This window comes from Amblyomma americanum, chromosome 1 (assembly GCF_052857255.1).
Source record: "Amblyomma americanum isolate KBUSLIRL-KWMA chromosome 1, ASM5285725v1, whole genome shotgun sequence".
Lineage (NCBI taxonomy): Eukaryota > Metazoa > Arthropoda > Arachnida > Ixodida > Ixodidae > Amblyomma > Amblyomma americanum.
This window is the reverse complement of record NC_135497.1, coordinates 383,249,272-383,393,450: the sequence shown is the minus strand read 5'-3', so window position 1 is coordinate 383,393,450 and position 144,179 is coordinate 383,249,272. Positions and strand designations below refer to the sequence as shown.

Genomic DNA, 144,179 nt, shown 5'->3' with positions numbered 1-144,179 from the left:
GACGCTGGAAGATGAACGCGAGGAGTCGTTCGGCTCTTTCTCTCCTCACGACACTGGTGAACGTCTTCAAAGTTCTCTCTTGAATAGCCCTCATGTCGTTAAGGAAGACTCATGGTTTTCATACCACGTGCGTGCTGAGCCTTCCAGAGCGAAAAAAACGTGCCCGCTTTTCGCCGCATCATCCCAACTGTTGAATGATGCCACGCGCTCAGATTGGTACAACCATTCTTCGGGGTCTTCGCTAGGGATCCATTGAAAGTTGGCGGCACCCACGGCTGCCGCAATATGATGAGGGTTGACATCTTTGGTGAAGTAGCGGCGCTCGTAGCATCGCCTTTTCGCTGTCTGGTGCGGTCCGGCAGGTTTCTGAACTCTGGCGGCTCTCCCTGGAGACGTCGGCTGGCTCGGTGTGCTGCTAGCTCGTCTTGAAGTGCTAAGCGCAGAGGGCTGTCTTCACGACTTGAAGGGGGTGTCTGGTACATGGAAGGCACCCCGCACCTCCACCAGATGTCACGAAGTGGTGACTGCAGTCCAGAGAGCAGAAAGGCTGCGAAAATGTTGTCTAAACAAAACTCTTTGTGTGGGTTGACTTGCGGCCACAATGGACTGAATCACTCGGCGGCGGCGTAGCGACAAGCGTGCTCGGCGGTCGTCAAACAGAATGCCCGCCGCGTCAGCTGTGCTCTGCTATAAGCTGATAACGAACTTTTGAAATAAAGCCTGCAAAGTTACTAGAACATATTGGAACAACGTACAATCAGCTCTGCTGGGATGCGATCAATCGAGATAAATCTGGTCGCGTCTTTCATCGCAAAACAAAGCGATAAAGAGGTGTGCCGGAAGCTTTGAAGAATATACAAACACTGCAAACATTCGCGGCAGTATATTGTACTCGTCCATGGTTTTTGTCGCGTTTTTCTAACACTGTTTTTACGATACGTTATACTGTATGATGCGTTTGCCCATTCTCAGCAATATTCATAAATGACTGGCTGTCGCTCTTCTGTTTTGTGAATTTGTGATGGTTTGAACCTGCTCTAGCTGTTCAGGATTTGAGACCCGTACCCCTTCTTATAAAACGAAACAGAAGTTGACTGAATCACTGGCTGACGGGCTGGCTGTGACGACTGACTGACCGACCGACCGACCGACCATGAATGACCGACTGTGACTGACTGTGACTGACTGTAAATGACACTGGCTGGCCGGCTTTCTGGCTGACTGGCTGAGTGACTGGCTGTCTGACTGCCTGATTTATTTATTTATTTATTTATTAATAAGTCATATATTGGCCTGTTTTTGCAACAGACTTTCCCAGTCTAGAACCCATTCGAGCTTTCATAAATTATTCAATTAGAGGCATTCAAATTACTGATATTATTATTCACGCGCCGCCGGTCGGAAAAAAATCCACTCCTTCCCATAGCACTTTCTTACTGACTTCAGAAACTCTCTCAGCATGTGCACGCACTAAATCAATAGAAGTCTTTAGTGCTAACTTTTCGAGTTGGATTTCTATAGATCTTTACATGCTTCCGCTAAACTCTCTGAAAAAAATACACCATTACCTCACTATTACCCATATGTCGCTGGTACTAACACCTTCAAGTAAACGTTTTTGTTTCTGTGCTGCCATTCACCTCAAGAATTCTGACTGCGTGAACTGGCACTACCCACCTAAAATCTTTTTAACCGCTTTAGAACGATATTGGTACTGTTTATAATTTTTTTAGTGTTCATTTTAGAGCACAGCTCTTAAGCCCGCTTTCCTGGGCTCCGCGTCGTCGTCGTCGGCGTTGTTGGCGTAACAAGCTACCTAACAGCCATGGCATGTAGCAGCATAGCGAAACGCCGAATGCCGCTGCGAGAGCCAAGGAATGAACAACCGGAAGCTGGCTGCCACAGAAAAATCCCAGAGGATGGCTAGCTGCGCAACGCCCCACCCGCCAGCAGTGGCAGGTGGTGTCTGAAGAGGTTTGTGGTTTGTGGGTGTTTAACGTCTCAAAGCTACTCCGACTATTGGGACGCTGTAGTGAAGACTGACATCGCACAGTACGCGCACCATTAGAATTTCGCCTCCATCGAAATTACACCGCCGCGGCCGGGATCGAACCCGCGTCTTTCGGGTCAGCAGCCGAGCGCCGTATCCACTGAGCCACCGCGGCGGCTCTTGGTGTGTGAAGAGCTGCGCTCAAATTTCGCATTACCGACTATCGTAATGTCTCTCAATTTTTTTCTTGGCAAAACAGTTCGCTGTACACCGCTGCACTGACAATTTTGCAATTTCGTTGCGCTGCACACATCCACTACTGATAGTACCACACAACGTATAAATGGACAAACGGTTTTAAAAGCTGAACCAAATCTCACTTGTGCTTAACGCAAAGTGGAAGGGCAGTTTTAAGAACTAGTACGGTGTCTGCCAACAAAAACAGCCAGCGCCTTTAAAAACCATTCGCCCTTAATCTTGACTTTCCTCATTTCTCTTTCCGTCACCCGTCTATTCACTGCAAACGAGCCCCCAGCGACTGTTTACGCCAAGCAGTCTCATCAGACATCATCCAAGTAAAACTAAATGGTCCAAGCCTGCGCCTGCCCTTGTCCCAGACCTGTGTAGATTTGTATGAATTTCCTTACTAATGTTCCATGACGACTCACGCGCAGCACTCTTGCCTAATATAGCCCCGCGGCCTCTGACATTAACGCCGAGTGCCTGTGAAATTCAATTTTATCTACAATGGAAACCAATTTAACCCCCGCGCACTGCATTCAATGCATTGTAATATAACTTCACAATAGACCTCTTGAACAATTTGTGCAAGTACCGCCGCAAAGGCTGAGTGGGTTTGGTGCTCGGCTGCGCTTCCATGCGGGCGCGGCCTTGGCATTTCGATGGAGGTGAAATAATAGAGGCGTGTGTAGTGTGTAATGTCAGTGCACATTAATGACTCCAGATGAAACAAATTATTCTGAGCCCTCCACTATGCAGCGTTCCTCATAGCCTGAGTAGTTTAAACACACAAATTAATTTTGTACATGTTTGCATGAACAAAAATTGCCTGACTTTGTGTGTGTTACGTAATTTTCTATGATATTTCCGCATTTTTCTTTCAATGTTTTTTTTCTATAATTCACCCGCGCAGCGGCTTCGTAGAAAAGTTTCCAGGCATACCAATCGATTACGTGCTTCTTCTGAACAGCAAGCTTTTCCTAAACGATCTCATGGCGAAGCTGAAGCGCTTTCTCCGTAGCACTTCATCTTTGCGCAAGGTGTTTGCTCTGCTGCACCAACTCTTTTTGACACGATGGCAAATTCTTATACCAGTCGGCATTTTGGAGTCACATGTGTCCAACCCATATTGGCTTCAAAAATATCACAAGCTATTCCCATTTCTTTTCATCGACGCTTTATTTCTTCAAAACACAGCTAAAACATATGCCCCAGCAAAACGTTCAGTTGGGCTAGTTGGTACAGATTTATAATACAAAGAGCGCAAAAGACGACGGACTAGAGAAAGGAGAACACGCGAAAAGCGCTGTCCTGTGTTCTCCTTTCTCTGGTCCGTCGTCTATTGCGCTGTTTGTATTAGGAAAGCATATGTAAACTGCAATCGGCTCCTGTGCGGTCGTAGGTTGACTCACGCTCTTTGAAATTATTCCCAGGGTAATCTACCGTGTATCACCAGAAAGAAAAATATGTTTTATAAACCAAAAAGTGACTTTCTAAAAACAAAATTAAGAGTTTTGAAAAATCGTCGTAAGAAATTCATCTCGCAGCGAATGAAAACGACCATTAGAAAAAACTGGCCAATATCTTTAGCTGCAAGTAGCCGTTGGGCCATAGAATCAAGCAATCGTAGTAGCGACAATCTTAGGCTCACTGCAGCGAACAGGCACAGCATCCCGGGCTGCTGGATACATCTTCCTTGCACGTTAAGTCACAACACTCCGCCGATGTTGAGTGGCGGTCAGCGCTGCAAGCTAATGCTGAAGTTATCGGCTCTTAGAATAGAAAGCCGCTTTACTTGGGTCCAAAAAAAAGCATCGGGAATTCAATCACCTGGCAGCGTCGTTGCATACTCCCAGTAGACACTGGTGCATCCTTTGCAACAATGTTGCAGGCAAAATTCTCGCTCTCCTCGTGGCTCCTCGTTAAGACGGTGCTTAAGTAAAGGTACTAATTTACTCACAAGCACTCTAAATGCTCGAAACAATCTAAATGGAGGCTACAGATCAGCAACAGACCGCACCTTTATTCTTCACCTTTATTCTTTGTGACAGGAGCTTTATTGAACAACTGTTTGGCTGCGAAAATATGTCGCAGTGACTCTAGTACAAAGAAGGATCCAATGTATACGGTGGGAAAGCCATAACCCGCGTTTACATGAATGTGACAGAATTCGACTCCTGTCTTCTTTTTCAGGGAAAGTGCAAAAATGTCGGGAAAGAAAGTAGAGGACGAGCCACGCCTTTTCTCCCCAAACCTGCTCTTTCCCCTCAAAAAGTTGTCCGGAGTCGTCTTCTGTCACATTCATGCACACGCGGCTACAGCTGCTATGTCGCACGAGCACTCCTCTGCGCCCGTGGCAACTTCATCGTCTCTGCTACTGAGATATGAAGTAGGGGGGGGGGGGGGGGGGGGGCATTGCTCTCAGCGGCCACGAATAACAGACGGTAGCGCCAATTTCTCCTTTATTTAGGTTTATAATGGTTGGCGGCGCAGTTACGGCGTGTTCATCTCCTTGACAACGGACGACCGAAACACGCAGGCTCAGCAGGTGTTCGCGTCGCATCTGCTCCACGCGCTGTCTCTTCAAAAATAGGGCCCGTTAGCGGAGGTGAGTGGATCTATCGTTGTCCACCTGCTATGCGCACGGCCACGCACCGCGCTTTACATGGCTTTTAGGAGACCCTTTCTTTGCTGTTGTGGCATGTTAAAATTGATGGCGCTGCTGGTCAGCAGTGGTAACCGCACCGCTGGGCCAATTTACGGAGAACAGAGATGATATTTTTACGATTTATATATATATATATATATATATATATATATATATATATATATATATATATATGCAAAGTAGAGAAACGCTTCATTTAGCCTTCATTAAGCTGAATGGCGCAAGGGAACGAACACAGGAAGACACAGAGACAGAAAGAGCGCCTCTGTCTTCCTGTGGTCGTGCCATTCAACTTTATGATGAAACAACTAGCCCAACAGCAAGTAGTTCTTCATTTAGCCATAGATTTATTTTGAGTCGACGTTTCGGGCAGAGCTTGTCCTTTCTATATATATATATATATATATATATATATATATATATATATATATATATATACCAAAAGTGATTTCTGGCAACTGATTTGGTCAATATAACAAAAGATCACCAAAAATTGAAGAAACATAACAGGATTTAATTCACGACGTTTCGGCTGGAGGACCAGCCTTTTTCGAGTGTCGAAAAAGGCTGGTCCTCCAGCCGAAACGTCGTGAATTAAATCCTGTTATGTTTCTTCAATTTTTGGTAATTTTATATATATATATATATATATATATATATATATATATATATATATAGTGAATAAACAAAGACCAACGTTTGAAAACAATGTAATTTGACGTTGCGGCCGTGGAACGGCCTTCATCAAAATAACAGAATAGGAACGGAGGACACAGAATATGACGGAGGGTGCAAAAAAAGGTACAAATATATAATGCACAGAAGATTAAAAACGTATCGCACACGTGACTAGAACGCGAATGTGGGTCACAATGGCTGAACAGGAGGGCTACGTTGCGAAATTTAGTGGGTTAACACTCTTAGCTACAGAATGCGATGACAGATGATTAAACGTGTCATCCTTACAGTGCAAAGATGAGAAACCAGAATTACTGGACAGCAAAATCTTAAGAAGCCAGAAGTTGTACGCTCTAAAAACACTAAAAAACACCGTCACTAAAAAACACAGGTCACGATAAAGCAGCCTAAACGTTAACAGTATTAGATTTTATTACATCCTCACAAAATAACTCATGACGCTATCTGCCTGTTCTGTCCGAGCACAAGAAAAGAATAACTATGAAGCATACCCGTGCGGTGAGGTAAAAAGATAAACGTAGCGAAATTTTAGCTATATGATGGAGCAGCAAGTTAACCATACAGACCGCGATTAAACGCAAACGCGGGGTGCGATATACATGAAGAAAGAGCACGAACAGAATAGCACTTAACATCGGTGGATATCATGATGTTTGAACTGGTAGGGTGCTCAATTTCCCCGTGCTTTCGTTCAAACCAGAAGATACTGTATTAAACTTATAGATCAGGAAAGACTCTCTAATTTATCGGTCGTGATTAGATTTAAATGCAGATTCCAGAATAATAGCTGTAATGTGATCAAATGAATGACCTGGGAGCTGAACATGTCTTGATAGGGGCAGGTTTGGGAGGGATTTAACATGGGCTCTGTGGTTATTGAAGCGTAATCTAAAGGGGGTTTCAGTGTGGCCTACATACTGAAGGTTATATATCTTACACTGGAGTAGGTAAATGACGTTCGCACTATCGCAGGTTAAGTCACCCTGAATTTTTAAATGAAAGTTAGAACCCGTACTGCTAACGCTCTGAGACGTAATCATATGCGGACAAACTTTACAGCGGCTCTTGTTGCAAGGGTGGCAGCCTGTGGGTTGCGGAGGACTAGTTTTTGAAGAAGTTAGTATGTCCCGTAGATTTCTCAATCTTCTATAAACAGCCCTTGGTGGTTCTACGAATATTTCCTTCAGGCGAACACTTTGCATGAGAATATTATAGTGTTTTTTAAGATTGCCGAAACATGACGTCACCGTTTCGATTCACGAAGACAGATTGACTACAACGATGTACCGAAAACCTACTGACCGCCAGCAATATTTGCACTTTGATAGTAGCCATGTCAATCATGTTAAAACCAGCATCCCCTACAGTCAAACACATCGGTTCGAACGTATCTGCTCGAAACAATCTGACTTTAAAAGCAACTGCGCCACACTTCGTAGCGCGCTCATTAAACAAAATTACCCCCCTCAGCTGATCGATGACGCCATAGAGCGCGCAGATACACAATCCCGAAGGATTCGACTCGCTTAAGAAAAACCAGATACTTCCCACTCGAATACCAACTTTGTCCTCACTCATTCTGCATCCGCACCAAAAGTTTCGGCAATCTTAAAAAAAAACACTATCATATTCTCATGCAAAGTGTTCGCCTGAAGGAAATATTCGTAGAACCACCAAGGGCTGTTTATAGAAGATTGAGAAATCTACGGGACATACTAACTTCTTCAAAAACTAGTCCTCCGCAACCCACAGGCTGCCACCCTTGCAACAAGAGCCGCTGTAAAGTTTGTCCGCATATGATTACGTCTCAGAGCGTTAGCAGTACGGGTTCTAACTTTCATTTCAAAATTCAGGGTGACTTCACCTGCGATAGTGCCAACGTCGTTTACCTACTCCAGAGTACGATATGTAACCTTCAGTATGTAGGCCACACTGAAACCCCCTTTAGATTACGCTTCAATAACCACAGAGCCCATGTTAAATCCCTCCCAAACCTGCCCCTATCAAGACATGTTCAGCTCCCAGGCCATTCATTTGATCACATTACAGCTACTATTCTGGAATCTGCATTTAAATCTAATCACGACCGATAAATTAGAGAGTCTTTCCTGATCTATAAGTTTAATACAGTATCTTCTGGTTTGAACGAAAGCACGGGGAAATTGGGCACCCTACCAGTTCAAACATCATGATATCCACCGATGTTAAGTGCTATTCTGTTCGTGCTCTTTCTTCATGTATATCGCACCCCGCGTTTGCGTTTAATCGCGGTCTGTATGGTTAACTTGCTGCTCCATCATATAGCTAAAATTTCGCTACGTTTATCTTTTTACCTCACCGCACGGGTATGCTTCATAGTTATTCTTTTCTTGTGCTCGGACAGAACAGGCAGATAGCGTCATGAGTTATTTTGTGAGGATGTAATAAAATCTAATACTGTTAACGTTTAGGCTGCTTTATCGTGACCTGTGTTTTTTAGTGACGGTGTTTTTTAGTGTTTTTAGAGCGTACAACTTCTGGCTTCTTAAGATTTTGCTGTCCAGTAATTCTGGTTTCTCATCTTTGCACTGTAAGGATGACACGTTTAATCATCTGTCATCGCATTCTGTAGCTAAGAGTGTTAACCCACTAAATTTCGCAACGTAGCCCTCCTGTTCAGCCATTGTGACCCACATTCGCGTTCTAGTCACGTGTGCGATACGTTTTTAATCTTCTGTGCATTATATATTTGTACCTTTTTTTGCACCCTCCGTCATATTCTGTGTCCTCCGTTCCTATTCTGTTATTCTGATGAAGGCCGTTCCACGGCCGAAACGTCAAATTACATTGTTTTCAAACATTGGTCTCTGTTTATTCACTACTACTGACCGTGCCAAGAAGTCTTTTTCTCTGAATTATATATATATATATATATATATATATATATATATATAAGTTTGTCAAACGGGTACTCATTTACCTTGCCTGCTATATATATATATATATATATATATATATATATATATATATATATATATATATATATATATATATATATATATATATATATGTGAAGGAACCAACATTTACCGAAACCAAGGTGCACAGGAGAATATTTTTAATATTTTTCTTTATTTTTTTATGATGGATTAATCCGTCGCTTAAAGAAAATTACTTATAAAGCAGCAGAAAAAACAACCATGCCGCCGGTGGGATCCGAACCCACGACCTCCGAATATCGCGTCCGTTGCTCTACCAAGTGAGTTATGGCAACGGCTGTCCAATCTCCTGCTCTCGTGGGTATTTATGTATATTGCATGTAAGCGAACCTTGAGAGTGTTCACCAGCGCCACCCTCGTCCATAGCGGCGAACGTAGCACGTCCTGTATTACCGCGAATGTGATGTAGAACGTCATCTAACGGCGAGGGCGGAAACTGTGCGAGAGCCCCCTTATTCTACCTATGGCATTAAAACTGCCAGGACCGAGGCCCTCGTTAAGCTATTAGCAGACAAGGTAAATGAAATGAGAGGCTCGTTTGACAAGCATATGAAGGAAGCCAACAGTCTCCGAAACTAAGGTGCACAGGGGAATAATTCGATTGTTTTCTTTAATTTTTTTTAATTACTTCGATTAATCTGTCGCTTGAAGAAAATTACTTATAAAGCAGCAGAAAAAACAACCATGCCGCCGGTGGGATCCGGAACCACGACCTCCGAATATCGCGTCCGGTGTCTACCAACTGAGCTACGGCGACGGCTGTCCAATCTACTGTTCTCATGGGTATTCATGTTCATTGCGTGTAAGCGAAACTTGAGAGTGCTCACAAGCGCCACCATCGTCCATAGCGGCGAACGTAGCACGCTCATACGCTCGAAGGTGGCAGGAGCGTTGCAGAGGCCGAAAGGCATAACTTTGAATTGGTGCAGGCCATCGGTGGTGACAAAGGCTGTCTTCTCACGATCCCGTTCGTCAACAGCAATTTGCAAGGGGTCTGAACGGAGATCAATAGGAGAAAAATAGCTGGCACCGCGCAGGCAGTCGAGGGCGTCATCAATTCTCGGAAGAGGATGGATGCCTTTCTTTGTTCTTTGTTCTTTGTTATTTGCTTAAGATGGCGATAGTCTACACAGAAGCGCCAACTCCCATCTTTCTTTTTTCGACTAACACCACAGGAGACACCCATGGACGGCTAGAAGGCTCGATAATGTTCGCCAGCATCTTGTCCACCTCCGTCTGAATGACATGGCGCTCAGGAAGGAAGACACGATAAGCCATTCTGGGCATGGGGCTAGCATCTCCCGTATATATGCGATGGATCACGACAGTAGTTTGGCAGAGAGGGTGATCCCCAAAATCGAAGACGTCACTGTAGGAAACTAACAAGGTGGAGAGCACGTGGGCGTGGTCAGGTGGCAAATCCGCCGCGATCATTGCAGAAATAAGGTCCCGACGTGAAGCAGCCGAGCGCGAATTAGGGAGACCAGACTGAGACCCAGATGCGAGAGCAAGAACTCTGCATTCGGCCAAAGGAAACAGTTCAGCGAGTGCGATTCCACGGGTAAAACTTGAGAGGCTGAAGTTCAGAATCGGAAGGTAGGTGCGGTTACCGATGACGGTCAGGACGGTGTGTGGAAGGATGACGTTTCGCTGAAGGACAACGTCCTTGACTGGGTAAGTGACGTAGGCACCATCAAGAACGGGGGAAACCAGGAACATTGGAACACAGACTGCAGCATGGCGCGGCAGGCGAGTAAATTCTGCGGCACGTAAGCGAGGTGGCTTGGAATCGGCGTTTTCTGAGCAGAGCGGCCGATCCAAACGAAGAAGGCCAGTGGACCAACCAATTAGCGCCGCGTGGGTCGTTAAAAAGTCGGAGCCGAGGATCACATCGGGGGGGGGGGGGGGGGGGAGTTGTTTAGCACAGTGAATAGGACGGCTGTAGTACGACCGGCAGTGCAAACATGTGCAGTGCACATTGCATCGACGGCAACAGCACTGCCGTCGGCGACACAAACGGCTGAAGAAACGGCGGGTGTCACAACCTTCTTCAGACGACGGTGAAAGGAGGAGCTCAAGACAGAAATTTGAGCGCCAGTGTCAATCAGAGCCGTAACTGGTGCACCGTCCACGCAGATATCGAGAAGGTTGCAGCGTGGAGCGGGGATCAGAAGAGTTTCGGGCCGGGTCGTCAATGCAGCGTCACCTCCGGGAGCTGCATTGGTTAGTTTTTCGAATGAAAGCCAGGTAAGGGCGGAGTGGCCGGGCGTTGAAGTTGTGGCGAACGGGAGCGACGGACTGAGGTGAAGGCGAGCGGCTGTACCTGCGCAGGGTCGGAGTGTCGTTGGCGTGTGAGAACTCAGGACAGGAAGATATCTGGCGTGGGCCGTAGTCGGCACCACGATCGTAATCAGAACGAGGTCCGTTGTCGACACGACGATCATAATTACAGTTAGAGTGAGGTGGGGAAACCAACGGCTGCGGCAGTGGCGGGAAATGTGGCCGACACGCGCGTAGGTGAAGCAGATAGGCCGGTAGTCTGAGGTTCGCCAGTCCGCAGGATTTCGGTAGCGGTAACGCGGCGTGATGGCCGGAGTCGGTGAAGCAGCAGCAACCAACGGAGCGATGGTTGGTGTACAGGGCGATGCAGAGGCAGGCCAGAATTGAGGCCCACGTTCGCGAACTCCTGGCGAACAACGGCCTTGATCAGGGCAATCGTAGCGTCAGGCGGCTGAGGGGCGAAGGTGACGGGAGTCATAGCCTCCAGTTCTCTCCGTACAATTCGGGTTAAATTGGCTGGATGGGACGGCTGTTGCAGCGTTGCCAGGTCTTCGTAGGAAGATGTCGCCGCCTTGTTCGGAAGGCGGTCGAAACAGGGATAAATGCGGCGGTGTTTGGCTTGCTCAAACTGCCGGCATATCTGGAGGACAGAGCCGACCGTTGCGCAGTGTTTGCAGAGGAGCAGGTTAAAAGCGTCCTTAGCGATCCCCTTGAGTATGTGGCCGACCTTGTCGGTCTCCGACATGGCGCTGTCTACCTTATGGCAAATTGCGAGAACGTCCTGGATGCAAGAGATGTAATACTTGGTGGGTGACTGATCTAGAGAAACAAGGTATTTTTTTAGCGCCGAGCTTGCATCCAATTGGCTTGCCAAATAAGTCGCGGAGCTGCTGCTTACAGGCGTCCCAAGAGGCAAGTTCTTCCTCGTGTGTCTCAAACCAGACGCGCGCCGTGCCCGCCAAGTAGAAGATCACGTTATCAAGCATGAGGGTCGCGTCCCAGAGGTTGTGCTTACTCACACGCTTATACATGGCTAGCCAATCTTCAACACTGCCGTTATCGGTGCCACAAAAGGTGCCCGGGGCGCGAGGATGTACCACGACAGCGGTCGGCGCTGGGGTTGACGCTGTGGCCGGAGGTGGGTTGGACGGCCTAGCGATGGATTCAATGTGACGACCGCTGCGGAGGTCCAGTTCGTGGTGTAGCACCCAGCACAACCTCCACCAAATGCCACAAGGTTAGTTCAGCAACAGGAACGATGGACCGTACACAGAAGGAACACCAGAATCCAGCACCAGCACCAGCTGCAGCGTCCTTGTCGTCGTCTAGTGTCCAGCGACAGACCAACTTCCTATTCGCTTCGCGCCCGTGTACCGTAACAATATACTGCTATACATGGCTCCGGTGCTTTACATTTCCGCCAGTACATAACTCAGTATTTAATATTTCGGCAAGGATAGAAGAAAGAAAACAGAAAATAGATCGGCAGAATGAAGAACTGAACGCAAAGTATACGACCTTCAAAGCTTTCCTTCCATCTGTATCCTAGCTGTCAGAGAGTTTGTGCAACATTTTGCGCAGATTGGTACAAACTATATGTCCCAATTTTTCTTATATCCATGGCAGCACGACAACGTACGACCACGGTTTCATTAACCTCATTGTTTAAAGTTTTCATCTCTATTTTAGCCTGCAATACAACCTTTTGCGTCCTCACCCATTTGCATCAAGTCAGGATTCCTGCGGCACACAAGAATATGTTGGAAAATCAGGTATACAACACGCTTAAAATTAGCGCTGCCGCGGCCAGTATTTCGCAGAATTTTCTGCGAACAGAAAGACCGAGCACCAGATATAGCAATACAAGATTAGAACCGCCCGTCACGCCCTGTGAAAGGTTTGCACGCATCCCGGCTTGAAATTACCACGGACACTGCGTTTTAGTGACGTAGACACTTTGCAAGGAGCTGCCCAAACTGGTTTCCGAATTTACACCCAGAGGCTTCCTATATAAAATGGTACATAATCCTAAATGTCTCTCAGGACTCGTGCGTTGGGATCAGTAACTTTGAGACGATTGCTTTTCATGAAAGCACATAAATATACCATAGGGGCAATTTTAACGCGATGACATGTAACTAACTGTAAAGAGACTAATATCCTGGAAAAAAAAAACGTTTCAAACGACACCAAAGGTTACGCTTTAAATAGCAGGAAAGTAAAGATTTGGTTTGTGAAACACATGCGCTTTTCATGTAAACACTGTGGATGCTATTGCTGAATATACCAAAAAATAAATCGCCTCACAGGTAAATGTCCCTTTAAAAAGAATGGGAACACCAGAAGGCTCACCTGTCTCTATTGTCCGCGGGGAGATCGAAGGATACCATGCTCCCGTGCGTGGCATACCTGCTTGTTCATATCGCCAAATTTACCACAGAACGTACATGTGACGAAAGCCAACAGCTTTTGGCTCAACAACAATGCAATCACCAGATGGTCCCAGTAATACAGCAGTCTGTTTATTTTTGAGTCGTGACCTCAACTGTTAATATTTTGCATTTCTTCTTTTAGACCGAACGGTATTGTAATTTTCTGTCGTACCAGGAGCCTCTTTCTTTCGGTGTGAATAACGCGCTACACACTAACAAAACGAAAACTGGAATGGTGGACACAGAATAGGACAAAAAAGTGAGGAGGTGCATCTAGTCAAGAAACGAAGGAGCGAGCGACACAGCCGTTGGCAATGATTTGATTGTTTCAGCATGTTAATGAATGTATTTAAATACCCTCGATCCAGAAGAAATCTCAGTTGTTAGAGCGCGCTTGTCCTGTGTGCCCCGTTCCAGTTGTGATTTTGTTAGTGTGTAGCGCGTAATTCACACCAAATGTACAATGAACTAGCCCACATTGCTGCCTTGTTAACCTTTTTCTTATTGTACTACCCTGCTATTTTGCGCTGCGGCCTCCGCGCATGCAAACAAATACATAAAACTTTCTAGCGCCCACCCTGACTAATATGCTTGATGGCTTTGTAAAATTATCAGATTTTTATTTCAAAATCTTCAGCAGGAACTTCTTTATGGTCCACACAGATGGATAGTGCAGCTAGTCGAACATTATATACATGAAAGAGCTCATTTTATAGGGAAAGAATTCACGAAAATTACCTATCCGCTTTTTTGATTTCTGCTTTTAGGGGGCAAGAATTTGTTCCGCTACTGGGGGCCCTCAGCACCGAAGGAACTCAGTTTTAAACATATTTAAATTGCCAATGTGCTTCGAAATATCCAACGTCAAAAAAACTAATTTCAAAGCTCGTTTAGTAGGCTTCCTCGCAAAGCACAGGATAGCGTCATCGGTATTTTTTATCCATCAGATACACACGCTGTCTCTTTATTTGATAACGTATCAGAAGAAAATTGGTTTCAGCGGTTATACTACGCACAGGGCCGCCAATTTATAAATCAGCAATGCGGAAAAGCCGATTCAACCACTTTTGCAATGCATATTTATAACGTTCAGTATTTCAAACCATATTGCCGATTATGAAACATACCCTAATATCCAAAATAAAAAAGTCAATTAGGGGCTGCTACTGTTCTTCATACCTGAGAAAGCTGAGGATATATTTTATGGCAATCAACAGGACCTTCCCGTATTGAAATAAACTGCCCAATACTATAGTATGTGCAGAGAGCCGTGAAGAAATCTCTCCCCTGACTGAATTGCTGAAAATAGCACTTGTACATAAGTTGTTCATGAGTTCCCTTTGTTTGTTCATGACTGGATGTCATGTGCATTTTTGCTTTCCTTTTGGAGTTAAGTATCATGAGTGTACTGTTTATGTAACTGCCCCACTCCGATAATAATAATCTCTGATAATATAGGAACTGATAATATTGTAAATAAATAAATAAATTACTAATTGTCTACTCATTGAGCTCTACCATTTACAGTGTCGTTTACTCTTAGCTTGAACCATCCGGAGGCGCGGCTGGGCTCTTGGGATGCCGACTTTGTCTGGCACAGCCACATATCGTAGCAAAGCGGCGCAGGCGTAGAGGAACCTAGAGCTGGTGCGTCTCGTCATCTGCCATTGCGCTTTGGTGCACACATGCAACGGACGCATTAGCGCTCTGAAAAGCGCAGCTATGCCGCTCGCGTGTTCAGATCAGGAGTGGAAGACCCTGTGCGTAATGTCCTCCTTGCAGTAAGTACCCTCCACCATCACAGAATGCACCGCCCAATATCCCAAAATTTTTAAAATAAAAATCTGTCCACGTGAAAAAAAAAACCTGCATAGATCCAAACTGGGTCCGTATTCCGAGTTTGTGTGATAATAAAAAGCACCATAGTCTGGCACAGCGGCCACACCGGATTGGTCGAAATGCCGGAAGCGGATGTGGTGGTTCGGTTGCAGCGAGAAGAGTCGAAGAAACCTGACCGCTGACGTCAAACACATAGCTGACCATGCGCTGCGACAACCGCAACGGAGTGACATCCTGCCGCCGCTCACTGTGGCAACCGAACCGATATCTGCTTCTGGCGTTTCGACCAATCAGGTGTTGCCGCTGCGACAGATTATGACGCTTTTTATTGTGACACGAACTCGGAATACGGCCTCAGCTCTGTGGGCCTGAACACCCTACAATCATTCCTCCCCTTCGCAACAATAGCATTGTCTTAACGCCTGTACTTTCGTTCCTCTCATTCATCTCCATCCTCCTCACCAAAGTTAGCCTTTCTGACACCATACTCTCATGGGTATGAAGCTGCATCGGTCTGGGGTAGTTCATGGTAATTATTATAAATGCAGCCTCTGTAGCAGTGGAAAATTTAACTCGTACCTCTAGGGGATTGACTGTAGAGGCACACCAAGTTAAATATGCCACTACTACTTACCGCACCAAACGGTTGAGCAGTCAGTTACTGGAGAGGTTTTCAGAGCGTGAGCTGTCATTGCTAAAGTGACCAGCAAAGTTGTAATAGTAGTCGTCGTCAGAATGTGTCCACGCATAAGACGAAAGACGGAGGCATGCGCTTTCTCGGCCGCCCCACCCATGTATTCAAAAAGGACGGCTATAAAGGAACGCCAGAGAAAGAAGACAATTTGCTACGGTATCGCGTTGGTATGACAGCTGTCGGCAAAAATTAAGTACTAGAGAAAAACAGTGTTTGCCAAAGCGGTTTGGCCTCTTCACCGGCCGGGCGAATTTTCTGTAGACAACAAACCAGCCAAAGCACGCACTTTGCGGTGACTGACCACTTTCGTCCCGTGCTATTCCCTTTCATCGCATCGTTCCATTTAGCTATGCAGCATCATGGAGAAAACGGGCGCGCAAGAGGCCGTCGACGTCTGCAACTGGCGGTTGCGACCGTCTTGAGAAAGCTCTGCCCCTCTGGTTCCGGTCTCATTATTTTGCGTAAATTAGCATGTACTCCTGACGAGGGCGGTTTCCCAAAAGGCCCCTTTCGTCTCTGGCACGGCTCCTCGATCTCCCGTGTGCGTAGCGTCTGTTCTGTCTTGTGCACTTTGACCGGACCCGGCCTGTTGCCTCGTGGGCCTAGGCGCGGCAGCCAGCAACGACTGTGCTTGGGCCAGAAATTGGGTCTGCAAGTTGCTCGTGTGATCATGCCGCTATCATTTTCACCCGAGAAAGTATCTATAACGACGGTCGACGACAGGCAATTTTTCTAGGGTATAACAGAATAGAGGTATCATCGCCGTGAGCTCAAATATACAACATTTCAAGAGACGGCTGCGAAATTGGGATTAGATTTCAGAGGCAAGCACGAGTTATTTGGGCTCCTATCTTGAACGTTGGAATTAACAAAAGAGTAGAGGAGGAGAGCAAATAAAGGTGGAGAGGTTAACCAGAAGAAGAAACCGCTTTCTCTACCCTGCACTTGGGAAAGCGGTGAGGGGATATAAAGGTGAAGAAGAAAAGGGAAATGGATAAAAAAAAATCATAAGCAAAACGACTGCGGGAAAGTCTTAGCCTATAATGCAGGCCCGACGCACTCAAGAAAGGAAACAGTGCTTGGCATGCCTTCGCCGCTGACGTTCGGCGCGGCTGCTGAACGAGAATCATCTCCGTCAGTGGCACTCCAGCGCTCGGCGTAGGACTGCTTTTCGGCACTGTGGGCTGGGTATGCAAAAATAACGTGTGCTATCGTCTCATCGCACATGCTCATAGGAAATGCATGGCTAGCAGCCATATCGATAACAAAGGAGTAGTGGCTCCTGAATGCGACATCACGCCAGAAACGACAGTACAAATTTGCTTTACGTCGTGGTAGACCGGGTGGACACCCATGCTTCTGGTCAGGGTACAGGGTTTACAAACGTAGGTTCGAAAAGTGGCATCTTCTCAAATCAGTGTTAAACGACTACTTGCTGCATCCACTGTCGAAATCAGGATCACCACATAATCGCCGGCGCGGTAGGCTGTTCGCGCTGCTTCGTCCGCAAGGCGATTTTTTGCGATGTTGTGTCCTGGTAGCCATTCGTAGACACTATCGTGTCTGTTGTTGATCGAAAAGTGATTGAGCTCTCAAACTTTCATGACTAGTTTTAAATGGGGTCCACAGCGAGGAGCGCTTTGGAAGCGACGGAGGGTTGCTTTTGAGCCAGCGAAAATTGACCACTGCTGGGGCATTTATTGATTGACGAATTCAATGGCGACACAGAGGGCACTAAGTTCTGCACCGGTCAATGAAGTGTGGTGAGATTCTGATTATGGTGGCTCGTTCTGGGATGACCACGACAGCCAACAGCCGGCATCCGTGGTTTTTATGCAAATATTTTAGAGTGAACTGTTTCAATTCGGCCGGCGATAAATCGACCTTCTTCGTTATGCCAGGTATGTAAAGAAGCACACGAGGTTCCAGGCTCTATCCAGGTCTATAGACGGGAGTAAACAGAAATGGGAGAATGGCGCAATGGGCATCAATGGGATTTTCTAACGATGTACTCGGTCTGGTAAAAGGAAGACTGGCAAGATGGCGAAAGGGAATCCGATAGAGGAGTGCTCTCACGGCGTCAACTGCGGTAAAGCAGGGAGTCATTCGACTAGTGCGTTTGCGGCCGTAGAGGCACATTTCGGCAATCCTAGGCACGTCCGAAGAACATGAGCTGAGATGCTTTCTAGAGCTCGTATGTTCGTTTTTTTTTTGCCAAGTACTGGAGGCTGTATACCGGAAGAATACCATTAATAATGTGTTGCAGAACTGCATCATCGACCGCATTGACGCTCACCGTGACGCACCTCCGTGAAAGGAGAGCACATGAGCAATCGCTCTCAGCCTCCTCTTCATTTACGAGATACAGGAGGTCCACGATAGATATCGATCGATAATTACTGCAACAAAGAGCTGGCTCCTTTCAAAGGATAGAAAACTGCCATTTACACATACGGTGTAATGAGACGTGCACTTCAGTGTAAAGGTGACAAGGGAACACTTTTTGGGAGAGATCTCCAGTCCTTGCAGGCGGAAGTAGGCAGTTTGATTATTGGTTGCCTTTCGAAGCCTCGCTAGAAACTGTACACGCGTGAGACCTGATGCCAGATACAGATGTCGTCCGCGTAGATGGAGAGTTCCGCCTACTGTGATACTAAGTCGACATGTCCAACAAGCTCAAGATCGAAGAGCGTTGGGCTCATCACTCCACCCTGTGGGGTTCCACGAAAGTGAAATGAGAAGACGGTCCTCAGTACGTAAAAAGAATAGTCTACTGGATAAATAACTGCCCATCCAGTAGAACAAGAAACCACCAACTTCGGCAGCTTCCAGAGCGTCCCGAATGGCCTGATGATCTAAGTTGTTGAGTGCGCCTTTAACATCTAGGAACAATGCTGCGGTCAAACGCTTGAAGCATTTTTGGTGCTAGACAGATTACACCAGGTCAGTAACATTGTTAATAGCCAATCGTTCTCGTCGAAACAAGGATATTACAGCGGCATATACTTGAGAGCTCTCCAGGCACCGCTCAGTATGCGTAACCACCGTAGTTTCTATCACTTTGCCGACGCAGACAGCCAATGCATTCGGACAGTACGATGTGAAGTCAAGTGATGATTTGCCAGTTTTAGCAGCGGAGCCAGGCGAGTGGAATTCCACTCGTTCGGAACTGTACCGTCATACCACGAATTCCTGAAATGGTCGAAAAGGGCACGTCGAGCTTCTTGGCAAAGGTTTCCAAGCAAAGATTGTGTTACGCTACCGGACACCAGAAATGACAGCTGCCTGCAAGAAACCAGCTCGACATCTAGGGCTTCCATAGAGAAGAGCAGATCCATTCGCCATTGTGTAGAAACGAGAAACTTCGCAGGAAGTCAGCATTATGGATGGAGTCGAGGTGCCGGCGAATTTGGCGTAGACGTCTTCACCAACCTCAACCTCGCTAAGTTTTTGTTGAAGTGAGAGGGACTTGGATTGTCCATGGAGTCGTCCGAAAGCCACGCACAACATCCCAAAATGTGTGACAGACGCTTTCGAGGGTCACGCGATCCACAACGTTCAACCTGCAGGCTTTAAATTCTGCGATGGATATTCTTCTGTTTGCGCCTTGTATCCCTGCGGATGAGAAGTGACTTTGTGCGCCTTCCTCGGCGTTCTGCTCATCGTCGAAGTGATGGAATTCGCTGTAGCTCCACATGAAAATCTGTCAACTTTGGCGTTCGTGTGAAGAAGCATGGAGTGTTTTCTATAGCCTCCTTCATTTTCTCTTCTGTATACCCATGGAAACTACTTCCCTGCATATTTCTTTCATACGTGTTTTGAACAGTGGCCAGTCAATGCATTGGAAATGTTTGCCAGATGTGGATGCGGCAAGACTAGTACTTATAGACAGTAAATAGTAGTACAGCGAAATTATTTGACGAAGTATGTTTCATGTAGTAATATCATCTTTTACCGCGTAAGAATGCGTGAGGAGAGGCGCGTCTTATGCCAAGTTGTGCGCCGAGAGTAGGCCACCTTCTGGCAGCAGATACAAACTAACATATTTCTATATCAACACAAATACACTTTAATGTATCTGAGAAAATATCAACGCTTAAGCCCTTGGTGTTGGCTGACACCAAGATTATACCAAGTAACGTTGGAATGCTCGAGTTAAACGCCAACAGGCCAATCATCACACGCCACGCAGGAGCAGCGGGAGGCAGCCCTGTCCAGCTCTGACCTGGAAGACTAGCGAAAGCTGATTAACCATGCCCGAGAAGTAGCGCAAGCAGCTAGAACCCTGAACTGAGGATGCCGATCACTATCTCCAAAAATAACCAGTAGGACTCAATGAAGCATCTATCTAGGTATACGAGGTATAATCGATGTCGCAAAACATCAGGGAACCTACTGCTGCAGCAGCTGCACACAGCAGTCATCCATCCTACATCTTTGCTGCCTATCGCTTAAGAAAATCGACAGCGGAAGGTGTCTCTGGTTTCCGCGGCGGTGCAAACGCCGCAGTCGCGCACGGAAGAGAGCACACGGGCTGCAAAGCCAGATAAGCAGCAGAAAAGCGCCCCCGAATTTTTGTTTCGCACGTGTGAACTTGGGGAGAAGTTTCTGAAACATTTTTGGGAGGGAAAGCTACATGTTTCCAGAGTTCGGTCCACGCTTTGTGAGAAGGTCACCAACCCTAAGCAAACGTCGCCGTAGCGGACGCAGTTTACCGACTGTTTATGCAGTGTGACATGACCTTTAATGACCAGCGACTCAGCATGATAGGCCGCTGGTTTGTTACCAAGCGCAGTGCTCTTCGAGGCGACCGCCACTAAGTAACTGAGAGGCGTAGCCCCTGCCGGTCACGTAGCACCCTGCAAAAGCGTAACACCCGTGGACAAGCGCCGTACGAGCTGGGGAGAGCGAGGGGAAGAGGGGAATCGAAAGAAGACAGTCGTAACCTCACTTCCTGAACATCAACGCCCCATATGCTCGTATGGAGGAGCCACTGCTCCAGAACAAGTGGCGTCACCTCACGCGCGACGCACGCGAAAAGCATTCGTGCGCGTTTTGTGCGAGGCAGCGGAAGGAACCATGAATCGCCTGCTTCCCGACAACGTCAGTGAGTAATAACAGAGCTTCGTTCAGTCGTTTTTGTGCTCTGCACTGCTCACACGCATACACCATCTGTGTGTGTAGCAAAATAATCTAAAAGCAAATCGAAGAAAGCCCCTACATGTTCACCTTAAGCGTGGCGCCGTGAGCCAATCACAGCCTTCACGCGCTAGAACTTCTGCTGGCGGCGCTTCGATTCAGAAGTTTGACTCAACACCCAAGCGATATGCCACTTACTTCAAGGCAGTAAACAAACAAGCGTGCACTGCTGCATTGTGCTCTCCGCTCAGTAGCGATGTGCCGACGAGCGGGCGAGAAGGTAGCTGGAAATAGTCATTGGGTAGGCGTTTGTAAAATCTTCAGCGGAGCTGGCAGGCCACCCACTCCCGCAGTAACACGGGTCGTATATGAATATCTGCCCGGAGGCGCCGGGCCAGTCATGTGTGCATGCGACAGGACTGCTCTGAGGACTCCGTCGCGATCCACCAGCCCCCCCAATATGGCCGTTATTTTTCCTTCCCACTTGCTTGGTCCAAACGAGGGGTCGTGCTTGAGTGCAGTAACCCAAAAGAACAGCAGGCATGGCTGGAGAAGCTCTTCTGCACGTGCTCGTATTGTGGCTTTTGGGCCACTGTAAGTGCTGACGCGTTTCTACAAACAGCGGTTTGGTGCGCTGTCGCAAATTGTACGAGGCCAAGCACGTGAGCGATGTGCTCGAAGTTTTCAGTGGAACAATGCCATCGTATAGCTTCGGGAACCATACAACCAAAATTAAAGGCGCAGTGTACGGCGTCAGATTAGAGATCAGCTTTATTCTTTCGCGGCTGTTTGGTTTACGCGGTCAAAAATGCGGTTGCGCGCACTGCATATGCGCGCTCCACATATTGGTTGCCATAGGCTGCGGTCCGGACTGAATCTGATCACGAGATGGGAGCGTATATTTTGGCACAGGCTGCAGAAAGAGTTACCAAACCTTACATACAAAACAGTGACGTGTTTACCTTTCACTCCGTATTTCTTTGGGCCAGCGCTGTCTCGTTTCACTCTCGTAAGAGTTACGTGGGAATCGAAAAACCTTGATCTTCGGCAGTTTGCGGCGCTATTCGTGTACAGCTGGTACGACAACCACAAATGCAACAGTCAATAAAGTTTCGAGTTTTGCTGCGCATTTTTTGTTCGCTCCTGCGCAAAGCCATGAGGTTATTGAGCACAGCGTCTACGTTATCTGCGGCGTTGGATCGAAACAACCGCTTTTTAATCGCCGCGTCTCCCACATTGTGTTCAGATGCAAGGCTGAAACAGCAGCCCATGAGGCCTATAGGCGTTGCCGTGCTATCTTCTTTCAGCCATTCTTGTCGGCTTTCGAGGAGTAGTACGCGCCAAAGATAGGAAATATGGAAGAAGCCCGGAGCAGGCACACACTCTTTGACAGAGGTCAATAATGCACTTGTGCATTGAAAGCGCAAGCGTTACCTTGGGCAGCCAGTCTCACCGCTCTCTCTGAAAGAAAACTCCACATACGCAACAGTTCTGGACAAAACCATTTTTGGGCGGGAAACAGTTTATGAACGCAATATTTTCATATAATGTAAGATTTAAACAAAAAACTCAATGTACCCGCCACCCACCCGACGAAAATCTTTATTTTTTTTTTGCTCTTAGCGTTTTTGCTATCCTCAAAAGCGTTCCGCTTAGTTTTCTGACAGTATCAACCACTTGATGCAATCGATGGAAACACTTTAAAGAATGATTTTGTTACACATCAGAAGAATGGACCATTCATTACCTTCAATATTTCTATAAGAGAATGTTACAATTTTAAATATTCAAAATTTTGTCCGATAATGTTGTACATGGTGTCGCATGGACAAACAATGCTGGGCCCAGTCTCGTATCCGGCAAACACCTCTCAAGCGAGCTGCCCCGCCTGCAAGAGTCAACAGTCCGCGGCAGCATCGCCGTCGCCCAAGCGTTCAAAGACAGAGCGCTCTGGTAGTCTCAAGCGCGCAGACCCCTGTGTGCGTCAGCGTGAAGGAGGAACTGGCGGGCAGAAAAAAAGGATCCCTGAAAAGGGTGTTTGAGGTGGCCTATAAAATACTCGCAATATGTAGAGGAAAGGCCAACGAGCGTTCATGCCGCATACAAGACCTCAAAAGCGAGCCGATAATTCACAATACAATTTCTAAAACTCCCGCTTCCGCGCTTAGTTGCGACCTGCGGTGCTGCGCTTACACCCGAAACCGCGCTCGTTACGTCAGCAGCGGACGGCGAGCATTGGTTCGCGTGCGTCGGCAGCCGGCGGATGGGGCGAGTGAGAGCGGCCGGCGGAGGAGTGCCGACATTTCAGCGTGCAAAAAGGGACGAGAGGAGAGGGAAAGGCGCGAAGAGGCGGAAATTCAAATTTTGAGTACAGGTAACTCAGCTTCTACGAAGCGCTTCTAAAAAAATTCTTGCTGGAGGATATTTTTGAAGTGCCGCGGTACGCGTCCTTTAGCATCCTAGGCACATCGCAAATTTGTTGAGATGCCCTTTCACAGCCCCTTTAAGTTGGATACAAGCTTACAGCAGCCGCTCTTCAAAAAAAACTATAGGACCCACAAGTGCGTCGGAGAGAGGCAGAAGCCGCCCTGTGGCGAAGCCGGCACCCAGAGGTGCACAAGCAAGAGGCCGATGCTAGCGGATTCTGCTCGGCCGCGCCGTCTACCGGACTGCTCGAATGCGACTGGATTCTTGCAACGCGAAACTTTTCCCCCGAGTGTCGCTTGCTTTGCCTCGAAGAACCTGAACGCTCAGAAAACGTTACGCCGGTCAACCGCCTTAACGTTTTCTGCTGGCTTTCATGCAGCAAGTTTTTGCGTCTTATTTACCCGGAGCGGGAATGGTTTGTTCCCAAGTAATCATTACCATGCATATTACGTTACCATGCCCATTACGTTAAGGCGGTTGACCGGCGACCCGCCGCGGTAGCTCAGCAGTTAGGGCGCTCGGCTACAGATCCGGAGTTCCCGGGCTCGAACCCGACCGCGGTGGCTGCGTTTTTATGGAGGCAAAACGCTAAGGCACCCGTGCGCTGTGCGATGTCAGTGCACGGTAAAGATCCCCAGGTGGTCGAAATTATTCCGGAGCCCTCCACTACAGCACCTCTTTCTTCCTTTCTTCTTTCACTCCCTCCTTTATCCCTTCCCTTGCGGCGCGGTTCAGGTGTCCAACGATATATGCGACAGATACTTCGCCATTTCCTTTCCCCAGAAACAAGTTATTATTATGTTATTATTACTATTTTCATTTTTATTATGACCGGCGGCGAAAAGAAGCGGACAATTGTTAGAAATGCACATGTTAAGAAAGATCACAGTGATATGTTGTGTATAACTGCAAGAAAGTGAACTCGTACTATGGTCAACGAAGTAAGGGCCACAGACATCTAACAGTGAACTGTACCGTTTCTTATGCGACGAATAATATGCTGGGAAATCGCCCTAGATAAAAGCATCTACGCACGTGCTACGCTCGACGCCTACCGCAGGGCTGCCTGCGCACCAGAAGTGAGCGGCTTCCTCTAGCCATCCTTCCTACGATTGAATAACGTCAGCAATGAACGTTTCTCCTCGTTTAGGGCCGGGCAGCAGAGGACGTGGTGGAGAGACGCGCTTGCGTAACCAAAGCGGCAGCAGCGCTCGGAGAAGCAGAATCGCTGGGAGCGGCAGCAGCGCGGCCACGACGCAGCGAAACACGATGGGACAAGCTATCTGCACGTGGTAACGGCAAGTGCTCAGTGGTGAGACGTCGCCGTGGAGTAAAGAGGATAAGCGGTCTTGTTGCGCAGTTCGGTAACCCTCCATGCGCCGGGCGGCAGCGCGACTCCAGTTTCATGCGTGAAGGCCGCTGCCTTGGTGGTTGTGCTACACCAAGGCTGAGCCATGCAGCGAAATAGGTGAAGGCAACAACACTGGCGTCCATCCGCTGTTGCGAATAGCAAAGGTTCGCGGCCAACCTTGGCGGTGGCGACAACAAAGCCGGCGGCGCTGATGACAGCAGTGATGGCCAGACGTGCTCTTCAAGGAATTGTAGAATGCGCAGCTCAGGAACAGCAGTGCGATGGTGTCACGCTAGTGGCAAGTGTGTGTATCGGATATTGATTAGCGGTCATCTCCATTAGAAAGGAGGAACATTTCAGAGGGCGAGCGGTGCCATCCGGTGCTGAACCTAAAGCCCCGTTGGTGGGGATTGTGGGTGAAAGGTATTTAACCCCGTCAGATGTAAGGGTAAGGATGGGACTTTTGGATTCGTACGTTGATGTGAACGAATAAATTTCAACTTGGAATACGATACTTGTCAGGAAAGTTTCTTCTACGTGAGAACTGATAAGAAGCAGCCGTTGGAGAAATATAACTGCACCAAGGTGCGAAAAAAAAACTCAGAGCTGCGCTCCTCCTAAAAACAGAGGCTGGGCCCGTAGTGACACGTCTGCGATGCAGCCACAAAGGAACAGTAACGTTACCGTATCCGTAATCCCACCCGCACGGCGCGAAAGTTCATTTTAAAGAGAGAAAAAGAAACTGCCATTCTGTTCATTCCGTGGATGCTGTGATGAGCTTGAATTTAAAATGTCTATCTAAAACATCTTCGTTAACTCTCACTTAAGCACAAAGAAAAAATCGGGCCGCCGCACCTTATACGGGTCGAACACTAATAAAATTGAAGGGAGTACCTTAGATATCGGTCCGCTCGAACCAAACAATTTTACTGCAGATTTTCCATGCGCGGACTAACACTAACTGCTGCTAGTGGACTACGGATGAGAGAAGATGAACAAACAGGCATCTTAGTCTTTCCAATAAAAATTTCCTTTCAGACAGGCCCGAGTTTGGATGCTGCGGGCGCAAAGTAAAGAAGAAAACTAAGAAGAGAGAAAACAAACTCACGAACACCGACCACGACCGTCTTGCGTTGCAGAATACCATGATTATTTTTATTTGGGCCGACCGGGGTTCTCTCTGTCGAATCTTTGTCAGTTCTGTAGTGAAACTGAATTCCTTGATCACGTTCTCCTCTTCTACCGGCGGTTTGCTAATGTGTGAAGAGCTTATTTGGAGTTCCCCCTCGCTCGTTTAGGACTTGCTCTTTCTATAGCGGTTCGCCTTTCGTTTGAGCCAAGCGCCAGGGTATATGTCCTAAAACCAATGTGCGATTCTCTTCATGGTTACATCATTGCGTCAGAAAGATTGTTTTGTCAGTTAAAATTTTCTAAATTATTTACATCTAACGCAAAACTACAACAATGACTAGCTAACTTAGCAACGTCCATGTGAATCTTGTGTCTGAATTCGCAACGCAACCAGGGTAATCCACACTCTGGGTATGTGCCACTCCACCGGAGGCCAACGCAAACAACAACATAAAAACATCAATAAAGGGGGCGTTGTGAAATTGTGATGCTGGGGCGCTATGAAAGAAAAGTATGAAGCAAAGACATTTTCTGCCGCTTAGCTAGAAATATCGCTAAATTTTGTTTCATGAATTTTTCAAGAACTCAATTAATAGATACGCAACAGCAATAACAGCTGCCATTAATAAATTCGTAATAAAAACACAAACAAAATATGCGCCAGCTAGCCATCGTTCAAGATCAGAAGAAAGTAGACATGGTTAACTTGAATACATCCCAAAGAGCGGCCCTCAACAAGACTTATATACTGAGAAAAGACGGCATTTTTATTGCTTCAGCGCCTTCGCCTATTTTGTACGGTTTCCTTTAGGATCTGTGTGAGTGTTCACCTCATTGCTAGCAAAGGTACGCAGCTTTGGGGCATCTATAGTTAGCACCAGCAATCAAGGGACCGAATTACGAGCGCCTACAATGAAAACTGAAAACAGCTTGTGAATGGCTTTCACATTTTTCACCGTGTGCAGCCTATCACATTTGCCTATGTAACAAGTGCCAGAAATCACGCGAGCCAGTCTTGTATACGTGAAGTTAAACCCATCGTACGCACTTCAGGACGAAGCCATTTCCAACAGAATAAAGCTCTGATTAACTGCGTGAAATTTCGGAATATCGCCAATATTAATTCAACAAGGAATTAACCAACAAAACCAGAGGATGAATCGTTTTTCGCCATCGGTATTGTGACTTCCTGAACAATGCTTTATATTTAGCATTTGTCGATACTCGTACATAAAAATCTTAACATTAACGCCAAGTACCTACCTATCTTTTAGCAATATCCCTTGAAATTGAGTCAAAGGATGCACGGTATGCATAAAAGAAAGCGCAGCCCTATGATCAATGCTTTTCTAAATGTTTTCTCGCTCTCTAATGACCAGAACACCAACCAGTGGCTCAAAGGACAGAGAAGTGTCTCCGAGATATTCACTGTTTTGTATATTAGCAGCCGACACAACTCGGCACCAGTTCACATCTAATTAGTAAAACATGTTGAGTTGTATCTATAGAGCTAACATAACGTATTGAATGCTTCTTTATTTAAAGAGATCAGAACCAACTCACAAGCTCTATCTAATTAGTAAAACATGTTGAGTTGTATCTATAGAGCTAACATAACGTATTGAATGCTTCTTTATTTAAAGAGATCAGAACCAACTCACAAGCTCTATTATGCTCGTTAAAGTAGGACTACCAGAAAGCGAACAGCGCTAATAATAAATGCATACACCATTTACGACAAACTTCATTTAAGGCACTATAGAAGAATCTGATGTAAACATTACACATGGTAGAATTTTTGCAATCAAATGAAAAGGCGCTATCCCATAATTGTCATAGGCACACAGTTCTTTGCTTTTACTTTTCCTGCTTTCCTTTCCTCATAACTTTCTGTGCACGGCGGAGGTGAGGGAAGCTGTCCTCTTGGACGGCTAACGGCGCAACAATTTCTCCTTTGTAGACTTATTTGGTAACCCGAGCAGCTTCGCGAAACATGTCCCGTAGGACATTCTTGCAGTGCGTCACAGAAGATTTATTGTAGTGCTACAAAGAACGGAATCATTTCCCGCCCTCCTGGGATCTAAAAACTATAGTGTAGCTTTTGGCCTGGGAATCACTGAAATTCCTTTCTCTAACTGAGGACCTTACTTGCCGGGTTTTGCAGTATCCCTGCAAAACCTAAAATGACAAAGTTGTTTACAGCTGGTGGGTTAGTTTCCGGACAGTTTTTGAGGCTATCGACGCGTTCATGCGTCCTTTCTTTAAACGACTGCCAGTAAACATCACGATAACGTCCTTCATACACCTGGACATTCACCGCTCATTAATCATTTCTTCTTTTTCTTCTTTTTTTTCAGTAACCACTCCCCTGTCCTCAGAGTAGCAAAACAGGTGGTTGTAACACTTCGCGCTCTTTGCTGACAACCGGTCTCCTTCTCTTGTCGGCAGGCTTTGCACGCTGCAGGACGCGGAGTTGTATTCTGTTGTGTAATACTCGCCGCCTAATGTACGACGGGCAGCAATCAACCAAAGCTTGCCCCAGCGCCCCTGTTCGAAAAAAACATGCGCACCTGGTACCTATTCCCGGCCAACTCTATCGCTTCACCCGAGACTCAGCAACAACCTGGGAAAACAGCGATACAGAGAAAAGGGCCCTTCTAGAGTTTTCGGCGTCTTATGATCATCTAAAAAAATTGATGTCTTTTTCGCAGCACAGCACCGAAAGCGCTGATAAAGAAGAAAACTGTTGTCATTAAATAAAAAGCTTGATTGGCCGCATTGCGCCCTCATTTTCTCTTGTTCTGGGAACGCCGGAACCTGGCAGTTCCTGCAGGTCAAGGTGCATTTTTATGGCCCTGCTACGTTCCCTCAATAAAAGAAAATATGGAAGGTGGTGGTGGAAGGAGGGGGCCGGGGAAGGGGGGTCTCAGTTTGCCGTTCTCTGACGATCTCTTTCGCAGGTCATTAACTCAGGCGTAAAGAAACCAGTTTTTGCCGCTAGCCACCAGGGTGTAAATACTTTTTTTGGCTTGACAAAAGACTTACACTGTTTAGGCGTAAAAACAAAACTTCTTCAATGGAAGTGGAAACCTAATATATTTAACATTTAAACAAGCACCCTTGAAGCCAAAACTGCAATGCTTGTGTCAAGCCCTAAAAGATGAAATGCTCGGTATACGGTGACGAGAGCCTAGAAAATTATAGCTTTCCGAAACGCTCCCAACTGATGCTTCACAGGAGTTTTATGAAGAAGAAAGGAATTATTGACACCCCGTCCAGCAATTATTAATCAAATGTTTCTGTCTTAAAACGTTACACGGTGAATAATAAAATTTGGTTTCGAAAAAAATATTTAAGGTGGTTAGCAGAAAAAATCAGTGAGGTCATTCTAGACACCACTTTTCGATTCGCCTGAAGATAGGTGCTCCTGCTTCTTATTACTCCACTCATTTCAGTGAGCACTGACAAAATTTAATGCCTGAACCCCACCCGCCTTGCAGTGCCCACATTACGGCATACAGTTTACTAGCCAACTACGTACAGCAAGCTACTGGGCAAGTTGGCATCACTTTTATAACACAATCGCAACCCATGGAAACCACGCATGTTCAAAAGAAAGGAGAAACAGGGATGGATTGTCGGTACGTGTATGCTTGTGTCGTTTCTTGTGAAAGTAACAATTTTGTGCTGCAGTTTGTCTTCTTCATCATGAAAGGTTCCGTTAAGTACATTACATAGGGGAGGGAGGGAGGGTGGGGAGGAGTCCGGGGTGTTCAGTTCTAGTACATACAATGAAAGGGCGAATAGGTAGCAGCACCAAAAGCCAGACAAACAAGACTTTCAAAGGTGTATCAAGTAAAACCAAAATAGGGCAAAAAGATATAGTATCACAGGCATAGAGGAAGTATTGCAGTAGGTTACGCAGTTAGGCTTGCTAAACCGCGTAACTGAAGAAAAATAAAGTGTAAAAGTTGTTATTGTTACCTGAAATGTCCGATTAGTAACTGCCTGAATCTGGAAGAATTAGCCAGAATGACATGTTCGTCAAGATTATTCCATTCTTCTATGGCACTAGGAACATATGATTTCTTAAAGTCATTGATTGAACCGTTCAATCGCACTATAGCAACAATAAGAATGAATTTATTCAACAGCATAATTTCAGTTACGGATGCGGACGTGCCAAAGCTGCAAAAGCGCTTGAGAGGCAGTCCGGCAGCTGGGAGCCCAATCAAAACAAAATTTAAAGAACTCAACCGTAGGTTCAAAGCACACTGAGCAGAAATTAAAATTGGCTTGTATCGATAGAATACCAGCCTCTAACCACAAAACAACCGCTCTTATTGAAAACACAGTTATTTTAAGGTAGAAAAACAACAAGAGCTAAAATACGGGTATCGCCGCCAGAGTCCAATCTCGCAAGTACAAGTGCGATCACGAAACAGCCAAAACCATGAATCTCTGAGGCTGACAAACGTGCATGAAGGTTACGAGTTTAGATATTGATGAATGTAAGTTTTGTTTTGAAACCACTACTGCACTTTTAAAATACGAAAAAGACGAAAGAAAGCAAACTGAGCGGTGGAACCCACAAAAAAGCTATACTTGGCAGCGCAACAGGCGCCCATCTGAGTTTCTATATGTTTGGGTGCTTCGCGGCTACGCGCTTTGCGTGTCCGCGTAGTTTCGTTTTTGACGCGCCTTGATTACAAGTCTGGAGCAGCCGAGGACCTCCAGGTGCTTCTTTAAGTGCTCCTCGGACGAAATTTGTGCGGCGGCATGCCCCTGCAACGTGGAAAACGCCTTTGGCTATAGCTAGGTTTGGACTTTTCGGTTTTGATTATTTGAAAATTCGGCGAATTTTTGGGGGTTTTCATTTAACGACGCTAATTTAGATTTTTCTTATCGGCGAATGTTTATTTTCATCGAATGCAATACTCTTTTTTTCAGTGACTTAATGTAGCAATTCTGTGCGGACAAAAGTTGTTTAAAGTCTATCTAGTTATTTTTGTGGTCCTGAACAATTTATTTACCGGTAATTAATGGTAGTATACTTGAAGCTGTCCTTGTAGAAAAATTGCTCTCTGCATTAAAAAAGTCACTCTAGGTAACTCAAGACAAAACGGGCGTGGAAGCTGACTTCTAAGAATTAGGTTCACATCTGATCGCTTGGTTGTAACCCTGCGTTGAGCGACAGGGTGGGGCATGAAGGGATATGTGTGCTGCTGACAGCGGTGGAACTTCCGCTGAATCGTCGTGGTAGCCAAAACGTACTTTTTCGTGATGCCCCTTCGCGGCTTCGTGCCAATGTCCTGCATGCATTCGATTAGCCTAATTAAACAAGTAACCGCTCTAAGCCGTTGATAACTAATAAAAAGTCCTTAGCTAGAATACATCGAGGGTACAATGCTTTCCGGTCTGCAAAGGCGAGTAACCAAGAAGAGCAACACCTCAAATCGCACAACTGCGCTCTTTAGTCTACAATGGCATCGTTGCCTCATATCCCCTTGCTTCTCTACTTCGTTAATTTTCGACTTGAAGTCCATTGAACGGGCAGCTAGCTGTGCCTTGCAAGCCAAAAATGTTTTACCTTTTTCGGTTAGAACCGAATTTCTAAAAAAATGAATTCGGCGTACTTTTATTGGTTATTCTTTTTTTTAAACTGAAAAGTCTAACGAGCCTCCACGTTACCAAACGCACCGCTGTGAGAGTTCGTCAACGTACCAAGACGCTAGGCTGCACAACCAGCACTGCGAGGTTTGTTATTGCATAATTTAAATACGTCCGATCTGGTATACCAATCTCTACTCATCAGTCGTGACGGTGGCTCGGCAGAGACAACTGCCGCACCGGTAGCTTGGCTTGCTGACTTGCTAGTTGCAGATTTAGCGTGTGTCCTGTCTACCTACCTTCTGTGCGCGTCTTCTTTCTGCGCTAGCCACTATGTCGGATTCTAGCAACCAACTATCCCGATTAAGAGCCTTGGCAGTTGCTGCTGACGTTGTCGACTCCTCGGCGCTCTGACTATCCTTCCAGACCTGCCGCCTCAACCCTCAAAAGCGTCGCCCGCCATGTGTGGTTGAGGTCGCTGAAGTGCCGGTCCCCGCAGTTCTCTGCGAGAACTTCGTTGTCGGGACCGGGAACGGCATCCATCGTAACTCTGGTGCAAACGTAAACGAAGTGACAGTGGCGACGCTAGTGACGGCTGATGCAGGCCATATCAACGTCCGGCCGGCGGTAGATTTAATTTGCGCTGCTGCTAGGCTACATCGCTCGCCTCCAGCAATCAGGGAGTCAGCGTTTCAGTCACTTCACGTCACTTTCTGGCTATTTTTTATCAGAGAGTCTCGAGTTTGAATCAGAGCGGCGGGAAAAAGTTTTTCATTTTCGCATCCAAATTTATTTGCACCTTTCTCCGCCAAACAAGCCACAAAAAAGCCATGAAATGCTGAAATATCGGATTTTGCTAAAAAAAACTGGATAGAGTGGTCCACTGTATCCCTTAAAACCATGTTGAACTTAAGGTAAGGATTGATGATAGAGAAACCATAAAAGGTTTTGTTAGACTGATACTATATAATTTATATGGAGCTTTTTAGAGTCTGTAAAACGTAGCACCAGCTGGAACGTTCGCCATATCTCGTTCGTACATCGGGAATTCAAAGTTAAGCAATCACCCGCGAGCAGCTCTTTGGATGACGTGAGCTCAGTGTGTATGGAGCAGAAAATTCATGGATCAAACATACGTGAGCACTACAGTGTCTGCAAACAACATTCAGAAATCTTGCACCTCTAGCCATTAAAAACAATATCGTTATCATCAATAGACTTAGCACAAAGCACTGTTTTAATAATACATTTTAACAGGCTGTTCACCTTATTTTGCCAACACCATGCGCAGGAATAAGAGCAAGAAATGCCGTAGCGCCACACACTGTAGGCCAAACAGTATACAGTGTTTTCTGATAGCATGTGGGCATGTTGATTCAAACGAATACAGTACACAGATAATTTTGCAAAGTTGCTTGCAAGTGTATGTTAAATTACATTTTCAGGGCATACTAGATGCAAAAACAAACCCAAATATCTAACTGTTGAAACAAAGGAAATAGGAAAGTCACTGCATCATGAACAAGTTGCTGCTGCGAAAACAATTCGGATACTAGTAGGAGTAGGTTTTAATGGGCAGTTAAAGCAAACAGGCTGAATTTTAAATGACTAATCAAAATTGCATCATTTGTGAAGCACATCTTCACTTGTTCACACTCCCGTTTTAAATTCTCTACATCCTTAGCATATTCGCTATGTCTGGACATTAGAAGCGCGTCGGCGGCGTACTGAAAAACATTAAATTTTAGAGTACAATTGCGAAGGTCATTAAAATGAAAACTTAAACCTTCAACAGCCAACGCCGAGCTGTACTCGTTCCAGGAAGTTGTACGAATATCGCTAATGGCGAGTCGCACTCGTCTGGTGCGATATTGCGCTTTTCCGACCGACAAAAGCGAGTTATGGCCGGCAATCGTGTGGTTTGCAATTTACAACTCTACAGGGCGAAGCAATGCCGCAGCACTTTACAGACCGTTACAGAGTATCAGGTAAAAAAAAAGAGACAGCTCATTTCTGTACGTTGTAACCTCTTGTTATGGCATGCAATAAGAAAAAGTCGTTCACAGGCAAAGCATTCTCTTTTTAAATTTTGTTTAATTTTAATTTTAAAGCAATGAATTAACGTAATTTCACAATCGGAATTGAGAGGAAGAAATTATGCAGATAAAATTATATTTAAGACAATAAATACTGCCGCTGAAGTCGCCAAATTCCTTCTTCATAACCTGATTTTCCATCATGCATCATGGTGCCCCCCCCCCCCCCCAAATGCTCGCAGACCGTGGTCGCACCTTTGAAAAGTTGTGGTCGGCGTTCTTGGAACGGGCTCAGCAGAACATAAGTTAACACCGCTTACCATCCGCAAACTAACGGCTTCACTGGGCTCCTCAAACCGGTGGGCTCACCGACATGCTCACTATATACGTCTCACCACATACCGCGACTGGTACATACATAGCCCTCCCATACGTGTACAATTCCTCCCGCCACGATACTGTCGGCTACTCCCCGTTTGACCACTTGTACGGACGCAAGCTTTATTTGCCTTTCGGCACAGTGCTTCGTGCATCTCGTCATCCGCCTTCTAAAAAAATTCGTTGACCTAAAGTGCGGTGAGGCGAAAATCTTTAGCGCGGTGTTGCTGCTTGTGCAAGTGAAGTTCTTCACATGACATGCAGATTGTGAAAGGGACCAAGAAGAAAAGCCGCTTCTTTACGGCTTGACAGAAGTCTTGGTCCCCTTTGGCATCGATGGCGACGAAGCAACACATTTAGAGAAGCAAAAGCATGACAATTAACAAAGAGAGCATGGGAAAAATTCAAAATACAATTCAACAAGAAGTTCCACCCAAATGTACTTATAATACAGGAGCAGCAAAACGTCGTGACAAATTTCTGGTTGTGAAGATCGAGCGTGCTGGCTAATTGGAAAAGTACAAGTAAATTAAAAAACAACTCCTTGAGGTTCCGAAACTTTAGCTCTGAAATAATAATAATAATTGGGTTTTTTGGGGAAAGGAAATGGCGCAGTATCTGTCTCATATATCGTTGGACACCTGAACCGCGCCGTAAGGGAAGGGATAAGAGAGGGAGTGAAAGAAAAAAGGAAGAATTAGGTACCGTAGTGGAGGGCTCCGGTATAATTTCGACCACCTGGGGATCTTTAACGTGCACTGACATCGCACAGCACACGGGCGCCTTAGCGTTTTTCCTCCATAAAAACGCAGCCGCCGCGGTCGGGTTCGAACCCGGGAACTCCGGATCAGTAGTCGAGCGCCCTAATTACTGAGCCACCGCGGCGGGTAGCTCTGAAACGTCTATTTCTGTTTTCGTGTATTCATTTAGTAACTCAGGCAGCTTTTTCTTGAGCATTGGAAAGCCGTAATTGGTACAGTATTTTGGCACTTTCCTATGTTCAGTTCTTCTGGTATTATAGGCCACGTCGCCTAGTAATTCTAAGTGCTAAATTTCAAGTAATAGTAGGTTTTCTTTCTTAATCCTCAGCAAGTAATCGCGCAGGAGTTTATATTTGTACATATTGGTTACAGCAGTGATCTTGAGGTTTCTGAAGATATATGAAGTGGCATGAAAAGTTGGCACATCTTTAACGACTCGTAAAATTTTCTTTTGCATTCGTAAGAGGCTAGTAAGGTGTTTTTCTGACGTTGTGCCCCACACCAAATGTGAATAACTTATGTAAGAAGAAAATAAGGCGTAGTAAATAGCTAGCTTTTCGGACATTGGGAAGACGTAACGATTTTGTTTAAGAATACCGGTTATGGAATATATTTTTTCAAAATATGATTTACGTGGTCTTCCTACTACATTGTCTAAGAGAAATGCACACTTAATAATTTGAGGTTGTCAACCACTTCAATCTTTGTGGATCTGAAAAAAAGGTAATGTCCGGTAGTTAGCTGCCTACCCTTTGGCGAAAAAAAAACGGCTTTTGTTTTGTGTTTTTAGTATTAATATTAAGATGGTTATTTTTAGTCCAAGATTCTAAGTTTTTTAAGGCTCTATTTTCTTTACTGAATGCTTCATTACAGGAGGAATGGGACACAAATAAGCTTCTGTCGTCTCATATATAATGAACTTTAAGTCGGATGAAATAGAAACTATGTCATTTCTGTATAATTAAAAAGTAAGGAACCAAGAATGCTTCCTTGTGGCACGCCTGAGACTATTGCTTTCTGATGAGGTACTAGGCCATTTACTTGGACAAATTGCTTTCTATGAAAGAGATAACTGATTAGCATACTAAGGGCGCGTCCTCGGATGCCACAATGATTTCGTTGAAAGAATGGAGTGATTAATGTTGTCGAAGGCTTGGGTAAAGTCAACAAAAACGCCAAGAACAATGTTCTTATGCTTAAAATTTTGCGATATATATTCCTTTTGGTCAGGAAGTGCCAGTTCTGTGAAGCGGTTTTTTGGACGTTGTACTGGGAGTTTGTGACTGCGGTATATTTGTTGCAAAAACGAGAGAGCTGCTGGAACAGAATTTTTTCAAAACCTTTCGAAAATACGGGAAGTATTGGGATTGGACGATTTTTGGAGACACCTCGGCTTTCATCTTTCTTAAGTACACAATTACGAACACAATTGTTTGTGAATCTTAAATGCTGGAGACATTAGAGGGTGTTTGGGAGGCATCCGTCTGATTCGACTCCTTTCCGTAAACACTCTCCAGCGTCGAAGGCAAGAACTACATATGCGTTGGCAGGAAGTAGCGTAGTCGTTAGCACGCTCGGCTGCGGAACGGAAGGATGGTGGTTCGAATCCCACCGTGCAAAAACTCTTCTTTCTTATCGAGTTGGAGAGCGTAACGGACGGACGGACGGACGCGAGCATGAGCCATTAAAGGTGTCCCAATTAATGTGCCCGCGAAGCCATTGCCCGTCAACCCGCACGCTCCCGCCTGCAAGCTTCTCAAGCCTCTCAGCAGGGGCACTACAATAGCCGCAACCTCGTCGCCTTCTTCTCACCTGGTTATCTTGTGCTACTCAAGACATCTTGTTGCCGTGTTGGGCTGTCTGAAAATCTGCTATCCAGCTACTTTGGACCGTATATTGTGCTGCGGTATGTCACTTTCCAATACCTCTTCTTCTGCTCGTTTCCGATGTAGTTTACAATAACCGTCCTCTGATACTGCAACCAATTCAGAGCTTAGAACTGCTTTCCAAAGTGATGGCTAAGTGTAAAGCCATATCCTCATTCGTAATGGACTGCTTAGGTGCACCTCTCATTTACCTGCCTCCTAGGAGAACGCAATCATTATGGCTGCTACTCCACCAGGAAAGACACCGCAGCCGATTGCACGCGCAGTGAATACGCGTTACGTGCTCACTGGCAATCACTATTTCTGCCGATGTTCTTTCAGTAAGAAAGTGCGAATAATGAAGGGTGCATGGTGGGGCTCGGTGCAAGAAAGAGCGCAAGTGGACTGTTACGTCCCTGTTCTGGGTTAGTGCATGCTGCCAACCGTGCTGATGTCCACAAGCACGCAGTCGTTGCTGAGCTTCGCCTGTCATAAAATGACGCAGTCCACTAACTGTTGGAGATCCGTCCTATGTTCCTTTGCTGTGTGCCACTCAGCTGCGGCCACGGGCGATGAATATCCGGACATATTAACGGAGAAGTACTTCCAGGCTGAAAGATTTTAGGCTCATAAAAATAATTGGAGAGAATATCAATTAACTTCTCAAATATAGCATTTTTTCCTAATCACTTTCACTCTTTTACAGAGTTCTACAAAAGAATGCAACCAAGAAGAATGCAGCATTAGCAACTACGGCAATTCAACTCGAGCACTTCCGAAAGCCTGGAAATTATGATCGCCCACAGCGGCCCACGGTCATAGCCTGTACTAAATCGTCATTGTATTTTGCGCGGCCTGCCTATTTGGTCTAACAGGACAAGCCTAGGCGACTCCAGCCACTTAGGCTACGACATTGGCTGCCACAGCCTTAGGTATCCCTTCCTCTCCCGCTCGTGCCACATTCTGAACAGGGCTGGCACCATTCCGCTGCGACAGCCAATGAAGACCTTTAGCATAGCGTAAACCGCTAGCACTACCACGCGCCGCCTGTGCCCACGCACTGGCTGGCGCGGACGCCATGGCGTACGTGCATCTGCCCGGCTCCTGTCGCCATCCGAAATACTCAAGGCGATCTTTGCATTCATACTTACGGCAAGCGCTGCGCAGTAAGCGATAGTGGTACGCGCTATGTTAAATGTCTCTTAATTATTTCTCCTCAAACCGACCGCTGTCTCCCAGTACTATATATATCGTTCGGCTACTGAGCCTAAGGCCGCCGGAGAGAATCTCCGCCACGGCGGCCGTATTCTGGTGGCCGTGAAATGCAAACGAGCTGGCATTCTCAGCATTCCTACTGTCAGTTTAAGCACCCTGGGTGCTTGAACTTTATCTGAAGCTCTCAACTACGGCGCATTTCGTGCCGCGCTGAGATATTCAACGCCTTCATGCGACCTTCAACGGGCACTTCACAATCGTGTTATTTCTGCCCGCTTCTTCTTTAATTACAACCCATGGTGTTCGAGTGCCGTAGCCTTCCTGAACACCCTATCACTTCTCTATCTCTCTCACTCTAATGCCTCACACACAGCTGCACCTGCTACTCCGCACCTTTGGGAGGATATACGCCACACGCAACTGCTGCGTACCCTCGAAGAGGGTGAGGAAGTTGCGCCGATATTCATCGCCTTGTATCGTAAGTTAAAAATCTGAAGCCCCATATTTCGTAACACGAGCATGCGTTACGAGAATTTTATTAAATGGTGTGGTCGAAAAGCAGAGCTGCCTGTGATATTCCAGTATATACATACTCACTAACTGCTGTCGCAGAAAAGAAACCTTTATTTTTTTGTGAATTAGAAGAATTACCATTACAAGTATAACCTAGCTTTCTGTCCAACTGGTCGCATAAAGTCCGCGAAGAGATGCTCTGCCTTTGCTGCTCATTGTTTTTGAAAATCCGAAAAGCCAAACTTTCAGCACCCTGTTTAACAACCTCGAAAACCAGAATCAATGATTTAGAATATGTGGCCTATAACAGCACATGCTAGAAAAAAATTCGAAAAAAACAGAAGGCAACGCTATTCCTATACACCTATTCCTCTTGCACCCAACGTCAAAAAACAACAGAAAACACTCGTAATATGCGAAAAAAAGACTTGGCGCTGAGAAAAAGATTTCGATATTTTTTGCCTTTGCTTACAGAATTATTGATTCGGTTGTTGTTTAGTTGTTTATTAGCGTTAGTTCATGTACAATTGCGAAAGCCGGCACGGCGGGTACTAAGAACCGGAAAAATCGGCGTTTCCCCGCCGGCTGACAAAGAAGGCAGTATTTTGAAATCATTACTTCTGCACCTGAAAAACGTGTTTTCTTTACTTTCATAACGTGTACCGAACGCATTTCCTTCATTTTTTCACGAAAGGGATATTTTTCAAGCACGTCGAAGATCAAAAGCGGACAAAGGCCCTTTCAGTTTGAAGCCGAATCGAATACTGCTAGCCATGAGTTCAATATTTCAAGTCTGCTATTCTCGCAGCCATAGAAAACTACTCGTTCCCTTTTTGGAGGCTATCCTACACGGCTTCGACCTTGGGTATATGTTTTCAAGCTAGGCTGGGTTAAAGTAAATTATTTTTTTAAGAACGGTAGCACGGCTTCCTTCAGAGAAGAAAAGTCGTTTTGTAGTTTTTGTGTTCCAGGAGGTAAGCTTTTTCTCCTCTCTTGTATCCTATCTGGTGAATGGTGGCGTTAGAAATTCCGTCGTCAGAATCCTCGTTTTGAAAACACAGACGTGGACATCGTTCAAAAGTTTGAGAAAGAAATAACTGCGCCTACGTTGTTCTATGGTCTCCTTTCTTAGAACACGTTTCCACTTCCTCTTGGCTACCTGCAATATCACTTTCTGGCGCCATTCTTATAGTAATCGGTTCCCACTAAGCTTCTTTTATTTGTTTCAACGTCTACTGCGAAGATTCTATTAAAACCAGACCTTCTTCTAAAAGAACAATGCATTCACAGTCAAGCTGGCAGTGAAATACCCCAACTTCGAAAAAGCCAGCAGTAAACTTTGTCTTCAAAAAAACACAACCTGAGTGGTCAGGTGGCTTCATGAACACCCATAGCGCGTCTCATGAACGTCTCATGAACGTCTTATGCACGTGTCATCATCACCTGTCTACAAATTTCTGAAGGCTTCAAATTCTTGAACATGTCGTGAGCAGAAATAGCGCTAGCGTTTTCTTAAACCAGGCTCAACAGGTGTTCAAGATTACCGACCGCAGAAGCGAAGCCTAAAATATTTCTTGAACTAAATTCTCACAATGCTGCTTTCGTTTTTCTTCTTTTCTCAGTTGTTGCATGAATAGCCACGTAAGCAGTTCGACACTTTAAACCTTCATCATGCCCTCAATGGCTGCCTACAATGTAGTTTCTACCGAGGAGCTACATTTCGGTTCCACAGAGGCATTATGTAGCAGCCATCTCAGATGTGCTAGTGCTGATGCGCATGTAACGCATAATGAGTGTGCAATGCATCTGCAGTCAAACCACTTGGATCACCTTCCGGAAATTATTCTTCTATTTAGTATTACGGCTCACAACCAGTTAAATGTTCAGGAAAAACACAATGAAGTTTAACTGCACAGCTTTGCATATGCGCGCATGTAAATGCGCATGATTTAAAAAGGAAGAAATCTTTAGAGGTTGCGAGAACCTCTTGTGACATGCGTTCATCGATAGTCTGGCTTCCAAAGGAGGAGCGTTCTTTTCATGATGTTCTGTAAAGCCATTCAAAATCGAAAAGCTTCAGGTTAGCATTACAACCTTACAAAAGCTTCGTTCTTTTATTATAATAACGATTGTTAGCGTCCATTTTGTGGCTTGATTATCTTTCGCTGCACCTGCGATGTTTTACATAAATAAAATTTGGACAGGACACTTAAGCTCCGCCTTAGGGGTATGACGCGATAGCGCAGTGGATTAGGCTTTCAATTCTGAGCAGTTTGACACCTTTCAACGTAGTTTTAAATTTTTCAACAGGTTCTTTTAAATAATTGATCAATTACACACTCTAATTTTTTTAATTACAAGCATGAAGCATTGGCTTTCCATTCTGAGCATCTTGACACATTTTAACCTCAACCTCCTTTTTCCAAATATTCATTTCTTCATTTTTCAAATTAATCAATTGGTTACAATGATACCATTAATTCGACATCGCCTAACACACACCAATCAGTAATAAACAACTAGAAACCACAAATTTCCGTGATACGATTTTTTTGCGCAGCGTCCAATTATTTCCGATAGGCAGTGTCCACTACTAGTACGCTGACGGCTTTTCGCCCGATCGAGCTGTATACGCTGTCGTGTAACAGACATTGCAAAACATTTTCACTGCGACCCATCTGCTCAAGAGTTGATGTGATGTTACATCACAGATTAGCCGTGCACTCTCATACATCGGCGCCTATTCTTCAGCGTCTACACATTATGCAGTAACATTTCCAACATTCTCGCACAAATATTTTGAAAATTGAAAAATGGTAAAGTAGTGTTATGAAAATATTCAAGGTAATGGTCTGTTCTTCAGATACGTAGAAAAACATTTTTTAAGTGTTTCCCTCCATCGCATCGAGCAGTTAGGACTGCCAAAGAAAACCAATGGGGAGCGCTTTTGATGATCGCAAAAACGTTAATATACAAAAATGCAACACTTCCGTCAGGTGATCTGAGGATATATTGATTGTTATAGTGGAACCTTGCATTGCATTAAAAAACTGCATTCATAAACGGCTTCCCGCTCAAAAATGCTTTTGTCCTGACTTTTTTGGTATCATCTAGGTGTAAATTTTGCGATGATGGCAACATCTACCAGCGCTAACAGTACAGCGTCATGTTTCTCATATCAAACAAGGGGTATTCCTCATGCGACAGCGCTGATCTTGTCTTCCTCCTGGACTGTTTTCCTTGTGAGCCTCATTACGAGGGCAAACAGCTACCCCGTGCAGAAGTTTGAAAGACCGACAATGTTGTGAATCATAATTTATCCATAAATATAATGCTGGATCAGGTGGCATCAAAGAATCAGTAGGGAAGCCGTCATGCCTACATACCTGACCGTTCACAAGAGAATACAACACCGCTATTATGAGAAGCAAATCATTATTCCATACCCAAAAATTCTGAAAAAAGCCGTTTTGAACGGGAAAGAGTTTATGGACGCACCTTTGTTTATATATAGTAAAATTTCACTATAACAATCAATATTTTCACAGATCTCTCGTCGACTGTCGACAGACTGCATTTTCTTGCTATTAACACTTTTGATATTGTTAAAAGCGTTACCCATCGGTTTTTTATGTCAGTCTTTAATGTTCAATGCCAGCGATGGAAATAAATTTAAAAGAAAGGCTGCTGCACATCGTTAATTCATTATCTTCAATAGTTCAATGACACTACCTTACAATTTTACAATATTCTAAATTTTTGTCCAAGAATGTTCGGCATGGATTCGGAAGTGGAGAGAAGCATAACCGACAGACGGAAAAACGAGAGTGTGTATTAAGTAGTTGCTTCCCATTTGGAAGTGTTTGTTGTCATGCAATGCTCTTGTGTCACTCTTTTTGTATTCGTATCACGCAACTGGCGTGCTGTTCTGTGCATGCTCGAGCACAGAGGGACTTTGCGTTTGAATTACCCTGAAAAGTTCTCCTCTTCCATTTGCCTTGCTGTACATCCTACTTGCGACTCACTGCATTTGTTTTGGGGCGTTTGTTCTGTGTTTATCTTGTTTTTTTTTGTCTTTGCGTGCCCCGTTTTGAATTTACACATGAAAGCAGCCAACAGTAACTAAAAACAACGAGCATAGGGTAAGTTTATTTTTTTTAATTGGTGGTGTTGCTCAATGGAAATCCATAGTGGAATCAATTCAGGCTTAAAAATAAACGATTAGCAAGCAGAATAGAAAACAAGTACATGCCGCCGATGGGACGTGAGCTCAAGACCTCCAAAATTGTTTTGATTAGTGTTACCTTTTTTGCATTAGGTATGTCCTTTTCTGTATTCTATTTTATTGGTTATGGCTATTACTACAGCTCACGTCTTGCTGCCACCTTTTGATTGGAGTGTCCTTTGATTACAGAGCAGGGATGTTTTTTTTTTTTTTTCCTGTACTATACTTGCATGTTTTCCTTGTTTTAATTGCTGTTATTGCCCCAGCCTTGTCGCCACATGGCCGCGTAGCCATCTCTGGATCATTTTTCAGCATTCTTTGCCCCTATTTTCTCAGCGACGCAGCCTATATTTAGAGGTCTGTATGAACATTATTGCTAAACCCTTTTTTTAGGAACGAAGACACAGGTGTCGTTCAACCGTTTACTTCGACGACAGTAATCCGAGAACTCTCACAGCAGCAACAGCGCTTCATCCAGTCATATACCAAGCAGTCGGATGAGCAACACATGGTGCTCATCACATGACCATCTCTGTAACCGACACAGCAGCGTGCTAGAGTTGTGCGCCGCAGTAACATAAATACCCGTCGCATCCGGTGGTGTCTGCGCGAATACACCGGCTTTGGAGGAAAGAATTAGTTTTCCTTTCTTGCAGCGCTGCCCATGTTTTAACCGCAAAGTTTCCGAGTATAATATAAAAGTGGGAATACAAAGCTCCTCCGCAAACAAGATCGGAGTCGGTCATGCGTCAACCGCTCTGGAGGCCGCCGAACGCAGATGCTACGTAGTGGCTCGGGCGATGCAGCTGTTTCCGGTGACGAAGTACTCTGATCACTTAACATATCACTCGTATGCGAACTGAATTGCATCATCATGCACATCACCAGGTTCATCACTCGCATGCTGCAGGTCAGTTACTGATCATGCAGCTCGGGAGAATCGTCATGCTTCATAAAAAAACAAAGAACGTGATCGGAATGAACAAACGAGTTTTTTTGCCTTCATGCGCACAGTATGCTACAGGAGACTTCACTTGGACAACCCTCCCGGTGCACAACTTTACACGTTCATTACGTACAGTGCGCACCAGTACACGGCCACCCACTGAAAACGCTCGCGGTTTGCTCCTGCGGATGTTCTCACTTCTCACCTGACAACACCCTCTTTTGCCTTAATCCGTTACCCCAAGTTTTGGTTTCAGCAACGACAGCTTTTTACGGAATTTCTGCTGCAAGGAAATTTCCGCGACTGGTTACTCTGTGGATGTATATGACGTATTCCTGTTTACGAAAAGAAAGTTGTCCGCTCTTTGCTGAAGGGACCTCGAGCTGTTGTTTCTCTCGTCATCTTACGTGGGCTCGGTGGCTGTGCCACAACACGTTTGCATAACCCAGTTGTCTTCGCCATGCAGGTGCACTCGCCCTCAATCATCTGGCTCATGCTCAATGCTGTCTTTTGCGCTACCTGGGCGACCGCGATTGAGCGTGCGCCGTTGCGCGGCGCGGCTGACGAAAGGACATTGTGCGCAGCAACTACCAACCCGCCGATTCAAGTCAACTTGACACTAAGCGCAGACTGGGAGGCCCCATCGTCAGCAACAACACTCACCGTGCCTTCTATAATGGAGCAGCGACCATCCACCGCACCCTGTGGGCTCGGTGGCTGTGCCACAACACGTTTGCATAACCCACTTGTCTTCGCCATGCAGGTTGGTAACCAGCGAGCTCTATTCACAAAAAAAAACAGCAACTACTTTTTGGTACAGCTTCCGAGCCCCCAGTGTTGCGTTGCTACCTGTACCGAGTGCTTTCATGTTGTTCGGTCCCTATTACTGATGTCCGGTGACATTGAGAGCAACCCCGGCCCCGACAAGCTAGACGTAATCATTGGCGAACTAAAAAAGATGTCTACTGGCCAGACAGAATTGGTTAAGGAAGTGCAAAAGCTTAAGGGCCAACTGCTCTCAATAGACCTGAAAATGACTAATCCAACTACGCGTCTCAGCGCCTTAGAAACTCACTACGAAAGTCTGTCTACACTCCGCAATGATCTGGAGGGGATTCAGGCCACTTCGGCTGCAACGTCTCGTTTAGTTGGTGTGCTGGAAGCTCGTCTAGATGACGCAGAGAATCGCTCTCGGCGCAATAACCTACTTTTCTATGGTTTACCCGATACCAACCCCACCGAAACGTATTCGCTTACAGAAGACTTGATCATTCGCCACTGCTCTGACCACCTGGACACCCAGTTGAGCCCTAACGACATTGAACGCGCCCATCGCCTCGGACGACACTCTAAGACAGGAAACGCCCAATTATCGTTAAGTTTACATCCTTTAAAACTAAAGAATCAATTCTTTCTAAAGGTTCTAAATTCAAAGGTACAGACTACAGCGTAGGTGAAGACTTTTCGCGCCGCGTTCAAAACTGCCGGAAACATCTTGTCGCTTTCGCCAGGGCGAAGTCCGTGCCTTTTTCCCTGAGATTTAAAACTTTGCATATTGGCCTCAAACGTTACGTTTTCGATGAACTTTCAGAATCTGTAAGAGAAATACCCTAGCAATCAGCTCATCCTTGCCGATCATCGCCCTCAGCTCATCCCCCACCTACGCCATGCGCCAACGTTTCACTATCAGTAATGTTTACTAACGTTCGCAGCTTCCTGCCGAAACGCGATATCGTATCGAACCTTGTAACTTCGTCAGGCAGCAATCTACTTATATTGACCGAAACGTGGCTGAACAGCGAAAGCACTGACTCAGAAATTCTGTTTGACCTGCCCAACTTTAATCTTTTTCGCGCTGATCGCAAGTATTCTCGTGGGGGAGGAGTCCTAATTGCAGTCAGCGAACAATTGTCTTGTTCTGCCATTGATATCGCGTCAGACTTAGAAATGCTGTGGATTATGTGCCGCGCCTCACCTCTGACGTTATTAAGTGGTGCGTGTTATAGGCCGCCTCGCAAAAGTCCCGACTTTCCGCGCAAGCTTCACAATGTTCTGAACAAACTAGTATCAAAGCACCCTAAAGCACACATCCTACTATTTGGTGACTTCAATTACCCCAATATCGACTGGAGTAACCAACCTCAGCCCATATTTAGTCAAGAAGAGCCGAATGACTTCATTGACGTTTGCCTTAATTATAACTTGACCCAAGTTGTATCGGAACCGACACGCGTCGCAGGGGAAGCAGCGAACACTCTGGATCTCATACTGACCACTCATCCAGACAGTCTTAATTTCATTACAGGCCTCCGAGAAATCAGCGACCATAAAGTAATCCATGCCACCTTTAACTTCTCACATGAATTAAGACAAACTTCCCAGAAAACTATTAGGCTCTACGATAAGGGAAATTATGAAGCAATCAACTCTGAAATAACGAACTTTCTGTCGGTCTTTGAAACGTCCTATCTTTCCAGAAGTGTAAAGGAGAACTGGACCCTTTTCAAACATAAAGTTATCGAACTAACAAATAAATATATTCCGTCATGCAGTTTACGAAAGAGTAATCAGAAACCCTGGTTCACAAAGACACTGAAAAGGCTCGAAAACAAGAAAAAAACGCGCATTTCGTACAGCGAAACGCCACGCAAACCCCCACGCATGGGAAAAATATTATGAAGCTGAGAACGCATACTTGGCCGAGAATGGAAGTGCTAAGCGTTCATTTTTCGAAGTAGTACTACCAAAAATGATAGTTGATAACCCCAAGAAATTCTGGAAGGTGATAAACCCGAAGGAATCGCGCGCTATCACCGTCACTAACAATGCTGGCGAAATCATGGCTGATTCCGACTGTGCAGACATCTTTAACTCTGCATTTTCATCTGTTTTCACCGACGAATCCCAAGCACCATGTTTTACATTACCACTTATTATTACTACAGCCATGGACGCCATAACTTTCAGCAGTAGTGGAATTTCGTGCATAATAGATAAAATAAAACATTCATCTGCCGCCGGCATAGATGACATCAATCCAAAAATTTTGAAAAACGCTAACCCAGCCTGTTCCAGTATTTTCTATTTATTGTTTTCGCAATCACTCTCCGAAGGAACCATTCCAGACGACTGGAAAGTGGGGAAGATCGTTCCCGTGCACAAAACAGGTAATACTGATTCACCTCTTAATTATCGGCCCATTTCATTAACAAGTATTCCCTGCAAAATCATGGAACACGTCATTTACTCCCAAATCATGCAATTCTTAGATTCCAATAACTTCTTTCAACCGTCACAGCATGGTTTTCGTAAGGGTTTTTCGTGCGAGACTCAACTATCCATTTTTCTTCATGACATTCACGCCAACCTTGATATTAATCTGCAAACTGACTCCATCTTCTTAGACTTCGCTAAGGCATTCGATAAAGTACCTCATCAACGCTTGCTTCTTAAACTTTCCCAGTTAAACCTACATCCAAACATCATCGCGTGGATTAACGAATTCCTCACGCATCGCTCTCAGTCTGTCTACATTAATAACCAATCCTCCAAACCGCTCCCAGTCACCTCTGGCGTCCCGCAGGGTTCCGTCCTTGGTCCCTTGTTATTCCTTATTTACATTAACGACTTACCCCAGCGCGTATCTTGCCATATCCGCTTGTTCGCTGACGATTGCGTTATTTATCGTTCGGTAACTAACCCTTCTGACCAAGAATCCCTTCAAGCAAACCTAAACCTCGTACTAAACTGGTGTTCGCAGTGGATGATGACACTCAACCCTAACATATGTAAGTACATGTCTTTTCACCGCCGTCGCAACCCTTTTGTTTTCGAATATTCTGTTTCTAACTGCCCTGTTGACCTCGTCCAGTCTTACAAATACTTAGGTATCACCATTTCTGATGATTTCTATTGGCGACTGCACGTAACTAATCTGATATCATCAGCTAATAAAACATTAGGTTTCTTAAAACGTCACCTGAGGAAAGCCCCTCAACACGTCAGACTACAAGCATACATCTCACTTATCAGAACTAAACTGGAATACGCATCGCCCATCTGGAACCCTCATCAAGCATATTTAACAAATGCCATCGAAGCTGTACAAAACAGAGCTACCAGATTTATTCACTCTTCATACTCATACGACGTTAGCATATCATCTCTAAAATTACAATCAGGTTTGTGTGATCTTTCTGCTCGCCGTCGCATTGCCAGTCTTGTTTTGTATCACAAGTTTTTTTTATTCGCCCCTAAGACAAGAACCATACATCTGCGCACCCCCACCACGCAGATCCCATCGCATCGGTCACCCTTTTCAAGTTTTGCGTCCACGAGCCCGTTCTACTACCTTCATGAACTCATTTTTTTTACGAACAGCAACTGACTGGAACGGCCTTCCCCACCATGTCGCTGCCATAAACTGTCCATCCACATTTTCGACTTCTGTGATCGCCTGCATCTTGTAAACCCCACCCCTTATGTAACACCCCGAAAGGGGTCTTTAAGGAAAATAAAGTGATGTGAAGTGATACAAATGCTTTCATTATGACTGCTTTACAATCTGAAGCACGCGCTCTGCTGCACCGTTAGATTGCTTGCGGATGATACACCGGAGTTCGGGTGTGCTTGCCTTTGTTTGCAAGCAAAAATCCGGAGAACTCTTGTGCGCAGAGTTGTGGACCTTTTTCTGTAACCACCTTAAAGGGAAGACCGTGATAATTTGAGGCAATCCGAGGCAATAATTTGAGGCCAGGAATAATAATGTACCCTTTATTTATTGGCTCACAAAATACATATATGGGCCAGCCCAAGCCAACAAATGGCTTGCAGACCAGCGCCCAGCAACATAGTATATTCCTATCAGACCAAGCTACTGGAATCGTAAATAAAAACTCTAAGTAAATTAAAGGTAAGAAAGAGAAAAGAATCAAATAAAAAATGGAACCAAGCAATAAATCAAGGATGAGAGACCTCACATGTTTCCTGCTTCTTGAATATTAGACAGTATTAGGCTAGTCGTTAAGAACCCATGGCACACCGATATAATGAACGCGTTCATTGTACCTTCTCCGCACTCGAGGTAAAACGAAGCGTTAACGAGGACATTTTTCTAACAGGGGTGTATGGAAGGCAAAATTCAGTTTCCCTCGGGCACTTAAAACTAACTTTATTTTAATCGCAAGATGGTAGGAGGCGTAAGCAAGCCCAAAAACACTAGGAATATCTTTTTTTTTTCATGTCATATATCAAAACATCGATTATAGACAATAAGCTATCAACCTTGTTGAGCGAAAATATCAGGCGGAAATAAAAAACTACAAAATTCCATAGTGCAACATACTGTACGCTAACACATGTGCAATCAATTTCCTTTCGTAAACTGGACATAATATATTAATATAGTAGAGCAGACACACTATTTTTAGCCACTTTGAATCACGTTTGAATCACTAAGACAAGTTTGAATAAAAAATGTACACCCAAATAATTGGCACTTGGAAAGTATGGATAGGGGCGCGCGCACTATTTTTACATCGAGGAATACTGGAAAGGCCACAGGAATAAGTTTGAGACCTTGTGGAGTGCAGTAAGGTAACTTTATTTAGATTAAATAATAAATAATTATTATAGTACCTTATCAAAAGATTTGCAGCGTTTGTAGTTTACCTACGGCTTGATCACAATTAACATGGCGCGGTGCTAAAAGTATGGAATTCGCGAACTGAAAAAGCCGGCAGTGATGAATAGCTAGACTGAAATCACAAACAGAGGTTAAAAAAAAAGGATGCTGGAGTGGATCCCTGAGAAATTCCACTGGCTAGATGGGTGACCACGCCTTTAATATTTTCACATACTTCAACTTCGGCTGGACAACGGCAATAATTCGCAAGGAAAGATATTGAAAGACTTGTGAAACCGTAGCTATGAAGTTTATGAAATAAGACATCCTGGTTTACAAAATCAACAGCTATTGATGCGTCTAGATATTAATTCAAACAGCAAATTCACTATTTCAAAAAGTGTCGTTAAGGATGTAGTTCACATCCTCTAACGCTAACCTTCTGCCACGCCCGAATCTTGGTCAGGCTCTAACATGTTATGTGCACCAAGGAAGCTTTGCATTACATGAAAAATATGCCTCCCAGCTGTTAAACTACTGCACAACAGTATCGCCATACGTCAGTAATATCTTAGAAAATGAACCTTCCCGCTTTTGTAACGGGAACTGCAAGCGCTTCGTTGAGGTCACATCGTATGTCTTCTGGGGCGATGTTATTCACGACTGCTAAATACACAATTATCAGGACCTCAAATTTTCTCAAAAGGAAGTTGGGGGCACACATCTAATCCCGCTGACTAGCGTTTTTTATGCGTTGCATATTGCAATCACTCAGTTCAGCCCTTGGGCGCGGCCGGGCAGCCACCATTGACCTTTAGCGCAACCACGTGACGAGACGTCACGACAGCCGGAGGAAAAGCTGGGCCCCAACTCGCGCGGTCGCGCGCGGCCGCTGCCACCACCTGACTCCCGCTCCTCCCGCTAGGGGCGCTGCGCCGGCGCGTGACGTCACGGAGGAAAAGCTGGGCCCCAACTCGCGCGGTCGCGCGCGGCCGCAGCCACCACCTGACTCCCGCCCCTCCCGCTAGGGGCGCTGCGCCAGCGCGTGACGTCACGGAGGAAAAGCTGGGCCCCAACTGGCGCGGTCGCGCGCGGCCGCAGCCACCACCTGATTCCCGCTAGGGGGAGCTTCATGGTGAACGCGCTTTGGATGTGCGCTGCGTTGTTCGCCGCTCACCGAGTGATTCCTGCGTGCCCGCAGGGAACGCCGACTGCGCTCGGAGCGAGCGGACGCATCTTATATGCGGTCTGCGATTTTCCGGCGATTTCACCAGTTTCCGACTATTTACAGCCACCAATTTTTCACAGGACGGCCCGCCACCCATCCGGCGTCACCTGTGGGACTTTTAACTACTTTCAGGCGAGTGTCTTCAACTTTACGGCCGATTTGCGGCAACGCCCGACCGCGGGAGCTAGGCCTAACGGCTCAGCACGCCTAGTGCGTGCTCTGCTCCCACCTGCGGCGGCGACGCCCGCTTCGCCTCGACGGCGCTTCCCTGCATTTAAAGATGCAGTACACAGTCACCGGCACGGATGTTACTGCCGCGGAGCTGGCCGATGGCACTTGGACGGCGCTCGAAATGCAACGCCGCTACAGACGCCCGCCACCACCGGCAACGCCGCCGGCCAACACCCAAACGCCTGCAGCCACCACTGTCCTGTCAGACCAACGACCCCGCGGCCGTCCACCACCGCCGACTAAAAAACGACCACTTCCTCGCCTGCCTACAGAGGACTACAAAATCGTCTTCCGACCGCAAGGTACCGTCGACCTCAACGCAGTCGGCCCGGCCAAATTGGCGATGGCCATCTACAACGCCGCCAAGATCGACGGCCGCCTTGCAATCACCGCCGACCAAGTCCGCATCCACCCCACAAACAACACTGTTACCATCAGCACACCGGAAAAAGAACGGGCGTTCCTGTATGCTAAAATACAAACGTTAACCATTGACTCCAATGCCATCCGGGTAGCCACGTACGCCCCAGCCCCCGATGACTCCGTTCGAGGAATCATATACAGAGCCTACAGTCACGAGACCGACTCTGAGATCCTCGCTGAGCTCCAAGCTCGAAACCCTGATCTCCCCGTAGTCGCCGCACGCCGCATGGGCCGCACACGACATTTCGTGGTGACTATCGCCAATGCCAAGTTACCCCGCTACGTGAGGTATCTCGGCTTCACTTTTGAGGTGTACCCCTACAAACGCCGTCCGGAGGCATGCTTCAACTGCCGGAAGCTAGGCCACAGGGCGGATGTGTGCCCCCACCCGCGACAACCGACCTGCCGACGCTGTGGCGCAGCCCATGACCCTCCTCCAGCTGGCCAACCGCCCACGTGCCAAGCCTCATGCATCGTCTGCAAAGGTGCCCACCCTACAGGCAGCAGAAGCTGCAAATACCGGTTCACGTCCTCCACTCGGCCCAAGTCTTCCCCGTCGGTCACTGACACCGATACCGGCTCCAACTTGGCAAACCCCGGACGCCAGTCCCGGTCCCGAGACCGCAAACGCGGCGACGACAACCTACTGCGGGACGGCTCCTTCCCCCCGCTTGGCAGCGACGGCAGCGACAGCCCTTCCAGCCGCACTCGCAGCCGTTCCACATCCGCCTCACCCAGCTCTCGGGCCAGCTCTCAAGCCCGGCCGGGGACCAAAGCAGCCAAACAAGTTGGATGGAAGACTCCTGCACAAGTCACCGCTTCTCCACCAGATTCACAGGTAAGGGAGCTGGCAGATATGGTCAAGGAACTACAGCTACAATTGGCCAAAGCAAACGCTAAAATTCATAGCCTAGAATCAGCACAGGCAAACCCCAAATTGCAACCACAGCAGGTGGCTCACGCTCCCACATCCGACCCTGTAGGTGATCCACGCATGGACACTGAGCAGCCTAAGCGCACGAAGCGTAAAGCACCTCTCCCCTCCTCACAAGCAGACGTAGATGCCAAATTCGAGGCAGCTGATGCGCGAATGGCCCAATTCGAGGGCGCCCTCCTTCGACTCGCCCCCACCATTGACCGTCTAGTAGAAAGCTGCGCCACAATGGCAGCCAACATCCAAACCCTTCATGCCAGGCTCGATACCCTCACGAATCCCCCGACATCAGCAACTCCCTTGCAGTCGCCAACCCCTCCTAACTACCCAGCACCCATTATTGTCGCCACATCGGAGAGTGCAACCGCGCGCTCACGTGCAGGCGGCATTCTTAAATCACCCGTCGCGCTATCACAGCGCCCTGAACCCTACGGGAAACGCGATGGCTAGCTCCCCCTTCACAGTTTGGCAATGGAACTGCAGGGGCTTCAAGGCGAAGCGGCGAGCCTGGGAGCACACCCTGCAGGCCCAGCCGCACACCCCCCACATCATCGCACTTCAGGAAACATACATGGACACGAAACTTACCAGCTACGCCGCATATAACCAACAAACGACACCAGACCAACGGCCCAACACCGCCATCCTGGTCCACCGAAATTTAGCAGCTAATCATATAGACCTTAGTTACCCCGAGGTTCCGCACACTTTCGTACAGGTCCTACCGAACAGTCGCTCACAAGCCCCGCTCCACATCCTTAACGTCTACAGCCCCCCTAGCGACAAAAGCACACGAGTGGCAACCCTCGTTCGTAAGGCCTGCGCGACTGCACAAACAGGGATGCTACTCATCTTAGGTGACTTCAACGCGCCGCATACCGAGTGGGGCTACCCCCGCAAAGCATGCGGTCGTAAGGGAGCCAAAGTGTGGGAGACAGCCCAAACACTGGGCCTGACACTACTCCTAGACCCCGACAGGCCTACTCGCATTGGAAACAGTGTCATACAGGACAGCTGCCCCGATCTCACTTTCGTTCGCAACATCCCAGACGCACGCTGGGAAAACCTCGGCATGAACATAGGTAGCGACCATTATGTTCTCAGCACAACCTTCACGGCTACACACAGCAAAGCCCCCAACCGAACAATCAGGCACACTAACTGGGACGCCTTCCGATACGTGCGCGCCAAACGCACTTCGGCCCCCATAGACGACCTGGACGCATGGGCAAACGCACTTCTCGAAGACACCGCCAATGCCACCTCCACGACTACCCAGAACGAGGATGGCCCCTCTCCCAACGCCAAACTAATACACATGTGGGAGGCCCAGCGCAGTCTTAGGGCTCGCTGGCTCCGCCAAAAGCACAATCGACCCCTCAAGCTCCGTCTCGTTCGCCTCGAGCGAGAGATCGAAGCTTACTCCGTCAAACTGAGTCAGGAGCAATGGCATCAAACCTGCGACCGTCTTAACGGCCAGTTAGGATGCAAAAACTCGTGGTTCTTGCTCAGACATTTACTGGACCCAACTCACACCAAATCCACATCTCACAAGAACCTCACCCGTGTCATACACGCTTTTCAGGGAACAAATGAGGAACTCCTCGCTACCCTGAAAGACAAATACATCAATACTTCCACTGAAATTCCCATCCCTTCAGGATACACGGGTGCTCAGAACACCAACATGGACGCCGACATCACGGCAGGAGAAGTCCGCGCCGCCCTCAACCAGATTAAAACCACCGCGGCCGCTGGCGACGACCACATAACCAACAAGATGCTTCGTAACCTCGAAGATCAGTCCGTCGAAGCACTCACGGACCTCTTCAACCAACATTGGCATGAGGGTCGCCTTCCAGACACTTGGAAGCATGCCAAAGTGATTTTCATACCTAAGCCAGGCAAACGACTCGAGCTGGGCAACCTTCGGCCCATCTCGCTCACGTCCTGCCTGGGAAAGGTCATGGAACACGTCATACTCAATAGACTCCACACTCACGTAGACCAAGAGGACCTTTTCCCCCCCACTATGATCGGCTTCAGAACCGGCCTCTCCACTCAAGACATTATGTGGCAAATCCAACACGACATCCTCGATCCGAGACCCATCCGAGCTACACGAACCATCCTAAGCCTAGATGTCAGCAAGGCTTTCGACAACGTGTCACATGCTTCCATCCTGGCAAACCTCTCCCAAATGAATGTAGGCACTCGCACTTACAACTACATCGCCGACTTTCTTCATAACCGTACAGCAGAACTTCATATTGCAGACCTCCACAGTGAGAAGATCACACTAGGCACCCGAGGAACACCACAAGGAGCAGTCCTATCTCCTTTCCTTTTCAACACTACAATGAGAGGCCTCCCTCTGCTCCTGGAAAAGATACCTCACATTAAACACTCAATATATGCCGACGACATTACCCTGTGGACCAACTCTGGCTCTGACGGGGAAATCCAAAACTCCCTCCAAACAGCAATCGATAAAGTACACTCCTTTGTACAGGCGAACGGGCTCACATGCTCCTCCACGAAGTCCGAATTACTAGTCATCAGGGACAGACGAGCTCGCCTGCCTGTCCCCGACCCGCAAGAACCTATTGTGCTTCAAGTCGACACACATCCCATACCTCCGGTCCGCACTATTCGCGTTCTGGGTATGTTAATACAGAACAACACGCAAAACTCGGAGGCCATTCAGCGCCTCCGCACCACAGCCAACCAGATCAACGGCCTTATCCGCCGCATCAGCACCCGCCGCAGAGGTATGAAGGAGGATGACCTCTGTCGGCTCACGCAAGCTTTCCTCATTAGCAGGATAGTCTACTCCTACCCCTACTATCACCTCCGCCGGAAGGACGAGGAAGCTGTGAACAGCATTATACGTTCAGCTTACAAAGCGGCACTGGGGCTACCTCAGTACGCCAGCACACAGCACCTCCTCCAACTCGGCATCTACAACACGCTCACAGAACTCATAGAGGCACACAAGACCGCCCAAATCCACCGCCTCTCCCGCACTAAACACGGGCGGCTCATACTTGACCGTCTCAACATCAACCCCATAGGCGACGTCCACCCCACGACGCCCATTCCGATAGGGGTCTATAGCCGCCTAGTTATAAAACCAATCTCCAAAAACATGCTACCTGGCCGCCATGATACGCGCCGTCAGCTGAAAGCCCAAGCACTAGATGCCACATACCTTGCCGACGAACACGCAATATACGTAGATGCTGCACGGCAAGGTGCAAACACATACGTGGCTTGTGCAGCCACGCCACAGTCTACTCTCGTCACCGCCGCCACAGTAGTAGCTCACTCTCCGACAGCGGCAGAAGAAACCGCCATCGCGCTGGCCATCGCTGACCCACGTACGCGCACGGTCCTCAGCGACTCCAAAAGAGCAATACAAAATTACTCGGCAGGTTTTATCTGCCACCCCGCTGCACGCATCCTTCGCGGCTGCACTCCCGACCATAAGATCAACCTGGTCTGGGTACCCGCCCACGCGGGAAACTCTGGAAACGAAGGGGTCGACCGACTAGCCCGAGGACTAACCAACCGGGCGGCCGGCCCCACGGACCCAGACGCTCTTGCCGAGGCTCCCCAGACCTTTGCCGAAATTACCAACCTCTACAGAGAGATGAGACGCCAGTTCCCGCCTCCACACCCCGACTTGAACCGAGCGCAAGCCACCTTGCTCCGCAGGTTGCAGACACACTCTATCCTTAGCCATTCTAGACTTTCACTCATCACAGACGGGGAATACGACCCCGTCTGCCAAAATTGTTACCAGGGAGAAATCGCCACCCAGGCTCACATCCTCTGGGGTTGCGCGGGAAATCCGCCCCCTCGAACCTTACTGCCAGCTCCCTCCGAAGATGGATGGCACGAACTCCTCAAAAAGCCAGACAAGAGCATCCAACTGGCACTCATTTCGTGGGCCCAGGAAGTCGCCCCCACCTGGGGGCCACACCAAGCCCACCTGCCCTGAATCCCGCCAATCTATGGCAATAAAGTTGTTTCTCTCTCTCTCCCGCTAGGGGCGCTGCACTATGATTGACGTCACGGCATATGTATAAAAGAGCTAAGCACCTTCGCCGGGACCGTCTTACAGCCAGATGCCGCCCACGGGTAAAGCAGTTCGACAGCGCGCAAAGCGACCACGCAATATGCAACGCATTCTTGGCTTAACCAAGCTAAGCCTGGCCATTTTTTTAGGTTAGAATACGAATACAATTTGCAGTGTACTCTAGCAGGAAGGCAGACTTAACCACCGATTGCGACCGATTGCGGCTGGCCGTGTTACAAGACAACATTTCCATTTAGAAGAACTTTTTGTTGGGCTAGATGGTGCATACTGTAACAAAAGAACTGTAGCGCGACCAAGACGAACACAAGACAGAGGCACACAGGACTAGCGCTAAACTTCATCTAACTTTATTCACCGGTAGCGCAGCAAATATAAGGAACAAAAAAAACCCCGATCACGTGCAGACACCAGTTGCCGGTTGCCTTCTCGGCCCCACGCAAGATGGCACTGCTCTGCGCGCGAATTGCGAGCAAAGACAAGAGTGGTTGCCGCGTCAGGCATGCAAAGAAGTTTACGGATTGCTGCATCGGGGTGGTATATCAGATACCGCTGTCATGCGGGAAGGTCTATGTGGGCCAAACAGGGCGGTGCATAAATGAAAGGGCAGGTGAGCACGCGCGCTCACTGAAAGACCTAAGTGGTGCGCATCTTCCTCAGCACTGCACTGAGTGTTCTGACTGCCAACCACGGTTTCATGAGATAAAGATTTTGGGCAAAAGCAAAGATACTAGGGCAAGGGAACTACTGGAGGCATTTCGTATAAGGAGGAGAGGCGTATATTGTGTTAGCGATACGTCTGTGAATTTTATACAAATCGGAGATGGCATATCTTGAACGGTTCTGTTGATAGTGGTGTATGTGACCTGGTGTCTGCACGTGATCGGGGTTTTTTTGTTCCTTATATTTGCTGCGCTACCGGTGAATAAAGTTAGATGAAGTTTAGCGCTAGTCCTGTGTGCCTCTGTCTTGTGTTCGTCTTGGTCGCGCTGCAGTTCTTTTGTTACAAGATTTCCAGCAGATGAGAAAAATCCGTTGAATTGTTCAGGTAAGCTGGTGGAAAATTTTTAACAATGGTCTCATACACCCATTCTCGTGCACGACACTATAATTCGTTTACAGACCAAGCCTTTGATTATTTCTGGATTCATAAATTTGATTTGAAATTGTGTTCGTCTTTCGTAAGCATGGCAGCAGACTTATTACGAGCCATCTTATCATCTTCGCGAAGGTACTCACTTTTATGGGAACAACGGCATCGTGCAAAAAAAATGTTATTTTTCAGCTATCAAAAATAAAAAAGGCCGCCACCGTCTAGAAGACGTTGAAGTAACGAGCGTTAGATGTTTGGTTTTCTAGATGCCGAAAACGAAGAAGAACGCGTCGCTCGTCTCGAGAAACGGAATGTAATACCCTTTAAAACGAGGTGGATTGCCACCATGCTCGGCTACGCGTGCACGCACGCCGCCTAGCGGGACGATCAGCGCCTAGCGCCATCTATCAGAGAAATTACAATGCATGTCTACCCATCGTCGAGTTGCACCCCCTCAATTTACGTCCCAAACGGTATTTGCTTTGTTTGGGGGGTCAAGGTGCGCCTAGATTTCGGCTTGCGGTGCGATATGGTAACGCTTCAATTCGTAATTGCGTGTATACAATGTTTACCCATTATTTATTTTTGGTTTTCTTTCTATACCACAACCCGTAGGGGTTTATTTGCTACCAAATTCGGTATACAACTGTACCCGGACGGGTGCCCGTTGATGTCGGAGTATATATAGCGGAACGAGTGCATACATCTATAGCGGTCCCGTAAAGGGGCAGTTTTCTGATCCGTTTTAGGATATCTTTTGGTGATGGGGGGAAGAGGTAAGAGGGCACAACCAATATTAATAGCCGCCCTCTTGGTTTCGAGAAAACGAAAATATGCTTTCATTTCGTACCCTGACGTCATATTCACATATTTTCACATCTATCCACCATATTAGACCGGGACGTCATCACTGACACGCGGCAGATGGTTGTTTCTAAAATGCTATTGCAGATGGTGCTACAAGTCTCAGTGAGAGATGCGCTGTTTTCTACTTGAAACCACAGATGGCGCTTTGATGTCATGGTGGTAGGAGACCTCGCGAAATCTCGAAACGTGATGAGTAGTTCTTGCCACAGATGGCGCTGTGATCAAGGGTCGTAGCAGACCCCACGAAATCTCGAAACGTGATGAGTAAGAGCCAACACTCCTAAAAACGCATTCATTCATGGGCGTCCCGGCTTTCGCGTGTTTATGAGGACTACTAAAATGCATGCGTGCACTATCTTTATGTAAACGGCCGCAAAAGTTTTATATACAATTTACTTGCGGGAATACCTGCAAGAAATGATCGTCTGTTGTAATGTTGAAACGACAAGTCAAGTTTTCATCAACAACCTTGATTTATGATATTCCTCTGCGGACGGCAGCACGCTGTGAAAACAAAACGCTACACGCAACAAATCAGTAATCGGACAGCTTTTTCTCAAAAATAAAAGGCATATCTGATCGTTCTTAGTAGGAACGCTGACGTCATCTAGGGATGAAGGCACAAGTGAGGCACTCCAGAACATTAGACACGTGTCAGAAGGTCGATTATAGCCTCTATCTAAGCGCCAGCAAGGATGTTCTAGCGTTCAATTATAATTTGCCACTCTTTCTGCTGCACATCAATCTTAATGTCGGCTATAACACTTAAGTGACCGAGTGAAAAAGAAAGTACACAGCAGTCATGTAAAAATTTTCTAGCGATTTTCTTCGGAGGCCTATACATAGCGAGAAAGCTGAGGGAAAAAAATTGCGCGTATGCGAATTCACAATGGGTAGTGAAAACGGAGTGCAACAATGCAGTTAAGTATCTGCCATAGTAAGAAAAGAAACTATGGTTTGAACACCCTTAACTTAGAACAACACGCCTACTTCCGCATGACATAGGTTCTTCATACAGACCACTGAAGTGCTTTCGTCGGCAGCAGACCTTGAAATCTTTATCTAGTGCAAAAAAGCTACTTTTTTCCGGTTCAGTGCTTACTCCCACATTTTTTTTGTAATCGGAAAGCCAAAAAAGTACTCGATGACTGGAACTTCACAGTCCTACTTGTTTTGCTCCTCCCTCCCTCCGCTATCGGTTTTTCTTTTCATTACAGGAACCAGTTTGCCACAAGCTGACAGAGCCCTTACACAGCTTGCTTTTCTCAGCCTCATGACTTCATCATCGAAGCTGTAGTTTATATCACAAATGAATAATTTAGGCAGCGCGTATCACTGCCATAAAGGGTAATGTACACCTTACCATTCTGATATTTGCCTATTATGCGTGAACCGAAATGAAATGTTTTCCACTCATTCAAATCAGATTACATTTTCATGTGCTGCTGTGGATGCACTAGGCAGAATATTTCTGCCAGGCTGCAGAGAGAAGTTCCTACTAGTGCGGCGTTCCTGGGGGTAGGAGGCCTTGTGATATCACACGATAAATGTAATATCGCTTTTACCTAAAGTGATTCACACATTACACACAAAAGATGGCGTACACCGTCGTTGTGCGAGGTTTGTGACACCCACGTTGAGTTGTGCTTTTTGACAACTGGAACGTGTTTTCTGCCTGACTTCCGGAATTTATACCGTCACCTCAGCTCTTTTTCTCCTTAATATAGGAGGTCCCAATGCAGTCTATGAACAGAAGACCTCCTTCTCCTTCTCTATACTTTTTCACATGTTGTGCTGTATTTTGTATAGCAATAAGCATGATTCTGATCCTTCCTCACACATCTCCTGCGTACTTTTAGGCACCGCGCTGGCGGCTTCTCCATTAAATATTTGAGACAACTGTATTCCATGCCAAGTAAGTTTTATGTTATGTCTATCTAGCGTCTCAAACATTAGAATAAAGCCATTCGAAGAATGCTAGATGAAAGCATTGAGAATATGTCTATAGGCCTCCCGAGGATCATTTCCACAGCGGGTAGCCTGTAGAAAAGCTAATACCTGCCCTCAGCAGTAATGCACATGAATTAGCCGCCTCGCGCTGCGGTGCAGTGTGCGATACGAGAGCTTAGTTATCCGGGGGCTCAAAATTGTGGCTCTCAAGCCTGCAACCAGCTCTCATCGCACTTGCAGTGCACCGTCGCCTTTTCACTACCACTGTGAAAGTTTTTCTCCAGCCAATCTCGAAGAATCTATATGGTATTAAAAGCAAAACCACCACTACTGATACCTTTGTTGTACGTCAGCCTCGGCAACATCTTCAAGCAGTGCAGTGTTTACTCCAAGATCTGTGCTGATGGCTGGGATACGTCTGTACTTTTTATAGTTGCAGCCAGGGTATTATCCATGCGCATTACCATATCAGTGAAGCTCATTGAGATGGAATCTCCTGATCCCATAGCACCGATATCTCTGCAAACTGCTTCCACGTATATTCTGGGCCACCCGAGTAGTACCTGGAGGCTCATGTTCAGCTCACGCGGGCTCTGACAGCCCTTGAGTCGCCACGCCCTCAGCAGTAGCTAATAAATTAAGCTAGCTGCCTTCAAACTAAGGCTTGCAGAACGCAACACAGCGCTATGCTGTTGTGCTTACCTGCCCGCTGTGGTATATTGGGCGAGGTTCGCGCTGGTGCTACAGCCTGCGTGGCAGAGTGGCGCATGCTAGCTAGCATGCCCACATGCCATGTTCTTATTGAGCAGAAAGGAATTTAGGCGCATTCATGTGCAGCTCTCTTCGCATACCCTGTACGTTGACTCCGGTCGACAATAGTTTATATTTCGTTTCTTTCATCCCAACCATTCCTATCGCGTGCTGCGTAGTATAGGTAGGCGTGAAAACAACTGAATCAATTTAAATGCTGCTAACCAATATTTTAATTTAACATTTCACAGTCAGGCACTTCTATGTGCATATCCTTCGAAGCGCTCACAGAAGGACCATCTGCATATGCAGCCCTTCTGTTTCATCACAGGAAGCTCATGACTGCGGTGGGAATTTATAAAAACTCTTCTTATCAATTTCAGCAACATTCCGCGACGTTCATGAAGCGCGGCCTTACCGTTGCGTGCAATGTTTTTTCTGCATTCATTTCTTTGTCCTAAGGCAGGCCTAATAACTATCTTGCGAACTCCCTTCATTGTCCGTGGGTTTATGTGTTGAGATGTGGGTGCTTTGCGTTCGTATGCACTGCCTCATTATGTTAGGTTTATTGCCTTGTATACCTCTCTAGTATGCAGCAAAAAGAGCCTAAGTGAAAAAATAGGTGTTAAAAGAACAAAAGCTTAAGAAAATGCTGCGGCATCTTTTTGAACATTCTGAAAGAAGGCTCACTTCTTTTCAATTACTAATGTGGTAGCTGTCGGCAATCCGTCACGATGCACAGAGTTCTTATATGGCAAAAAGATGTATGTAAATTCACATAGTACGTATTCGCTTCATACTAAGTGCACTGCTCCATGCCAAGAACTGATATCAACTAAGAGCTTTGACTTCAGTGCTGCAGAGAGGCGAACTTAAAACCCGATAGAGCAGAAGGACAACGCAGTCACCTGGTGCTGCCTATTCCTGTATATTGCTCGTTTCCATGCCCGTTTCATAATCTCACATACATATAACACAATCGACACACATCAGAACGTCAAGCACCAACTTTCTCTGCACCCAGGAAAAGGTGAACATTATCTGCGGTCCCACTTTCAAAATTACAGAATGCAGATCATTGCAGTGAGAAGAAAATGTGCGCCAGGATGCTACAACAAAATGTTGAGCTTCATATGCCTGCCAGATATCTCGATAATTTTAGGAGGCCATGTCGATACAGATGTATTCTGTACCGACCGACACGCTCGTCATAAACAAATCATCTTATTTCTGTCAGAACTATAAGCGCTCAAGAATATATTTATTGTCCTGTTATCTTGGACGCATTCATTTCTTAAAGCATGCGCAGTTGAGCACAGAAGTTGCAATCGGTGTAGCATTGCTAGATCCACGTACGTGAGTTATGCGACAGCGTAATGCCCTTCTCAATGTCCACGCCCTTCCAGTCACCACGATGCTGCGTCCCCAACTCCCAATCCGGCTTGGCAGTTGCATATAAAAGTTGAGTGCCGGCATTTTGTATCATAGCAGGTAATCCGCGCGTAGATAACACCCGCTGGCGCTGCCGAGGCGGGTCTTGGTATAAAGTACAACGTAAACAGTGCATCTTGTCATTACAAAACAAAACTCCTGGCAGTTTTCATTGCGCCCCTTTCATTCACTTCCAGACGCGCAAATATACAAAAAACCGCCGAGCTAACAGGCAAACATAATAACGACCGCACCTTAACAAGAATATCAAATGTTGTACCATTTCATAAAAACAAATAAAAAACGCGGAACGATGATTTTTCAAACGAATACCAGGAAACAAAAGCTTCGCCGTTGCCAAATATTATGGTTTTCAATATTTCAAGTTTTCCCGCCTTATTATTTTGACACAAGGGTGTTTTCATGACCGCCACTAATATGCGGTTATTTTCCAGAGGCAGGATTTTTCCGTCAAACCCGTTCTTAGAAGTTACGAGTACTTCCCACTCTTTATTCAATTTACCTGAATGTAAATGAAAGGCCCTATGAAAGTTAAGTTACTTGCCCGTGCGAGATAATTATTATGCGCAACACATACTGATTGTCTACCTTTCAGTCTGTGCATGAATATTATTTGGGTACTGATATGCTTGCCTCTTGGTGTGAATATAGAATGTTATCAAGCCTTTTATTTGAAACGTCGCGTTTGGTGATGAAGCACCCGACGAATAACTGCTGGGCCTTGTAAACAGGCCCCTTTTTAACGCCATCGTGTTCATTTAGAGGATTACTTATTCTTGCCTGGCCTCTGCGGTGGCTCAGTGGTTATGGTAGTGTGCTACTAACACGAAAGACGCGGGTTCGATCCTGGCCGCGGCGGTCAAATTTCGATGGCCCGTGTACTGTGCCTTGTCAGTGCACGTTAAAGAACCACAGGTGGTCGAAATTTCTGGATTGCTTTACTACGGCGTTCCTCACGGTCTGAGTGGCCTTTTGGACGTTAAACTTCAAAAACCAAACTTCTTCTTGCCAGGATATAAAATCGTGGAAGCTTTGAAATGAAGACCTCAATTTCTTCAGAATTTTTAGTTGTGTTGTACTACTGCCTATCATAGATAACACATGGTATCGACTGTCTCGATAAAGCTTCCCGTCTATATGTGTGAGGTGACTTGATGCGGTAGCGAGCACAAACACTAAGCCAACCTTTTGCACCGGGCCAAATCACTAATAACTACGACCTACTGCGCACTGATGTAAAAACAAAGAACTTTTGCGAACCGATTTCGCTATGTTTTTGGAAAAAAATATCTACGCCGTCACCCACGATAATATGGCGCAGCTTGCTCATCGCGAAACGTGCACATACTGTCGTTTGAAACAAAGCGAAAATAAGCAAAACCAATGACAAAACACAAATGTGTAGTCGTTTTCACATATGCACAGTAATCGTGTGGCTATAGAGAAACTAAAGTGATGCCTAACGTCTCTCACTCGCACGCAGGGGAGCACAGTACGGGTGCTCAGTATAGCAAGCCTGGGCCGGGCAGCTTCACGACAAGCGACTCCTGGTCGCGCTTCGGAGAGCGGCGCCAGCCGGGGCCTAGTCACTGCGGGAAGACCATTCGGAGCAGGAACAGCGACCGCTGCAGTTGCTGGTTGCTCACGAAGTGCAGCACAGGACTGAGTGTGTACTGCAAAGAAGTGAGGAGGCACCAATGTAGATCGAAGATGGCAGGCCCCATGTGTAGGGGCACCATTGATCCCAAAAGTCCCACTTATGAGGAGATCTCGTTTCGGATGTGCTTTTGTAAGCGAGTGCAAATTAAACACCAGCTCTTGTCCACCTTGGCTGTTCTCACTGGGACAAAATATGTATTTTTAATTCTTCAATGTTAATTGTTCTTTCGTTCTTACGGCTGGATGCTATGACCTTTATTATTAAGGAAACCAGTATTATTTTTCGCACTTTGTTTTAATACAGCCAATGGCTGCTCCCAATACCGACTCATGCAAGTTATAGCCGGTTCGTAATCATTTTTCTCTGGTATTTCGCTGCAAGAAGATGCGGTTCTCGCTTGTGAACTTAGAAGTGCTATATATTACAAGTTTCTTTTTCGACTGCAATTTTCAAAGTCATCTGTGGTCGTTCCCAGCTAACAAATTTTTTTTTTACAGATTAATCTCCTCAGCCATTAAAATGATCATTTTTTTGTCAAAGACGAAAATTTTTTTGCGGAAACGAGTCTTGAATTATGAATATTTGTGAGGCCATCTGCTATTTGCTTGAGCTACTTGCAAACTGCGTTGTGTAAGGGCTTGGGTTGCACTAAGTTTATCCGAAGCTCGACAGCATATTCACCAGAAATGATGCCAAGCGCCTTGTCTTGACTAACCAAGGGCTCAGTAGTACGATTAAGCAGAGAGATCCTAACGAAAATATTTTGCTCAGCACTATCTTACATGAACGAAAAAAATGAACGAATTACTGACCCTCATTGCCGCTGCGATCATGTGGCTGCTTGAAACGTATCCTCTGGTTTTGGATTACGCACTATCCAGCCGACCAGCAAAGTAACGCTGCTGTTATCACCAGTGGGCATCGTTGCCGAGGCGTGGCAAACGCAGCAATAGGCGCCTCTGTCCACAATCGGCGGCATTGTCGACACGTAGCTGTCACTGCAAACCAGCTTTGTCCTGTACTTGCTAAGTAGGAGCTGACCTGGTATTTTGGAGTTTTAGGAATTAGCATAACCGGAATAGTCAGGTGGATAGGAAATGTAGAGAGATGTTATGTAGAGTCATGTCGACAAGCAGTGCCACGTCACCCAAGTTCCTAGCGTTTTGAAAATGTTTGTAGTTTTCGCACTTTCTATCACTTTTTTCTACTGTGAAATAATAGACGCAGAAATGCGATGACTATAAGCAGGTTTAGTAAACAAACAACCTTTAAGTTGTGTAGTGACATCTTGTCGTGTAACATTTAATTGCCTACGTATTCATAAAATATGCATACCAAGCCGCCATCTACTAAATGAATATCAGTCCTTCAAGCAAACTGTTTAAATATATTTAAGTAATGTGCGGTTTGTGAGAATGGACAAGAGCACTTTAAAACAGGGGCTTTTTAGTGGGCGCCCGTACTGAGAATTAAGATAGAAAAGAAAATATTGAAGGTGTTTCGACAACGCACCACGCGGTGATTTCAAAAGTTCACGAATGTAAGCAATTATTTTAGCCAGGTATCAGTATTTTTGTTTTATTGCGCCCGAATTTACTAATGTTTAACAGTTTAAAATCAGTGGAACTTTTTATTCCAAACAGCGCAAATTTATCTGCGGAAAAATTGCCGAGAATCTTGACAAACGCCCATTTGGACAGTTTTCTTCACTATCACTTTAGCATAGTTCTTTTTTAAATATCACAAAACATTTGAAAACTGGCTCTACTGTGGCACGGATACAGATGAATAAATTGGGGGACGCTTAAGCTTCGCCTTTAAGAGTGCAAGGCGGTAGCGTTATCAGGTCTCGTTCACATCGCTTACGAAATTACCTATTTTCTTATTAACATGATCATAATTACTGATGCACGCATCAGTCCACGACACCGTCGTGTCCGCGACACAGGGCCTTTGATGCTATGCCGTTAACACAGGCTACCGGTCACAAGGATTATTTCTGAATGAGCGACACCACATTGTTTCTTTAGAGTGAGGACGCTGCAGCAGAAACATACAGAAGCTAGTCTGCATCGATATACTATCGCGTTCTAACCACAAAGCGACCACTCTCACTGAAAACGAAGTTTTTATGAGCTAAAAAGACGAGAGAAAGAAAATACAAGCGTCGCCACCAGTGGTCGGTTCCGCAAGTAAACTGCGTGCGTCGACACCAATTTTTTTCACACCGATCCCGAAGGCCACGCTTCTGCACCGTTCACATAAAAACGATGGCAACTGGTTCTTTTCAGTAAAAACGTCATGAGTTTGAATCACCTCGAGGGAACAGTTCTACAAACTAATTTTGTCGCCGATAAATATGTCTTTTTCTGCCGGACAAACATTACCACAACCAGACAGGGCAAGAGAATCAATCGTTACAGAGAGCAATAACTGGATGGAATTTTTCGTAGTGTCCCTTGAAGGAGCACTGCTGTTTTCCTCTGCTTATGGGAGCGACTTTGCATTGTGCTTGACACATATTTCGCTTCTTCGACTTCAAATGCTTGGAACGAAGAGAGAGTTTTCGGACTTCCTCGCACCATAATTCAATATCGCGTGGCGGTAGATGTCCGGCAACGACACTGGCTTGAGATCGCGCATGCATATGTGCACGCTTAACTGGTTCCCTTATAATGTGACCGGAATACCGCCAAACAATTGGAAGTGGCTCAATTTAGTTAGAACTCATACTTATAAGAACCAACCCACTACGCTGCAAATTCGAATTCAGGTGTTTCAAATCAAAATAAACTTTATCAAGCAAACCTGAAGCTCAGATACTGACCGCGCTCCTAAATCGAGCCCGATTAGGGTCCGTGAAATCGAACTATCAGCTATAGTGTGTCCATCACCTTTCTAACTCATGGGACATGTGACAGTACTAAAGCCTGAAAAATCTAAGAAGGACCGAATTTACTACTCCTTGAGGATTTTTTTTGCAAGTGCATCCACTGTGTTCGTGCCGGACAGGGTTGGCAGCCTCCCCGAAGCAGGTGTGCAAAACGCGCACGCTTTGTATACAAACAGTAGGCGGCAAGGGTCTTAGAAAGCGAAACGGGACGGAGTTGGATTCCGTCCATCATCTTTCTGGTCACAGATCGGGATAATGAACCGGAGTCACGCCTGTGCATACTAGGTGGTGTCCTAAGCCTCTTCACAGCCTCTGCGACTCTTGATCGCTGGAATTGTATTTTGGCTTTTGCTTTGGTGCAATTTCATCAAAATCCAACAGTTTGTACAGGCATTCGGCAGGATATTGCAGTGATGCAGCATTCCCACCGCTGGGTTCAGTGCTTTCTTAAGTTCAATACAGTACCTTGACATATAGGCTGACATGAATAAAGAAATTTTAGATAAATTCTACCACAAATATGCACTATAACGAAGCTTGCAATATGACAGCCAGTTTTGAAGAAAACAATGCTGAGGGCAAAAGCGTTCACTGCTCCCACTTTGGGCACTTGACAAACGTCATGCATGCTGTTTACGAGTAAAAGTAAATGAAGCAGCCCTCACCTAAGAATCATTTATATCACTGACAAATGAAATACTAAGGCTCATTTGTGTTTACAACAAAACCGACATCGTAACAACGCAATGTCACAGAACTGGATGGAAGAAAATAAATTGTATTCAGGATACCGCAGGAAAAATTACTATTCATGGCAATCAGTATTAAATAGCATTAAAACTTAGTGATAGGATTATATAATCTCTTGTTGAAGCAATGCATGTGATAATTCATTACGGAAAAAAACTTGGGCATTTATAATAGTAGTGCGCGGAGTACCGTAGTTTATGAAGTCCGCAGTGTTCACTCTTGCCTGAGTACAAAAAATTGTTGCAATATTTTCCGCACCTGGTATATAATCCGCAGGGCCCACCAGCTGGAATATGTTGATTGCGTTAGTACCTAGAAGTTAAAGGTGCGGAGAGCGCCCTTCTTCTGAGGTTTCGTGAGTGTTTGACTGCACGCATATGCTTCACTATTTTCTAACTTCCTGAAGTTCGAGCCTATCAGCAGCACATTAGCTATAAAACTGAGGTGCCTAGGTTGGCCGTGTGCATCATTTTAGTTTTAAAGACAAGTGCGATGAAGAGCACCATTCGAAATCAAAATGTGTATAAGTAGCAGTAAGCACGCGTAAAGTACGTAAGCTGCGCGATCGCGACGGTAGCACAGTGAGTGTTCCACAGTATTGAAATGAAAACAACGGCATAGCGAGTATCACGTTTCATGGCACATGCTGTGATGGACTTTTTTTTGTAAAGATACTGTGTAGCCTTCATCGGTAGATAGTCCGCAAAGCACAAACTATTCACTGTTGAACATGCGTGGTACGCTGAAAGTACACCGCAAGCTACGGTAATAACCGCATCACGGGGAGTTACAATCTAATTACACCGCAGTTGCAGCCTATTTGTTCATACAAGTATTCCACTTTACGGACAGTAAAATTCTCGTATTGAGCACGAACTGAATGGCAAGAAATGCTGAACTTGCGCTCGACACTAGGAGTACTCGCGCACTTTTATTCATCAGTATTTATATTGCCGTATTAAACTCTCGCTCTGGCAATTAATATCTGTAGTTATTTGTAAGCCCAGTAAAAAATTATACTGTTTGAATAAAGAAAATGATGATTCACGTCTTGCCTTTTCCTTGCTTGCTAAGTTACTCGATTGAATGCGAATAAACTTTTATGCTTTCTACACACTGTCGAATGGGAGCAAATGTGATCAAAATCGCCAAGCGAAGGGTATATGAGGTGGGATAGGAACTTCATGGCGCAAAAAACGTTGCACCTCCGCACTTTCCAACATTTCTTCCACTCCCACGGACAGGAGAGAAACTTTCCACGCATGATGTATCCCACGGCTTAAATTTTCGTCGTATGATAATTTATCAAATCAGGCTAATCCGCTATTTTTGAATATTTCTTTATGCGTTCAGTTTCTTTTTTATTCTTAGTATGGCGACAAGCATGCCGTTCGAGACGTTGACGAGAGAAGCGAGAAAAACGATACGGAGTTTCCACGTGATTCAATTCAATGCATCTGCTTTCAACAGAAAACAGCGAGCTAATCAGCGTAGAACATGGTCTATGCGGTAAAATTAAAATGCCAAAAGGGAAAGTACTTATATCTCTGCTATCACAAAAATATGCTGGCAAACTTACTCATGCAGGAACAAATAGTTAGCAATCTCTTTAGTTTTTCCATTGACCAATCTTCGAAGAGCAGTGGCAAATTACAAAGCCGTTGGGGGAAACTGTGCAAGTGGTCTGCAGACGCAACAGAAAAGATGTTCTGGCATACAGCTGTATCAAGTGAACTGCTTGAGGGCAGTGTCATAATAGCACGAAGAAATCGTATGACCTTCGTCCTTTAGCATTAGCAGGTGGGGAAGGGAATAACTGCTTCTTGAGAGGGGGGGGGGGAGAAAGGTTCGAGGCAAATCATAAAGGAAGCGTTCTCCGGTCAGAACTTATACGACGACGTTTCGTTGCTTGTGACGGCTAGCTTCCAGTGTCACTGTGGTTGCCGTTAATACAGCTGTGCAACAGCGCCGAACAACTACACGCTCTTTGCTAGCGGTGTGATATCGCTGTCCTGCGTTCACAACGAAGTCCGCATAGCAGGAGCTCTCCCACCTGAAATAGGTAGCTGCGCCGTCGGAACGAGACCAGAACGTGCATGCGGCACTGTGAATCTCCGGGCTCGAAGCGCAGCTCGAGGCGGGGCCGCAGCCATGACTCGCTTTCCACGGCCACCCGCCGCTGGGGCGCGTACTCTACGACTCGGTACGACATCCCAAGCTCACCTGCGACATGAGGGGGATGCCGGAAAACAAAAAAGGGCACGAAGCAGTCACTTCTGACTTCGCCTTCCTTGTACCTGACACGGCACCGCACGAGGCGCTACTGACATCTGCGGCATTGAAGCATGCAACAGGAAGCGAACACACAAAATGAGGCTCAGTGCTCTAGCTTGTACGCTTATTACTTTTGCTCCTTCAAGACAAAAAGGCTGGTTTTACCGAGGCAGTACCTGCTATGTACTGAAAGACTTTCTGAATATCTTGTATCCGGTGCTGGAGAGTTATCAAGTTCTGTAGCCTTAGTTCGGTTTCGGTTGGCCAGATACACAAACGTTTGCATTTGAACGACATGTGGCATGCACAAGACATCCCTGCGTAGATTGGCTCCTGAGAGCAGGATCTGGTGTAAAGCATTCGACAGCCAGTCCAAAGGCGGAAGGCCCCGCATCGAAATACTGTTACAGCTTTCATTAACGGCAGAAGTTAAGAAACCCAAACTTCCATATGAGCTAGGTTTCCGATGCCACGCAAAGATTTTGAAACCACCGCTATCCGCAACAGATTCTTGCCAGAAGAAGGAATAGCCGCAGCATGCCTAAGCTTCAGCGGCTTCAGGATCAGCTAAGGGCGCGCAAACTCAAGCATTTAATTTTTTATAACGCATTTTAGAATTCTAAACACGCCTAGTTGGCTCGTAATGCACGAAAAAGAGCAAAGCAAAAAAAACTCAGGACAAATTGTGTTCGTCCAGCGCACTTTTTATTTCTTTTTTTTTACAAGTTGGTTTATTGTTTGTTCATCCCCTTTTTTTTCTTCGTGTGTTTCCCTCCTTACACACTGTTCAAGATTAGGATGAGAGCGGAGATAGCGTGCTTACGCTTCATGTCTCAGGATCTACATAACTTGCGATCTAGTGAGTTGTGAATATTCAGTTATTCATGCGATACTGAACGTGTGCTCATGCGGGCGGTATGGGATGTTCACTTAGCGTGATCGCTGGTTCCTCAGTCGGACACCTCTCTGTGATCTCAAGGACTGAGGAAGGAAGTAGATGCGTACTTCATTTTACGAGACACTGAAGTCTCGACTCAAACTGAAGCTTTTCGAGTGGGAAGAAAGACTCCGGACTAACCTTATACACAGAGGAAGTAGGAAGGCTGAAGGCAACGCCTAAAATGGAAAAGGCAGTGTGGTTTACTAATTTTTTTACATACTCGATGGCAAAGCAAGGAAGCTTATGCGTTTTGTTTTCTTTTAGGAGCAGCTGAGCAACCTACTCAAACATAACTTCTACTCAGAAAATAAAAAAATCTAAGGTAAATATATAGCACAAGGAAGTTAAAAGACCGAAAAAAATACATAGAAAGGAAAAAGTAATGTGTTATACTCTCTTTCTATTTACTAAAGAAGAAAGGAAGGCAGGAGCTTGTATTTTCTTCAAATAGAACCAAGTAAGTTCAAAGTGACATTCCTTCTGTCGGAAAGAAGGACAGCATTAACACTAAGTTCAAAGTGGGTTTCCTGTTGTTAGAAGAAAGGAAATCTAAACAGTCAGTTCGAACTGAGCTTCCTTTTGTCAGAAGTTAACTCTAAACAAAGACAGCTCAAAGCGAACTTCCTTTTGTCGCTATAAAGAAAAAGTTTATGCAGGAACAGAAAGAAAAAACAAAGCAAGTCTAAAGGCAAAGCTCCTTTCAATACGGGTTAAATAGCTTGTTTTCCGCAAAGTTTCGTAAAGCCACATGGCAGAGAAAAGCGAGGATTCTGTCCCGCATCCAGCTCAGGGAAAGCTGTGAATGTTTTCAACCGCGCTTGGCAGCCTTGCTTGTTATTGAAGATTTCTTACCAAGAATAGGCAGTTCGCAGGTAGCCCGGTACTCTTTCCCAACTGACATCTGCTTGCCGTCGGCTTCACGGACTGAGCTTACAAAAGGCAGCCACTGCACATAGAGGATAATGAAATCAGTGGGAGTCTAAAGCACGCTAATACATACCACTGAATGGCTGCAAGGTACAGCCGGGAAAAAGATGTGACGCATGCCACGAGACCTTTTGTTAGAGACTGTGCTGCTGGCCTACGCTTAGGAAGCGGCTCCTGTCTGGACTCTAGACAGGCGAGGGAACGACAGCTTATTTTTTTTTCCTGAAGGGATGTCAGTTGAGCTCGTTTTTAGCCGTGGCGGTCCTGATTGGCACAAACACTCGATTGTTTATCAAGAGCAGCGATTCTAGCAACACTGCGGGTTGTTTTCCTCGCGATGGTACATTCGTCTCCATAAAGCGCCAAGGGGAACATCAGCCTCTCCATTCTCTGTTAAAGAAAGACACCATGTATTCTCCGTATGTTTAAATACAGTAACGAAGCTTTCAAGCAAAGCGCTTTTGTTTTGCAGTGCCCATAAAATATATCTCCTCTTGCACATTTTTCAAGAGCAGCCTGTTGTTTGAAGCTGAATGTTATTTTTTTTCGTCTTGCATTCAGTCCGGCTTGCTAGGTTAACAGACTTTTCGGGTGCCGATAGCTTGCGGCGCAGTAAATGTATGTACTGGCTGATCCTTCAACGAAAGTTACAACATCTACTGAGACCCAACCCTCGAGCTTGTTTTGCCCGTCAGGGCGCACTGAACGCAGCGATAATAAAGATCAGTGATGGCTCGCCTTGCTCATGTACTCGGAGCTGGTGACGAAGCGGAAGGCGTCCCCTGCGCTGGCCTTCAGTGTGATGGCTTGCGAAGCCACCCAGCGGTCCTGATCCACCTCCACTTGGTAGAGAACGGCCGCACCTGCCAGGCACACGGCCACGAACGAGAGCCAGCCGTTCGCCTGCGTCCGCGCAAGGTTAGCAACAGGAAGAGAACGAAACAACTGGCTGTTGTACCTTGTGCGCTAGCAACGCTTTGTAGTGGAGGCTTTACGGTTAGGAAGTATACCGGGCGGTGACAGAACGTAAAGCGAAAAAGAAGAAAAAACACGCAAGTCAAAGCTCAGTGCCTGTCGTGACGCAATATTCTATGAATCACTCATAGTGCACTTCATAGTGCGGTCTAATCATTCCGCCGTTATCATTTAATCGACCTTGAATTCAACAGCTCCAACGTGTCTTCATTCAGACCCGTACGCGCTTTGTACATAGCTGTGCACATTGGAATTTCACAGCTTTCTGTAAGAGTGTACTATCCCTAACATTGGTTTCTTCGTTGCATACGAATGTAGAACATTCGCAATCTAACTGCGATGTATTTTGTATTATGTAGCGAGCTCATCAATTACGTCATCATCATCATCATCATCATCAGCCCTACTACACCCACTGCAGGGCAAAGGCCTCTCCCATGTCTCTCCAATTAACCCTATCCTTTGCCAGCTGCATCCACCCTTTGCCTGCAAACTTCTTAATCTCATCCGCCCATCTAACCTTCTGCCGCCCCCTGCTACGCTTACTTTCTCTTGGAACCCACTCCGTTACCCTTAAAGACCAGCGGTTATCTTGCCTTCGCATTACATGCCCTGCCCAAGCCCATTTCTTTCTCTTGATTTCGACTAGGATGTCATTAACCCGTGTTTGTTCCCTCACCACTCTGCCCGCTTCCGATCTCTTAACGTTACACCTATCATTTTTCTTTCCATGGCTCGCTGCGTTGTCCTTAACTTAAGCTGAACTCTTTTCGTTAGCCTCCACGTTTCTGCCCCGTAGGTGAGTACCGGTAAGATTATGCTGTTGTACACTTTCCTCTTGAGGGAAATTGGTAAACTGCCACTCATGATCTGCCAGAATTTGCCATATGCGCTCCACCCCATTCTTATCCTTCTAGTTATCTCCCTCTCATGATCCGGATCAGCTGTCACTACCTGCCCTAAGTAGACGTATTCCGGAACAATTTCTAGGCTCTCGCTGCCAATTGTGAACTGTTGTTCCCTTGCTAGGCTGTTGAACATTACCTTGGTTTTCTGCATGTTAATTTTTAGACCCATCGATCTGCTCTGCCTGTCTAACTCGTTGATCATGATTTGCAGTTCACCTCCTGAGTGACTCAGCAATGCAATGTCATCAGCAAATCTCAGATTATTTAGGTATTCTCCATTTATTCTTATTCCCAACTGTTCCCAATTCAGGCCTCGAAATACCTCCTGCAAACATGCGGTGAACAGCATTGGCGAGATCGTGTCTCCTTGCCTGACGCCCTTCCTTATTGGAATTTTATTGCTGACTTTATGGAGGACTATAGTAGCTGTGCAGTTGCTATATATATCTTCCAGTATTTTGACATAAGGCTCTTCTACCCCCTGATTACGCAATGCCTGTATGACTGCTGAGGTTTCCACTGAGTCGAATGCTTTCTCGTAATCAATGAAAGCTATATATAGAGGTTGGTTATATTCTGCGCATTTCTCTATCACCTGATTGATGGTGTGAATATGATCTATTGTAGAATATCCTTTACGAAAGCCTGCCTGATCATTTGGTTGATTAAAGTCTAACGTTGCCCTGACTCTATTAGCGATTACCTTAGTAAATACTTTGTAGGCAACGGATAGTAAGCTGATCGGCCTGTAATTTTTCAAGTCCTTGGCGTCTCCCTTCTTATGAATTAAGATAATGTTTGCATTCTTCCAAGCTTCTGGTACAGTCGAGGTCATAAGGCATTGCGTATACAGGGTGGCTAGTTTTTCTAGCACGATGTCCCCTCCATCCTTCAACAGATCTGCTGTTACCTGATCCTCCCCAGCTGCTTTTCCCCTTTTCATTGCTTCTAAGGCTTTCTTTACTTCATCTTTCGTTACTGGCGGGATGACGCATTGCTGTGAACTGCTGTCTTTCTCATTAGCGCTCTGATTACATTGGCTACTGTACAGGTCTGTGTAGAACTCTTCGGCTACGTTAACTATCTTATCCATATTGCTAATGACATTGCCCTGCTTGTCTCTTAATGCATACATCTGGTTTTTACCTATGCCTAGTTTCCTCTTCACTGTTTTTAGGCTACCTCCGTTCTTTATAGCATGCTCGATTCTCTCCATATTAAACTTCCTTATGTCGGCTACCTTGCGCTTATTTATTAACTTTGATAGCTCCGTTAGTTCTATTCTATCGGTAGTGTTAGATGCCTTCATGTTTTGGCGCTTCTTAATCAGATCTTTCGTCACCTGAGATAGCTTCCCGGTATCTTTTCGAACTGTCCTACCGCCTACTTCTACTGCGCACTCCGTAATTATTGATGTCAGGTTATCGTGCATTGAATGAACATCAAGATCATCTTCCTCAGTTAAAGCCGAGTATCTGTTTTGCAGCGCTATCCTAAACTCCTGTGCTTTCCCTCTTACGGCTAACTCGTTAATGGTCTTCTTCTTCGCTAGCTTCTTCCGTTCCCTCTTCAAGTCTAGGCTAATTCTAGACCTTACCATTCTATGGTCGCTGCAACGCACCCTTCCGAGGACGGCCACATCCTGAATGATGCCAGGTTTAGCGCATAGTATGAAGTCTATTTCATTTTTAATCTCACCATTGGGGCTCTTCCAGGTCCACTTCCTGTTTTCTCGTTTGCGGAAGAAAGTATTCATGATCCGTAAATTATTTCTATCCGCGAATTCGACTAATAGCTCTCCCCTGCTATTTCTAGAGCCTATCCCATAGTCACCTACCGCGTGGTCGTCAGCCTGCTTCTTGCCCACCTTCGCATTGAAGTCGCCCATCAGTACAGTGTACTGCGATTTTACTCTATTCATTGCTGATTCTACGTCCTCATAGAAGCTTTCGACGGTCTGGTCATCATGGCTGGATGTGGGTGCGTAGGCCTGCACCACTTTCAGCTTGTACCTCCTATTCAGCCTAATTACTATAGCTGCTACCCTCTCGTTAATACTGTAGAGCTCCTCTACGTTGCCAGCTATATCCTTATTAATGAGGAAACCCACACCTAGTTCTCGTCTACCCTCTAACCCGCGATAGCACAGTATGTGTCCGTCCTTTAGCACTGTATACGCCTCACCTGTCCTCCTAACTTCGCTAAGCCCTATCACATCCCATTTAATTCCCGCTAGTTCCTCGAACAGCACTGCTAGGCTAGCCTCGCTAGCTAAAGTTCTAGCGTTAAACGTTGCCAGGTTCAGATTCCAATGGCGGCCTGTCCGCCAATTACGTAATACTACAATTACGTAATACTACACAAAACTCTCGAAATAGCTGCACATATTTCAAGATATCTATGAGGGTAGATTCTGCCATTCTATTTTAGGTCAATGGCGCCAGGTGCAACTGCGGCAAAAATTTTACTTGATGGCGAAATGCTAGCATTGCCCATCCAACAAATGCATGGGTTTAACTCCGAGCGGTAACCTCTCACCACCACAATTTGTGCACGCCCACAAATATGTGTAAAGCATCTTGTTGGGACAGAATTGTGTATGCTTCCTGCCAGGGATCATCTAGCTGTACTCTGCAATGCGTTCATGTGCTTTTGTCTAAGTTTTTTCCCTCCGGATTTTTATTTTACAGGTAAAAACTACATGATGCGACAAATAAGTATTCCCAAACACAAATATTTTGCCAGATCTCCAGCCGTCCCGCTTGTTGACTGTGGAGAAAGACAGTGAATTATCTGAACATGACTTTTCTCTTAAGGTGCCTTTATCATGCGAGTGAAGAAGTAAAGTAATCGATGTCATCAGGAAATGACTTGCCCCTAGGAACTTAATATTTTCAATGCAAAAAGCGATCTCTCCTATTCGAGAGCACACACCACATTTAAAAAAAATGGCGGTGGTTTAGCTCTGGTTAAACCTGGAGTGACGTGATAGCTACAGCTGACCGAGTGGAACTTGGTAACGTGACCAACCACGTGACAAACCACGTGATAAGCCAGGGCGCCGCGCCGGCGGCAGCTGCTCCAAATCACGTGGCAAACCACGTGACAGCTTGGCGGCGTAGCCACAGGGTTACGGCGCCGCCACAGGGTGGCAGCGCCGCCACGCCGAAGGCTCGGAAAGCTACCGTAATGTAGCTATCGCTACAAAAGAAAAAATAAACCCTTGGTTGCCGGCCTGTTTGAGCCATACGGCACTTCCTGGCCTGATTGTTGGTGAAACAGCGCAACGCCACAAGGGCGAAGAAATGCGTAACACCACGCGGTGGTGGTGATACAGCGCTGTGTTACGTTTTCTGTTATCGTTGTCCATGTGCCGTTGCGCTCTTTCATCATTATATGAAACCAACTCATCCGTCAGTTTCCATTGTTAAGGTTCCTGGCTGCCTGCTTTGCTTTCAAAGTATTTCACTGCCTACGTTGTGTCCGAAGCGCGGATATCCAAACCCCTGGAACTATATAGGAAGCAGCGCGCAGGAGCACATTCCCAATTGTAACAGAGAGAAGCGCGCATTACCTGCGCGCTGTGTCTTCCTTACCGGTGTGTCGACAGGGCCCTTTCGGGACAGTCCTGCCGCACCAAAAAGCTATAAAATCCTGAGTGAATAGAAATCTACGCTGGCATCCATGTCATCGACACCGAATGCGGCGCATGCCGCAGCTTGGCGCTAAAAACACTTGTTAGAAAGTGTACGCTAGTTATCGTGAGCTTGCCTCGCCAAAGCAGCTCGTTTATGTTCAGTAGCATTCGTTGTTTGTCAAGACGGCTCATATTGAAATGCAGTGAGATCGGTTGCGCATGAGGGACGTTCAGAAAAGAGGCAAGGCGGGAATTGCACGCATCCTACCTTGTCCTCCTTGTGAACGCCCCACATGTGCTTTATAGATCTCACAGTATTGCATCGTTTTCGGAGCGAAGGAGGTGTTAGCGTGTCTGATGAAACAAGATAATGTTTCGGTACCTCCTTGCTAAGTGCATACCAGAAAAATTAGCCACTTATAATGACTGTATTCGCTCTTAGTCATAAGCTCAAAGACTGCCATGCCCTCTTTATAGCCTGTGTTCGCCAAATGGAGCAGAGGGTTGACCGAATAAAATTCAGTCGAAGAAATAAAGCTGCTATATTATACTGGCCTGTTCTCTAAATCTCTCACCACCCTACCGCTTTGCGCTTTGTGCACAACTGTAGAGGCCTCTAGAAAATATGTAGTGCAGCTTCTTCAGTGCAAAACAAGTTCAATAGCTTTCAGTAGAGCTCCACAGACCACCAGAAATTCTGTATTGCGCAGAAATTTCAACCGGCGCCGGATAAGCCTAGTATTTAGGTAAAATAAATTGTTGTGTTTATGTCGAAGCATTGCCGTCGTTGTATTAAAAATGGTGCATATATGGTTGAAAATGCATGTATCGCATATTTTAGTCAATGAAATATGCTAAGGTAAGTGGCCTCTACAAAGCAGAGTAAAGCGTGGCTAGACCACCTATGCCGTCCCTTCAGGTATCAATCTACCCCTGATTATCCCTTCCTTAACAGCCCCAATACCCCAACATACGGCCTTGAGCCTCCCTTTCTAAATAAACAGCTCATTCATTCATTCATTCATTCATTCATTCATTCATTCATTCATTCATTCATTCATTCATTCATTCATTCATTGAAATCACGTGCCCCAGGCAGTCTTAATAACGATTTTACGGAACTGCTGATTTGAAGGTGCCTTGACTTGACCTCGTTGTCGATCGCTAGAAACGCATTGGAGAATATAGGGCGCATCGAGAGGGACGTGCTCCTGCCGAACTTCTTCCAGCTCGCTCAGCAAGAGAGGCAAAAATAAATGCGCTCTTTTCAGCTTTTTTCTCTTTTCTCATTTCCAGTTGGTTTCTCAGCCGTCCGTGTGCTTCGCGTCCTTAAGTATCATCCAGCGCAACAAGCTACACTGGTGCAACGGTTAATCTGGTGTAGAAAGCAACCTGACATTAGGACAAGTGCCTGTGGTGTGGGTAGGTGTACGGTATAAGGAAATGCTGAAGGGTGGAATATTTTCTACTACACGATGTCTTTTACATTCATCCGCAGATGCACTCCAAAAGAGAGGATAGAGCACCGGCCAGTACGTGCGTGTCACTACTGCTACGTGATGGTGGGTTTGAAAAAGAGCTAGCACACTTATTTGGTGCAATACCTGACTAAGGAGCTGAAAATTTCAGTTCAGGGGCCCCGAGTTTTTCGGCGCAAAAGGGAGCTTGGTGTCTAAGGAGCCCATCGCGTGAAAATGATCTCCAACCGATTGCGACCTTCGCACGTACGAAGGTGTAAGGCCTGAACCCACAGTACTATATTTTCAGCGATTCCTAATCTGCGTAGTTTAAAAAGAAGCTTATGATGCGGAACTTTATCGAAAGCCTTCGAGAAGTCAACACAGACCACATCTACCTGCTGACGTTCATCTATAGCCTTGCAAAAGTCGTTCACTGTTTCAATTAACTGCGTTACTGTCGAAAGGCCGGTCCGAAAACCATGCTGAAATGGACACAATAGGTCATTTATTTCCAAAAAATGAAGGATGTGTTTAGCTATTATGTGTTCAAAAACCTTGCAACATACAGAAGTGAGTGAAACTGGCCTGTAGTTTTTTACAAGAAGTCGATTACCGCCTTTAAATACCGGAACTACTATTGCGCTGCGCCAGTCACGAGGTAAAGAATGATCCCGCAATGACTTTTCAAATAAAATTTGCAAATAATATGATAACCACTCAGCATACCGTTTAAGGAATTCCGTCGGTATTTCATCGGGACCGCTCGATTTCTTCGGGTCCAGAGACAGCAGCTGCTCACAGATGCCCTCCCTATTGATGCGAATCTCGTGCATTGAGTATGGCAACGGGTAAATTATTGTATGATCACTCTCAATATCATTGTCATCCCTACTAAAGACCGTCTGGAAGAAATCATTAAACAGATTTGCAATATCGTTTTTATCAGTCACCTCATCGTCCCCATCCATTACCTGTGTGATTGCGTTCTTTTTCGCTGAAAAATATCGCCAGAACTTTTGTGGTGAGCTTGTGAGAAAATTAGTCAGTGTTGTATTGAAGTAAGTTTTTTTCGAATCTAATAACACTGTTTTCAGCTTCTTTTTGATGTTTGAAAGTTCTGTCGCTCTATTTTTTTGCTTTCGCATTTGCTTTCGCTTGACCATTCTCCATAACCTCGATGCTGTGTTAAATTTAAGCTTTAACTTGCCGTCTTAAGTTTCTACTTATATAAATGGCCCACGGAAAAGCCTCACAGCAGGTATTTGGCGATTAGAAAGGTAGTAAAAAAGAGAAAAAGATCTGACGACTTCTCGGTGCAATACGGACGCGGAAGAAAGAACTACGACAGGCAGATGTAAAAGTGTAAATGATGTAATTGAAAGAGATCTTCAAAAAAGTGTGGTGGCATTACCTATCCATCAGCCGGTCCCGACAGTTATTCTAGCTCTATGTGTGTGACACCAGCCTGGTGTGACACCAAGCTCTATGTAGCACCACGGATTATGAGAACTTATATGCGATGTGATGACCTAAACGCTAGGAGCCCAACTCAAAACCCGCATGTCAGTGTAAAGAATTTGGCTGCCAGGTTAAAATAGGCAAAGGAACATCCGCTGAGAACAAGTGATCGATAGAAAAGAGTGGGTTTCAAGGAAATCGTAGTTTTTTTTGTGAAAGTAATGGCCGTTATGCAGGATGTTTCACCTAAGACTTTACACAACTTTTAACTATTAAGGATTAAGGACCGGAATGACCAAAAGTAAGGAATGAGGAGGTTAATTTGTTTTCTATGCTGATGACATTGTTAGATACGAATATCCTTGTAAAAGTATTTTTGTCTCTTCTTTCTTCTTTAGTCGGGCTACTGTTGAATGGAATGCATCTTTGCAGCCCAGAACTTAAGAGGGCAACCACTCCTTAAAGTGAAGCATCCTATCGTGTTAACTCTTAAACCCCATCCCAGTACCGTCCATAGTTGCACCTTTTCACCAGCTCAACAGAGGAAAAACAGCACTCACAGGCACAAAAAAAAGCGGCTCAAATGCCCTGCCTTCATGTGAGAGAGCAATTTTTTATTCTCGAAAGGGATTTTATCTAAGCAAACGGTCGATGCACTTACGGCACTGCTCAAGCTGTAATTAGGTGCTAGTTAGGTAGATCCGTTATCCTTGGCTTCCGAAACTTTTTGTTCTTTACAGGCAGCACAATACGACTGAGAGGAAGGCCTTATTTCTTTTTTACATTTGCGTTAAGACGGTGCTTTGAAGGGGGACCTACCGTTGTTGGAAGCAGGCAGTCGCCTATAAGTCTGCGTATTGTAGTGTAGAGCAGGAGAACGAAACGATTGCACGTAACTGAGGACTCCACACAAACGCATTATTTCTGGGACGTGCAAGCAGTTATCAACATTTCCGCAGTACATTAGCGGTTAAGTTAGACATAAAATTGAACTGTTCTTCACTTTTAAACTCAACATACAGTAGTGAACAAAAGGTGAGATATGTCAATTTTTTTCGCAGAAATTCAAGATGTTCGAGAAATATAACAGCCATCTGTTTTATGTTACTATATTTTAATAAATTATTGCCCTCTATTTCCATCAGGAGTTGATGGGGGCGCCACTTTTTGCATTGAGTTCGTTTTCAATTTTCGTTTACGCATGGATTGTTTGCTTTACGTTAATTTTCAGCCTGTTCCAAATCATGAGCTTGCTCTCATTTTGAAGTGACTTATTCTGTTGTTACATGTATTACTGTTTCTTTTTCTAACCAGTGGGCGGAGTATGAGGAGCATGTAACGTGACCAAAACTGTTCAAATGGCATTTATTCGTGGCCACAACTCTGTGTTGAAACACCAGCTGCTTTCTATGGCGTTCACAGTGACGCAGTCCGCGGCTTCGCAGATTTTGAAGAGAGATAGATTCTAAAGAGGTTTGTTTTTCGATATTAACCGGGACACCCTAAAACGATGGGTTCAGAGTAGGTTTCGTTTTGCGATCTTCCCCCGGACACCCCAGCTCAAAAGATTCAGAGGAGGTTTGGTTTTTTTGCCTTGGCCGGTACACCGCAGTACGTCCGACCAAACTGCCGCCAAAGACATTGTTTGCGTGAACCGAAAAAAATATTCGACTGTCTGGTACATTTCCAGCGGTTTCCCCCGGATATCTGGCTATATGGACACCAGGCTCTATGTGGCACCAGGGATTATGAGGCCTTATGTGCGATGTGATGACCTAAACTCTAGTAGCTCAACTCAAAACCCGCATGTCAGTGTAAAGAATTTCGCTGCCAGGGTAAAATAGACAAAGGAACATCCGTTGAGAACACGTGATCGATAGAAAAGAGTGGTTTTAGGGAAATCGAAGTTGTTTTTTTGCGAAAGTAATGGCATTCGTTATGCAGGGTGTTTCACCTAAGACTTTACACATTTTTTAAAAATAGGCTCTCTGGATTAGAGGAGTGCTTTTTTCGGCATAGCATTGCCAGCAGTGCAGTACATCAGTAAACAGCTAAGATGTGCTAACTATCAGGCTGATTAATTAATATTGATTGATTAACTTTTTAACTATTACAGTTAGGCTCCTTAATTATTGGAAGGCGTGTAGCCCACTGTAAGTAATATCCGTAACAGTTTTTTGGAATTTTGAAAATGTGGATACCGTCGGCACTGTGGCCTGCCAGAAATTGGCTACATCGAGCCAAAATACATACGCTTTCGAGAAACTTGCAGACAAAGCACCTTCTACAGTGCACGCAACACGTGGAAATAGCCAAAATTTGTTGAGCCAAAGAGCTGAGGGTAAACGCGTTGTTGAAGTCCTACAAACTGATATGGACAGCACGTACGGTTTGCTACATGCCTCTCAATAATTACCGAACTTAGCAGTAATAATTAAAAGTTAACTATCCAATATTAGTAAACAATCGTGCTAGTTCGCACGCCTTTGTTGTATTCAGATATACTACACCGCTGAAAATAGCATGCCAAAAAAAGCGCTCTTCTAACTCAAAAACCCTATTCTTTAAACTTGTGTAAAGTCTTAGTGAAAGGCCCTATATGAACGACCCACTTGAATGACCCTGGTTATCAACGTCGCACGTTATATAATAGAGGTCGGAACGCAATGCTACCAGACTGAATTGCGTTCGTGGCACTGGTGTCCACCTAAATCAAAGTACCTTGACCAAAGCGGTTTCTATGGGAATTATTTAATAGGTTATAACGACTTATGCACGTACGAATTTTGGCATTGGACGTGCGTTTAAACAAAACGATTACCTTCGCTGATAAAAGCTCTATGACGCAATAACCTCATACGGTTTGTCATATAAATGTCCTACAATATAATACAATTGTCATACTATTGTCCCACTTTTTTGCGAAATCACACCTTTGTCACACAGAAGTCATACAGTGTCATACAAATTTTATGACATTTGTATGACGAAGAGACTGTATGAGGTTATTGCTTCATGCAACTTTTTTTATCAATGCACGCCTTCTTTGGCGCTTGTTAAAAATTCGTTGACGAAGGAGGCCACACCTTATAGATTGGTAAAGCCGCTCTCATGACATCATTTGAATAAAACGTTTCTGGCTATACTTTGTACGTTCACCGAGGGACAAAAAAGCCAGCTGCTCCACGCAGAAGTTCGACCAGCTGCTGCAAAAGTGACCAAATATACACGAGACGTTAATTCACAGTCTCCTGCACTCGATTACTGAACAGTGCCAATTGAAAGTGGACGCAAAATTCTTGCATACGCAGTAGTGAAAAATTAATTAATTGTGAAAAGAAATTCTTGAAATTGCTGGCCTCATTATGCAATAAAAATCAATATTATTGCCGATGCTTTCATACACTGTAGAAAGCAGTTCTTCAGTAAATTTGCTGTGCGAGCAGACGTAGGTTTAGCCATTTGTAGGACAGCATATGTTTTTGAAAAATTGATTAAAAATGTTTGATTGCACGAGCAGATAAGGCGCACAGAAAGAGCGCTCAACAAATTTCATGATTTTAGTAGAAATAGTTAAGTGGAAAAAAGTCGGACATATTTGTCCCGTTCTCTCTAAATGAGGATTAAAAACTTAGGACGTATTTGTCCGATTGACCTACATGGGTTTTCCTCACTGAGTTAGTTTCTTCTTACCACATCACGAGCTTCTTAGCACCTGTTCGCTTGTTCGTGAACTTATTCGCCCTACTTCACGGAGCAAGACTATATAGGAGGTGAAACGCCCATCAGCGCGAGCGAGCACAGGCGACCAGATAAAGTCACAATTGCGAGGCCGTATGCAGTGGCGGTGCCATGCGGCGCCTCATAGAAGCTGCAGAGAAAAAAAAATGTAGCGCCCGGGCAGGCGGCTTTGGCGGCGCGCGCTCAAAGCAGACGACAAGCAGGCGACACGGGTGTTTGCTTCAACCGGCACGCCGTGACGTTGTATTTGTGCGCCCTTAAGTCAAACAGCAACCGTCCTTCTTTGTGTATGTGCTCAAATGGTTGAAGCGTAGCCCCAGTTGCTCTTTGGCCTACCAGCTTTAAAGAAGCGCGCGAGAGTGTCCTCAATAGAAGCCAGGCGCGCGCGGCCGAACAGGAGCAACACGCTCGACCGGTTGCCTTGGCAACCGAAAAGGCAGTAGTTTCCTTACAGGCAGCCAGGCGCCGCCAGCATGATAGTTGCTCCGCGGGCTTGTGACCTTTTCTGGTCGCCGCCGACATCGGAGTTCCCACCCCTATGTAGTCTTTTTCCGTGCCCTACTTCTTTCTTTCTGTAACAACAATGGCGTCTACGCCTTTGTTCGATTTTCATAGGGCTGTGTTCTTTGCCGTCGAGCCGAACTTCATCCAAGCCGCCAGTTAATTTTCGCCACTTTTTTTACCCTGCGTGTTCATTCAGAACAGCTCCCTTCTGGCGGTTCTGAATGTTCGCCTCTTGATGATTTGACGCCCAAGAATAAACTCTACATACGATGTTTGAGAATTACCACTCAATACTGAGCCATTAAATTTCCAACTATTGCAGCATGGGAAAAATAATGTGCTGTACTCTAATTACTTGCCATCTGAAATCTTCGAAGCAAGTGCACATTGTGACCTAGAATCGTTTCTGTCCATGCAGAAAAATGGAATCACAGGGAATTTCGCTTTTTTTTTTGCCTCATCGAATATCGCCAAAGACTTGCAGCCTGCCCTAAAAAAAGGACGAAGTTTCAAGGTCTCCACTCGCTACCTCATCTAGTGTACACTGCTGAAACCGTCATTGAACAAATCATTAAAACCTTACGATAGGTGGAACACAGAATAAGTGGAACTGCTGCGTGCCACTGTGTATTACGGCCTCTTTAGCATGGAGAAAAAAGTGGGATGTTTGTGTCCCTTTGTCCCACCAAGGGTACAATGATCAATATTGGTTGCGGTTGTGTAAAATGTCTGATATTTTATTCCCGCATAGTAGTAGATCATGCGCAAGGTTTAGTGCCGAGAAAAAATTCAATTCGGAGGACTGAAATAACCTTTTTTCTCCCTGCTGTAGCTGATCAATAAACGCACCACCAGTTGAAAAAATTAGAAGCATTCCCATATATATATATATATATATATATACATATATATATATATATATATATATATATATATATATATATATATATATATATATATATATATATATATATATATATATATATATATATATATATAGCAGAAAAGGTAAAGGAAATGAGGGACTCGGTTTGACAAATTTATGAAGGGAGCCAACAGTCACCGAAACCAAGGTGCACAGGGGAATTTTTTAAATTTTTTTTATTATTGTGCAGTGCTAATCAGTGGGATAATAACACTTAGATCAATCTATCGCTTAAAGAAAACTACTTATAAAGCAGCAGAAAACACAACCATGCCGCCGGTGGGATCCGAACCCACGACCCCTGAATATCGCGTCCGGTACTCTTACCAACTGAGCTACGGCGACGGCTGTCCAATCTGCTGCTCACGAGAGCAGCAGATCACCAGAGCAGCAGATTGGACAGCCGTCGCTGTAGCTCAGTTGGTAAGAGCACCGGACGCGATATTCGGAGGTCGTGGGTTCGGATCCCACCGGCGGCATGGTTGTTTTTTCTGCTGCTTTGTAAGTAGCTTTCTTTCGGCGATAGATTGATCTAAGTATTATTATCCTACTGATTATCACTGCACATTAATTTTAAAAAAATTAAAAAAACATTCCCCTGTGTACCTTGGTTTCGGTGACTGTTGGCTCCCTTCATATATATATATATATATATATATATATATATATATATATATATATATATATATATATATATATATATATATATATATATATATATATATAATTACTTCCAAAATAGCCTAATCAGGGTCGTTGCTGACTAGCTTTCTTTTCCATGTGATTGCTGCGACTTGCAGCAGATATTACGAAGCTCCATGCCCTGACTCAGATTTTTATGCAGCTCAAGAGGTTTCCGTCATCTACGCATACCTGTAAAGAAGACTGCTAAAAAATAGAAGTTTGAATATACGTGCTTACAGGAGCACATAAATGCAAGACCAGTAATTAACTCATACCTCCAAATCGCGGCATAAGCATCTGAGAACAAAGATGTGAAGTCGCTACCCGGCAGAAAAGAAGTCCACCCGCCACCAATTACCCACCTCCACACTCCTGAATACCGCCATCTCATATTTATGAGAGGAGGACTCCACCCAACCGAAGGCCGCCACGCATCTTCAGCCTACGCCCACTAGAAGCCCACGCAGCAGTGGAATAAAAGCCACCTTCTCTCTCCACAAGCCCCCGCGCAGCAAAATTCCAAGCACCAGCGGAACGACAAATTTACGGCGAAATCAAAGACGAAACAGGAAGGCGACCAAAGTGAAACGAAAGCCAAAACCAACAGCAGCTCTTCCGTATCAGTTCGAATGATCATCCGCTGCTTTTTTTTGTTCTCATTCAAAGCGACAGTGTGGAAAACCAGTTTCTTTCGAAACCAGTAATATCAGCCTCGTACGAGCTGTGTGTAATAATACCTTCATAATGTAAAACTCTCGAAGCATTCACTCTAGTCTAGCGAGTAGTGGACATTCACCACTGCGCCTTCGTTTAACTCAACACACTGGCGCACCCCTAAAGCACTCAAAGGCAGCGCGCAAAGGTGTATTTTTGTTCAAAAGCATCGCAGTTTCTTGTGACAGCAGTACGTCGAGAAAGAGTACTGCCAATCTGAAAGGAGAATACCTGAACAACACAGAGAATGTTTACGGCGTTCGAATCAGTAGAAAGCTCGAGTTTTTCCTTCATAGAAGTCGACGATGGGTGGGCAGTGCTGCGGGACGGAGTGCTCGCGCTAGGCGAACGGACAACGCAACAAAAGGCAATGTTGCTGGGTATTTGTCCCCATAAAATTATTGCTTTCGCAGTAATACATTGTGAGGTGTGCATAGTGGTTTAGTCCTTCGAAGACTGTCATCATCAATCAAGAAGCACTAGCGGAGGCAGTGCACAGATGGCCATTAGCCGGCCTTCGTAAGTGTGTATGATCGCGATTACAAAAAAAAAAAAACGCGAACAATCTGGCGCCTATGCGCACCGCTGTTCGAATTTATTTTGATCGCGCTTTTACCTCGGTGGTAAGAAAAAGACATTAGAGTCATCCTAGAATTCATAACGGACGGCTCTAGCGTCTTTTTCTACCACCGTCGTAAAAGCGGGATGAAAAGAAATGCGAAGAGTGGAGCGCCCAGGCTCCGCTCTGCTCGCGTTTCTTTTCATCACCCCTGTACATCTGCGCAATATGCTCTAAAACAAGTTCAGTGCCTATTAGGATTGCCAAGAGTTGGTACTAATGCAGCGGCAAAAAAAAAACACCGCGTCATCCTGGTTCCAGCATTATAAACAGGTCTCACCTGGAAGATTAGTGCTCGCTATGAATGAGAAAAGGACCCCGTATAACGCTCAAGGGGTTGTTCGACGAGGACTTGCGACTCATATATGAAGTTTCAATTTTTGTTCAGAAATTACCAAAATAAAAATTAAAACACGGTTAAACACAGAGCGCCTCTTTTCTTCCGCTGTTTCCCTTTGGCAACTCACGCCTTTTCAGCAAACGCCTTTTTGAGGGTAGTTTGCTGAAGAGGACGTGGCACCAGGTAGGACGTGGTTCTAACCAGGTAGGCGCCGCTTCTGGACTACTAAAACTCTGGAAAATAGCCACGTCAAAGGCAACATACGGGTCAAGTACGCACCTTTGCGTATAGAACAGAACAGCTGGAGCAGGTTTAGGGATATCCATGGGATGAACTTGAGCCAGCAAGACTATTCGAAACTCAACGTACACCCGGCACGTGGTATACCGAAACCAAGCACTTACCATTGCACAAAGCCAACCGCCGTCGCAAGTGTTCAAGGAAGCAATGTTTTAGGGCGGTTGCCATGCAGACCAAGGGGACACACTTTTTCGCGCAGAGCACGGACAACTCGTCACGCTCACGGAAGCGTGGCGTGTTCCGTCACAAAGGTCTGCTCCTCATCGACCGCCTGGAGTCGCGCGTGAGCGTTTGTTTTCTATTGATTTCTGCGAATAAGCTTACGGGGGCAGGCTTTTCTTCTGAGCAGCTGACTCAATGTGAAGTCGGTGCAGTGAACCGTGGGATTAAGGAAATGCTTCAGTAAGGCAGTTGTTGAACAAGAAAATTCGATAACTTTGCAGTTGTTATGGCCTTCCAAACTTGGCGGCGTCGTGGCCACCCAACGTCTTGAAACAGTTTCGTACTGCGGCAGTGTACATTTGGCGCGTTTTAACGCGACAGCGTTAATGACCCCGTGTGGCAGAAAAGCCGGTGTCGTTGGCGTCGGCGGCGTTGGCCGTGAGCGAAAAATCCCTCCTTTCTCTCCTCCTCTTCCTCGAATGTACGCCACTGCCCCAACAGATGGCGCGCGACAGTAGCGCCGCCTGCTCGTCTCGTTTAGTGTTCCTGTATGCATGAACACCAGTCTCGTCCGGGCGGAGTGTGGCCGTGCGGGCACGCAGACGCAGCGCCCATCCAAAGCGCGTTCACCACGAAGCTTGCGGCTTGCTGCCCGTTCGTTCAGCGCGGAAGCTATTCTGGCGTTCGTGGTATCGGGTTTGTCGATAACGATGCGCCGACGGAGTACGACTGCAACGAGTCCCGCGCGTTTCGGCAAGGTGCCTGGCAGCGCTTCTACGTGGTTTGCCGCTTCGCGTATGTTTCACGGTACGTAGCAGAGAGATTTGTATAACGGACAAGGCGTCGCGCCGAACGGGCGATGGCGTTCCGTGGACTCCCTGGCAGTGCTGCAACACGCTGTCGCATTCCACTCTTAAAGGCGAAGCTTAAGCGTCCGCCAATTTTTTTCGTCCTGGGTGGTAAGAATGAAAAAACCCAGATTCTAAACTAAAAACCCAGAATGAAAAACCCAGGCCCCGGGGGAAAAGCTTGCTGGTTTATGATGCTATTCAAATGCTTGAAACGAGAACACGAAGACTCTCAAAAGTGTTAGTAAGATTCTCACCATTCATATTGGCGTGCAGAATGAAATGCAGTCCTTAACTAAACGTGTTCAAAAGCTTGATCTTAAAATCAAGGCAAATTCAGTCTTACGAAATGAAATGCAGTCTCTAGCTAAGCGTGTGTAAGAACCTGAGCTTTAAAAAGAGTTAATTCCTGCCTCAGTGGCTCCCACGAGTTGTACTCACGATGTATCCAACATTCAAGTAAGAAGTGATGATCTGGAAAGCCGTTCTCACCGGTCTAACGTTCTGTTTTATGGCGATGCAGACGCTGAAAAGTCTGAAACTTGGGATGAGTCCGAGCGTCTTTTGAACGAAGTTTGTTCTAACAAGCTTAGTCTCACTCCGTCTTCCTTAGCCCAGGCTCACCGCATAGGCCGATTTTCTGAGGACAAAAACCTGCCTATTCTTGCGAAGGTGTTCAACGAAATTGGAGTCGAATCTGTAATGATTTGGGGCCATAAGCTCAAAATACGGATTTCAGCATTTAGCGCCATTACTATCAAACTGTTCGCGAGAAACGCCGCCAGCTGTTCCGGTATGGGAAAGCTGTGAAAGAAGAATGTAACCATGTGCGCTTTTGACAAACTTCTTATCAATAGTGACACATATTATCTGGTATAATTAAACCTTTCGCGTGGTGCGGGTGTCCCACGATTGACGCTTTTTTTCCATCGCTAGCAAATTGATAGTAAAACCACGTTTACGGTAACGCAAACCGCATTGCACTGATTTAGACGTTAGTTTCCTGTACACTAACATAACAAGTGTTGTTTCTAAAAACGTGACTGTTTCTTAACTGACCGATTCGTTCTGCTCGTGTATCGCCTCAATTACCGAACATTGGTTAAATAACATGATTCCTGATAGTGTCGTTTTCGTCTGTAACTCCGAATTTAGCGTATTTGTTGTGACCGCGTGGGCCATAGTGCTGGTGGTGTACTTCTGGGCATTAAGAAGGAGATCACTGCAGTCATGTCGTGCCTGGAGTCTGTATAGATTCGCTTGAAATGCCGTCCTACTGATGTCATAATTGGTGTAATCTGCCGTCCCTCAGACATGAACACTTTTTTCTCCGGCGAATTCTCTCGAATGCCTAGCGAACTTACTGCTCGGTTTCCAAATTCAAGCTTTCTGCTACCTGGTGATTTTAATTTTCCGGCAATTAATGGGTCCTCACTAACAGCTCCTGCCAGTAGTCCTGAAGGTCAGGCTTAACTCCAGTCTTGCCATGATTTCTCATTGCTGCAACGAATTTCTGAACCAACGCGTCGTTCCATCACTTCTGCCAATGTTCTAGATATCATCCTAAGCAATAATCCTTACCTTTGTTCCAATATTACGCAATTAGAAGGGCTTTCGGACCATTCCTTAATCATGGGATAGTTTAATTTTGTTCCCCATAAGAAAGCAACTCGTAATAAACAAATAAGGGGCTGCAACCGAGCAGACCTCGAGGCAACAACCACTGAGTTTGTGATCTTTGATTACGTTCCGTGGAGATTAACTGGAACCTGTTCAGTGTCAAACTTGCAGCTCTTGTGGGCAAATTCATACTCGTCATCAGTACACCATGCACTAACACCACGCCTTGGTTAAATCGTCGCACACGTCGCCTTAACAATACGAAAAAACGCATTTACAGAAAGTCGGACAAAACCAGGCATTCCGATTCCTGGAAGCGTTACAAAGCATGCGATAAGCAATATCAGTCAGCGCTATTATCTGCTCCTCCCCACAATTTCTCACTCACGATTTGTCATCAATGTTAAAAATAACTCTCAGAAGCACTGGCCGGCAATAAACCCCTCGAATTCTCCTGATCTGTCTCTTATCATCACTGAAGGGGGCAGTGCTCTGTGGCTGAATGCGCCCAAGCTCTCAACAACGCATTTACATCATTTTTTGTCCACGAAGAGATTTGTTTTGCCCATATTACTACCCATAATTGTACTGCCTAAAAATCCGAAATATATATTAGTGATACCGGTAGCTCATCATTACTAAGGAAGCTTAAAACATCAGCGTCTTATCACCTTTGTTTTAACAAAATAATTAGTGAATTCATAATTAATTAATTCTTCACCTACTTTTTCCACTGTCTCTATCATCTCGTTTGATTCCACGTGAATGTTGGTTAGCTAAGGTTCAAAACCCTGGTTTTTGGGCTTGTTGGTGCATGATCATAGCGAGAGAACATAGCGAAGAGTAGGACCGGACGCAAGAAGAAACGAACAGCACGCTCATGTTCGTTTTTTCTTGCGTCCTGTCCTGCTGTGCGCTATATTCTCTCGCTAGCTATGGTTGTACCGATTTTCAACTTCGGCGATCGTTCATCCCCAGTCAATTATAACAGGCATAGTATGTAAACTCCTTGAGCACGTCATTCATTCTCCGGTAATTAACTTTTTAAAAGAACACAACGCCCTCTTTGAGTACCAACATGGCTACCGTAAAAGGTACTGATACGAAACGCAACTTGCCGCATTCATTCATAACCTACATTCATCGGTTGGTGCTGGCATTCATGTCGAATCCATATTTCTAGATTTCTCTAAAGCTTTTGACAGGGTACCTCACAACAAGTTATAACCAAACACCGCTACAGAATCACGGTCTTGTTTTTGCATGGGTAAAAGATTTTCTCTCTTCAAGGTTTCAATTTGCAACCGTCAATAACCATAATTCGCCTTTAGCCAAGTAAATTCTGGTATTCATCAGAGAATACTTGCTAGGATCCTTACTTTTCTAAATTTTTATTAACGACTTACCCCACTCCACATCCCCCGAAATCAGATTTTTCGCTGATGACTATGTAAATTGTAGTAAACTTTATTTTCATGTTGATCAAAAAGCTCTTCAATCTAAAATCGACTCAATAACAGCATGGTGCTCTACTTGGCTCCTGAAGCTTAATGTTTCGAAACCAAAATGTCTTTTACAAAACGAATATCTCGAATTCAGGCTCCTCCTTAATTAACACTCCAGTCGAGTTAGTAACCACATATAAATACCTTAGACTACACCTGCATTCAGACCTAACATGTAGCCGTCATATCAACCTGAATCTTGTATACTATAATCGAACACTTTCAGATCATAGCTTAAACGTGCTCGCTCAAACGAAATACTGGGAAGCGAAGGAAAAAAAAAAGAGAGGGGGTTCAAGAAGGAGAGAAATAGAGAGAGGGGAGGAAGCGGGAAAGTGAACGAAGCATGAGAAATGGTAGCAGGTAGTGGAAAAAGTAGGCAAGGTGAGAGAAGTAGGCACGAATAAGCGATAATAGAAGAAAAAGAAAAAGGAAAGAGAAGAGGACGGGCAGGGATAGGGATAGGGGAAAAGAAACGAGAAAGAGGTTATACGTAGCACTGAAAAAACCGGTCAAATTGCTTTTTCTTGTTGCTCTTTTGCCCTGACCATGTGCAAGATCGTTTTAAATGACCACATCAGTGCAAGAATGTACAGGAGAAATTCTAAATTTCCGTGAGCGGCTTGATCCCTACTGGTTGTAGGGTTTTAAATTTGTGGTTTAGGAATGCATCTCTGAAGGCCGCTCTGCTTATTGTGAAGTTTAAGAAAGGAACGTAAGCTTCACTTTATAAAAAAACAATGTAAGCGTATTCAAGATAAGCTTCCGCTGGAAAAGGGGACATCTAGGCAGCTAAACAACCGCGTTTCAATTTCTATGACGACAGGAGATACGCCGTTGACTCTGCGGGAAAATGGCAGCAATGAAGTTGATAATTAAGAATCCCAACTAACAATAATTTCATTGAGCATCAACTTCATCGAGATCTCATAGCATTTTCGCGAAGAATGCGTATAAGGAGTGTTTCATCGAAAAAATGAAATGCTCTATATCTCATTTACCTATAGTGTTAACACGTGGTCAACATGTGTTCACGAAACCGAAGCAGCCAGCCTTAATTCTATCGCTCTTAGAGCCCCCAGCACGTAGACATCGAAAACGGAACAGAGTCCCGAACTAGACTTGTTCAATAAATCTGTCGTAAAAAAAATTATAGAACAAAGCAAGTTTGAAAGCGAATAAACTTTCTTCGCCAGAGCATGCTGCTTTAAACCACTTAGCGTCTAGAACTGGTTTAGTCATTAATACAGCATACAAAAGTGGTACTGTATTCTTCCTCCCGGCCGGAAAATGCATGAATCCAGGAGAGAACTAAACAACCCTTGCCATTATAACAAATTATATTCTGATACCTGTTTAAGGTTCTGCTAAGTAATACTCAGCAATCGCCAGACCTATTATTTGGGGAACTAATAATGCAATAAAATACAACTTCTTAAATTCATCAAACACACAGGCAGGAGGCTTTTGTTTAGTTCAGAAAATCCATAAGGTTTCCGCAAAAGACTTGTTTACACCAGATATCCTGGACAGGCCTGTCGTTTCGAACAGTATTACCCCTGCAGAGAACTTATCATTCTTCTTGAACCACTACCTTGCAGACATTCCGACCCTCGGTCCTTCCGTTGTCCTGGACACACCGCACTTTCTTCAAATGATGGAATCACTTAATGATGCAGCTGTTACCCTAAATGATAGCATACTGGTTACAATTGATGTCGCCGCTTTGTACACAAATGGTCTCATAAACGAACGGATTGACGCGCTCTCAAACGCTCTAAATCAAAATCAACATCTGCATGAAAATGCATTTTATCTCTCACTGCTTATATTGGTACTCATGCTCAACTATCTTGAATTCGATTCTTGTTATTACCTTCAAGTATTTGGAATAAGTATGAGCACTGCCTTTGCACCGACCTATTCAAACGGTTCTATGGGTTTACTGGAGTGTAAACTTCTAAATTCACTTTTAGAAAAACCGCTCATATAGCTGCGTTACATAGACAATATTTCCATGATATGGGAACAATGGTCTGAGACCCTAAAAGATTTCGTCTCGCACCTTAATTCCTTCCACTCCAGCATTAAATTTACCTTCCGCTACTATAAGACGCAACTCAATTTTCTTGGCACTCCTGTTTGTTTAGAAAATCAACAGCTTAAAACCATGCTCTAAAAGAAGCCTACAGACCGACCGAAATACTTAACTTCACTAGGTACCATCCAAGGTACTCAAAGCACGGCACATTTGTAAGACAGGCAACGCGATCTCAAATAATATATACTGAAGATGACAACTATTTAAAATACCTCCTCTCTCCATAAAACACACTAACTCATAGAAACCGTCCCCAGAGCTCACTTAATAATGTCTTCTAACTAGCAACCAGTCAAAAACAAGGCAGTATACTTAAAAGACGACCAAAAGTTAACAGTGAGCGGTTCTCTAAACTTATAACAAAATACTCGAAGCCCTTCTTTACATAAACAATGTTCTACTGAAATGCCCTTCTATTTTGACTAAAAACGACCGCTTCAAAAAAAAAAAAACATTTCCCAGTGCATCAGCAATGACATATACGCGCAATACAAACCTGAGAAATATCCAAGTACACGCTAGGCTCGATAAGAAATCTCCACAGACAGTAAGATCATGCTCTCGACCTAGATGCAAGACATATGCAAGCATTAACAAAGGAGCACTACTGTTAGTAGCACGGCAAGCAACTCCATCTTCGACAGAAAGACTATCTTGAACTGCATGTCGTCTAATCTTATCTACATGCTTCGATGCTCCTTAAATATATTGGAGAAACTGGACAATCCGCGAGCGTTACACTATATGGTCCCGTGCAAGCACAGGAAAAAACGTCCAAACCGCAACGTCGGAACATTTTAATCAATGTGGCCACAACTTCAATCAATTTAAAATTCACATTCGCAAATCAGACTTCAAATCTGCGAGGGATAGAAAATACAGAGGGGCACCGCTAATTCATAAATTTAGATTATTACAACCAGTAGGAATCAACATCTTCAAGGAAAACCTAGAATTTCTCCGATACATTCCTGCACTGGCGTAATCGTTTAAAAGACCTTGCACAAGGTCAGAACAAAAAAAAACGAAAGAAATCATCACACCGGTTTTTTTTTTCAGTGCTACATATCGCCTCGTTATCGCTTCATACCTATCCTCTTCTCCTCCTTTCTCCCGCCTTTATTTTATTATCGTTTGCCTACTTTCACTTTAAGCAGGGCGCCATATTCCACCATTTTTCAGAAAAACTTTGTTTTCGCAATCCCTCGCCCTCCTCTCTCTCGTTCTGTATAACTCGTCTATTTCTTTTTTTCGTTTCCCGGTACTTCGTTCTGCCATGCTGCTTAATTCCTTTATCCTTGCTTTCAGATCAAGCCAGTCAGTCATAGCATGCCACCTGTCGGAGCTTCACACACAGCCTTTCAAGCCCACTTTCACTACTTCTCCACGCTCCACACCCCGGTGTTTCTTTCTGCTGAGCTGGCCTACTTCCTCTGACAGTTTTGCCTATTTCCTTTCACAGATATCACGGTCAGGTTTATGGCGCAACCAAGATAAGAGACATTCAAGACAAAGTAAATTTTTTTTAGAGTTGGCCTGTAAGTTTCATTTATAAGACATATGTGGGTTTCATACAGTTTTCATCGTCCTACTTAACTCTATATCTGCAGTTATTTCGTATATGTAAATTGCCGCCGCGGTGGCTGAGTGGTTATGGCGCTCGGCTGCCGGCCCTAAAGACGCGGGTTAGATCCCGGCCGCGGCGGTTGAATTTCGATGGAGGCGAAATTCTAGAGGCCCATGTACTGTGCGATGTCAGTGCACGTTAAAGAACCCCAGTTGGTCGAAATCTCCGGAGCCCTTCACTACGGCGTCCCTAATAGCCTGAGTCGATTTGGGACGTTAAACCACCTTAAACTTAAACCAAACCATATATGTAAATGTTGCTGTGGTCGGAAAAATGATAAAATGGAATCCAGCGGCACCAAATAGTACATCCTTTCGAAACGGCGCGGAGCATTCCTGCGGAAGAATTCTGAATTATGGTATGCATCCAACACATTACCATAAGGAACTTAACAATGAAAACGTTCCGCAGTGGTAATTGAAAGACGTTTGAAGATACAAGCTAAGAATCCAATAAAGCTAAAGGCCGTTTGAGCTATTTGGAAGAAAAATACATTCATTGACAATTATTCGCTCTTTATCTATTTTATTATTTATCAAAGTGCCCTTCGGCCCACAAGTCGTTCTACAGAACATTCATGCGCCGCTATTTTGAAGACAGGCAGCCTCTGTCACTGCAGCAAAGAGGTGTAGCAAACAGTTGCTGTCGCGTCCAATACATGTATAAACGAATCGGTTGCACTCGTGCTCAAGAGGTGGCGGCACAGGTAGCGCAGGCAGGCACTAGTACCGACTGCGTAGGCTAGATGGCCCGAGAGGGTGTGACCTCCCAAAGTACCTTGATAATTTGAAAGTACCGCCACTTTAGAACTTCGCCGCCCCCGCCGCCCGACATCCTCACTTCGTTCTCACCTCTCCCCTGCCAGGCTGCAGGCATTGGCTGAACGCCGGGTTTTGCTTCACGCCGATTGGTATCCCTGCCGTTGCCCATAGAAACGCTCGCCGCTGGTGTTTGTGATTGGGATTTTCTTTTCGGTCCGCGCCATTTTCGCCTTGCCTGGCCGCAGCGGACGTAGCACGCATTGCTTTCTGTGCTGTGCGCTCGAGTTAAGCCGGGCTGCTGTGCATTTAACTGCAGTAAGTGCCGTGATGATGGCTTCGCCGTTTTTACCAAACCGCAAGGAAAGCGCCATCGCTTGCGAATGAAGCAGTGGCTTCACGACACTCATAGAAAGGACTTCGTTCCGACAACAAGCAGCGTAGCAGCACCATAGACACTAATTTGTACCGTTAACAGCATGCATCTGAATACATGAGCTTGAGCCCACCTTTCCTGAACATGTTAGAAGCCTCCTTTTTTTCTTTTACTGAAACCCAAACAGTGCCTTACAGAGGAGTTGTTATTTCAAGCTTGTTCTCTGATATCTGCATCCCTGAGGTGAAGTAAAGGTATTATCAGCGCTAGCTAATCCACGTTGCACTTCTCCTATTGTTGCATTTGCTTTGAATACTTCGGCCATTCATTAATGGGTGGTGATTGCAGTTTTCTTTTGGCAGAGTTACAGGCTTTGTTGACAGAGTTGCTAAGTGATCGCGGATGCTTTAAGTGGATATCTACTGCTATGCAGTGGTCGGGTGCCTTCCACTCAGGATGTGAAAGCATTTCTGTCCGTTTTTTGGTACGAAAACACCAATCCGGAGGCTGCTACCCCAAACAAAATCTTGTCTTGCTTACTTGTAAAGTAGCTGCAAATCAACAGTTGCATAGGAACACTATAGCATTTAGCCAAGCATAGTGATGACACTTTTCCTATACATGATAGACACAGCTTGCCTCTGTCATGACCCGACCATGACTTGGACTTTGGTGGCCCGGGACGCCCCCTAAATCCGGCATGGTTCACCCAAAAATTGACCTTGGCGAAATTGGACCAAAATTCATATACACGTATAATAACACACGCCCGATTGGATGGTCGCCCCTAAATTTGGACCGGGCCATCCCCAGAATATGGCACTGGTCACCCGAAAATAGGAATAGGCAAAATTGGGCCAAAACTGATATGGAAGTATAATGGACCACGCGCCCAGTTCGATGGTCGCACCCAAATTTGGGCTGGGCCACTTCCAAAATACAGTCGTCAGTGCACTGTAACCAGTAGTTCAAGTCCGCTCACTGATTATTTACTCTTAACTAATAAGGGGTCGGAAAATGGGTGTCACTATTTAGTCCTTTACTACCTGCAGTTCATGTACTGCTGATTTGAATACATTCGGATAATTTTGGTTATTCAAGTCACTACTTACCATTCACTATTAAGTGGTCACTAATTAGGTTCTACTATTTGTCCATTTATTATTTCGAGCTCAAGTACCGTTAATTTGACTACAATTAGGGCCTTTTAGCTTTTTATTGTCTAATTACTCCTCACTAATTAGTGGTCTGTAATTAGGGGTGTCATTATTTAGTCATTTACTACCTGCAGTTCACGCATTGCTCATCAGATTACAATATTTGGTGCATTTTCAGCCTTTTTATTCACTATTACTCCTCACTAATTAAAGCTTGGTAATTAGGCACCACTATTTAGTCCTTTACTACCTCCAGTTGAGGCACTGTCCATTTGATTACATTCTGAGCATTTTGAAAATTTAATTCACTAATTACTTCTCACTAATTAGGGAACGGTAGCTTGGTACTACTATTTGGTCCTTTATTACGGAGCATTTTAAGCCTTTTTATTCACTAATTAAGTGCCGCAACTTTTATTTCTCCAACTCAATTACTGACAATTTCATTTACATTCAGTGCATTTCTGGCATTCTGGCCATATTTATTCACCAATTACACTTAAAAGTAACAGCCACCAATTAGCTGTCACTACTCATTCACTCATTATTTATGCTCTGTTAATCAGTACTGCTCTTATGCTTCTCTTCTACGCATGACATCACACTCGCCGTAGTACCACCACACTCAATCAACGCCATCGGACGCACTGCCCCGGTTTTTCCACTCAATGGTCCATAAAACGATTTCGCATTAAAATTTAGCAGGTCACGAGTGCAAGCTCCTATTATTGCGGTCGATGAGTGGTTGCCGGTGCCGCTGGCAGTTTTCCATACGACACCTTGTCACATGGTTCAGACGCAATTCACTAAAGCCACGTTTTTATTAAAAAACCGAATAATTGGTCTTTCTCTGCACTCGCGACTGCCAAGCATAATGCAAGAGCTTTATATGCGCGCACGGACTGAACAAACCCTACCACAGATAGCGATTCCCAACGGCAATACTAACTTCTATACACGCAATTCAACATCTTATTTCGTCGCACAGAAAGTTTATGAGGCTTCAAATCCACATAAAAATTTGTTTCGCATAAGAACGCCTTACTAATAAAGCATAAAAGAAACGAAGACTACTCACAACATAACTTTCAGCGTTACTAAAGCGTTTACCACCATCTGTGAACATTCGCAAACTCAGTGAGGCGCCCAGCCAGCCCCAAAACAGGCGCCAGCATTCAATGCTGCGGATGGCCTACAAGCGCCTGGACGAAAAACCGTGCTGTGTGCAGCGTTGGGAGACGGAACACGAGGAGAAAGGAGGAGGACAGCGCCGCGCGGAGAAGAGTGTCGATACTTTATATTGTCAAGGGGCTTTATGACCTCCCTAATGAACCCCTCCCTCCTTCCCAGAATATCCTTATTACGGGAACCGATAGCCTCCGTATTAGGGGGATCCCTTAAAAAGAGAGCGCGCGCCCCAACCAGGCAGATCCCGGGAGGAAATTCGGCGTACGACCCGCCAGACGATCCGAACGAGCGCCGGCGAAGCGAGCAAGTCGTAGAAGTACGCCTGTATCCCGTTCCTATCTTGTAGACGGTCTGCGTGGGGTTTAGCCGTCGAACTGATCGGAGATGACTGCCGAGGCACGACCCGCCAGGCACTGCTTCCTCGGTCAAGTAGGCAACCCGACTTCTGGTAGCAATCAATAGTCAAAGCAGTATGAAAGGATGGAATAAAGCTGTTGCGATAAAATGTTCATCGATGCAGAGGATGATGATCATGAATTTTTATGGAGCAAGGATAACTTTAGCCAAAGAGCGCCACGGCACAAGGTATTCTTTTTATTGCACAAGCTGGGGTCAAAGACACATTCCCCAAGCATTTCACCCTAAAGAAGCCGAGCACCAGTCAGGAGAATGCTTTTACCCATTGTATCACCGGTGGGTACCCGGCGGCACTGGGGATCGAACCCCGCACCTCCCGCATGCGAGGCGGATGCTCAAACTACTAGGCCACCGCTGCGGTTTGATATAGAGGATGAGAAACAATATATGCCCGCACGTCTAAGCCAGCAGCATCAGGGCGTATAAAGCTTTATGAACTGATCGAAGAGTGTCAAAATGACTTTGTTCGCCAAATCAATACCAAAAATGATGATGAAGATTTCACAGAAACAAAATGTTTCATTAAAGTGGAAAGCTGCAAAAGGGATGTAAATGGTAAAGAGCACAAGACGACGATGGTCGTGCTGGGTGCATCAGCACGCCCTCGCAGTGTTGGACAAAATATGCAATAATGTCCTTGTCTTGCCTGCGAGCTGCCTGCCGATGATGGTCCGTTCCAGACTCCGGCAATTTTAGTGCAATAGGTCCTGTGGCGCTCCCTTTCGAGAATATTTGTCAACTTCTCTTGAGTTATAGGTTTCTCCTCACTAGTCGGCGCCTTTGGTCAATAATTCAAGCAGGTCACTTGCAAAGCCAAACAAAAAAAAATGTGTGCGACGTTTGTGGCGCACTCTGATGGGAATAAATCCATCCTAACTTCCCCATCACTATTGATTCCTTCCCGCTAGGAGACGCCACTCTTCAACCGAGGACATCGAAAGCGCGTTGTTTGTTTTGGCACGGGGTTAAGTAGTGAAGTACATTGGCTTTATATGCACATTGCCTCCTTAGTTTGAGCAGTCACCAGCAATTCTTCATCACAGGTAATATGGGCACACGGTGCTTGTAATTCTATTCAGAGCTGAACTCCCTGCATAAAGGAAGCCCTTGACGAGGGAACTGCGAGGTTTGATGCCCACTGCATGCCGTCGGCTAACTACAGGCTATCCCCCTGGCCGGGCACTCTGCTTCTCTCGGGTCACAACACTCACAAAATGGATCTTTCACCCCACTTTGTGCAGAGAAAAATTCCTTATGCCCGTTACAAGGATTTCAGTAGAATAGTCTAGTTTGCATGTTTTTCCACCACGTGGAGCGTAACCACAGAATAACAGCAGTATTTTTGTTTCTATAAAAATACCCAGAAATGGCTTATAGATTTGACCGGACAACCTCTTTATCTGTGCGATTCAGCATCAGACCACATGGCTGGGGGGCGAATTTTCTTTTACCATGTTTATTTGACAGCTGTCGGTGTAGCTCAGTTGGTAGAGCACCGGACACGTAATTTCGGAGGTCGTGGGTTCGTATCCCGCCAATTGGCACAATGGGTTACCCAGTCATTACAGTAGTGGGGAGGGAGAATTTTCGCCCAAGCCTGTGCCTGAGTGGTGTGGTGTCAAGGTTTATTTTCATGCCGAAGCAGCGCGATACTTTGCAGATATCATTTATTTCCTCAAATTCGACTTCCCTCGCCATACTAAACGAAAAAATATTGAAAGTGCCCTCCGAAAGCTCGCAAACCACACCATACCACTGCACATCAAACATGACCTTATTTCTTATGCGACAGCACACGCTCTTCCTGACTTATCCTAGATTGATGCCCATTACTCCAAGGCATCGCAGGGAACTAAAGGGTCCGAGCTGTCGCTGGTAAACAGAGGTCATTGAGCTTTTCTGAACACTGGCCTTAAGACGATAACCACCTAGAGAGACCGATCAGCTAAATCTCCTAAAACTGCGCCTAAATGACCTTCGTCTCCACCGCTGCATCCTGCCGCCTCCAACCGCTTACCGCGTTTGCTAGGTTACCGGTTGCGGAACGGTGGTTTTCCTAACGATACTGTGACGGATGTGGCGGAATGCCTCGTGAAAGAAATCAGGGTAGGTGGCCGCAATAGCGTGGTAGCCGAAAAAAGCTGCAAAAGGCTGAGGCGTACAGCTATACCGTACGTGCATCAGTTATCGCACCGGCTGAAAAAAGTTGGAGAGAACTGCGGCGTGGACGTGTTGTTCACTGCCCCCGAAAAGCTGGTGCGCATGTGCAAAGCCGTAAATGAAAAGAAAAAGCCGGTCTGCACCATAAAGCACGAATGCAAGTTTGTACCTTGCACTGTTGGTATCGTCTACCGCATACCTCTCTCCTGCGGTAGATGCTAAGTGGGGCAGTCTGGCCGCTGCCTAAACGAACGACTACGAGAGCACTGCACGCTGGTAGATTCATTGGCGGGGGGGAGGCCATTTGGCCAAGCATTGTAAGCAGTGCGGGTGCGTGCCGGCGTTTGATGCCACGTGTGTGCTTGGTAGGGGAGGCACAAGGTTGGGGCGTGAGATTTGTGAGGCTTATCACATTAACAGTGAAGGAGATAACTGTGTAAGCACAACATCACTTGCCTTGTCCAAAAAGAAAAAAATGTACCTAAGGAATACTTTGCCCCACTTTGATTAGAATGTGCTTGTACTGTTTCAGCCCAGTGTGCACATGCTCCACTCAAAATGTATCTAAACAAGAGTTTTTCCCCGATTTGATTAGATTGTGCCTGTTCTGTCTCAGCCCAGTGTGCGCATGCACCACTCAAAATGCATTTATGTACCTTTTTTTCTCGCAGTAAAACTTCAGTTGATGTTTAGCGCTCGTCCTGTCTTCTTCTCTCTCTGCGTCCCAGTTTTATGCGCTAGTCTTTTAATTAATGATGACATACCAACTAGCCCAGCATTCCGCATTGATTGCTAGGAAGGATAACAACATTGGACAAGTACGAGAGCTGTAACATCGTACGACCTGGTATCATCAACGGTAAGATTGGCTGCGTCGAGAGAAATGAAGAGCTAGCTCTGCTTTGAAGTTTGGTCCTTTGCGAACAACACGGCTGCGATAGTTCGAAGACATGACCAGAGCCGCTTGATTTTCATGGTCTAGTTATTCATCAGGGCCATCATCGACTAGCGCTGCTGTATGGGCAAGAATAATTATTAGTACAAAGGGTTTACTACTTCATTATTCTTTTGGCAGACAGATGCAATATCAGTTAGGATACGTGGGGTCAGTTTTCATGTGACAGAACTGACCATTTGGCTTGTATTAGGGTGCAGAGCAAAATAAAAAATAAACAGCCAATCAACACAGCTGTAACTTCTACAAGATAGCAACCTGCAATCTGCCCTTTTGGAAATCGACGCATTAAGCAGGGGACATATGTGCGAAAATTTGGCCATCGCGCCGCACCGGTCGCCGCTTGCGAACTGCCGCTCGCTTCAAGCAGCGACACATGAAGCGGCAAGCATCGATTTGCCACTCGACTCAAGCTCCGCCCACAGCCGCTATCACATTTCGCCACCTCGAAACACGTGCCTGAGTGCTGTTTGGCTTGGTATACTTGAAATTCGCACAAAAGAAGACACAAATTGCCATATTATCAGAAAGACGGCCAGCTATACTAGAACAGCGGCAATGAACGCCTGCGCATGTTTCGAGTTGTTAAGATCGGGGAACTCTGACCTGAGAGAAATTCGTAGTAGACCAGCGTGAAGGTGGATGAGTCATCGGGTTGTCATGCAGGGACGAGGTCTGGAGTGCGCGGATGCTGCGACTGCAGCAACGGTGACAATGACGGCGCCAGGTGGCCATGTCTGCCTCGGATCGCTGGGCGGAGTAATGCTATTCATCGGCCACGCTGGGCATAATTGAAAGACGGCTACGACTTCGACAGTACCCGCGTCTCGGACCACAGGAGGGGAGGCGCAAGGATGTACATCTACCTGCTATGAGTCGGCTGGACATTCGATTCCCATGGGGTAGCCCACCTGTCAGCTGTGATAACATCGTCGCACCAGTGTTCGATGCGTCTTTGTCCCTGTCCACCTGTCGGGAATCGGCGTGCCTCACGCAGGCATCGACCTGGTCACCGTGGCGTCATCGACGCATCAGTGTTCGAGTACTGTTCCCCCTTTCCATCGACCGAGCTGCGAGAGAGCATCAGTACCGCCACCTGCCGCAGGCGGTACAACCAGTGTCTTCATCGGTTCACTTATTTGGACATTATTCTCCGAACCTTATTCCCCAGTCAGAGATCTGGGCAATGCGAAGAGTATTTAACGGGTGCTGGTTTGTTACCGACACGCTCCTATCTGGACAGTAAATATGTAAAATAAACCTACTGTACAGCTTCCTTCTTAACGGAGTCCGACATCGTCCTTCGGAGCCGGGACCTGCGGTGCCGAACAAGTCAGTAAACTCAAAGGCCCCTCCATCCCCAACACTGGAGGCAGCGGTGGGATTGAAGCCCCATCCCCAACAGAAATTTAGGCAACGACGCCGAACGTGGGAGCGCCGGGCGATGAACTGTGCTGCTGCCTGTTTCGCATCGAAGCCCCAGCGGCTGACACTTTAAAAGTGGCCTGCGCTTTAATAAGAGCCCTACTCTTCACATCGCCTTACTTTGATCAGCATTATGTCACAATAACATAAAAATATAGTCAATTTTCGCTACTCCTTTGGCGGCGGAGCTAACAGGCGCCAGGCAAGCCGGGCCGCAACAACAAGCCAGAGGCAGCTGCGAGGAGGTTGTGGCACTAAATTTGCTCACATAACGTTTTCCTATCCCAGGGTTTATTATTTATGTCAAGAACAATCATGAGCTCATTTTCATGACGCCGGCACATGGGATCCAGGCTGGCCGCCTGGCAGGCTTGGCTTACTTCACTTTCACACAAGAAATGACAAAAAAGCCGTGCTAGCATAAGGCCGCCTCCTATTATCGATAAACGACAGCATGCCTGCGCCAGAGCTGAGATTTCGGCAGCTTAACAAGGAGATGGTTCGGGCTTGTGGGTATGCGTTATGATCCATAACACAGCAACAAAACAGGGGACAAACAAACGCGCTAAACTTCCACTGAGGCTTTATTTTGTGCACACAGAATTTATATATGAAGAAAAGAACGATACCTGTCAGAGTAGACAAGGTAATTTGTGAATAAAAGCTTTAAAAAGCACATACAACACATTTCACCGGTTGGCATACTGCTCCCGGTCCAAAAATGCAACATTTTTTTTTTGTCAGCGACAAAGACAGACTGGCACCTTTCAGGTCCAGCCCTTTCGATTGGAGCAGCCTCGATAATTTCGTTAATCTATCCGCATTTCTGCCAATCACCTCGAATTCTTTAAAACAATGCTTGCATTTATGAGCACGACAGTGCCGTGCCAAGTTGCTGTAACCGCCATCCCTAACTTCCCTATGGTGCTCACTTAACCGCTCATTAAGGCATCTGTCTGACTGCCCAATGTACGCCTTGCCGCATGAAAGCAGAATACTGTAGACTATTTCTTCAGTACACTGCACGAAAGGGTTTCTATGCCGAATCGTGCAACTATTCTGAAGCCTGCTGTCAGAACAGGTGGCCTTGCAAATGCGGCACAATTTCTCTAGTGCAAACATATGCACCTTTACTCCCACTTTTTGTGCTACCTTCTTGAGGTAGTGTGACAGCTTGTGGATATATGACACCACCACTAACTTGCTGCCCCCTTCGCCATCAGTTCCAGTCTTCTTGGCCTTTTCCTGCTGATACAAGCTCTCAGAGACCGAAACTAATAAGTGTCTCGGGAATCCTGCTGCTCTGAGGCAGTCCACCTGCTTATAAAAACTACTTTTCATCAAGCATGCGCAGGACTTGCTGACTGCATTTGAAAAGCACGTCTTCACGACCCCTCGCTTGACCAGCCTCGTATGCGCAGACGAAAAGGGTAATGGGGACTTCTCAGCTCTGGGCTCATACATCCAAAAAACCTGCTGTCCAGTAACCAGCTTTAGTTCAAGAAACCGAATAGTGCCCTCAACCGGAAGCTCATGGGTGATCTTCAGAGGGTGCAGACACTCAGAGAAGGTAGAAATAGCGGTTGAAGCTGTTACAGAAGCATCTCTATGGCTCTTACGAAGGACCACTAGGTAGTCATCAACAAATCTAAACGTCCGATTGGCAGTCGCCTGTCTAGACTAGCAAGGTAAACGTCACTGAGCGCAGGAGCAATGCACGAGCCGATGCATACTCCATTCTTTTGCAGAAATACCTCCTGATTCCAGGTAACAAAGGTCGACTTCAGATATAGAGACAATAAACGTCGCCCACTCCCTAGCCTCTCTTTCTGGTCTAGATTGCGCAGACAGCCATAAACAGACGGAACGTAGGCTGGAATACATCCGCTGTGCGCATGCCTGTTTGCTGTACCTCTATGGCAAATATTTTGGGCCAGACGACACGTTAAACTGCTTCCAGACCACAACAGGCCCTAAACTAAGAACTCCACCAATGCGCGAGCAAAGTTTCCGAGCACAATAAATCTTTTTCTTTCTCTCTGAGCATGCATTTTTCTTAGATGCACACTTGTTTGGCTGTAATCAGATTTCGTTCTTACAAGAGATCCACAATGCCCTTCCATCATGTGAGTTTCCCATATGCTCTGCAGTGCAATAAGTACACTTATCGCTTCATACACATATCGCAGAGCTATAAGGTAACGTACTGTATGTGCACTCAAATTAATTATATTTTAATGTCCGCGTAGCACATCCTAGAAGCCGAACATGTTCGGCGATTGTCCGTCTGGGTAGGTTTGAAATATATAAGTTGAGAAATACTGACCCCAACCAACATTTATTAGCAGTTCGTAAGCATCGTGAATGGCCTTCGCCAAATGACAACAAAGCGGAAGCGAAGGCCGCTCCGTGCTGCTGCTCGTTCATCTCTCAGTCGCCTCCGAAGAAGAACCAAGGGGTCTGAAAACGTCGGGCTGCTAACAAATATTGATGCGATAGCATTAAAAGCCTCATCAGAGACAAAATCCCGGCGGTGACCATCTGTCACAAAATTCGCTGACTGTTCGACGAGGTGTATGAGGTCACGAACCCACATGACATGACCAAGTTAGTAAGTTTGCTGGTCATGTGACCTGTCTCAACCCGATGGCGGGTTCTGCGTCAGTTGGGAGCTGCGCTGGGTTATTTGCAGAGGTGTCTACACAGCTCTGTGCATCAGCTTGACATGGAGCCAACGCCGCGTGTATATACCGCGTTGGAAAAATCCCTGCATGGGGAGAGCCAGCCACGAAGTATGTAGCTGCAGATGGACTCTCGACGGCTGCTGAGGTTCAGCGTACGCGGCAAGTAACCATGGCAGAGGAGGAGGAGAAGCAGGTCGAACGTACTTCAGAATACTGCTATCGAATTCTTTGCACGTAATGTAATTAAGGGCCATCAACATTTTAATGTGATAGCGTTATTTTGATTTTTATTTGTGACGCTAAATTTCCCGCATGGAATGAAAGTTGTTGTCAGTAAGTAACGGTATGAAGCGTTACAAAAATGCATGAAGACCGGTGATGCGTAAACACTCACATAAACTTCGAGCATAAATGTTTTTCGTCAAAACATGTTAATAAAACAGCGAAATGAAACGATATTCTTCTAATACAGCAACATCAGTAATTGGCACAGATGCAGATTTGCGCGGTCCATAAGGTCCATTAAAAAAGCGCATTTTGCATTCAAAATGGATTCTCGGAAGTCGAACAATACTGCTTCTGCGTCAAAAAAGAGGGAAGAGGAAAATGGTCAGCTGTATATTTTTTTTCTAGCAACACTGACACTGCACCCTAAAAGATGGGCCAAACTAACTATCTTTATAGTGGGCAAGAAATCAGTATTTTCAAATGTGCACCAGGCTCATAAAGGCAATTAACAAAATTACAATGAAATAAAAACATCAAAAATCAGGCCTGTAGGTCTCCACCGCTAGGTACAAACCAATGCATCGAGGTGTTAAATGCAAGGCACTGCGGATTCTCGTTTCGAACACCCCCTTATTAAGTGCTAAAAATGTTTCGCACTCGCAGGCTCTTTAATGCCGCGACAAATAAACAAGCTGAAAGTAGCAATCAAGTAATACCTGGTGCAATTGCCATTAACGGCAATTGTACAAGCAGCTCGGCGCGGCACCGAACCATCCAGTGATGACATAACGTCGGGGCGGGCACGAAGAGTCGGCCAGTTTTGTTTTACGGCTGTCCACAGTTGATCATCTGTAGCTGTGCGGAGATCCCGGACCACAATTTGCTTATTTATCAGCCCTCACGCTTTCAATGTTCAGCTCTTCCAGCATTGTGCCCATGAGGCGAGCTATGCGAATTGGGCTACGATCCTGAGAAGCAAGGAAGCCTTCGATGCGCCAAAAGGAGGCCTAGGCAATCCTGGCTTATGTCACTCCAGATATTGTCAGCGCACCTCCCACTTGACAGGATGCCCGTCGTGTACTCGGGCGGATGTCTAAAACAGGAGGCTTGAAAGAGACGTAAAGAGAAAAACCAAACCAGGTAACACACGATCTCTCTAGACCAATGAAAGCCTTAGATAGATTACAATTGTCTTGGAAAAAGAAATTTCTGATATTGTATTTAGTGTTCTCTTTTTCAAAGATCCGCCTTGACCTAGTGCACATCGGCTTCTAAAAAATTGATAGAGTGCTTGAGGTTGAATCTGTGATATATCAGAAATTTCTTTCTCCAAGACAACTGTGATCAATCTTAATGGTTTCATTGGCCTAGAGAGATCGTGTGTTACCTTGTTTGCTTTTTCTCTTTACGTCCCACTCCACCCTCTTGTTTTATTGATAACTGGCCGAGTACATTACGGGCGTCCTGTCAAGTGTCAGGTGCGCTGTCAATGTCTGGGGTGACATAAGCAAGGATGCCCTGGGCCTCCTTTGGCGCATCGAAGGCTTCCTTCCTTCTCAGGATCGTAGCCCTATTCACATAGCTCGCCTCATGGGCACACTGCTGTAAGAGCTGGGCATCCGCACGTTTGAGTGGCCACCAGTAGGTGCAGATCTGAACCGCATCGAAAACATGGGGGGGGGGGGGGGGGGGGGGGGGGGCTGACCAAGAAGCAAATTGTGTCCCGGGATCTCCGCACGGCTACAGATGATCAACTGTGGATTGAGGTAAATGAAGACTGGCAGACTCTTCGTGCTGCTCGCCCCGACGTTGTGTCATCACTGTGGGGTTCGATTCCGCGCCGAGCTGCTGGTATAATTGTCGTTAATCGCAACTGCACCAGTTATTACTTCATTGCTACTTCTAGATTGTTTATTTCTCGTGGCAATAAAGAGCCTGTGAGTGCCAAACATTTTTAGTACTTAATTGAAGGGTGTGTTCCAAACGAGAATCCACAGTGCGTTGCATTTAACGCATCGGTGTATTGGTCTGTACCTAGTGATTCGGGAGTCAAGTGGAAGCCGCGCGTGCCTTCCAACAGCATGCTGATACAGGCACGGCATGGTCGCGTAACCACCAAGGCTAGCCGAAAATGGAGGCGGAGGGGAGCAGTCCGCCGTACTTTCCCTTCCGGAGACTGCGATGCGCGCTCCCCTTCATCGCGACCGTCAGCTGTAGAGTAGAAAAGGTGGACGAGAAATTTATCAAGCGTGATAAGCACCCGCACGAGAGTGAGGGTAAAGTTTGTCGTCACTTGAGGCACTCTCGCAGCGAGCGTACGGCGCGAGACAGCAGCGTTGCGGTGTGGCCCCGCAGCTGCTCCGGCGCCCGAAGCAGTGGTCTCTCCACTTTTGCTCACGACTGTACGTTGGCAAAGCCTTAAATATAAAAAAGTGGAAATTTCCATGTCGTAACAGCCACAAAGAAGTCGCAAATCACTGCAAATGCCGCACAGCTCGCAGACATAACACTGCAAAGCTCTCTGGCGTTGACTACTTCCATTACCTCGTACCGTGTGAATGGCAGACTCCGCGTAGCCCATTGTGCAACGCCAAACAGACCGAGCTGCGCAAACGGCCGACGGCTACCCGCATGGCAAGACCGTGTCGTCGCACGCCGAGGGTGGGCAGGGGCGGAAGCGGGGAGCCGACGGCAAGCAGTGCTGGTGAACGAGTCAGCAGTACGGGGACCATGGCGGGGACGATGTTTGGAATAAAGGGGAACAGGAAAAGAAGCGGCGTCAGTAGCGGCGGCGCAACGCCGCCATTACGGAAAAGATTCGTGCACATGCACCTTAAGCCCTGCAGCGACGAACGAGTAAAGAAAGCAAATTCTGCGCACATTTCTTCCTGGCACTGTCAAATAGAGGTCAAAATGCATTTCTACCTCACAACTCACTTTAAACGTGTCGCTCTCAAAGTGCATTTCAGCACATAGCAGAGTGCAAGCAAAGCTGGCGGCTCTCAAGCTCCGTAGTTTGGGCTCGTTCACATTTAACTTCCCTGGGGCCCAATGTTGCGAACAGGCACGTCGTCGATGTCATTTGCCGGCATTGTTTGTTGAGACAGGGCAGTATCCGCGCTGGCAGCAAGAGGGAACACAATCTGTCGCACCGGCTACACGTGCAGCATTCAGTGCGCGCGAATTTCGCGCAACCGGATATGGATACGGATGTGTCTATTTTGCGGAAAACTAGACATGCCATGCTAATCATGCCTAGCCGCCGCAGTGGTTATAAAAACTTTTTTTGCATTATTTCTTGCCTATAACAAAATTATATTTTGAATCCCGGTTTTTAAACATTTTTTATCTATAATTTCACTATGACTCTCGCAGTGTGGCAGCGGGAACCAGGAAGGCCGGCAAAAAAAAAGAGTCGAAACTGCGGCGCTTCTAGCTCATCTCTTGTGAAAATGTGCAGACACGGTTTGGCCAAACCATGGTACAGTGACTATGTATGGTCTCCGAGATTACCGCCCGTACCCTCGAGTTGGTATCTTGGAGGCTTTAACCAAACCCTCTTTTGAGGGTGAGGGCGTTGATTTAGTGCGCGACATGAAGGAAGGAAAAATTGCGCGCAACGAGGCAGAAACACCGCGGAGAGAGAGAAAGCTGTGGAGTTGTTTGCCTCTACCATTGTAGGAAACGCGACGGGAAGCAGTGGTCCTTTGTCCACTAATTTTCTGACCATGCGTATCCTTTAGTCAGGGTTAGAGGGCAGCGCTGACAAGGCACTGTGCGACAGGAGCGTTTATGGGGCGGTCATGCTCACCTGTTCTAAAGCGCCGTCCACGATCAATGAACTAGCAAAGGCCCTGAATGAGTTATCTGCTCTTTTTTATGCCAAGCGTGTAGAACTGAAAGATACAGTGAAAGCGGTGATTGAAACAGAGTTACAATCACTGAAAGAATCTATGAGCTTGATCAATGAAAAGTTCGAGGGTTTCAAATCAGAAATGGTGGAGATGAGGAAAGAACTTGCTACCACTAGAGCAGACAATGAGGAAATGAGGAGTACTAACACTCATTTGACAACAGAATTAAAGAAAGTCAAGAAAGAGTTGACTTATATGCAACAATATGGTCGCAGAAATAGCTTGGAGATAAAGGGTGTTCCTGTAGTTGCTGACGAGAACCTCATCTCCACAATAAAAACAATTTCTGAATGCCTGAACACTGAAGTCGTCGAGTCTGAAATTGACGTCATTCATCGTGTGCCCAGAAAGAAAAGAGATGAATAGAACATAATGGTCGAATTTTTTTTCCGTGCAGTGCGGGATAAATTTCTGAAAGTTGCAGAGAGGCAAAGACAATGTTTCTCAGATGGGTTTTGAGGGCGACACGCCGATTTATATGAATGAGCACTTGTGTCCTGCTATCAAAGTATTGCTAGGAATGGCACTGAAAGCAAAGAGACAAAAAATGGAAGTTCACGTGGGTGTCAGACGGAAAAATCTTGATGCGCAATGTAGAAACTTCACTTGTTCTTCATGTGACAAGTGTAGAAGACCTGCAACAAGTTCCCTAACACAATGGCTGTCAGTATAAAGCAAATCGAGCAAACCTTGATAGAGAGGGAAAACATATCTGTTTTGCATTGCAATATACGCAGCATACGTAAAAAGTTAGACCATCTTCTTTCCTATGTACCACAATTCTCCTTCCATTACGACGTTATTGCAATTACAGAAACATGGTTAAAGGAAAATGAAACCGCTGGAATACCTGGATATGACATGATATCTTTACCAAGGTGCCGCACATCACGCGGTGGGGGTGTATCGATTTTCATAAAGAATAGTGTTGATTACCAGGTTGTCACGGATAGCTCATGTAGTAAGCAGTCTGTCGAATCTCTTTTTGTACACCACGGCTGTGGTCTTATTATTGGTGTGGTATACCGGCCTCCAAACGCGAGCGTAAAGGACTTTCTCTCGGATATGGAAACTATCATCAACCCGCTAATGACTTCTAATACTCCACTTGTTATATGCGGAGATTTAATATCGACCTTTTAAAAGATGGATGTTCCGAGTGCAACTACCTGCTTCTCATGCAATGATTTAACCTTAAAAACGTTATTTTTTCACCTACTCGAATAACACAGAAATCTTCATCCCTCATTGATCACATGTTCTGCAACAATGAAATGACTACGCGCTTGCGTTTGTGACATAACGTCATAATAGAAGGAGAATTGTGATACATAGGAAAGAAGATGGTCTAAATTTTTACGTATGCTGCGTATATTGCAATGCAAAACAGATATGTTTTCCCTTTCTATCAAGGTTTGCTCGATTTGCTTTCTACTGACAGCCATTGTGTTAGGGAACTTGTTGCAGGTCTTCTACACTTGTCACATGAAGAACAAGTGAAGTTTCTACATTGCGCATCAGGATTTTTCCGTCTGACACCCACGTGAACTTCCATTTTTTGTCTCTTTGCTTTCAGTGCCATTCCTAGCAATACTTTGTTAGCAGGACACAAGTGCTCATTCATGTAAATCGGCGTGTCGCCCTCAAAACCCAACTGAGAAACATTGTCTTTGCCTCTTTGCAACTTTGAGAAATTTATCCCGCACTGCAAGGAAAAAAAATTTGACAATTATGTTCTGTTCATCTCTTTTCTTTCTGGGCACACGATGATTGACCTCAATGTCAGACTCGACGACTTCAGTGTTCAGGCATTCAGAAATTGTTTTTATTGTGGAGATGAGGTTCTCGTCCGTAACTACAGGAACACCCTTTATCTCCAAGCTATTTCTGCGACCATATTTCTGCGAACCCGCTAATGACTTCTAACACTCCACTTGTTATATGCAGAGATTTCAATATCGACCTTTTAAAAGATGGATGTTCCGAGTGCAACTACCTGCTTCTCATGCAGTCATTTAACCTTAAAAAAAGTTATTTTCTCACCTACTCGAATAACACAGAAATCTTCATCCCTTATTGATCACATGTTCTGCAACAATGAAATGACTACGCGCTTGCGTTGGTGACATAACTATTGCTGATCACTGTCCGACTTTCATGTGTTTACCACGCACTTCCTTATATCCGTATTGCAATACGTATTCTAGAGGCATAAGAACTCGAGTCAATTACGCCTGCGTTCGAAACTTCTTGCAGAGCATTGATTTTGTGAAATTGTACGACAGTGATGTGAGTATAGACTGCGAAAATTTTATCCATTCCGTATCAAATGCCGTAATAAAATCCACGTGCAAATGCACACGTCGGCACTAGGAAGAAGCTGTGTGCCCATGGATGACTGATAATATACTTGCGGTTCTAAAGAAAAGACTCGTTCTATCACAAATGGAAGCAAACAAAACAAACAAATACAGTCGTGGTCAATTCAAGCTTTATAGGAATAAGTCTGTTGCGATGATGAGGAGAGGGAAAAAAATTTATTACAGTAATCTAGTTACAAAACCTGGCCTTGACTCGAAACAAGTTTGGAAAATTGTTAAGGATGTCACAGGACTTAAACCGAAGAAACGCGTTACCCCTAACGACCTTTCCGTACAGGTTGTCAATGACTTTAATAACTACTTCACCAATATTGGTGAATCCCTTGCAAATAAGTTCTCTTTTCTGTCCGCCTCTACTGACCTACCTAGAGTTGTCCACACCGATTTTATTCTAAATGCAATCACTCTCGAGGAAATTACATCTGTAGTAAGCACATTGCCAGTTAATAAAGCGGTTGGGCACGACAGTATTCAGACTGCAGTTTTAAAGCATAATATCGATATTCTGTCGAGCCCATTATGCAATATATTTAACCATGCGATAGAAACTAGTTACTATCCAAAAATTCTAATGATCGCTAAAGTTGTTCCTATTTACAAATCTGGAGAAGAAAATGGCCAAGCAGTTATCGTCCAATATCTGTACTAAGCATTTTAAATACTGTTTTTGAGAGACTAATTGCCATAAAACTAAAAATATTCCTTAGTCAGTATAATGTAATCTGTCATCAGCACCTTGGTTTCGTCCCAAACAGGTAGACCTCTACAGCCGTTCTAACTCTTTTCCAGTTGATAAATTCAGCTCTTAATAAAAACGAAATCGTAGTTGGTATATTTTTAGACCTGAAAAAGGTGTTCGACACTGTATCACGTCTAATATTACTGAACAAACTAACCGCCTATGGGATTGTTAATGGCACATTGCAATTTCTCACAAGTTACTTATCAGGTCGACAACAGAAAGTGGTAATTAACAACCTTGACTCTACATATAGCTATATAAAATGCGGAGTACCCCAAGGATCTGTCCTGGGGCCTCTCCTGTTTTCCATTTATATAAATGATCTTCCATGTTCAGTCTCACTTTCGCAGATTCTGATGTATGCAGACGACACGGCCCTCCTACTCGCAGGTAATTCGGTTTCTGCGATGCAAGCCGACATGAAGCAAGATTTAATGGCCGTTTCCAACTGGTTCAGTAAGAATAGAATAACGTTAAACATTGCAAAAACTAAAAATGTCGTCTTCCATACAAATGAAGAAACATTGACTTTAATCAAATTAGGATTTCTTTGAACGGTTGTTTAATTGAATCAGTTCCTTCATTTAAATATCTTGGTGTTATATTTGACAATAACCTTAACTGGTGGAATCAAGTGAACAGCGTTTGTAATAAAGCTGCGTTTGGCTGCTACGTCCTTATTAAGGCTAGACAATACTTTCCACGCAACATATTACGCAGCTTGTACTTTTTATTTGTTCATTGTCACCTGAGTTATTGCAGCGAATCATGGGGGCACACATATTCAACTTATCTCACACCTCTGCTACGCTTACAGAAACGAGCACTAAGGATTATAACCGTTTCTTCATTGCATCATGCAAGCAACAAGCTGTTTGATGAAATTCGAGTACTAAAATTTTCCGCTCTACGCGACTACAGAATCTCCCTTCTAGTAAATTGCATGTTAACAACTAACTCTCCACTCCTGATGAGCTTATTCACTTTGCCTGTTCGCAACACAAGACACGCTGCCAACGGTAATTTTAATCTTCCGATCCATCACAACACATACGGTGGGAGATTGAGTTCATTGGGACGAAAGTCTGGAATACATTGCCACTGGAAATAAAGCTTGCCAGAAATTTTAAACTGTCTTCGAAATGATATTTCTTGCATAATCAAGTAATGATGTGATTTCTCTTTTGTGTTTCTGTGTTTGCATTTGGTCTGAATTCCCCACGTATAGTTTGCTGAAATGCTGGTGTGCAGCTTCCTTATACATTCGCCCAAGTGCCTTGTTTTTCATCCGATCGGACACTGCATGCTTTTGCTGTCATATCTCTAATTTAATTTTTTTCTTTTTTTTTCTTTTGCATATTTATGCGGCTGCCTAAATGTCTTGTTTTGTACTGGACCGGACACTAGCCATGTAGGCTATCGGTCCAAATATTTTGTACAAATTTTCCTTGGATTATGAAATAAAACTTCTTTTGATTTGATTTGATTAGACAGAGCCTACAGTGTTCATTAATAAAGAAATATCCCAAGGGGCAATTGTAATGAGTTTATAATGGCCACTCACCTTGGCATTTCTTTTCCGCAGGAAAAATCTGTAGTAACGGCTGGCGGCTACCAGAGGGGGCGCTGCTTGTGAATGGGAATGGGAATGGGAAGCGAAACAAAATCGCAAAAGCAAGAAAGGAAGAGTATGCAATCATTTCCGTACGCAACAGTCGTGCAGAATGCCTATGTCTGTGAGCCGTGACGCGACGCACTCATTTTCGGTTTCATTTCTCATTTTCTTTCCAGAGGACCCGCTTTACCCCTCGCTTTGCATTAGGAGGCGTACCGCCAGTGCGATGTATAGCAGGAACTTTGGAAAATAAATAATATCATAGGTAAGGGCTGTTACAGCAGTGCGAATATCTGTATCGGATAACATTGCGTTGTTTGGCTAGTTCGGGGACGGGGACATGGTGCAAAGATTGACAGGCGATCACCACAATGTGATGAAACAAACGTGCGATGGGCCCAGTTGTATTTGAACAAACATATGAGGAGCACTTTCCTCTTAAATCCATTAAACCTTCGAGGAAAGCCAGGAAACCATGGATAACACGTGCCCAGCTGGCTATGATGAATGAGAAAAACTATCTTTACCATGTTTTTCTTCGCACACGGCTGTCTACTGCACTACAAGAATATAATATGGAAAGAAACAGGTTAAATGCCGAGTTACGGCGAGCAAAGAAAACTTACTATCTAGATGTGTTCTCTGATATTGCTCGCCGTAACCCAGATACCACTTGGAAAATTATCAATACCATCCTCAGCCGCGGAAATACCTGCCGTTCGCCCCAAAAAATAAGCCACCAAGATAAGGAAATAACCGGCAAAGCCTTAGCAGAACACTTCAACGAATACTTTGTTAACATAGTATCACAGGACAGCACCACTCCGATTCTGCGCTCACAAATAAATAGCACTAGGGAAAGCCTATTTTTGGAGCCAACAAGCGAAACAGAAACTTATATGACCATTATGAACTTAAGTAATAGCACTACATTAGACGTTAACAGTATGCAAGTGGGGCCAGTAAAGTATGTTTTAGAATTTGTCTCGGTACTTGTTCACATCTATAATCATGTGCCTGAAACCGGTGTGTATCGAGAAGGCATGAAGCCGTCTAGAGTGACAGTAATATATAAAAGTGGTGACAGGAACTTAACATCAAACTATTGGCCGATATCGATTATACGTATATTCTCCAAGGGGCTACAAAAGCTTATCTCCTGTCGCATCACGCGGTTTTTAGACAAACACAACATTTTGACTGAAGCCCAGTTTGTATTCAGGAAAAACAAATCATCCGAAACAGCATTATTTGCAATAAAAGAGACAATTGTGGAAAACATAGAAAATAATATTTACAGGTTAGCACTCTTTACTGAATTCACGAAAGCTTTTGATTCCTTGGATCACAAGATATTATTATCCAAACTATCATCGTATTGTATACGCGGAAAGTCGTTAGAGTTGATAACATCATATTTAACTAGAAGAAGCCAATGTGTATGCATATGCACTACGCAGTCATTCTTTCTGCCTATTACATGCGGTGTTCCACAAGGCAGTGTTTTGGGACCTCTTCTTTTTAGTGCTTACATAAAAAATATTGCTGCAATTAATCCAACAGCGAAATTTGTCATTTATGCGGATGACTGCAGCATTATAATCTCTAGTCACATTGAAGATGAATTGATTAACAATACCAATGAAATACATGAACAACTCCATGCTTGGTCACAGTCGAATAAACTAAAAGTTAACGCAAAAAAAACTAAAGCAGTTATTTTGAGGGCAGGAAACAAGCAACTCAAATTTAATCATATTGTTAAATATGCTGGACAACAAATTGATATTTTACATGAGCATAAGATCCTAGGAGTTTTTTCATCTCATCTTATGGGATTCACAAGTCCATAGCCTCTGTAGAAAACTCTCTGCAACAACTGGAGCACTCTCTCGTTGCCGAACACTTCTCCCTACCAAAATGTAGCTGCAAATATATGACGCTCTATACTCATCTTATTCAAATTACTGTAGCCTTATTTGGCTGACCATAACAAAAACAAACATTCAAAAAATACTTCCACTACAAAAAAGGCCATTCGCTATATTGCCAATGTTTCGTTCCTACACTCGACCCAAATGCTATTTCCCTCATACAAAAACGTCAGAGCTAATAACATATATTATTTTCGTATATTGTGTTCTTTCTTCTTCTCAACTACTGAGCAGAAGAATTTTTTGGTACAAACTGCAAGTCTAACACCCAAAAAAACAGTTATGCCTACTCGTAGTACTGAATTAGGGCATACTCCGCATTTCCGCACAATCTACAAATTTCAGTCATTGCAGCACAACCTCCCACAAATACTCAATCAACATCAATATGCCAAGATAATTTCATTTGCACAGCTTCAAGAATCATTTTCCAAACTATAAATAGTAGCATTTCTGATATACGTTTGCTTCACAGACCTATAATTTTTCGTACCTGTATGCTATCTTTATTTCAGTTATGATTGTACAAATCTACAGTTTTATTCAAATATTTATGATGTATTCTTGTGTTATTTCTGATAATATTTGGAAACTAAGCTGCTTTGTGTTTTGAATACCACTCAAAGTTATTATTGTATAGTATCTGCTATTCTAGATCTCTTCATTGTTTCTGTTAACTTTAGTTAATAACTCTGTCGGCACTGTCTTGTAGAGGTTTTCTGGGCCATGTCAAGCTGAGATTCACAGCTTTTAGCCCAGATATCTCTCCAAACTTCTGGTAAAATAAAATGAATTGAATTGAACCGCCTCGCTTCCGCTTGCGCTTCGCATTTTCTACGCCTTGCTTTCAGTTGTGCTGCTCGCACAGCTGTGTCTTCGAATCTTGTCTGCGTCGCTTACTCTTCGGCCGCTCGCACCACTGAGTCCTGACAGGATAGAGGTAGCCAAAGCAGGCCACTATATGTAGAATCGTGTCCAAGCCGCCATACAGCGCCAGGTTTGTTATTGCGCGCAAGCGTTTGTTGACGCAGTGGAGCATGTAGGCAGACATCATGCTGACGTTGTCAATGACTCATTTCCCGTGACGAAACGCATATCTAAATGTGTGTTGGTCACTGGTGCTTAGGCCACGGTCCTGCGCCATGGTCAGCTTGAACACAAAGTCTACCGTCATTCCACCCAATGCGGTGATGGCTTTATTGGGGTGGCACATGGTTTGTTGCGTTGACATGCGACCCACCACTGGTCGTCCGCAGTTTGTAGTACCTGTTGTAGGCACTCAGTGACCAACCGAAGGACAAACGTCGTCCACACAGGGCGGCACCATTGAGGAACGCATAGTTGGAGGCAACTAAAATGTAATCTACAAAGCGTCGAATCGGGAGCATGACCTCTATGCCCTGGTCAGCGCTCTCGGGCGAAAGTCAACTTGGGCAACCGAGTTAAAACCGAAGGCCGTAAACCAGACCAAGCACGGCGCAGAGTATGCACTTCTATATTTCTGTTTGTTCAGAGGGAGTTAAGAGAAGCGGGGGAGGTCACTGACAGTGACAGTGGTGCTTGTCCTCATCACTGTATCAAGCGCTACTGGAAGTGATCGCTGGTCGTACAGTGCGGTTAATTGAATAATATAATTCTCGTTTTACACCCTTGCACCCCAACAATCTCCAGGGTAGGAACTAAGAAAAACTACTCATTTAACACCCTGGATGTTAAAGAGGGGTGCAAAAACGGTGTTACCTTACGACACACACCCTTTTCACAAAAATCGTGGGTGCAGTAAGGGTGTATAGATGGCATTCTGCCCTTAAGGGCGCAAAGTGGTTTACAGATAGGTCGACTCTAAACTCAGTTAGTTTTTCTGCTTTCTGTTTATTTCGCATGGTGGACTTCCGTAAGCTTCAATAATCTAACATAGCTTAAGCTATATGCAACCGTTCCGTGTTTCGTGACGAATACAGCGAATAGATTTATTTGGTGTAGTGGCGACCGTTTCAATAAATGGAAGTTCGGCTCGATATCCGAATTCCCTGGCATGCCGCTCGATGTAATGGCGTTCAAGGTATATCTCCGGAATTTACCGGCAGCTTCTATGAATTTCGCATGGCAAAAGCACAGTCGGAACTGGTTCTTAACGTTCCAGCACTAGAAATCTACAAATCCGCGCTATTAAGAGCTTCAGCTGTTGCGATGTTCACAGCGAGCGCAGGTCATTAGAGAATAGTGCGTAAGGGACATGCCTAAATATTGCCTTTTTCGGACATCAATATAGTATATAGCGAAGAAATAAAAATGGGTGTAGAAAATTACTCATTTTTCAAGTACTCTAATTTATGGGTGCGTAACGTTTCGGCGCATCGTTGCTCAAAAAGTTGCGTATGCAGCTCATTCGGTCGAAAAGCTATCGACGTAGTATAGTAGTAGGAACCCCGTGTCGGAGATAATCGGAGGCTGCGTAAAAACAATCCTATCATGTTAATTTGTGGTTAGAGTGATTGATGATTGAATGGTGTGGGATAGCCGATGACGAGTTAACGAATTCATTGTAATTGATGAATTAAAGAAACGAAAAAATGGAAAAAGAAGGGGTCAAAGGTGTCAAAGTGCTCAGAATGAAAAAGCCAGTTTGATGATTGGTAATTAAGAAAAATTATAGAGTGTAATTGGTCAATTAATTGAAACAAATGAAAATAATGAAAAATGCGTTCAAAGGTGTTTCCAATGGGAAAGGCGTCGCGCCGAACGGGCAATGGCGTAGCGTGGCCTCCTTGGCAGCGCTGCAACACGCTGTCGCTTTCCGCTCTTAAAGGCGAAGCTTAAGCGTCCTCCCATTTATTTTTTTTTTGTGAATCTTCTTATCGCCCAGAAAATGGCGCCTGGAAGCTGGTTGCAACTACCGAAGTTCGGAGAGATGCTTTTCCGTAAAAATTGATGCCATCAATTAGAAGACAGTTATGATTCAGCAGGAAGAATGCATGTGAGGATTCGCAAACTGGAGTTGAAACCGATGCCAAAAGATCAGCTCGAAATTTTACTCAGAATAAAAAAAGGACTGGTGGACTTGCATGTGCGTTTTGTAGCAACTTGACGAGATGTCATACCTTTGCCATTATTGGAAACGGTGACTGCTTGTTTAACCATAATAATTGTGCCTATGGAGCCCTTGTCGATATTGGCTGTATTACTTCAGAAGAGTGCACCGACATCACGAACCAGAAGGAATTCTCAAAGTGAAGGGTTCACGCAGCTGAGCTAAAAAATGAAAAACAAATGTGCGGCTCTTTTAGCTAGCGGCATGCAATCGTGCAGAACCTGAACGTATGCGTGGAGGATGCTGTAGGTACATCTGACAAAGGTGTCAAGATCACTGCGAGTTAAGAACATTCAACTGGGCATTTTTCCTTCCATTATTTAATTTGAAGAATTTTCGTTAAAGTACACGTTTCTGATTCATGTGTGGCAAGATGCACCTTATATGTTTATGTGGTAAAGATCTGCTGTCATGTGTTCCTTGATCATTTATACCACATCGCTGCCTATCGTGAACCGTTCTACTCTTCCCGCGCAGTTAAAATTAATTTCCTTCTCGTTGAATTTAATCCCAACCATTTGTTCTCAATATTTGTAGGCGTTCAACCATGTGCTGCAATTCTTGCCCCGACCCTGAGTTATTCCCCCAGCAAATCGGAAGGTACTGAAATGTCCCTACTGAACTTTGTCCGATGCTCTTACCCCAGTCCAACCCTCTGAACGCCCCTCGCAAACACAATGAACAACAACGAAAAAATAGTGTCCCGTCGGTCTCATTTTATTTCGGATTTCACCGCTTGTATTAAGATAAAGCATTTTTTTTTCGTTCCGTATGGCGCATATAAGCGAGAGCCACCACAGCTGAAGTAAGTCTGAAAATTTTTCATGAGCTTCAGCACCGTCTCAATGTGTTGGCGATGCTTTCGCGATGCTGTTTCTTGCAAAGTGTTCTACGTTGACGTCAGCTGAGTTGAGACAATCAAAATCAAGAAAATATGATTTGATAAAAAAAGAAATAATCATAACAAGGATACAGGTGTTAAGAAAACGGATTGCGGTTAATCAGAAGTGCGAAAAGACCTTCATTTCGTTTTTTTAATAAGAAAACACGATGTCACGGGCGCCATCTTCGGTCGCACTGGTTAGCTGCTGCAGCGTACGCGGAAATCGGATGGCGGTAAACTCATTAGGAAAACGCATTGGCTTTCACCGCCATTTCTGGACCCAAAGATGGCGGCCGTTACGAAGTGGGGGAAAACAATGTATGTATTGTGAAGAAAACTACGGAACTGGGAGGAGGACGGAAAATTCACTGTGCAAGCTGGTGATAGATGCAGCGAAACACGGGTCAAAGCCACAAAGCATGCCCCAACTCCTCTGCCTGCCCAGCAGACGGGAGTGCTCAGTGGGAAAGGAGAAAAAAAGCCGAGCATGGTGGCAACTGCCACCACTCCGTTTGAAAGGGGACGCTCGTATCTACCATCCATCCCAACTGGTTCGAGAAAGGAGCTTCGATAAAAGCAGCCCAGCCTATAGTTCACTGTAGCCTAGCCCAAAAGGGCTGCACAAAGGGGTGGGAGGGAGGGGGGGGGGAGGCAGTGTACCACGCAAGTTGATGGATTAAAGTTAAAATCAAAATTAAATCCCTTTCCCAGACAGACGGACCTCAGTCGAATGTTTTCTTTTGAGCCCAGGTCGGCATCCGAAGTCAGCATGTTAGCAGCAGGACACGTGTCCTGCAGAAGCAATGAAGGCTGCACTCCTCATTCATCATTTTCATTCTTCCTCCAATCTCTCCTCCAGCTCAAACCAAACTACCCTCTCGCAGCCACAGTGTTACACAGCCCAAACCATTTTCTAGCTCCACCTTGGGATGCAGGAAATGGCTGAAGAGAGCGAGGAGGACTTCATTGTCGTGGCAGCACGTGGACTGTTATGGACCTCAGGAACATAAACACTCGTGTGCAGTGGGGTCGTGCGGAGAGCCAGGGGGCATACCCCAAATTTCTTCACCATGGATGAAGTTTTTCTCTCCAACAAAACTTTCTAACTAAATCGGTATGACCTGCCAGTTCTAGGTACCTAACAGGGCCGCTCGATCTCGTACGACCGATCGAGCGACCATGGTACCCCCCCCCCCCCCCCCCGAAGATGTCGCGCGGAGGGGGAATTGTATAGACGGACTTAGCATTTGAGAACGAAGCGAAGACACTCCCAGAAAGGAGATCTTCCAGGCAATGAAGTCGACACATTTCACGACGCCGACCAGATTCACGGGATAAGTTTTCAGAGTGACCGCGGCCCTCCTCTCCCCACAACTGGATTTCGAGGCTTCATGGCTGGCCCTCACTCTCGTTCCCTGTGTATCCGCCAGTCAGTTATTTCTGATTTTTGCATTTCATCCCAGTTAGGGGGCGGCGCGCACGCACATTGTCCCACTACCAAAAATTACGTGCTCCACCTGCTCCGATTGAAGCCCAGTGACAGGGGTCAGCGCGGACGCAGTGCAATGTGCGCCTCGCCCTGGGGAGTACCCCATCCTGACCAGGGACGCCTCAGCATCTAATAAGTATGCCGGAAATCTGGAAGCCCTGGAGAAGCCCTTCTCTGCGACCGCATTCAGTTCACACCGAGTATTGTGTTATGAGTAAATTATATATGCAGCAATTATCTAAAGCGCTAATTTTAAGCATTTTAGCTTTTACAGTTACTTCGCACGAGACCTTTAGTTATTGTGCTGCTTACTTGCCTAATTGAGAACTAAGTTGTTTAATCTTGCCTGAAACGCTTCATTACCTTTTCGTTCTTTTTTCTAGGAGTCCCTCCATTTACCCCTCCTCTTACGGCGCGGTTCGGGTGTCAGCCGAGATGTGAGACAGATACGGTGCCATTTCCTTTGCCCAAAAGCCAATACTGAATTTTCGTTCGTACGGCCCTTTTTACATTTTTTCTTCGTCGGCTGCGTGTCGATAGAGGCGAAATGGTAAGGAGCCCGTGTGCTGTGCGATGTGAGTACGCTTTAAGGGTCACCAGGTGGTCGAAAATATTCCGGACTCCACCACTACGGCACCTCTTTCTTCCTTTCTTCCCTCAGTCCCTCCTTTACCCCTCCCCCCCCCCTTACGGCGCGGTTGAGGGGTCCGCGGATACTTCAGACAGATACTGCGCCATTTCCTTTCCCCAAAAGAAAATACTGAATTTTCGTTCGTGCGGCCCTTTTTACCTCTTTTTAACGCGATAGCGTAAGAAGCTCGTGTCGCAGAAAAACCGGTGTCTTCGGCATCGGCCGTGAGCGAAAAAATCCTCGTCCTCCCCGTGAGCGAAAAAATTAATGTGGATTAGCCCAGCTAATCCAGCATATGCAAAGCGAAAGCTAGATTGAGGTCTCCATTGGCCCACGGAGCCGGTTGTGAGCGTTTACTTTCGTGAAAATGAACGCTCTTAGCAAAGTTGACGCCAATGAACTCTATAAACGCCGTCGGCTCACTTGTTTTGTTTGGTTTTTGAGGTAAGGAAATGGCACAATAACCGTCTCGCATATCTAGGTGGACACCCGAACCGCGCCGTAAAGGAAGGAATAAAGGAGAGAGCGCAACAAGAAAGATAAAACTGAAAATGAAAAGTTGCATTTTGAGAAAAGACCCGCGCTGTGGCTCAGTGGTTTGGGCGCTCGGCTATTGATCCGGAGTTCCCCGGTTCGAACCCGACCGCGGCGGCTGCGTTTTTATGGAGGCAAAACGCTAAGGCGCCCGTGTGCTGTGCAATGTCAGTGCACGTTAAAAATCCCCAGGTGGTCGAAATTATTCCGGAGCCCTCCACTACGGCACCTTTTTCTTCCTTTCTTTCACTCCCTCCTTTATCCCTTCACTTACGGTGTGGCTAAGGTGTCCGCCGATATATGAGACAGATACTGCGCCATTTCCTTTCCCCCCCATTTTGAGGAAAGGCGTGGCGCAGCGGCGTAACACCTGTGGCTCGGTTCTAATAGTGGCGCATGCGCAGTTGTGACTCGGGAGCGAGAGAATTTCACCGTGTGTAGTCACTGCTCCTCGCGCTTGCGCAGCACGGCTCTCCAGGAATCACGCGAAACTGCTCAACCTGCGGCCAGTAAAACTTAAGCTTTAAAATCTCTCCTCCTCCTCCTCGCAATGTACGACACTGCCCCAACAGATAGCGCACGACGGCAGCGCAAGGAAAGGAATGGACGCCTGTCACATACTTCGGTGGACAACCCGGAGCGCGCCGCAAGGGAAGGAATATAAAACGAAAATTGGTTTTAAGGAAAGGAAGTGAGGCCTGTCTCACATATCTCTGTGGGCACCCGAACCACGCCGTAAGGAATGTGAAATGAAAATTGATTTTAATGAAAGGAAGTGACGCGTCTGACATATCTGTCGCTCGGGCGCAGTAGAGTCGTGCGGGCACGCAGCAATCACACGGTGAGCGGTGTTAGATGCGGGCCCCTGGTTCGTTTGTGCCATCTCTCGCCAAGGTCGGTGTCCCCGGGTTCCGGATCGGGAGACTGCTGTAGTGGGGTTGACGAAGAGATGAGAGGGTCTTCGAGGTGAAGAAGAGACTGAAGGGTTTATTTACATTTATACAAAGATTGAAAGAGTGAATCGGGAGCTGGCGAACACACGCCAGGTCGCTGCTTAAATAGGGTCCGCTGTCCCCAGGTCCCTAGTTGGGGAATCTAGTTCATTAAAAATGCGTCGAATCACTGTGATGTAGATCACGTGTCCAGTCTTCCGGGTCCACCCCCAGCCACACACTCTTGCCACTTCTGGCAGATTGGGGTCCGCGCTGTCCAGGCTTCAGTGATGAATAGCCCGAAGGGGGTCCCACTGAGAGCGTCGAAGGTCAGTCACCTGCACTTCACAGCGGTAGCGTGGGGGCGAATGGATCCCACCGCAGTTCGCAGAAGCTTTCACGTAGAGCGTGGGAAAGCACAGTCCAAGTCGAAGTTGTTTTCGAAGCACGAAGATTCCAGAGACGTTGGCTTAGTTAAACCCGGCCGCATTTGTCACGGCTGATTTGCAGTTCCGCCGCTCGCCGGCTCCCCCGCCGTCCCCTCCGGGAGAAAAATGTCCTGGGTGGGTCCGGTGTTGAGAACAAAAGACGAGTTCACCAAAGCCTTTCTCAAACAGCAGGGGGGGGGGGGGGGGGGAAGGACCCTTGTAGACGCCACCACCTGCACTCGTAGCGCTGCAACCACATCGACGGCCCTTTGAAGCCTCGGGAGATTGATGATTCCCAGTGGCTTTAATATTCTTGGCATGTTGGCGTCTCCAAACGTAACAGCTCCTCCGCGGCCAGGACAATCTCGATCGGCCAGTGGTCACAATCACTGGTCGAGGAGAGATGACTTGAGTTGTAGCGTGGGAGGCCCTTCTTCATCTTGTCTGCAAGTACAGAGTAGAGTCCTAAACCTCGGACAACGGAGGCATTAGTCGAAATCAGCCACTCAACATGGCGCCACTCCCCAGGCAGTGCACGAAATTCACCCGAGAGCCGCCAGGCTGTTTTGCAATACTACTGCATTGTCAATGTAAACGTAAGCACAAAATTTTGTAGCTGACAGCAGTAATCTCGGCTACTAAGAACAGCTTCCATGTCTGCCAAATTCGCTGCCAAAGCCCGATTCGCCGAACACGGCTTGAAGAGAGGTGGAAAATTTGGAAGCAAAAGAAAAAGGATAATAGGACACCACGCCAAAACAAAGCTAACTAGCACCTAAAAAAAATACGAAAAGGCACCGAATTGCCACCGAACGGATACCTCAATTATGGGAATAACCTGCTCAATCCGTCGGCATTGCCATGACATTTGCCCCTTTTGTATCGCACAGAAAAGTTATATTGCTGGAGGGCTAGACTCCATCGAAGCAAGCGGCCATTCTTGGGCGACATTTGACGCAGCCATGTAAGCGGACAATGATCTGTCTCGAAAGTAAATTTCGCCCCGTAAACATAACAGGCTAGCTTCTGTGCGGCCCAAACCAGACAAGCGCATTCCTTTTCCGAAGCGCTGTAGGCTTCTTCCCTTACGGTTAACTTCCTGCTGGCATAAAGGATAGGGTGCTCCTCATTGTCGTCTCCGACTTGGCTTAATACGACCCCCATACCCCGGTCGCTGGCGTCACACTGGACCACGAATTCCTTGCTGTAGTCCGGCGCGCGTAACACGGGCCGCGAAACCAGCACGCTCTTCAAGCTCTGAAATGAAATTTCTTTTGCTGCGTCCCAGATAACGCTATTCGGCTTTTCCTTTCGAAGCGCATCGGTCAAAGGACTTGCTAGCTGTGAATAGTTGGGTATGTACCTTTGGTAGAACCCCACCAGACCGAGAAATGACCGTACATCCGTCTTAGTTCGGGGCTGCGGGAATTCAGCGATAGGGGCTATCTTGAGGTCTGACGGCCTCCTCGTCCCCATCACTTGTACAGAAAGCTGCTACAGCTGTTCTCTGCAGAATTCTGCAGCCTCACTTCATTCGCGTAATCTTTGAATACCAAAATCTGCTATCTAACCTAGCACCGTTAAACACAGGTACTCAAATTGGCACAAATATCCGTGCTTTCTTTGCCTTCGCCTGACATTAGCAACACTGCTGTTAATGTAGTGAATGTAGCGACAAGCTCTTGGTATCTCGACCAAGTTCTACATTTCTGAATCTACTGAAGATAAAAAGCAAACCTGTGCCAAATTTTCAAACACAAAGAAATTTGCTTGCTTGGAACGGTTCTACATAAGCAAACAGCTCATCATCAACTCGGGAAATGTCTTCGCTGAACTCCTGTGAGTGCCTTTATCACTTGGTAGCATCTCAAATTGACACACGTCCTTTCTTACTCACTGGCACAATCACCTTTATTTAAGTTTTACGAAAACAGTAACACCTGATCAAATCCAAATCATTAACGTAAAACAAAGTAGCATTTCCTTCCCTGTTTTTACACGCACGCACAAAAAAGGAATAAAAAAAACAGCTACTTCGAATTGCTACGCGGGGTCAAACATGGCTCACCACCCCCGCGTCGAAAGGATTAGTCCTTCAGCCGCGCCCGCCGGGGTCGCGCTCTGACTTATTGTACGACTGTCAACTCGTGACAAAGGGCAACTGAAAGAAGACATTCCTGATCGCTACTGTCCTCTCCACAGTCCCTCGACGCGCTCAGTAGGCCCCGGTAGCCCATGCAGTGCCGATAACCGATTCCGGGCGACGGACAGCGACCGGAGCGAGAAGCTGCTCTCTGTTCTCGCCCCAAGCATGCCCGCCTACCCTTTCGCCCTGCGCGCTTCCTCGAATACAGTGCGGAAAGCGCAGGACCCATCTTTGTCAATTGTGGGCGCCGAACACGCCTGCATGCGTGGTGTCTGTTGCTCGACCCCTGAGCTCGCATGCACCGGGTGTCTCGCAAACTAGCGCCTACTGATGCTTCCTGCCGCTTTGCCTTTATCTTTACTGCCTTTCTGTCAGGTCGGAGTTGTCTGCGTCTTAACGCTGGCCGATGCCCTTTCAAGAACCTCGCTCCTGTCCTGCTTGCAAGATGCGCTTTTCTCTTTCTGTTACTGCGGTCACCTTTAGAAGCACCTGCGCATGCCGCATGACCAGTAACTTTAGCTGCAAGCTTACAAGGCCCAATGCGGGAAAGCTTTTCTTTCCCTTCTGCCGCACTTTTATTTGTGCTAACGTTAGCACCTGTCTGCGCCCCTGCATTTAGGGCTTGACATTTCAACCGTTTTTTCTTGGTCGGTGCCCTTTTCCTGTTTTTACGCTTAGACACTTCCGTTTGTGTCTCCTGATCACAACTAGCTTGATCTAGTTTTACAGAGGCACCTCGGAGACCTTCATCCAATTGCAAACTGGCCGCTTTGCCTTCGCAGGTCAGTGTCAGCTCCACACCGCTGACACACGGACCTTCCGCTGCCCCCGAGTTGGGCAGTTCGCTTCCCTGAAGGCAGTCATCCACCGCCCGCTTATCGGCCTGAGCGCTTACCCCTGAAACGCCTTGCTCGTCTGCAATTGAGCTTTCGTCCTCTGTCTCCGCGTGGCTTTCGATACTGCGTTTCAACATTACAGCTCCGCAGTCTTCCTGACGGTTGGGCGCTGTTTCACAGTAGCGTTTTACGTCGTCACGTCTGTCCTGGAACCATCCGACCTGACTCGCTCTCTCTGGAGTCTTGCCTCTCGAGATCTCATCTTCCAGTTTCTTTCGCTCATACGCGAGCTGTAACCTTCTGAGCTCCCGCTCCTTTTTCTCTGCCGCTAGCCTTTGTTCCTCTATGTTTCTCCGCTCATCTTCCTTTTTATTTCGCTCTGCTTTGAGGAGTTCCCACGTATCGCTAATTATTCTTTCCTCGGCGGTTTCCAAGAGCAATTTGCAAATGTCCGACTTTTTTATCTTAACCCCTACCTCTACATCCAACTCTTCACACAATGACAGCAAATCTTTCCTTAGCAACTTCATTAAATCCATGTTTGCTGCTCTGAGCCTTGACTTTGCTGAACAACTGTTGACGTGAGCTACACACACTCAGACTCACTGATCAACTTCCTTCAATTCCCAGCAGTTCAAAGTTATTAACCCAAACATTTGAAGCCTGGCGAATCTCAAGCAAAGTTCAAGCACTCACCCACGGAAGCAACACCACGCCGCATGGTCGATCCAACCGCTGCCAACCAGTTGTTAGGAGTGGGGCTCCGACCCCATAGCAGGCAACCGGTGTTGGGGGATTGCGCTTCGATCCCACCGCTGCCACCAGTTGTTAGGTGCGGGTTCCAACCCCATAGCAGGCCACAGGTGTTGGGGGATTACGCTTCGATCCCACCGCTGCCACCAGTTGTTAGAAGTGGGGCTTCTCTCCCGTAGCAGGCAACCGGTGTTGGGGGATTGCGCTTCGATCCCACCGCTGCCACCAGTTGTTAGATGCGGGCCCCTGGTTCGATTGTGCCGTCTCTCGCCAAGGTCGGTGTCCCCGGGTTCCGGATCGGGAGACTGCTGTAGTGGGGTTGACGAAGAGATGAGAGGGTCTTCGAGGTGAAGAAGAGACTGAAGGGTTTATTTACATTTATACAAAGATTGAAAGAGTGAATCGGGAGCTGGCGAACACACGCCAGGTCGCTGCTTAAATAGGGTCCGCTGTCCCCAGGTCCCTAGTTGGGGAATCTAGTTCATTAAAAATGCGTCGAATCACTGTGATGTAGATCACGTGTCCAGTCTTCCGGGTCCACCCCCAGCCACACACTCTTGCCACTTCTGGCAGATTGGGGTCCGCGCTGTCCAGGCTTCAGTGATGAATAGCCCGAAGGGGGTCCCACTGAGAGCGTCGAAGGTCAGTCACCTGCACTTCACAGCGGTAGCGTGGGGGCGAATGGATCCCACCGCAGTTCGCAGAAGCTTTCACGTAGAGCGTGGGAAAGCACAGTCCAAGTCGAAGTTGTTTTCGAAGCACGAAGATTCCAGAGACGTTGGCTTAGTTAAACCCGGCCGCATTTGTCACGGCTGATTTGCAGTTCCGCCGCTCGCCGGCTCCCCCGCCGTCCCCTCCGGGAGAAAAATGTCCTGGGTGGGTCCGGTGTTGAGAACAAAAGACGAGTTCACCAAAGCCTTTCTCAAACAGCAGGGGGGGGGGGGGGGGGAAGGACCCTTGTAGACGCCACCACCTGCACTCGTAGCGCTGCAACCACATCGACGGCCCTTTGAAGCCTCGGGAGATTGATGATTCCCAGTGGCTTTAATATTCTTGGCATGTTGGCGTCTCCAAACGTAACAGCGGCGAAGAACGCAGCGCACATCCAAAACGCGTTCACCACGAAGCTCGCGGCTTGCTGCCCGTTCGTTCGGCGCGGAAGCTATGCTGGCGTTCGTGGCATTGGATTTGTTGAGAAAGATGTGCCGACGAACTACGACTGCAACTTGAGTTCCGGGCGTTTCAGCAAGGCGCCTGGCAGCGCTTCTACGTGCTTTGCCGCTCCGGGCGTCCGTTTCACCGTACGTATCAGAGCGATTTGTCTAACGGGCAAGGCGTTGCGCCGAACGGGCGATGGCGTTCCCTGGACTCCCTGGCATGGCTGCAATACGCTGTCGCGTTACACTCTTAAAGGCGAAGCTTTAGTATCCAATTTTTTTCTTCGTCGGCTGCGTTGCGATGGAAGCGAAACGCTAAGGCGCCCGTGTCCTGTGCGATGTCAGTGCACGTTAAAGATCCCCAGGTGGTCGAAATTATTCCGGAGCCCTCCACTACGGCACCTCTTTGTAACTTTCTTCTCTCAGTCTCTCCTTTATCCCTTCCCTTACGGCGCGTTTCAGGTGTTCAACGATGTATGAGACAGATACTGCGCCATTTCCTTTCGTCAAAAACCAACTATTATTACTATTATTATTACTATTATAGTGATAAGAGCGATAGTTGCGCATCGGCATCAATTGATATTGGTCATACCATAGTCCTCCACGGCGTTCCCTTTGGGTACTGAAAGTGCCGAAGCGCTCTCCCGTCCAGCTTCTAATTTTACACCTGTTCTGTTCGAGGTGGCACCACACATGGTCTCTCTGGCTGCTTTCCTGACTTGAGGGGACTCCACCATTAGCCGTTTTCTTAGCTGGGCAGCACGCGTGGTTTTCTTTGCCGCTTTTGGTACTTTTACGTGCCGCCGAGTTCGGCGGCTTCTTTTTTTGTATGTGCAGGAAAACGTGCTCAGCGTTTCTCACTGCTTTCACTTTTTGATGCCTGTAACCCTCGGCCGCTCTTCAGCGGCCTCAGCAAGCTTTCGCGGCTATGAACAAACGGATGGACAATGAAGCAGACAACAGTTTCGAATACGCTGACCTTGACGTTTGAGCGGGGTGGGACGCTCACTTGTTCATCCAGGACACTCAGGGCAACTTGATACTCTAGGGTTGTCATCGAAGAGATGACGTTGTGAGTCTAAAACGCGATGACCCGGGACATATTAGCCCGGTCGGCCCGGGACATACTAGCGCGCGCGCACCTTTCCTTGTCTTTCATCTCCTACCTTTTGACTCTCCTAGTGTTCCACTTGAACTTTAATATTCAATAATGTACTTCAGAATAACGGCCTGAGGGGCGAGTTGGTGCATGATCAAATGAGCGGCTGCGCAAATCAGGACACAGACAAGAAAGAGACATCACATGCACATGTGGTGTCTCTTTCTTGTCTGTGTCCTGATTTGCGCAGCCGTTCATTTCTTCAATAATGTATTGCCCATTCTGTTATGTCTGCCAGTTATCACACCACTGATTCACTTCAAACTTGCCGTGCCTTGTAACAGGTAGGTATTGATGAAGTAAACCTATGAAATTTAATTGCTGCTTTTATACTAATGTAGAAAGGACATGAAGCATAAATATATTTTTTATTTGGTCTATACTGTGGTCAAGATTCCTAAGCAGGAGAAGCATGAGCATTAAAACTGTAAAAAAGCATTACACACTATAACACAATGCATTTGATTAGAGCAGTGCTCTCATGACGCCCGCAATAGCCTTTTCCTTTCTTCTTTATGCTCTTTCAAAAGGTGAAAAAGAAACAAATCAAATAGAGATATCCTGGGCCAGAAGACTTTTGTCAGGCTACAAGCAAAGACAAGAAAAAAACAACTGTCTGTGATACCCACACATACCTATTCTTTTACAGGTGACATGCTTGATATCCGGTATAAATGGCTGATAGGCTGCACCAGCCGGTTGATGATGTCATTAACCTCAAGTTCAGGAAGCGATGGCTCAATGACGGATGAAAGGAGGTGCAGTAGCAGCGTGATGATACCGGTGGGGTAGTTGTACAGTCCTTCACTGAGGACGCATTTGAAGAAAGGCTGAATTAGAGAGATGCTTTCGTAAACATAATCAAAGAAGCAACATCTCATTACAGCCTCTAGCGGTTCAGTCCAATGTGTTGAGGAGTGAAGGCAGTAATTACCTATGAGTCTATTAGTTTCCATAAAAATGGTTTACAAAGCCAGTCATATTTTCCTTACAGCTAAGATTCGCGAATCACGTTATACTTTTATCGCTTCTGACTGAAAATGGGGAATGACATCCAGTATATTGAGCGTAATTCAGACAAAACGACGACAGACCTTCTAGTGTGCTATTACATCAGCTGCACTGCGATGGAATAGTTCTATTTTTAAACGTAGTTTCGTTGACCAAAGGCATTAAGAAACGTAGCACTTCATGCGACTGCGACGTAGAACGGGCAATGTTCCATATCGAGAAAACACTGAGGCAGCAGAATCAAAAGACACACGCCGCTACAAGCACTTCTTCCTCTAATGGTCTACTTTTCACGCGCTGCTCCTGTTCAGTCAGAATAACGAATCGAGCGGCACCTCACTGTTCTCAGCGCGAAACCAAATCATATCACATAACTTTTTCGCAACGGTGCTGACGCAAAGAGCGGAAGGGGGCGAATCTAAAAGCCGCATAGCTGGCACGCGAGCGCGTCAAAAGCCTCCTCTCTACAAGCGATCGTGTCGTGCTGGCATTTCGCACCTCACGGCGAACAAGCCGTAAAGACCACGCCTAAATGCATTCGCAGCCCTCATGCATCCCCACGAACCACCATAGAAGTCATTTTACAGTTCTGTACTTACATTCGTCAGCAATCACGGTAAGCCGTTTCTTATATCGGGCGTCGGGCGCCGGCCGCTCCGGCGTGGCGTTGGCTGCAGTACGTCAGAGCAGTTTTTGAGAACTCCATGCGCTTAAGAACGTCTTCCGCAGCGCAGGAGCGATCTGTCAGCTTCCGAGTACAGCCACACTACAACAACACTAACGAGGCTGCACATTCGACAAAAACAAGCTGAAGAAAGCCGCCACAGCTACAATCGCCAGAACTCAACACAAAGACTGCATTTTGGCGTACTAAAACAGGTAGTGTAGCACATGGCCGATATTACACGGCTCAACCCCGCCACCGGCGAACGAAAAGGCGACGCTAAAGTCGCGTAACGTTAAACGCTTTAAAAGAAAACTGGTAACGTTATTTTTGCCACATGCGTGGTGCAACAAACGACGCAAAATTTTGTTTTAATTACGAAGGCAGTTGATCGTTACTGATTTAGGCAAAAAAATGTGACTACTCACAACCACCTGTTCCTGGCGGCGCTGCGAACGAAAGCTTTCGAAAGCGGGGCGCGAGGTAGCTGCAGGCGGTGAAGCTGGGCTCATGCCGCGGTCGCTGCACGGTGGCACTATTCATCTCAGGGGGGTAAAGCGCGGTGAGGAGGTTGTCATACACTCGAGCAGCGCCATCTTGCTACTCCCATAGTTGCCTGTACTTATTAGTTGTTTGCGCTACTGCGATTACTTTCAATACAGCTACACAGAACACATTAAAAATAGACCTCTAAAACTTCAAACATCCAAAAAATGTTAGAGCATTACGCCAAACTCTTTGTTGTTTCAAAATTTGAAATATGCAGACCTGTACAAGAAAACTTGGGAAAGTTTCGTTTTCGTTTCGTCTGCTGTAGCAGCTGTAGGTTACCGACGTATACTAGTTCATTACTACTTACAGCGTAGACTGCAGGACAGAATTAAGATACGGCCGTTTGATACGCCAAATACGCTCTGCATTACACACCTCTCCGCCCCATGTGTCTGCTCAAAGCACTCCCGAGCATACTCCACTGAGAGCGGTCTCCCTCTTTTTCGACCGTGCGTTCTAGCTACTCTTCGCACTTTGGACTCATTCACTTCCACCGCTCGGTTCGCTGTCTTTCGCACGAACGTTGCCTTCTCTGCTTGTTTTGGTTTTGGATGTCTGATTCGGTGCCGGGAAAGCGCTGCAGACGAAATTCGTTTTCCGTGCGCACGTTGGTCGATCGTATCTCTTGCGCGCACGGCGGTCGATCACACACAAGAATCTGGACTCTGGACCCGTCGGCAGCGTTCAGGGCGACACCCGAAACTGCCATAGCAGTCGGCCGGGCGAGTAAGCCCGCCTTCGCTCGAAAGCACAAGAACACAGATAAAAACAAGAGAATACCGAGAACAGAACCGTCCGCTTATACACGCTCGCCTGTCAGTTGCTCAGTAAATGCAATAAGCACGCAGCGCGCTGTGGCTCCGCGCATCGCGATCTACCGCTTTGTCTCGCTCGTGCACAGAGTTTCAGCAGAATGCCGCCATCGTGCATCATATGCAAAACAAGATGCCAAAAGGGATCGGGAATTTCTCTTCATGTGTGAGTACTGTTCTCTGAAAAATTCGTAACGGCACTGTCGCGTGTTTTTTTTTTTTCTTTAAGATTGTCTTGTATGCATGCAACATGCATGAAGAGAATTCGTGGAGCCTTACGTTTAGTGGTATATAGTACAGGCTTGTCATTGAAACAGTATATGAAAAGTAAGCGAAGTTGTCATTTTTTTGTTTCAGCTTTCCTCACAACAACAAAGACTTGCTGCAAAAGTGGCTCAGCGCTATTAGGACATCATTGCCTAATTTACATATAGGGCGCAGGATCTACTCAAGACATTTCGAGCAGTCATGCTTTTACAGCGGCCACACCAGGCACGTTTTAAAACCAGACGCAGTGCCAACAATATTCCAAAAGGTACAGAGTGAGCAGGTAGGTGCAAATTGTGGTTGTGCTCTGTTTATGTCCAGTAGAACCTGCATTCAGTGTGAAACTTTTAATGCTCATTACGGGTAAGTTATAAAAACAACGCTGAGCCTAGCAGTTGTCTAGAGCATTTACAGCCAAATATAAGTAAAAAGAGAAAACTAACTTTTCAACAAAACGCTAGATATTTAAGTTACAATTAAAAATTTAGCAACTGGTATGTCAGTACAAAAGTAAAGGCAGCAATTCAACATAAAAAGAATCAGGTTTATGATAATTAAATAAAATCCGCTGTGTATCAGCAGTTCAGAGTGGTGCACTAGACGGGAGGGCTTATGCAGGAGAGACTGTGTGCCGGGCATGTCTACATTATTAAACAGAATTCTGACAGCGGTCAGTCGTGGTGTCTCACCATGTCTGTGTGCATAGGGTGATAAGTTATAATAGAGCGAGTGCCTCAGCTCATGCAATATTTTTACTTTAGGTTGCAAGCACATCTTGCGGTGCTATTTCAGGACTTCAGTCTCTGCCACGTACGTCATTACAGAAACGCAAGCGGGTAAGTTTAAGTGAGCAGAAAGGCCAGTGCTTCAGACAACAAAATTTTTATCTTAGGGCATATCTATGCAGGAGCACGCAAGCCCAGAAGCAACCAGTTCACAGACGATGTCCTCACCCTCCTCGCGAGCTCAGTTACCACTGAGAAAGTCAACACGCTTGCAGGTAAAAGAATGAATCCGAATATTGGTGTCTCATGCATCCAATTGCTGGTGTCTCCAGTAGTGAAAATGTTCCTACTTCAGGCCATTAGTGTGAGGCCGCATCTCAGCCAACCGGTCACCTCACCTATACCCAAATCCCCCTGCAAGCACTTGCACACTCCCACAAGAAAGTCCCTACGCAAGAGAAAGCAGGTGAGATGCTGTACATAAATAGCAAGAATCTCGCGTCAAAACTGTTTCTGCTTCAGGACATGTCTGCACCACAAACCCCAAGCTCAGTAGCAGCATCACCATGGAAATCTCCACACAAGTGCTTGCAGGTAACATGTAAAAGGCAGATGATGCACTGTCTCCTCTGACACACCCTTTCTGCCTGAGCAGACAGCTACACCAGTTTGTGCAAGTTCAAGGATGCACAGTGAGGACCAAGGCGCAACGAGCCCAGCCAAAGCAGCAGTGAAAGTGCAACATAAGGTATGCATATACAGATTATTATGGAAGCTTAGTTGCTGACACAGTATTCTATTGCCCACAGACAACACAGTCTCTGAAAAGTTCCAGCAAAAAGAAAGGAGTAAGCCACGATCACCCATACATTGCTTCACAATCTCCAAGAACTCGACTGTGGTCAGTCAAGAAAAAGCTGTCTGTTGCGCGAAGAAAACTTTATTCAGCCTCACAACAGTTAAAAGAAAAAAAGAAGCGAATGATTGACCTCAAACGCCTTCTAAATGAAATGAAAGAAAAACAACTGATTTCTCCGAATGGACAAGAAACTCTGGAGGCATTTGGAGAACTGCCACGAGAGATTGTAAAAAGTTGGCGCTCTAACAAGCCCAAATCACCATCACAAAGACGATACAGTGAGAAGATGAGGAAGTTTGCCACTACACTGTATTATCCGTCTCCAAGGGCATATGAATATGTGGCCAGCATTTTCCCAATGCCCAGCAGGCAGACCATTCGCACCTGGCTCAAAGTGATTGATGCATGGCCAGGGTTTACAAGTGAAGCTCTCAATCACATCAAAACGTCATTTGAAACAAAAAATGAACGAGAGCGGCTTTTGCTGCCTGATGCTAGACGGAATGAGTATTAGGAAAAGGTGCGAGATGGACACTAAGACAGGGAAACTGATTGGCTACGTTGACTTGGGGAACAGTCAGAGTCCACTGGACACAGATGACTCCTCACTAGCTGGAGATGCTCTCGTGCTCATGGCAGTTGGCGTGGCAGCTCCATGGAAAATTCCCTTTGAATATTTCCTCAACAATGGACTCAGTGGGGAGCAACTGAGAAATATAGTTAATGAGGCCATCGAGCAGCTGACACAATGTTCGCTGAACGTCGTTGCTGTTGTATGCGATGCTCTAGCTGCTAATGTATCCACGGGCAAGCTTCTTGGCTGTCGGATCCATGAAGCCACAAGTGAGCAGTTTGTCACGGCCTTCCCCCATCCCTGCAACCAATCAAGGACCGTGTCCCTGGTATTCGATGCTGCCCATGGATTAAAATTGCTCAGAAACCTCCTGGGCGATAAGAAACCACTGCACAGCAATGAATATGGAGTAAGATATTCAACTCTGATAAAGTGTGATTCACCTCTAATATATTTATTGTCTTTTGCAGTCAATCGAATGGGGCTTTATTGAAAGGCTGCAAGACCTGCAAGAAGCTGAAGGTCTTCGAGCAGCAAATAAACTCCGGAGGGCACATATTCAGTACTACAGACAAATTATGAAAGTGCGACTGGCTGCACAAACATTCAGTGCATCAGTGAGCAAAAGCCTAAAGTTTGCCAAGGAACTTGGAATACAAAACTTCAATGGGTCCGGTGGAACCGCAGAATTTATTGCTGATGTTGATCGGTGAGTTCTGAAGTAAAATTCTCGTTTGCATAAGTAATGCAATCTTCTTTTGATGTTTCTTTCAGGGCCTTTGATATATTAAATACTCACAGTCCAACTGCAATGGATTTCAAAGCACCGCTGCGAGCAGCAACATTCAATTTTCAGAAGCACACGATGCTGCAACTATCTACAAAGCTCATGTCTCTGCGTCTTCCGTCTCGTGAGCTCGTATGCATCTCGGGGCGGAGAATGTCTGTCATAAGTTTGGCATTCTCGTTGAAGAGCATTGCAGAACTCGCCCAGAAGCTCTTCGATTCCACTGTTTGCAGGTAGGACTGCATATTGTGTTTCATACACTATTACTGCATGTCAATACACAAGTGCACAATCCAAATGAATGAAAACTTTCAGTGCTGCTTTATTAATAAAAAGGGTGCAAGACCGTAGGGCATTGTGCATGGTGCTGAGCCATGCAGCTGAAGGCACCTCATGCAGTTTCAAGGCAATGCGTTTTGTCCTAACTATATAGCGTATTGAAAGCACCAACAGTGAAAGCATGACAAGGTGACAATGACGGGAAAGCACCTCTAAAACATGTGCTAAAACCAATTTATAGAAATATTGCTATCCTATTAGACATGCTTACAGCATGCAGTTTTAGTCTATCGCTGAATAATTAAGGCAATAACAAAAAATACCTGCCAGTCCAAACTCTAGCCCAGTGTATTGTTGCTCATAACAAACATAGTCAAAAGTCAAGTACAGAGCCACAGTAGGACAGCACAGAGTTACAGAATAAGCATGCTGCAATTCTTGAAAGGAAATGGAGAAGAAAAGTATTTTTCATGTTGTTGCAGTTACAAATGAGGGCAGTGGAGAGTTGAGAAAGTTAACAAAAATGCAATAAAAATGCAAAACAATCCAATCATTTTACCACTGTGGTGGAAGCATAAGTAGTAAATACCACTGTAGCAAAATATCTTAGCGTTCAATGAAAATAGAATTCAAAATGAAGCTATTAAAGTCAACAACAAAAACTGATTAAAATATAATTTTCAGAAATGAAAGCAGAAGGCTCTCCAATTACCGTGGCTGCAAGAAACATGATGCAAATAAGCTTAGCTGACTAAGAGTAGAATCTTATTGGCTATCAAACAAACAATTAAGCAATAACTGTGCCGTTTTGAGCACTGCTAGAAACTGAACTCACTGGAATATGCTTTTCACTGTTATTTCGCTTCGTTGCATTAACAAGGAACTACGAATGGAGATATGTTTTCTTCATTCTGTTTGCCAAGGCAGGAAAACAATTGCAAATTGTCATGGTGTTTTCATTTTCATTACAGCTACATTTGCACATACCGGTTCAGTCAACATCACCTTGAAATCTTCTTTAGCTGCATCCGCCAGAGAGGGGGATGGAACAATAACCCCTCGGCTCTGCAATTCCGGTACGCATACAGAAGCCTACTGGTGCATGCAGATGTGCTGCCTGTGACGACCGGCAATGTTACCCCAGATTTTGAGGGAATTGCAACAGTGGCCCATGAGCGTCTGCACAGAAGCAACGATGATGAAGCTGGCGAGTCACCAGATATGTACATTGCTATTGCCATAACTGACCATGACTACTGCAGTCTTGGCTATGGACTCACCAATTTTAGCACTGAGGTTGTGACCTACATAGGTAGTTTTTTGTGAGGGTTGTTTCAAAGAGCATAAACTGCACCTCGTGTTTAGAGATGCTTGTACAGGATGACATCGCAAGTGTCCTTATTTTCATCAGAAATAATGGAGGCCTAATCATGCCTTCAGCGCTCGTAATTCACACCCTGTGCACTGCGGAGCACATTTTCCGCTGCAGTGATGAGCAAGGGCACAAAAACGTTGACCGCTTGGTTATACAGTCCTTCCAGAAGTTCTGCCAACGACATGAGCAGAGCTTGAATGAAGTAGAACATTATAAAGAGAACCCAGCACATGTAATTGGAGTGATCAAGTTCGTTTTGAAGAAATATGTCACTCTCAGACTGAGAGAGGAGGCTAGAAGGATAACAGAGAGGGCAAGAGGGGCATATGTTAGAGCACTGCTTACAAAGCAAATCTTGTTTCAGCATCAATAACAACCATTTCCAATTGCACTAATCAACGTAACGACACATACATGAAGGGATCCAAAGTTAATGAACAGTCAGTGTATATGTCATAATGAGCCCCTCGATTATATCCCTTTGTCTGCTCGGCAACTTAATGACAATTATTTAGTGCAAAGCAAGGAATGAAGGAAACAGGAATAAACTAATATTAATAAACTTTTACAAGCCAAAGTCGCACTTGGGTTATGCAGCACGCTGCAGAAGAGGATTCCTCAATAATTTTGATACCTGGGGGTCTTACACATGCCGAAAATTTATTACAAAATACAGAGTACCAGCTGTTCCAACTAGCCGTATTGCATATTCTCTTAAATACTCCTGATTTTAAATTATTAAAATTTGGCATTCAACAACTGTTGATACAGTGATAGTAGTGGGGTTGCTTCACCAGTGCATTGTAGGAATGAACCTGGCCAACGTGCATGTTTATAAAGCAGTATCGCAGTGTAAAAGTCAGGACTGCGTTCCATTACCGTGCAAAGATCTCGTGTCATGCCTTATGTCAGATAAATGGCAATTATGCATGACACGCAAGGTAAATATGTCTGTCGATTGTAGTAGAAGAAATAAGAATCTCTTTGTTGAAGTTCCTTAAAACACACCTTACATGTGTAATGCAACAACTCTTCACCAGTGCAATGTTCAGTGCAGAAAATGTTTCTGAAGCTAAGGTCACTGAAGTGTTCAGCAAGTACTCAAACATTTATTCGCGTTAAAGAAATGCAAAGCAGGCGCACATTTCAGCTTTTACACAGACGCCCATGTGCATTTCTGAAGGTTCTATTTTTTGGTTTTGTGGAGTTTAACGTTCCAGAGTGGCGTAGGCTATGAGGGATGCCATTTCTGAAGGGATCTGCACCAGATGCACAGTCGTGCTATAGATAACAAGTATGATGAAGAGTGACATCGAACATTTATTCCAACATTGTTCATGCAAAATCACTGTATTGATACTACGTTGAACATGTTTTTTTTTCCAAATTCCCCCTAGTACTGCATCAAGGCTGCCCTGTTAGGTGTTCAGCAAATAAGAGCAGAGATCTTGGTACTGTTTATTTATTTTTTTTTCATCTGCATTCTTTGAGTGTGTGAAAAGATGTAAAGGTATTGAATGCTGCATTGTGTATGACTGAGACATTATTTACAAGCTATGGTACTTTTATTTGTCTAGTGGGTACAACAGTAACGTCAGTGAATTTATGGCAGAAATAAAAAGCAGGCATTCACAAACATAACTGCTCAAGTTAAATGACTGTCAACTATGAAACCAGCTGTAACTTTGCAGTGGCAGGTTGTATTATAATCTGACATGCTTGTGATTGTGCAGATGCACTGGTTGTCAATTTTTTTGTTTTACAGAATATGGCCCAAATTTTTGATATTTCCAAAGCTGTACGCGAGCAAACCGCATTCTAACGTTTCTCTTTACCATCATCACCTTGCACAATACTCTGTTTGTGCTCTCCGAGTGCGACTTATCCCACATGTCTCTTGCATAAAATTCTTCCATGTATGTACGCTTTGGTGCTTCGTTGCAAGCAGATTAAACCTTTCGGAACGGAGTCTGTTACAGATTTTGCGTTGTATTCAAACAGAATTCCGATCTTAACAGGCAGCGGTACAGAAGGCATGCGCTGCACTCTGTGCGAGTGTCGTCTCCCTTCTGCCTCGTCTCCTGTATGGAACACCAACGAGATCTGACCGCCGGAGAAGACAGGAGGTGACGATGGTGCAAACTTTACTAAAGGGACTCCAGGTAACGCAAAAAGGCATGAGGAATGCATGTTTTATAATACCCTGTACATCAAAACAAACCTTGCTGAACCTCGCCAACAAACCTCGTTGATCTCGGCTCACACAAACACAAATCATACGTAATGAGCGCCACAAGATTCACCACCACCTGGAAGTATCTTCGTGCGCGCACCATCGCGAACATTTTGCGCATGAACTAGAAAAGAATTCAACACAGCACGTAAGCAAGCCGCAGCACCATTCCTCGTACAGCTTTTTGACGCGCACTACGAAGCGCGCGGCCATGCTGGGGGAGTTGCGAGGTTGCCAGGTTAGTACGCTGCAATTGCTGTTAACTCGTTAAACTTGGTCTAGGTCGCCTGAACCATGCAGGGAACCATGAGCGGAGTAACAATATGGCTTCGCCCACGGTTATAAAAAAAGTGGAGAGGGTTTACATGGGAGTGCTGCCGCCGCTTTCCCTCTAGTATTGGTAGTAGTAGCTCTATGATTCATCTGATTCCAAGGCTTTAGCTGTTTCCCCGTAACTGCGTCACAGAATCGGGAGTGATGATGTTGACCAGCTCCACTGGTTTCGGTTTTTAATTTTCGCATATTGTGTGGCTTACTGTACTCTGCACAGCTTGAAAATGAAAATTCGTTTTGAGGAAAACAAATGGCGCAGTGACAGCCTCACTTATCTCGCTGGTCACCCGAACCGCGCCGTAAGGATGGAATAAAGGAAGGAGTGAAAAAAAAAAGGAAGAAAGAATGGCCGTAGCGGAGGGCTCAAAAATAGCACAAGGGTGCCTTTTGCGTTTCGCCTCTATCGAACGCGACCGTCACGGTCGTGCCTCATGCCATTTACTGTACGTGTGTGCACCCTGAGAAGGCGAGCGCCCGCGCGCCGCCCTAGAGCGACATGCGAAACTTAGTGCAAGCCCGCGCTGCCGCATCGCCTCTGTTTTGTGCGTGCGTGCAACATGCCATTGAGCACCTTGCAGGCGTTTTGCTCGAGCGAGGCCCGCATTCAGTCTCGCTACCCTAGTGTTTTGTGCGCTACCTTAACTATTGCCTCTACCTTTCGTGGTCCTCGGCTCTGCATCACGTCCGCCCCACAATATACAGTAGTTCTTGCTATTCGAAGGAGTGTAATCATGAATCAAGGCAAAAGAAGGCATTATTTAAGTAACGCTGCTTACCACGTTGGAAGCGCGGGCATGGACACAAAGTGAAACAAAACGCGCGCACGCGCGGGCTAGCACACACACACACACACACACACACACACACACACACACACACACACACACACACACACACACACACACACACACACACACACACACACACACACACACACACACACACACACACACACACACACACACACACACACACACACACACACACACACACACACACACACACACACACACACACACACACACACACACACACACACACACACACTCTCAGTGGGAAGGCACTACTTAACGGGGTGAAACCCTACGAAGATTATCTTGTGTGAAGCCTCGGAGTGACCCGGGTGAGCTCGGTCAGGTTAATTCGTAGGAGCGTCGAGCCAGGTATAGCCAACGGGAAGAGAATGTCACGACCGCTGCTGCCGAGAGGAGAGGGTGTGAAGATGAAGAGCGATCGAGAACCGCGTTTGTGTGCATATGCAGATGACAGTAAGGAGAGGCGAAGAAAGAACACATGCTTTCGCACGTCTCCTCGGTTTAAACTTTAAAACTCGACACTTTTTTCCCGGGTTCCTCAGAGTCATTGCATTACGGGAAAATAGAAAACACAACTATCACCGCATTTTCCCACGCCACAACTTCGTACCGTGTTTGCGTTGAATAGAGATGCTACTAGAAATACAGAAGACGCACTGCGCCGGTACTTTAGCTGTGCTCACATTCTAGGTAATGGAACTGAAGCTCTTAAAGCTTTTTCGATACAAGAAGCTCCTCCATCGCTTCGAAACGCAAAAGGCGCCCGTGTGCTGTTCGATTTCTGTCATAAAGACCCCCAGACGGTCGAAATGACTCCGGTTTCTACGGTACTTCTTTCTTCCTTTCTTCTTTCACTCCCTCCTTTATCTCTTTCTATAGGGCGGGTTCGGGTGTCCACCGAGATATATGTGCCAGTTACTGCGTCATTCCTTTTCCTCAAAATCAATTTTTTAGTATATTTCTAGTGACAGCAGTCTATAGAAAGCAGTAAGAAAATTGTATCAACTTCCTATCAATAATTAGTAATAGAATACGCTCGGCTAAGAGACTGTGACTGCTAATATTTGTTTCGTGTCCAAGGTTTCTTTAGTTGCTTTGACCTGTTAGACTGCAGTACTTAATTTATGCAGTTGTTCGCATGATAAAAACTTTCTCTAGTTCCTAGTATATTTCTACTGACAACAGTACATAGAAAGCAGTAAGCAAATTATACCAACTTACTAGCAACAAATGCTAATATAATATGCTAGGATAAGCAGTGTGATTGCTAATCTTTAC

At 45.7% G+C, this 144,179-nt stretch overlaps 1 protein-coding gene, 1 non-coding gene and 1 pseudogene across 2 annotated transcripts; 1 reads left to right on the top strand and 2 right to left on the bottom strand.

Moving 5' to 3' along the window:
- Positions 1-43,877: 43,877 nt before the first annotated feature.
- LOC144122907 (uncharacterized) lies at positions 43,878-45,399 on the top strand (annotated as a pseudogene).
- An 18,115-nt stretch (positions 45,400-63,514) lies between these two features.
- Positions 63,515-133,833, bottom strand: LOC144122898 (uncharacterized). Its single transcript, XM_077655871.1, has 7 exons — positions 133,719-133,833; positions 133,226-133,297; positions 115,589-115,650; positions 72,250-72,414; positions 71,437-71,530; positions 69,424-69,593; positions 63,515-63,740 (listed from the first exon to the last, which is right to left on the bottom strand). The coding sequence occupies exons 1-7, from the start codon at positions 133,831-133,833 to the stop codon at positions 63,654-63,656; spliced, it is 765 nt and encodes a 254-aa protein (XP_077511997.1). The 3' UTR covers positions 63,515-63,653.
- Positions 123,014-123,176, bottom strand: LOC144116605 (U1 spliceosomal RNA). Its single transcript, XR_013311931.1, has one exon. It is a non-coding gene; the product is annotated as a U1 spliceosomal RNA (small nuclear RNA).
- Positions 133,834-144,179: the final 10,346 nt, after the last annotated feature.

Excerpts from the sequence above, each read along its gene's own strand:
- LOC144122898 (XM_077655871.1), bottom strand. The coding sequence starts at position 133,833 with ATGAATAGTGCCACCGTGCAGCGACCGCGGCATGAGCCCAGCTTCACC. Across the intron at positions 72,415-115,588 it reads TGCGGAAAAGAAATGCCAAG|GCGAACGGCTGGCTCTCGTT; the intron begins GTGAGTGGCCAT and ends GCGCGGACGCAG. Across the intron at positions 69,594-71,436 it reads CTGCGAACTGCCTATTCTTG|GTGAGCTTGGGATGTCGTAC; the intron begins GTAAGAAATCTT and ends CTCATGTCGCAG.